The sequence below is a fragment of the Patella vulgata genome, chromosome 7 (genome assembly GCF_932274485.2).
Source record: "Patella vulgata chromosome 7, xgPatVulg1.2, whole genome shotgun sequence".
In the NCBI taxonomy this organism is placed as follows: domain Eukaryota; kingdom Metazoa; phylum Mollusca; class Gastropoda; family Patellidae; genus Patella; species Patella vulgata.
The window spans coordinates 62,473,737-62,617,915 of record NC_065885.2 but is presented as its reverse complement, the minus strand read 5'-3'; the positions used below and the strand labels follow the sequence as shown (position 1 = coordinate 62,617,915).

At 37.0% G+C, this 144,179-nt stretch overlaps 2 protein-coding genes across 2 annotated transcripts; one reads left to right on the top strand and one right to left on the bottom strand.

Moving 5' to 3' along the window:
* The first annotated feature begins 16,074 nt into the window (after positions 1-16,074).
* LOC126827519 (uncharacterized) lies at positions 16,075-50,099 on the top strand. Its single transcript, XM_050556946.1, has 12 exons — positions 16,075-16,229; positions 23,121-23,303; positions 34,546-34,638; positions 35,573-36,141; positions 37,211-37,284; positions 38,699-38,813; positions 41,063-41,181; positions 41,667-41,883; positions 42,782-42,847; positions 43,225-43,392; positions 47,647-47,695; positions 49,173-50,099. The coding sequence occupies exons 1-12, from the start codon at positions 16,115-16,117 to the stop codon at positions 49,964-49,966; spliced, it is 2,562 nt and encodes an 853-aa protein (XP_050412903.1). The 5' UTR covers positions 16,075-16,114; the 3' UTR covers positions 49,967-50,099.
* A 10,134-nt stretch (positions 50,100-60,233) lies between these two features.
* LOC126827503 (dystroglycan 1) lies at positions 60,234-130,801 on the bottom strand. Its single transcript, XM_050556906.2, has 4 exons — positions 130,666-130,801; positions 118,670-119,010; positions 64,347-66,828; positions 60,234-62,962 (listed from the first exon to the last, which is right to left on the bottom strand). The coding sequence occupies exons 2-4, from the start codon at positions 118,892-118,894 to the stop codon at positions 61,776-61,778; spliced, it is 3,894 nt and encodes a 1,297-aa protein (XP_050412863.1). The 5' UTR covers positions 118,895-119,010; positions 130,666-130,801; the 3' UTR covers positions 60,234-61,775.
* Positions 130,802-144,179: the final 13,378 nt, after the last annotated feature.

The window sequence follows — 144,179 nt, the reverse complement described above, 5'->3', positions numbered from 1 at the left end:
TTACCCACAGTTCCGTACAAAACACGCCTAAAGCTCGCCGTAACAGACCGTTTCATTGGCTTATCTCTGACACCATTCAGAACACGAGTTAAATAACAAGTCTTCCAGTTCCAAGTGTAGTAAAGACAAGTAAAACGAAATTTTGAACTATAAAAACGAAACGAAATAGGATCTGTGTTTTAACCAGATTGGGTGTCTATACTTTCCATTTATACCAAATTTGACATACTTTTATTGGAAATAACCACCCGATAAATACTTTTTCTGGGAAAGTATCTTTAAAGCCAAAATGAATAATCGAGACTTTGTTTTTTATCGTACGACTTTAGTAATGATGATCGAGGCTAGGCCTAAAATTCATTCGCTAATATTTCGATTCAGAGTGGAGCAATTTGACTGAAAATTTCAACATATTCTATTTACATTATCTAGTTTTTAACTAGCAAGAACTGTCAGGCCTTTACCTAATCTCCCATCGTGCCCCTTTAATGGGATTTTTGAGCCTAGATAATGATATGCCCTAAGAGTTTTTGATATTCCTGACTCTGTTGCCAGTGATATAAATTTTTCTATCGAGAGAGAGAGAGAGAGAGAGGGAGGTTTAACGTCCACTCGACACAAACTAGGTCATTTCGGGACTAACATTCGGTTCAATGTTATTTCAATATTTCGCTTGCGCGTAGGGGTCTTTAGCCGTGGGAGGAAACCGGAGGACCCGGAGAAAACCCACGAGGTTGGACAGGCGATCCTACTCCTTGTCGTGTACATCCGGGGAATCGAAACCACGAGGTTGGACAGGCGATCCTACTCCTTGTCATGTACATCCGGGGAATCAAAACCACACCAGTTGACTCAATGACAGACCTTTTGATACAGCGCGCACGTGCTAACCATTCGTCCAGCCACCCCACCCCTTCCCCCAACCCACTGTAGATTAGTATGGCTAAAAAGATGATATGTCTATCCCAACTTTAACTGTGTATGGAAACATTTGATGTCATATTTCCTATCATAATATTTAAATCTAAAGTTAGATATTGAAGTATTTTCCATATATTAAAATATGTTTAAAAAGAGTTTTGTCCCTTCTACGTCAATTTACTCATAGTATGGGGTATTATAAATAGTTAAATTCGTACCAAACTATGTACATATAACAGCAGTATGAATCAAACCCTTTGTATTACATAATGACAGCCCAAGGTCTTGTAATTTATTCCATGTTCGAAAGTTCATCAGGATTTTTCTGGCGTGGTTTCAACTTGTCAGTGGTGCAGGGCAGAGGACCTGACAAGGATAGCTGTCTAGTGGTTCGAATGGAATGGAAAACCGAGAACCCGTGTATAAATTGGTGTGCACGTAAAAGATTCCTTGGCAATGGGAATTCGATATAAGAGTAGGCAATAGCGCCACTGCCCGGGCAAAAATTTCCCTCATATCACACTGTATGCCTGTCTTCATTAGCCCAGTCGGAGCAGAACAATAGGACGTTAAACCCATTTCATTTCATTTTAATTTATTCATAATGTGTAATATCACTAAAATAGCTGATATTTCACACTGTGTTATACCTGGATTACTTCCCCTTGTATTTATTATAGACATGTCTGAATATGAAGATATTGATATTAGCCATACTATTAAAGCAAATCAGTATAATATAATCTGTAATGCCATACGTGCTGAATGGATTAATATAATTAATAGCGAATCACATCCAATTGTAAAAATATTTTCAAATCCAGTAAAGATCGCAGGCTAGCGATGACATCGAGAGTTGATGATGGTCTTAATAAGTTAATAATAAATGTCTAATTAAAAATATAGATAATGTTCCAGGCCTAAAGAAAAACCTACAATAGGCAGATTTAGCTCTTGTATAATGTATGTTTAATAGACAGTAAGAGAGAGACAGAGAGAGAGAGAGAGAGAGAGAGAGAGAGTAACGTCCACTCGACACAAACTATGTCATTTCGGGACTAACACGTGGTTCAATTATATTTCAATAATTCGGTTGCCGGTAGGGGTCTTTTCCAATGGGAGGAAACCGGAGGACCCGGAGAAAACCCACGAGGTTGGACAGGCGACCTCAATGAAAGACCTTATGATACAGCGCGCACGTGCTAACCATTCCAACAAAAAAAAAAGAAAAAAAAAGAAAAAACCGCGTGCGCGTTGGATAAGAAAGCCTGTCTGAGTCAAGTGACAGGGATTAGGGTCGCCTGTCCAACCTCGTGGGTTTGATCCGGATCCTCCAGATCCCAACCCACTGCTGTAACTACAGACCCCTACGCGCAAGCGAATTATTGAAAGAAGTTCCGAAATGACTCAGTTTGTGTCGAGTGGATGTTAAAATCCCCCCCCCCTCTCTCTCTCTCTCTCTCTCTCTAAATATATTTGTGACAGTAGTAGTCCAATCATTTATTGATTTCGCCTATCAATCTTATAATGTATTACAATTAGAACTCAAAGTGTACGTGCAGGGGCGTGGCTTATTGCGTAGATAAATCGCTCTGCATATAATACGCGTATACTCGTCTATGTATAAAGCGCTGAAAAAGCCGGATCCGTCCTCGCACTTTATCCTCTTGCACTTAATGTTCTATAACGTCTCGTCCCGTCACTCGTCGCAATGTCTTCTGTGCATATATATAAAATTAAATCATTCCTTTAATCCCTTTTTTCACTAATCACATTGTAAATAATCTCACTATGTATCTAATATGTTATTGTCTGCGATATCACCTCGGTGGAAGCGGACGTAAAATACAACTACTCTCACACACGCATCCCGGATCCGTGAATACGTGTTCAATCAGCTATCAGTATTATCCATCCATTGGTTTAATATAGTAGCAGCTCGACCAATGAGAAGTCTTGGTCGTTTTGGTCAATAAAATCTCATTCTTTTTGTTTATTAGTTTATAAGATGCAGGAAGATTTCGATGAACCTTTGAAATGCGTAAATAAAATATTTGATGTGTCGCTAGAGCATTTATTTATACCCATTGATTTTAGAAACGGCAAAATGGTTGAACGTTGGATCAAAAACTATCGCAAAACAGGTAAAATACTTGACAATTTTTTGTTACGTTTATAAATACATTTAATTTAAAAACAAAAATATCCATTTCTAATAGAAACAGAAAAAAAATGGTTGAACGTTGGATCAAAACTATTGCAGAACACGTATTTTGTTACGTTTAATTGAAACACAAATAAATATGGACTTCTAATAAAAACAGCAAAATGGTTGAACGTTGGAACAAAAACTGTCGGGGGAAAAAAGGTAAAATAAGCACCTATTCGTTTAATTCAAAAACAATTTTTTTTTACTTCTTTGATCATAATTTGTTTCTTTTATTTAATTAGGATGTCATATTCATTTGGGTATTAATATCTACTTTTCTGAATCAAAGGGGCTAATGAAGATCGGCATTCGCCAAATGAAGACCGCGGCATTCGCCATAAAGTTTGCTCAAAGGAAAGTTTCGCCCCGGCAGCGACGCTACGGTCTACTCTTATTATCGTAGGGGGGTCGGATGACCGAATGGTTAGCACCTGCGCGCTGTATTATAAGGTCTGTCATTGAGTCAACTGGCGTGGTTTCGATTCCCCGGTTGTACTTGACAAGGAGTAGGGTCGCCTGTCCAACCTCGTGAGTTTTTCTACGGGTCCCCCGGGTTTCCTCCAACTGCTAAATCCCCCAACGCGCAAGCGACTTATAGAATACAAAAAAAAAAAAAAAAAAATAGAATAAAAAATAAAAGTGTTAGTCCCGAAATGACCTAGTTTGTGTCAAGTGGAATTTAAACCCCACCTCTCTACGTTACTAGTATATTCGAGACTTAAGACTAGCTTATCCATTTTAAATTAAATCATTAAATGGCCGAACCGTTCCAATCTAGTTAAAATCTCGCGTATCCGAAAGCATCGAGAGTTGATTATGGTCTTGTCATGTTAATAAATGTCTAATTAATAGTTTCGGTAACATTCAGGCCTAAAGAAAGGCCCGCAATTACAATAGGCAGATTTAGCTCTTGAATAATGTAGGCCTATCCTTAGTGAACCAAGAACAACAACGACTCCCGATCTGAAAAAAAAAATAATGGCTTCACAAAATGAAAATTGAACTCATTGAGGATTAAAAGTCTATAGTTTAATTTGAGAGTCGAGTATCTCTTTCTTTTAGTCGAGCAGTTTGCAATCTGATTAAAACACAGATCCTATTAATTCGTTTCGTTATAGGTCAAAACTTCGTTTTACTTGTCTTTACTACACAAGTGCAGGCCACCGAAAGTATAAAAAACCGAAACGAAATATAGATCTGTATTTTAATCAGATTGGAGACAGTTTTTATAAAGACTACCCTGGCATGCCAAAAATAAAACGAATTTCTTTTCTTGCTTTTAATAAAAAGTTGAATGGTCTTCGGTATGGTATCCGGGCAACTCGGACCAAAGACCACTCACGGATTTTTCGAGTTAAAGATTATTACGGCAGATCACAGGAATGGACAATTCTCTCACAGCTTGTATTTTCACCATCGGAAATCTAACCGTCATCGTTCTTATTGCCGTACTTTTCCCATAAAACGGGGATCACGATGGGTAAGGCGCTGGCTCGCTAGTCTGGAGGTCGGGTGTTCGAGAAAGTTCATCCAGATTTTCCGGCGTGGTTCCCCCTTGTCAGTGATGCAGGACGGAGGGCCTGACAAGGACAGCTGTCTAGTCGTTCGGATGGGACGAAAAACCGAGGTCCCGTGTACACATTGGCGTGCACGTTAAAGATCCCATGACAGTTGGAATTCGATAGAAGAGTAGGCCGTAGTGCCGCTGTCCGGGCAAAATTTCCCCTGATAGCACACTGTATGGCGTATGCCCGTCTTCATTAGCCCAGTTTGGAGCAGAACAGTAGGACGTTAAACCTCATTTCATTTCATTTCATTTCCCATAAAACAAGATAACCGAGAGACAAATGCTCTTGTGATCGATGTCCTCCGACCCAACGTTTCTTCGTGGACCAAAACATCATAAAATAATTCCATCTTTTCTCCCTTTGTATAGCCATAAAAAGATCTAAAATCAAATTCTGAAGATTGCTATAATTTTTCGGTTTTCTCTGGGTCCCCCGATTTCCTCCCACTGCTAAAAACCCATAGCGTAATCGAATTATTGAAATAAAAAGCATAGCATATGTTAGTCCCGAAATCACCAAGTTTCTCTCTCTCTCTCTCTCTCTTTTAGAGATTGTAAATCTATACTAATATTTGTGACTGTCGTTTGTTGGTTTGTCGGTCTGTTCATCGTTGGCCACTACACCAGGGCTGTCCCGAGGCTGAAATTTGGTGTTTAGTGATAGCTCGAACCAGGGAGTAACATAGGCCTGGTGGAAATGGCCTACCACTTCTGGTTTCTGAGTTACGGATGCAACCTGTGCAGCGCCAGGTCAACCACTAGTATCTCATATGACAATCAGAGACTTGAAGCTTTTTGTAATTTTAAATGGGACGTCCAATGTTTCTCGGGGTATTTGTTAATGACAGTGGATTTAAGTATATAAATTAACGTTAAAAAGAAATTGGCCAATTTTTCTTTCGGGAAGGATCACTAGCTCAAAAGGTATTCTCTCTTTAAAACACACCTGGATGTAGATCTAGAATCCTTTTGGAATTCCCATTCCAGAAATACTTATTCCAGCAATTTTGACCTATCGGTTACTGGGTTATGGTCATTTGAATAATGGAGGCCACGCCCATTTTGTCCGAAATCCCCCAAATTGGATGGACCGTATCTCAAGAACTGTTAGTCGGCTCAAGCTAAAATTTCGAATGTCAGATTTTTTTTTAGCCCTAATAAACATATAAACCAAATTTCAGCAAAATGGAAGGGGATACGGTTTAACTCATTGGGTGATAATTGACATGGAATGACCCAAAACACAGATTTTGAACAAATCGAAAAGAATATTGAGATGGCATGGGAAACATATGTTAGAGACATTAGTACAAACTATAATTACACCCAGTTTCAGATTTTTAGGTGCTCATCTACCGGGTTCTATCAGCTCGAAAATACGAGGCAATTTTCAAACATCTGTCTCTGAAACCATATTCGAGGCCAATTTTCTGGGAAGAGAGACAGAGAAATGGGGTTTGACGTTCACTCGACACAAACTAGGTCATTTCGGGACTAACATAATAATATGGTTTAATTTTATTTCAATAATTCGCTTGCGCCTAGGGGTCTTTAGCAGTGGGAAGAAACCGGAGGACCCGGAGAAAACTGTCACGTACAACCGGGGATTCGAAACCACGCCAGTCGACTCAATGACAGACTATAAGATACAGCGCGCGCACGCTAACCATTCAGCCATCCACCCCCCCCCCCCCCCAATTTTCTGGGAATCTAGTGAAGACTGATGCGTTTTCATATGTTTCTTATGTGGTACTACCGGCAAACCTCTGGATAGGCCGAATTCTTTTCGGTTTTTATGGCCATGTATCATGCAATCCCTACCACCAGAGCCCTGTTTCACAAAAACTTAAATCTCCCTAAAATCGTCTTAAACTAAAATTCCATCCTAACATAAGATGGATGCGTTTCACAAAACGATTTTAAGCATTTTAGATAAAATCCACTATAATAATATTTTAAAATAAAATTTTATCTTAACTTAAAATAGAGGCGTTTCACAAAACTATTTTAGGGACAATTTTAACTAAAATCAATTTTAACTTAGGACAGCCGTCACCCTCTCCTAACTTAAAATCACGACATTAACAAACATTGATTAGAACTACGTTGTTAGATATATTGCGACATATAGATATATTTAGAATAATAATATTGCCACTTCATATCTATAGAAGACCAAATGGGACAATATTCATGATTCTTGTTTCTACATTCCAGTTTGAACATTTTAGACACGAACGCAACATTCTAAACTAATGATTCTTGTTTCTACATTCCTTTGTCAACATTTCATGCACAAAATCAACATTTTAAACAAAAAATTGACTTTATGTTTCATTTTCGGCGTTTTATCGGTAACTTTTATATATCATTAAATATTAAAATTAAAAAATAATTTCTTAATTTTACACGACAAAGAAATCAATTATTTTGGTTTCTGAAAGTATCTAAAAAAAAAATCTGGAATTTGAACTCTTATGAAAATATTTTCTGCGTTTCAAAAAGTCTTGAAGTTAAAATCTTGAAATGAAAATGTCCAGAAAAATATAATGAATTATCAACATTATTACACCAGAGGGCGTTAGCGTATGTGTACAACTTTTATACAGACTATAGATTAGAAATTTTAACTTCAAGACTTTTTAAAACGTAGAAAATATTTTCATAAGAGTTCAAATTCCAGAATTTTTTTTGATACTTTCAGAAACCAATGAATTGATTTCTTTGTCGTGTAAAATTAAGAAATTATTTTTTAATTTTAATATTTAATGATATATAAAAGTTACCGATAAAACGCCGAAAATGAAACATAAAGTCAATTTTTTGTTTAAAATGTTGATTTTGTGCATGAAATGTTGACATAAGAATGTAGAAACAAGAATCATTAGTTTAGAATGTTGCGTTCATGTCTAAAATGTTCAAACTGGAATGTAGAAACAAGAATCATGAATATTGTCCCATTTGGTCTTCCATACATATCTAACGTCTATAAAAAATATCTTTTTAGGCCTACAATTGTTTAAAATTGCCAATTTCGTGGTATTAGAAGGCCTACAGTCCTATAATACTAGACACGCCATATATGCAAAGTATTTACTCATATGGGTTTGGGGTTATGATGATTTGTAAAAAGATAATCAATAATCTCAAATGTTTTTATTGAAACATTTTATGGGCCTATTTGGAATCAAATTTTAATATCATGAATTTATTATTATTTCTTAATAAAGGCGTCCGTTAATAACACAGCGTAAATCAGAGAAGTTTTATATAGGAGCCAAGGGTATTTTATATTGCAGGGAAATAATTTTAATTTAGTAAGATAGATAGGCATTATCCAATAAGGAGTGTGACACTTTGGCTTTTCAAACTATTATTGAAAGGGTCCAGGGGACTGACATTTCAAAGCTAGGCATTGGCTATTTCATGTATTAGTTTAAAAGTTGTTAAATACTTTTAAAATTCGACAATAATTTACAGTCACATGTTTGTGACAATTCTCAATAGTTTCTGTTATCCAAAATACCATAAAACTACGAAATTCAAGCGATTTAGTTGGCATTCATGTTTGATGTGACTCCCATTTTTGTATAGGTTTTAATCTTAAATACCTGACCCTAACCCTAATAGAAAGTAGGAAGTTCCATGTGGACACAGTACGGACGGATAACCGCTAGTTTTTCGGTGTAAAAGTAATGGAAATAGAAAAGGGAATCGGATCAAACATGATAGCTATTTTGATTATCGATACGCATTATTTCCATTGAAGCCAGCGAGTAAATCAAATGCCAAGGTCACGAAAGCGACATGCAGGTTCAGGGCCAACCCAAAGATACATTTCAAAATGAATAATACGCAATAAACTTATTTATTTCATCGTCTGACCATGTGCAGACATCGCTACAACGTATGAAACTCTCCTCATTGGTATTGTAACCGTTAGTCCAACCTGGCAACAGTTTTCAGTTCCGAAGCGTTCATGCTTACACCCTATTATAAGTGCCCTCGCCGGAATTGTGCACTGCGCGGACGCAAGCAATTTTAACTAAAATCTAAAATTGCATTTTAAGTTACAATCGATCTTCGTGAAACGCATAAAATTTAAAATTTCATTTTAATTTTAGTTAAAATCTATTTTAGTGATTTTAGTTTAAGTTTTTGTGAAACAGGGCATTGCAGATTCGTATACATCTACGCAAAAATTTCTTCACTATAGAAAGGTAAAACTAAGATATCTGAAACTCGAGTAAATTATTGATACATATTTTGTTTCGAAAACTTATCAGTAACGCATGAAACTCAAACTCCCGTATCTCAGTCAATTTTTAAGCTACAGACCACAAATTTTGCGCAGTTTCCGGTTTTTACGTTTACAATATTATGTATTTTTTCCAGATTTTTTCGAGGGGGGTCGATTTCCCACCCGTGGCCCACTTGATATGGAGTGACCCTTTTGTTTGTGTTTATGACGTGTCAATTGCTAAATGCCGCTCAAAAAAAAAAAATAAAAAAAAAATAAATAAAAAAAATAAATAAATAAATAAATAAATAAAGAACAGTAAATTTTAATGGAACAAACCCGCTTTGATAAGGATGAAAACAGTGTGCTGAATTCGGTCGATCTCATGACAATATTATTTTATGGGGAAAATATGAATTTGTATTCATTTCAGATTACTGGTTTATGCGTCTTGATTAGATAGCTCAGTCACGAACATACGATTAATATTTGTTAAAACCAGTTATTTAAGAGCTTCCAAGGACTCATGAAAATGAAGATTAGACCTATATTTGAGGATATTATTGACAGCGATGATGATGATGATGATGATTTAGATATATATAATTGCGAATATAGTAATCAAGATACAGATGTTATTCAATACAGGTGCGACAGGTAAGACAATTATAGTTGACTCGATTGTCAAGTACCGGTGTCACGATAATAAACGATCGACGTTAGGCCTACATTTTCAAACTTCGCCGAGAAGGGGGTGGGGGGGGGGGAATTGTTAGCCGTGCGCGTTTTTGGTTTTTTTTATCTTCTATATATATACTATTCAAAAAAAGTAGGGGATATTTGATTTTTAAGTGTTATTAAAGTCACCTAATGAAACTGACGAAGAAACAAATGACAAAATGAAATGAAGTTCACATTCATCGATTTATTCCAAATGATCGTTAGACTAAGTAAGGCACAGATTGACCATTATAAGGGTAAAATGATACCCGGGGTCAAACAGCAAAGTTACCACAGCATCACAACCAAGTCAGTAACGGGTAAATCCTCCTCTGTTTGCCAAACAAGCATTGATCCGACGTGGCATACTCCTAATGAGACGTCTAAAGTCATTTTGGTCCAGATTGTCCCATTCCTGTTGCAACGCAGCAGCAAGTTCTTGGACATTGGCAGGACGTTGTTGACGTTGACGTAACCTCTGTCCAAGCATGTCCCAGACATGCTCGATGGGGGAGAGGTCGGGACTCAGTGCTGGCCAAGGTAATGTGGTGATGTTCTGTTGTTGGAGGTAACCTGTAACGATCCTGGCCCTGTGACATCTTGCTTTGTCATCCTGGAAGATGAAACGGCGGCCATGACGTCGTGCGAACGGCACAACATGGACTGCCAAGATGTTGTCCCGGTAGTACTGGCCTGTAACACGCCCTGCAACAACATGTAAAGCCGTTCTTCCAGCAACAGTGATGCCTCCCCACACCATAACAGAACCACCCCCAAATCGATCATGTCTGATGACGTTAACGTCTTGGAAGCGCTCGTTTCGACGACGCCACACCCTCCTACGTCTGTCCAAAAAATCAACAGTGAACCTTGACTCATCTGAAAACATCACATTGCTCCAGCGTCGATTATCCTAGTGTTGACGATCCCTACACCAACGACGTCTTGCCTGAATGTGATGATCTCTCAAACAAGGGATCACGCGAGGACGTCGGGCGCGAAGGTGACCCCTATGCAGTCGATTCCGAATCGTCTGGCCACTCACTCTCACACCAGTGTCTGTTTGAAGACGAGCGCTGATCTGATTTGCTGTGATGACACGATTTCTCAAGGCCAAGGTACGGATAAATCGATCCTGGGCTTGAGTTGTCGCCCTTGGTCGACCTGAGCGTGGTCTGTCCTGTACAGATTGTGTATCACGGTATCTGGACCATAGCCTGCTTATGACAGACCGAGAAACATTCATCGTCCGCGCCACAACCGCCTGTGTTGTGCCGATCTGTAGCATGCCAAGGGCACGTAACCTTTCATTTTGGGTAAGCCGACGCATATCAAAATTTGTTTTCTGGTCACTAAAACAATTAAACTGATGTTTCCACCCTGGAATTCAATGCCACAATGACTGTAACATTCAAAGTCAGAGTCGTGCAAATCTTGGGTTGGACCCCCATGATGATCCCAAGCATCACCTGCATTCCATGCGGTAGCTATTGGTGCGTTTGGGCGTCACATGTAACTGGAAATGTTTCTTCTGTTAGGTTCTATAGTGACCTTTTTCGTAGTCATTTGCATATTTTAGTATTATGCCCCCAAAATCAAATATCCCCTACTTTTTTTGAATAGTATATATTTGTGACTATCGTTTGTCTGTCTGTCTGTCTGTATGTCTGTTCGGGGTTGGCGGCTACACTAGGTCTGCCCCGAGTCTGAAATTTGGGGTATAGGGGTAGCTCGGACCGGGGAGTAACATAGGCCAGGTGGCGTTAGTCTACCACTTCCGGTTTCGGAGTTATGACCCCCGAGCGAAGCCGGTCTGTTTGGGGTTGGCGGCTACACTAGGTCTGCCCCGAGTCTGAAATTTGGGGTATAGGGGTAGCTCGGACCGGGGAGTAACATAGGCCAGGTGGCGTTAGTCTCCCACTTCCGGTTTCGGAGTTATGACCTCCGAGGGAAGTCTGTCCGTTCGGGGTTGGCGGCTACATCTGCCCCGAGTCTGAGATTTGGGGTATAGGGGTAGCTCGGACCGGGCAGTAACATAGGCCAGGTGGCGTTAGTCTACCATTTCCGGTTTCGGAGTTATGACCCCCGAGCGAAGCCGGTCTGCTCGGGGTTGGCGGCTACACAAGGTCTGCCCCGACTCTAAAATTTGAGATATAGGGGTAGCTCGGACCGGGGAGTAACATAGGCCAGGTGGCGTTAGTCTACCACTTCCGGTTTCGGAGTTATGACCCCCGAACGAAGTCTGTCTGTTCGGGGTTGGCGGCTACACTAGGTTTAGGGGCAGCTCGGACCGGGGAGTAACATAGGCCAGGTAGCGTTAGTCTACCACTTCCGGTTTCGGAGTTATGACCCCCGAGCGAAGCCGGTCTGTTCGGGGTTGGCGGCTACACTAGGTCTGCCCCGAGTCTGAAATTTGGGTTAAAGGGGTAGCTCGGACCGGGGAGTAACATAGGCCAGGTGGCGTTAGTCTACCACTTCCGGTATCCTGCTAGTAAACAATATTTTTATTCAGGATCTCTCTACCTATCACAAGATCTGTCATTGAGACAACTGGCGTGGTATCGATTCCGCGGTTGTACGTGGACGTTACCCCCCCCCCCTCTCTCTCTGTCTCACTTTCTCGTTAATTTCAAAGTGATTTTATATCAGTGATGTTTAATCTGCATAATGAACTCTCTAGGACATCCTTTGTCCGAGATTTAAGGGGCTTGATACACAATGGCCCCCGTTGCTTAGCAGCTACGATAATAAACATTCTACGTCACATTTGGCATAACTTCAAATAGTGATAACTTCGCTAAGAATAAATTAATTTGGATTAAATTTTCAATATATTCATTTTGAACTCTCTCTCTCTCCATATTTACGCAGTCGCGTACTATACTATTCAAAAAAAATAGGGGATATTTGATTTTTAAGTGTTATTAAAGTCACCTAATGAAACTGACGAAGAAACAAATGACAAAATGAAATGAAGTTCACATTCATCGATTTATTCCAAATGATCGTTAGACTAAGTAAGGCACAGACTGACCATTATAAGGGTAAAATGATACCCGGGGTCAAACAGCAAAGTTACCACAGCATCACAACCAAGTCAGTAACGGGTAAATCCTCCTCTGTTTGCCAAACAAGCATTGATCCGACGTGGCATACTCCTAATGAGACGTCTAAGGTCATTTTGGTCCAGATTGTCCCATTCCTGTTGCAACGCAGCAGCAAGTTCTTGGACATTGGCAGGACGTTGTTGACGTTGACGTAACCTCTGTCCAAGCATGTCCCAGACATGCTCGATGGGGGAGAGGTCGGGACTCAGTGCTGGCCAAGGTAATGTGGTGATGTTCTGTTGTTGGAGGTAACCTGTAACGATCCTGGCCCTGTGACATCTTGCGTTGTCATCCTGGAAGATGAAACGGCGGCCTGTAACACGCCCTGCAACAACATGTAAAGCCGTTCTTCCAGCAACAGTGATGCCTCCCCACACCATAACAGAACCACCCCCAAATCGATCATGTCTGATGACGTTAACGTCTTGGAAGCGCTCGTTTCGACGACGCCACACCCTCCTACGTCTGTCCAAAAAATCAACAGTGAACCTTGACTCATCTGAAAACATCACATTGCTCCAGCGTCGATTATCCCAGTGTTGACGATCCCTACACCAACGACGTCTTGCCTGAATGTGATGATCTCTCAAACAAGGGATCACGCGAGGACGTCGGGCGCGAAGGTGACCCCTATGCAGTCGATTCCGAATCGTCTGGCCACTCACTCTCACAACAGTGTCTGTTTGAAGACGAGCGCTGATCTGATTTGCTGTGATGACACGATTTCTCAAGGCCAAGGTACGGATAAATCGTTCCTGGGCTTGAGTTGTCGCCCTTGGTCGACCTGAGCGTGGTCTGTCCTGTACAGATTGTGTATCACGGTATCTGGACCATAGCCTGCTTATGACAGACTGAGAAACATTCATCGTCCGCACCACAACCGCCTGTGTTGTGCCGATCTGTAGCATGCCGAGGGCACGTAATCTTTCATTTTGGGTAAGCCGACGCATATCAAAATTTGTTTTCTGGTCACTAAAACAATTAAACTGATGTTTCCACCCTGGAATTCAATGCCACAATGACTGTAACATTCAAAGTCAGAGTCGTGCAAATCTTGGGTTGGACCCCCATGATGACCCCAAGCATCACCTGCATTCCATGCGGTAGCTATTGGTGCGTTTGGGCGTCACATGTAACTGGAAATGTTTCTTCTGTTAGGTTCTATAGTGACTTTTTTCGTAGTCATTTGCATATTTTAGTATTATGCCCCCAAAATCAAATATCCCCTACTTTTTTTGAATAGTATATTTTATGTACCCATTTACACCATTTTTCTAATAGGCCTACTTCAACAAAAGTGTTTTAGAATTTAATTTACTGAAGGAAATCAGTTAATATTGTAAGCTAATTAACCCGCACCGATGTCACCGCTTTCAGTGATTGTGTGGCCGAGAAAGTTCATCTAGATTTTACGGCGTGGTTCCCCCTTGTCAGTGATGCAGGTGGGGGGGGGGTCTGACAAGGACAGCTGTCTAGTCCTTCGGATGGGACGAAAAACCGAGGTCCCGTGTTCACATTGGCGTGCACGTTAAATATCCCTTGACAGTTGGAATTCGATAGGCCGTAGTGCCGCTGTCCGGGCAAAATTTCCCTCATAGCACATTTCAGTGATTGTAGCGGCCACGCGAATATTCACTGCTGATCAGATCGGAGAGACTAGTCTCTGTTTAAAACGCCGATTTAAAATTTGTATCCATTAGTCAATCCAACGAAATTTTGATTCCGGAAAAAAATTGATGAAACGAATAATGTTCTATTCCCGAAAGCAGTCATAGAGTGGCCCCAGACCAAAATATCATCGGTTTTAAAAAGGGCACTTTATTGCGTCGACTATATAAGGCAACCAAATTTTCCCAATATTTTTTTTCCACGTTATCTGTCTATCCTAATAATCCGATTGCCTGAGTGTAAACCCCTTGTCCACCAATACTAACACGGCGGAAATTAAAAGTTCAATGAATTGGGGTTTAACGTCTTACTGTTCTGCTCCGATATGGCTAATGAAGACGGGTATAATACGGTGTATTACGAGAGAAATGTTGCCCGGGCAGCGGTGCTATACAACCTTCTCTTGTATCGAATTCCAACTGTCAAGAGTTCTTTTATGCGTGTTCATCGGGATTTAGCCCTTGTCAGGGGTGCATGGCGGAAGGCCTGGTGTCTAGTTGTTCGGAAGGGATGAATAACCGATGCCCCGTGTACACATTGGCGTGTACGTAAAAGATCCCTTGGCGGTGGGAATTCGATATAAGAGTAGGCCGTAGCGCCACTGTACGGGCAAAATTTCCCTCATAGCACGCTGTATGGCGAATGTCCGTCTTCATTGGCCCAGTCGGTGCAGAAAAGAAGGACGTAAAACCCCATTTCATATTTCCTTTTATGTGCACGCTAATGTTTACACGGGACCTCGGTTTTTCGTCCCACCCGAACGACTAGTAGCTAGACCCCCTATAAAAGAAACCAATGTGATAGATACTGCAGAAATTTCAAGAACCCTGAATAGTTTACTCTGTATTGCAATTCTTCTGATTTTAAGTGGAATTAATTGTTTTTGAAGTATGAATGCCCTGCGCATTGTCTTTCAAGTATACGTAGCCCCCCCCCCCCCGCACACACACCGCTTGCACGATGCTGTCACTGCGATATCTTGTTCACCAAGACACTCATGAGTCAATGCATTGGGGAGTCGTGGATGTTAAAGTTAAATGTCGAAAGAAAAACAAAACCCAACTAATTACGTCCAGTCTAAAATTTTAATGAACAAAATAAACATAAAGAATGATGGGCCAACATTAAATTTGCATGCTTTAAAAACGCAACATAACATAGATAAGATTTTATTGTACCAAAACATCTATTGAAGACAACATACAATACAAATATAATGTATAAGTATATATATAAAAACATAAATGAAATGAAATGGGGTTTAACGTTCTACTGTTCAATATAAATTAAATACACAAATCACGGGAATACTTATACAGGCCTATAATTTTTATACATGTATAAAAAAATTAAATCGACTGCTAGTGGCACTGCTACTCCATTAAAGCCCGTCGGAGCGAAATTGATATTTGGGAGACGGCGCGGAACTAATAGCGTAGCGCACAAATATTTCTGCTTTTAAAGACATAAAAATTTGCAAATTACATGTATTTCCGCGTAAACGTGTGTCGCTGATTGTGCGATTAATTAGATATACTGAATTCAACCCGGAAGTAGAATTTAATAAATATTCATCAGCTACGTCACGGGATATCCCAGCCATTGAAAACATGTGTTACATTCTTAACCAGGTTAACGGTGAAGTATTTTTATCTTGTTGTTGTAGTCTACGGCGCCTGGATATGGCCGACATGGGAAGTACGCTACTGCAAGAAGACTATATCTACGACTTACCGTACAGCGTCACAAGGGCTATATATGGGTCCATGGATGCTGACAAGTCTTGGGAAGCATTAGGTAATATCCTTTTTCTTTTAAATGGTAGTTTTACATTATTATCCTCGAATTATGAAGCATTCGAAACTGTGACTTAATATGTGACTCGTGAGATGACACCCGGATTGTGATTGTCTACTTCGTACTTGTCAAGGGCTAGGCGAGTGCAGACGACGCATTTGGAGGAAGTCAGAAATTGTGAGGAAGACTTTTCTTTTTGTAATGATAATCAGGCAAACTTGTTGTCACTGTCAGGATATCATGTGTGTTAGCTGGATTTACCCCAAATCACCCAAATCCACAATTATTTCAACTCATTTTAGTCATATATACCGGTATTAAAGTAGCTAAGTCCGTAACTCAATATCATCCAAAATCTTCGACATTGAAAACACGATTTTTTTTGCAATTTAAATCAGCATTTGTGTTGTGGTCTTACCTGGAAAAGATGGGCTTCTGATATCCAATATTTAAGACAAAATAAACATTTACCATTGGTACACGAATCGTGTACCATGATGTGTTTCAGCGCCATTTGTAACAAGGTGCTCAAAGAATGAGGCTAGACATATTCCACAAGTCATGTCAAACGGTGATGCCATATTCTTATTTGGAGAGCATGCGCAATATATACTATCGGTGTTGACTTGAATAACCAGACGCTAGAAACTGTCTTTCGGTTGAGACTTCTGGCGTATTTCGCCGAACATAACTGATGACAATTCACAGTAAAACGGAAACGATTGAATGTAAAAGAGTTAATTTAAATTCATATTACATTATTATATATGTTGCGACCCATTTGTGCCAATTTCTAGGCCCAAAATATTAGCGATTTAGCTCCTTTAATAATTTATGTTAGCCTATACAGTCAGTCGGCCCTACACTGTTCATCATTGTGCCAAATTGTCATTTTTAATTTAGAATTATAAAGTTTTTGTTTCAAAAATGTTCCTCAAAATACAATTTCCTCCATGCAATTTCCAAAGAAGAGATTTCGTGCAATACACGACTTATGTCGGTTGGTGACATCTTCCAAATTTGCCTGGAAATTGCAACTTGAGGGGAAACATTGACACAAAAACGTTACGGTACAATTATAATTTCAAAATGACAATTCAGCATAATTTTAAATATCTATAAAAATTATTGTGATATGAGTTAAATTATGGTGGATTTGGTTAAAACTTCCAAATTTTCTTGGAAATTATATTTTGATGGAAATGAAATGAAATGGGGTTTAACGTCCTACTCCTATACTGGGCTAATGAAGTCGGGCATACGCCATACAGTGTGCTATGAGGGAATTGTATAGGCGTATATACATATCACTTACCCTCATTCAGTCGAGACTAGATGTAGAGTAATGGAATCTGCCGAGGTTTGCTGAGTGTGCAAAATAAGCAGAAAATTATTATTAGTAATATTACTGAGAAACAGTAAATAACATATGAACATCTGGTTTTACGAAGCTCCAGTTCAACTTCAAAACATTTGGTTAATGTTTAATGCTTTATAATTAGTGGTTTATGGCATTCCTAAATAACCTGACCATCTTACGCAGGTGATTGCTGCTGCCTCCAAAGCAGTGCATGAGGCATACACCACAGCCAAACTTTTGTCGACTTCCGGTTAAATCAAGTCACCTCGCCACAAAACTGCCGAACTGTGGTCAGCCGATATGGACAAATCAAGCTACTTGATTTCTAAATTAAATAATTGAATGTCCGATCCGTTCTTATCTACTTAAAATCAGAGCCATCTGATGTAATAGAGAATAGAGACGTTTTTACGAGAAGCCGATTAGATTTGCAAATCCTATTGAAAAACATTTACGGCAAAAATTAGACGAATTGGTTTCACCTGATTGTCGTATTTACCACGATGATTAGCCAAATTGATTATGCAAATCTTCCAACTTGCTCGCCTGCCAGATTGTCGATTCCATTTTTATGATGGCAACCCCCACAAGCGACACGACGTGCCTGACGTTAGTTCATTTTCTTTTGAATTTTACATTAAAATATGAATATCATGGACATTCCTAATACAAACACGGGACATTTGGGAACAGGCAACTGGTACAACTTCTCGTTTTTATTTTTGGGCGATGTCTTCAAGAACAGAATAAAGTCTTCAGCCATCTTGCGAGGCAATTCGTCGCGTTTATGAGAACCGATTCGAATACCAACTCAAGACCTACGTTATGTACAAAACGAGATAGGTAATTGAAACTGATTTGTTTTCTCGTAAAATCGCCTTTGATTATGGTCTTCTCTAATTAATAACTAATATAACATTTAAGGGATCAGGACCCTAAAATAGGCAGATTTAGCTCTTGAGTAATGTACATTCTCCACCCAATCTAAACAATACTAGTTACTAAGATATTCGACACTTGGTTAAAAAAACCCAACAAACCATGTCGCTTTCCAGTGAATTGAAAGATAAAGAAACCATGTTGCTTTTCAGTGAATTAAAAAGTTAGAGAAAATGAAAGTAGCCTACACATAAATAGCTCTGTATAGTAGGATTAGGATTAGCAGGGAGAGAGAGAGAGATAAACTAGGTTTAACGTCCACTTAACACAAACTAGGTCATTTTGGGACTAACATATTATGGTTCAATTTTATTGAAATGATTCGCTTGAGGATAGGGCTCTTAGGTGTGAGAGGAAAACAGAGAGCCCAGAGAAAACCCACAAGGTTGGATAGGTGACCCTACTCCTTGTCACATACAAGTGGGGAATCAAAACCATGCCACATGATGCGTTAAAACCATTCGGCCACCCAGTCTACCTAGGGTATGCAAATATTAACAAACACAGGTAGTGAATTTTAGATCTAGAATCTTCTTGAATAAATGCCATTTGATTTTTGAAAGTCATTGAAAAATATATTAATACATGTAGGTGTGGTTCCCATTTATGTCTGATGTTTAGGACATGACATAATGATATATTCTGACCAGGATATCACTATAAGGTCAACGTTACATCACTGAATATGCAGGATGTCAACTGTTACTGTTAGTGTATATATTAGATAGATTAGATTATGTAAGAGTTAAATACATGGATATGTATGCCTATTGCCTATTTCAGTCGTAATATTGAGTAAAGTAATACGAAACAAAGCACTTTATTTTTAACATTACCGGTATCGTGCACATTGAAAAATCAGTTTAGTGGGAACAATGGTACTGACAAAATAGTTTTATAGTCAACCTCTAGCTGTATCAACCTTTCTGTGCCTTTTATTCAGTTATATTCAGAGAAAAATCAAAGCATATCAATCAACAAATCAAACAATAACATAAAATGAAAGTAGGGTCAAGTCAAATGAATTCATTGAGTGACAAGATGGTTTTCTGATAATTACTTCATGAGTTGTTGAACTTAATCAGATTTTAGTGTAATATAAATGTTTCATTACCAAAAAAAGTAAAAATATGCGACAACTCTTGTTGACTGCCCGGACGATTTAGCTTCTGTGGGCGTATGTTTTGTTGCCTGGCAACCTATCTTTAACTATAGTGAGAAATGCCAGCTCTTTATCTAATCTCCCATAATGTATAGATCTTTAAATAAAAAGAGTGGGGAGTAAAATTAACCCAATATAGAGAGAGAAATGAGGTTTAACGTCCACTCAACACAGACCACGTCATTTTGGGACTAACACCTGGTTCAATTTTATTTCTATAATTCACTTGTGTGTAGGGGTCTTTAGCCAGTGGGAGGCAACCAGAGGACCCGGAGAAAACCTATGAGGTTGGATAGGTGACCCTACTCCTTGTCACTTACAACCGGGGCTTTGAAACCACGCCAGTTGACTCAATGACAGAACTTATATATACAACCCAATGTAAGCTAAGGGGGGGGAGGGACAATAAAGGTTGGAAATACATTGTATAAAAGATATGACACATGTAATGATAATAATAGTTACATAGTGACTTTTCTATTTCTAGTTGGTAGGCAAGAGCATGATAGTTCATATGCCTAGGGGAACCCCCTTATTCTACAGTGTATATGAGTATGGGGGAACCACCTAATTTAAATCAAGTATTTCCTATATATACCGGGTATCACGGTGGCTAGGTGGGTAAGACGCTGGCTCGCTAGCCTGGAGGTCGGGTGTTCAATCCCTGCATTGGCCGAGAAAGTTCATCCAGATTTTCCGGCGTGGTTTCCCCTTGTCAGTGATGCAGGACAGAGGGCCTGACAAGGACAGCTGTCTAGTCATTCTGATGGAACAAAAAAACGAGGTCCTGTGTACAAATTGGCGTGCACGTAAAAGATCCGATGGAATAAAAAACGAGGTCCTGTGTACAAATTGGCGTGCACGTAAAAGATCCCTTGGCAGTTGGAATTCGATATAAGAGTAGACCGTAGCGCCGCTGTCCGTGCAAAATTTCCCTCATAGCACACTGTATGACGTATGCCCGTCTTCATTAGCCCAGTTTAGGAGCAAAACAGTAGGACGTGAAACCCCATTTCATTTCATTTCATTTCATTTCCTAATCCTACATAATATACCGGTAAACTGCATAGGAGGGAAACGCCCCTTTTTAAAACCTCATTCATTCAAATACATATATTATATTGAATGTAATATAAAAAGAATAGATTATATATAAGGCTGATCCAATTTAATTTTTAGGTTGTTTGGGGAAGGTGGAAGGGGGGTGGGGCTTGATAAATAAAATACCAGTAAAGTCTCATGGAAAATGTTTTATTTAGAAAAACTAGTATTTTTGTTTTTAAATTATTCTTTTTTCAACAAAACTTCAAAATGATGTGGAACGGATTTATAACTATTAATCTGTTAAGTGCGTAGGTCGTTATATAACGTTCTGGACAACTGCCACTCACTGTGTTTAGGGCGTAATGTAACGCCTTGGACTTAGAGGTATTTTCCCCAACCTATTCTTAGAACATAGTTCGTCACTTGGGGGAATCCCTTGGGAATTCCCCCACGATCGCAGCATATGTAGGACGTTATATTACGTCCTGGACAACTGCCACTCACTGTGTGTAGGGCGTAATATAATGCCTTGGAGGTATTTTCCTCAACCTTTTCTTAGAACATAGTACATACTTCTTCGTCACTTCATCAAATTAATTACACAATAGGGGGTAGTTAACGTTTTAAAAATGTCACGCTTAACAGGTTAATAAGACCACCCAAAATAACCCAGTGCCGTATTAAGGGGAATCACGTAATTGATATTCCCCTTATATCTATACAGGAGGGAGACACCCCTGTTTAAAATCTGGTTAATTTTTAATCATACACAAATACCCATCCCCAAAAAAGAAAAAAAATATTCCTTAAATCTACATGTTTAAAATCTCATTAGAACATACACAAATTAAACAGAAAAACAGAAACAGTGTACGAGGGAAATCACCTAATATTCCCCATACATCTACACAACAGTTAGACAGTGACACCTATATTTAGAATCTCATTAGTACATAGTTCATACACTAAAACAAAAAAAACCCAAAACTTAAAAAATCCAAACAATTAGTGAAGGGAATCACTTAGTATTTCCCATACATCTACACAGGAAAGTTAGGAGACACCCATGTTTAGAATCTTAGTAGTACATTGTTCATAGACAAAAAAACCCCAAACAATTAGTGAGGGGAATCCCCATATATTTCCCATACATCTACACAGGAAAGTTAGGAGACACCCATGTTTAGAATCTTAGTAGTACATTGTTCATAGACAAAAAAAATCCAAACAATTAGTGAAGGGAATCACCTAATATTTCCCATACATCTACACAGGAAAGTTAGGAGACACCCATGTTTAGAATCTTAGTAGTACATTGTTCATACACACAAAAACCCCGTAAAAAACCCAAACAATTAGTGAGGGGGAAACACCTAATATTCCCTATATATCTACACAGAAGGGAGACACCCCTGATTAAAATCTCATTAGTACATACACTTAGTATTAATAGTATATAATATGAAAATATGACTTACATAAGGGGGGGTTGGATGGTCGAATGGTTAGCACGCGCGTGCTGTATCATACGGTCTGTCATTGAGTCAACCGGCGGGGTTTCGATTCCCCGGTTGTACGTGACAAGGAGTAGGGTCGCCTGTCTAACCTCGTGGGTTTTCTCCTGGTCCTCCGGTTTCCTCCCACAGCTAAAGACCCTTACGCGCAAGCGAATTATTGAAATAAAATTGAACCATGTGTTAGTCCCGAAATGACCTAGTTTGTGTCGAGTTTACGTTAAACCCCATTTCTCTCTCTCTATATACATATGATTATTGTATTGTATATTTATTACTTCTGCTTTTATTATCAGATAATGTTTCAAATTTGTGTATATATACTGAAGAAAACTTACGCTTGCACATAGGGGCTTTTAGCTGTGGGAGGAAACCGGAGGACCTGGAGAAAACCAACGAGGTTGGACGGACCATCACATTTCTTGCCATGTGTATAAGCTGGTAAAAGAATCCACCCCACTTGACTCCATGACAGACCCGAGGGGGATCACGGTGGCTAAGTGGGTAAGACGCTGGCTTGCTAGTCTGGAGGTCAGGTCTTCGATTCCTGCATTGGCCGAGAAAGATCATCGTGATTTTCCTGCCTGGTTCCTCCCTTATCAGTGATGCAGGACGGAGGGCCTGACAAGAACAGCTGTCTAGTCGTTCGGTTGGGCCGAAAAACCGAGATCCCATGTACACATTGGCGTGTTCGGAGCAGAACAGTAGGACGTTAAACCCCATTTCATTTCATTTCATTTCCATACCTGAGGATACATGTAGTTGAAATCTCTGATTGGATTTTACATACCGACAGCCGAAGCCAAGGGGATGAAAAAAATAAATTGTGGACCAGATTTAAAGATGTTTTGAAATATAATTTTATTTTTCAGCTAGTGAAGCCGGTTATACTTTTGAAAATATAAAAAGTTTTGAGTTGGAATATCAGAGAGGTGGTAGTCCGTGTAAGGCATTGCTATGGGACTGGGGGACTCAAAATATCACGGCCAGACAACTCTACTTCAAACTGAGGAATATAAACAGGCGCAGGGAGATGCAAATATTGGAAAATTATTGTAAGTATTGCTTTATTCAGAGTTCCTTGAATATCGGGGGGTTGGGTGGCTGAATGGTTTAATTGTGTGTATGTTAGATCTTTAGGTCTGTCATTAGGTGGGGTGTTGGGTGGCCGAATGGTTAGCACATGCGTGCTGTATCATAAGGCCTGTCAACTGCCGTGGTTTTGAATCCCCGGTTGTACGTGACAAGGAGTAGGGTCGTCCAACCTCGTGGGTTTTCTCCGGGTCCTCCGGTTTCCTCCCACTGCTTAATACCCCTACGCGCAAGCGAATTATTGTAATAAAATTAAACCATATGTTAGTCCCGAAATGACCTAGTTTGTGTCTGAGTGGACTTTAAACCCCATTTCTCTCTCTCTCTCTCTCTCTCATTAGGTCAAGTGGCCTGAATTAGGTCAAGTGGCCTGAATTAGGTCAAGTGGCCTGAATTAGATAATGTGTTTGACAAGGAGTAGGGTTGCCTCTCCAACCTCGTTGGTTTTCTCTGGTTTCCTCCCACACGCTGACAAGTGTTAGGGTCAGGTAATCCTATTGCTTGAGGTTGGAAAGGGACCCTGGATGAAAATGTCACAGGGGCCCTTGCATCAACAGTGAAAGGTGGACATATTCTGGTCATTGTCTTGACTCACACAAAAGTAATTTGTTTTTCAGTTTGTTAGATAGATAGATTTATTTTGCATAAACATATACAATATAATAAATGACATATTTCTTTGTGGTACAAATTTTTTTAGTACTTATTTGCAGGTCCCTTTTATATTGGGGCACCCAGCCGAGTCTGAACACCCTTAATCTGGTCTAGGTTGCGATCAACATATTAGAAATATTATGTAGAAGACTAGACAACATAAAGTTATCATTTATCTCTTCTTTGTAATCTTAGTCATATGTGGGTTATGAGGTAATTACTAGACTGACTGTTGTCATTTAGGCTATACTACAATGTATATGACTATGTTCAAGATAATAATAGGGGGTTGGATAGCCGAATGGTTAGCATGTGCGCGCTGTATCATAAGGCCTGTTATTGCGTCAACTGGCGTGGTTTCAAATCCCCGGATGTATGTGACAAGATGTACGGTCGCCTGTCCAACCTTATGGGTTTTCTCTGGGTCCTGCGGTTTCCTCCCACTGCTAAAGACCCCTACGCGCAAGCGCATTATTGAAATAAAAAATTAAACCACATGTTAGTCCCGAAATGACCTAGTTTGTGTCGATTAGACGTTAAACCCCATTTCTCTCTCTCTCTCTCTCAAGATAATAATAAACAAACTCTATGTCCCTTGACGAAGGAGTCAATTGCCTCCATCTTGTAAATAAGTAAATTTTGAAATAAAATTGAACAATGTTAGTCCTGAAATGACCTAGTTTGTGTCGAATGGACATTCAGCCCAATTTCTCTCTCTCTCCAATGGAGGGTAAAAAAAACAATATGGCTTAAACTTAAATGTGCAATAAATATTTCATGTTCTACTTTCACCTTTCCATAGTTGATGAATGGCATAAGTCAATTGTTATTTGTTTACATGTTTGGGTTAGAGGTCAAAGGTATGAACAGCCAATGAATCATGTCAGGACATAGTCCACTAATCTTGGGTATACACTCAACACATGCATAATACTGTTGATATCAACTTTAAAATTATCAGCCGTTATATCTTACATAATATAATGTTAAGAATCATAACAAGGGAGTGGGGGGTCGACGTGTTCAAGTGATCTTAGGTGCTAAAGCCTGTCATAACAAGGGAGTGGGGGTCGACGTGGTGTTCAAGTGATCTTAGGTCCTAAAGCCTGTCATTGAATCAAGTGGCATGATTTCGATCTCACACGTGGGGGCAGAGGTCGCAGTGGATCAATTTCGAGTTGCGTAAAAATACGCAGACATTTCAAAATTTTGCGTTTTTGTCCTCTACCTCTGCGTGGAGAGCCTCTCAAAATACTCAATATAGAAGCATGTAAAGTCGTTTTGTGAACAACCCTATTTTAAGCGTCCTTATTTCATTGATATGCCTGCTGTATTTAGTCTAATGACAACTGGAGGTTAACGGCATGTCTTTGGTTGATGGCACAGTCATTTCAATCTTTCACTTCGACAGGATGTAAAGAGAAAACTATCGCTATGAAAGCCAACATTTGATTGGCTGAATGCAAACAGTATATCTTGTTCTAGCCAATCCCAAGTCTTGTATGAAATGCGCTTTATTGCTTCCAATAGGATAGCTACGTGGCTTACTGCCATGAACTTATGAATGAAATAAGAGGAAATATAAAAAACTACGGAGATTACGTACAGTATAGGTGTGTAAATTACGCAGCGTCCATCAATATTTGCGTTTACATTGAAAAAAATGCGTGAAATACGGGGATTTTTGCGTGACTGAGACCTCTGTGTGGGGGGGTGGATGGCTGAATGTTTAGTAGGTACGTGCTGTATCATACGGTCTGTCATTGACTCAACTGGCTTGGTTTCGATTCCCCGGTTGTATGTGACAAGGAGTAAGGTCGCCTGTCCAACCTCATGGGTTTTCTCTGGGTCCTCCGGTTTCTTCCCACTGCTAAAGACCCCTACGCTCAAGTGAATTATGGAAATAAAATTGAACAATATGTTAGTCCTGAAATGACCTAGATTGTGTCGAGTGGACGTTAAACCCCCCTTCTCTCTCTCTCTCTCCCACACATGTACGTGACAAGAAATGGGGTCACTTGTCCAACGTCATATTGCAATTAATTTGTACCATACTTACTCCCCAAATGACCTAGTTTCAACCTTTGAAAACTCTGATTATTAAATTGGTTGACATGCAAAATAATGTTTGCAGTGACATCCACTAGGGACAGGGTATCATTCAGATTTGATGAAAAAAGGAAAGAAACTGAACTTACCATCTATAATCTAATACACATATTCAGTTAATAGATTGCCATGCAGAAAGTGTTCAATACCATCAAGATTCATCAAAAACTGCCCAGTTTGTGCTACCGTTTAGTTTGACATTAGTTGTCTAGTTTATTAAACTAAATGGTCATAAACTGGATGACCAATATCAAAACTAAACTAAATGGTCATAAACTAGATGACCGATGTCAAAACTAATTGATGTTTCTTAAACTAAACGGTAGCACAAACTGGGCATTATTTAATGAATCTTGATGGTATTTAATACTTTCTGCATGGCAATCTATTAACTGAATATTTGTATTAGATTATAGATGGTAAGCTCATTTTCTTTCCTTTTTTCATCAAATCTGAATGATACCCGGTCCCAAGTGATCATGGCATAAACAATGGGCATTGTTCTAGAATATTACAAGTACCAAACCTTAAAAACTGTTAGAATAAATTAATTTGCATATTCAACAAATTATTCAATATTAATTTGGATATTCAATAATTAATTTGCATATTCAACAAATTAAATTGCATTTTGAACAAGCTGATTTATGACGACAAATTATTATGTCTTGCACAGTCTTAATAAGGCTTGTTATTTCAAGTGGTTTAACGATTTCCTTCCGACCTTATATGTATAATATAGTTGAGTTGACATGTGTCAATTTAATCGATATAATAAATCATCCTCCTAGTATCTATTTCCCTGTCCTGCTGTCACAAGATGACACCCCAGTAATAAAATAAACAGAAATCCTTAAATAATGCACATTAATCATGTTTAAACTAACAATAATGTCATTTATTTAAAAAAAAAACCCAAAGAATATGGACGTCCAATCTTTGTTGAACTAGCAATATTGTTATTATTTATTAAAAACATGGACATCCAGTCTTTGTTAAACAAGCCATATTGTTATTAATTTATAAAAACCATGGACATTCAGTCTTTGTTAAACTAGCAGATTGTTATTAATTTATAAAAAAAACCTGGACATCCAGTCTTTGTTAAACTTGCCATATTGTTATTAATTTATAAAAACCATGGACGTCCAGTCTTTGTTAAACTTGCCATATTGTTATTAATTTATAAAAAAACATGGACGTCCAGTCTTTGTTAAACTAGCAGATTGTTTATTAATTTATTAAAAACCATGGACATCCAGTCTTTGTTAAACTAGCCATATTGTTATTGATTTATAAAAACCATGGACATTCAGTCTTTGTTAAACTAGCAGATTGTTATTAATTTATAAAAAAAACTGGACATCCAGTCTTTGTTAAACTTGCCATATTGTTCTTAATTTATAAAAACCATGGACGTCCAGTCTTTGTTAAACTTGCCATATTGTTATTAATTTATAAAAACCATGGACGTCCAGTCTTTGTTAAACTAGCAGATTGTTTATTAATTTATAAAAACCATGGACTTCCAGTCTTTGTTAAACTTGCCATATTGTTATTAATTTATAAAAACCATGGACGTCCAGTCTTTGTTAAACTAGCCATATTGTTATTAATTTATTAAAAACCATGGACATCCAGTTTTTGTTATTAATTTATAAAAATCAACCACTAAAATCATACAATATTATCTGGATACTTACTAAATCTTAGGAACCACAACATGTATCAAATATGTTTGAAAGAATACCTGGCAACTCATCCGGAAGACAACTCATCCCGAAGACAACTCATCCCAATATAAGACAACTCACCCCAAGTTAGAAATAGAAGATAGCTCATCCCAAGATATCAGCTATACTGAAACTCATATATAAAGATAAGGATATGTCATATTCTGAGGAACTTCTACCAGACAATGATATGGAAACAATCAGCACGACTGAGGCCAACATTTTCAGTCACATGTATGGTTCAAAGATGGAATTGAAATGTGTACGTTATGATAAGTATACAGAGCGCCCAAAACTTAAAACAACTTAAAATTTAAAACAACAATATTAATTTTATTAAAACAACAATATCATTTTTAATATAACACATTTTTATAACAAAATCAGAATGGTCCGAGTGGTCTTCAAAGAAAGCAATTGTATTTGTTGGGATGAGTTGTCTTATATCTCGACCCATGTTTTAAAGATGGGATGAGTTGTAGTTACCAAAATAACATTATCAGATCTTAAATGGTTAGATAATCAAATAACACTCTTTTATGGAATAACAATTACTATGGGTTGTTTCACTGCGACATTTCAACAAGATTTCACAAGTCGTCATCATGTGATTGTTTTGAAATTAATATATGTAGTTTACATCAGTAATATGAAGAATCCTATTTAATTTAAATAATTTCCTTAAATTTCTTCTGGAGTTATAGCCCTTGTTTCAATTTGTTGAACCTGGTGAATTTGTGAACGAGGTAATAACAAAATTTATCATCCGATCTGTATGAAATTTATATATCATTTAAATTAGTGAAACGATGAGCTTTCAGCTATTTCTGTTAATTACTTGTAGAGTTATGGCCCTTGTTTCACTTTGTGGACCTTGTGAACAATTGAAGCTGTACGTATTCATTATTGGAATTAGTAAAACGAAAAAGTCTGTCGAATTTCAGCAATTTCTGTAAAATACTGCCAGTTAAAAGAGGCCCTTGTTTCAAATTGTAGAACCTTGTGAACCCCAAAACAACGAAGATAATGAACTGTATAAAATTGTCTTGTAAATGCTGCCCATTACCTACAAAAGAATAAATATGCAGCAAACCTCGTCAATTGCACGGACGATTTATCTGCTTTGGGCGTATGTTTCTTTGCCTGGCAACCTATGTTTTACCTATTAAAAGTATTAAAGCTCTTTATCAATGGCCGAATGGTTAGCACGTACGCGCTGTATCATAAAGCCTGTCATTGAGTCAACTGGCGAGGTTTCGAATCCCCGGTTGTACGTGACAAGGAGGAGGGTCGTCTGTCCAACCTCAGGGGTTTTCTCCGGGTCCTCCGGTTTCCTCCCACTGCTAAAGACCCCTAACGCGCAAGCGAATTATTGAAATAAAATTGAATCATAGGTTAGTCCCGAAATGACCTAGTTTGTGTTGAGTGGACGTTAAACCCCATTTCTCTCTCTCTCTCTCTGTCTCTTTATCAATCTTACTTAATGGTCGACCCTTTAAGAATATTGCAAGTATCAGGGCTTTAACTGACTTTAACGGTTATAATTTCTTAATCAAATCGACAATTAGTTTGATTAAAGATGGGGGCCACAGTGGGTAAGACGCTGGCTCTCTAGCCTGGTTATCCCTGCATTGGCCGAGAAAGTTCATCAAAATTTTCCGGCGTGGTTCCCCCTTGTCAGTGATGAGACAGCTGTCCTGTCATTCGGATGCCGCTGTTCGGGCAAAATATCCCTCATAGCACACTGTATAACGTATGTCCATCTTCATTAGCCCAGTTCGGAGCAGAACAGTAGAATGTTCAGTTCAACCCCATTTCATTTGATTTCATTTCATTTTTGATTAAAGATTGATTAATATTTTGGCTTAAATTGACACTTTCATTGATTTCCTTCTTTGTCATACAGCTTCCGATAAAACTATGGTACAACTTGACATTTGACATAGTTTTATAAGTGTGGTGATAAATAGAGAGTTATAAGTGAGGTGATAAATAAAGAGTTATGGAAGACTTCACCCAGGCAACATACATGTACAGTAGACTTCGCATATAACGGACATCTCAGGACCGGAAGAAATCGTCCTTTATAAAAGCTGTCCGTTATACAAAAAATCTGCTATTGACCCTGAATTAGCGACCAGAAGGTAACGCCATCCCATGAAATAACAACATTTATCATATGCAGAATCTAGAGAACATACATGTATTTACATAAAAGTCATGTACAGTATGTATTCACATATTATGGATGTTCAAAATAAACAAGCTTATTTGAAAAAGTCTGTAATGCAGGTCTGCTTGAATCCGCCAGAAACACAAAGAAAATAAGTAATATCATCATTTTGTTCTACTCATTCGAGAGTCCGTTATAAAAATGAACTTTTACATTGATTTGTCGATTAGGGACCGATGAAAATCGTTCGTTATACAGTGTCCGCTATAAAAGACTTTGAAAATAAAAATTTCTATTACAAAAATCGGAACCAAACTGTTGTGTCCGTTTTAAGCGATTGTCTGTTGTATGCCCATCCGTTATAAATTATAAAAAAAGAAAAAAGTATCACAAAGTCTAATAGACTTAATCTATGTTTTCTATATAGTAGGCTACAAGGATGTTAGCAATCAGATGAAAATACAGATCTATATTTCGTTTCGTTTTTTTTATACTTTCGATGGCCTACACTACATGAAGATCTGACAAGTTGTACTTGAAGGTCGTGTCAGAGGTCGTACGAGCGGCTTTTGACCCTACTTATGACATCAGACATTGATTAATCAATCAACATTGGCATTTCTAGTGGTTTATCTACAATTCCTGCATGGCACGCCAAGAAGTCGCCGTAACAGACTGTTTCATTGACTTATCCCTCACTTCAACCAAAACGCCTGTGATATAACAACTCTTCCAGATCCTAGTGCAGTAAAGACAAGTAAAACGAAATTTTGAACTATAAAAAACGAATCGAAATAGGACTTGTGTTTTAATCTGATTAGAATGTTTGTTAAATGACCCTGACTCACAAATTATAAAAATAACAAAAAACATCACAGAATATTGTTTTCTATACCGTAGCCTACAAGGATGTTTGTTAAACAACCCCGTCTTTGCCTGACTCACAAATGAAATGAAATATAGGTTTTAACTTTTCTTCACTGACGGAATCAACACCTCTTGTTTTGATATTCTAATACAGGTGAAAAACAACACATTTTAATAAAACAACAGAGATTTAGTTGTCTAAATGAATTTTCCAACTACATTGTAAATTAGTTATCAGGTCCCAAGTTCAAAAAGCATTCTGAGACTTAAGTTAAAAATTTACTCCACTTTCAATCACTGTTCATGAGAAATATCTTTGATCCAAAAACACAAAACTTTGCACATTTGATACATCAAAACAACAAAAGTTTTATAAAGGGCTATATTTTAGTTAAATTTACATTATAAGGCGAACAATTTTGAGTAAATTTTAACTTAAACATGCATTATGCAAGAGAAAAATCTGCTTATTACAAGTCTTTCTTTAGGCCAGAAATGTTATCTAAATTATCAATTAGACATTAATTAACTTATCCAGACCATAATAAACTCTCGATGTCAAGGCTAGCCTTCAATGTTGGCTGGATTAAATTCCTATATGCCGCTTAACGGCCATTGATAATTAAATCAAAATAGTGGATAATCGAGACTGCTTTTTATATTCATGATTTTAGTAATGATGACCGAGACTATGCGAAAATTTCACCCGCTTAGTTCTCGGTTCAGAGTGGATCAATATGACTGAAATTTTCAGCAAATTCCCAAATTCCCTTTACACTATCTAGTTTATAACTATTATAGTGAGAACTGCCATCTCTTTATCTTATCTCCCATAATGTATCTTTAAGCCTGAAAATGCTTTTTGACCAGATATTCTACATTGTTAATTAGAGGTGATATCAGGTGTTCCAGATTTTGTAAGCATGCACTACATCATGCACACTACCCTTCACCTTGGGGGGGGGGGGGCATGTTCCTGAAGCAACGATCGCGAGTTTTACAACATCTAACCGTTGCTTCAATACTGGGCAATTCCCGAAATTTTGGGCTTGTTGTGTTTACACGTGATCAATTAGCATTGTCCAATCAGAGGTCGTCGCACATAACACACTGTAAACAAATATGGCAGCCTCCATAGAAACTCTTTGTTGATCAGGTATGATTTCAAGCAACCTTGACATTGATCGAACCTTGAAATTTGCAACTCGATTGTCACATGTAGACATTTTAGCTATAAGCGCGAGACTTGATAATCGTAACAATATTTTTAACGAAGGAATCTGATGGGATCACAAGCTGGGCTTGTACCCAATCAAAAATAGTGCCAAAATATTCGGGGTATTACGTGAAGGGCTTGATAAGATGTACGTAGTTAAGGCGAGATTAAGCCTTCTATTGAAGATGGGGGGGTGGTGGGATTGCCGAATGGTTAGCACACACGTGCTGTATCATACGGTCTGTCATTGAGTCAACTGGCGGGGTTTCGATTCCTCGGTCGTACGTGACGAGGAGTAGGGTCGTCTGTCCTACCTTGTGGGTTTTATCCGGGTCCTCCAGTTTCCTCCCACTGCTAAAGACCCCTACACGCAAGCGAATTGTTGAAATAAAATTGAAGGATGTATCAGATCTTAAAGGATGATCTAATTTGTGTTGACTGGACGTTAAAGCCCATTTCTCCATCTTTCTCCCGACAACCCTTGAGGACTGCTTGGACGACTCATCTGCTGTAGGCGCATGTTTAATTACCTGGCAACCTATCTTAGTTTGTTTCGTAAGATTAATATCTGGATGTTTTTGTTCTTTATTTTACAGCCAGTAGGGTCGTCTGTCCAACCTCGTGGGTTTTCTCTGGTTCCTCCGGTTCCCTCCCACTGCTAAACACCCCTACGCGCAAGCGAATTATTGAAATAAAAAAATTAAACCATATGTTAGTCCCAAAATGACCTAGTTTATGTCGAGTGGACTTTAAACCCCATTTCTCTCTCTCTCCAGCTGGTTAGCTAGTTCGCTGTATCATAAGGTCTATCATTGAGTTAACTTGTGTGGTTTTGATTCCCCGGTTGTACATGACAAGGAATAGATTCGCCTGTAGTCGTGAAGTAGGACGTTAAACCCCATTTTATTTCTAAAGTCGTGATTATTCATTTTTTCATTAAATTTTAAAATCTTGCGCATATTCAAATTCACTTAAACCTCAACCATACGATGATCTACAGAGTTGATCATAGGCTTGTCTTATGAATAAATGTCTAAATAATAATTTATTTAACATTTGAAGCCGGAAAAAAGATTGCAATATGCAGATTAAAGTCCTTACATAATTCATTTTTAAGAGCCGTGTATGAAACAACCTGAGACGAAAAACTGAGGTCCCGTATATACATTGGAATACACTTTAAAGATCCCTTGGCAGTTGGAATTCGATATAAGAGTAGGCGATAGTGCCGCTGCCTGTGCAAAATTTCCCTCATAGCACACTGTATGGTGTATACCCGTCTTCATTAGCCCAGGAAAGAAGCAGAACAGTAGGATGTTAAACCCCATTTCATTTTCTTTACTAGGTATAATACTGTGAAATATGTACATATATGTATGTATGTATTGATTGAACATACACATCTGTAAAGGCTTTTATAAATGTTTTTTTTTTCATAATTTACTTCCTTATTATTTTGTGTTATTTTTAAATCTGTGACTTTCAGTAGGAGTATGTAAGTATGTGTAGGAGTTTACCAACAGAAGGTTGGAGATACGCAGGTATATGCACAGGTATATGGCTGCTGGTTGCAAAAAGGAATCATTTGCGTAATTGCACATTTTTATGCACTTGTATTTTTCATTTTTTGGACCAAGCGCTACTCGTGTTGTTTTTCTTGAGGGGTTTGGGTGGCCGTATGGTTAACGCGTGCACATTTGATCATAAGGTCTGTCATTGAGTCAAGTGACGTAGTTTTCTATTCCCGGCTTGTATGTGACAAGGAGTAGGGTCTCCTGTCCAGCCTTGTGGGGTTTTCTCCGGGTCCTCTATTTTCCTCCTACTGCTAAAGACCCGTATGTTCCTGAAATGACCTAGTTTGTGTTGAGTGGACGAAAAATGCCATAGTACGATCATCATTAAACTTGGCATGCTTGTTACTTGGAAAATTGGGCATCAATTGTAGAACTTTGTCATGCAGTGAGCTATGATCGAGATTTTGCCTGAACTGCTCTTATTTCGAATTTAAACTATAAAGGGTTATTTCACGTGCAGGCCAATTCACTGAGCAACCGCCCAGCCACCGTTCCCATTAGGTCAAATGAGACTGAAATATGGGTTTCTACAACTCGGGTAGAGTTTCTGTATTAAATTTTTAGTTTCAAACCATTGTTTGAAAACTGATCAAATCTTTTGAGAATCATAGAAAACCATTGCGTTTCTAGTGTTGTGTATTTTAAAAGGTCTGTTTCAATTAGATAATGAGTGTTGGGTTTATAACTGTTTAGTTTCTAGAGCAGTGTTGAGTAATTAATTAGTCTGTTAATTACTCAACACCTTTTGAGAAACTAAACAGATCCCATGTTGAAAATTACATTCCTAACTATGAAAATTAAAAATGCTTTCATGCAAATATTTGTTATCATTTTTTTTTTTATCAAAATATGTGAAAATACTTTGAATTTATTTTACAGTCACAACGAGAAGTGTAAATCGAGTTGGTTTAAAAGAAACAGAAAATGAGGAAGTTGTCCGTTTAGACAGTCTTAATTCCACAATAGCTTCAGGTGAACAAATATTTTCATTTATACATTCAATTCATGAAATGAAATGAAATGGAGTTTAACATCCTACTTATCTGCTCCGAATTGGGCTAATGAAGACGACATTCAATTCATCTAACACATCTATAGTTAAAGTAACATTAATTTTAGCTTTTGTTCTAGAAGTCACAATTTGATCACATCAATACCTTGAGTAAGTTCCATAAATAAACATTTTCTGCTTATGGGTAAGCAGAGCGATAAGCAATTTGATTGGTCGAGACTTTGGAACATAACTCTCCTTCTAATTGAGGTAAAATGTTCATACTTGTTATAGGCGTTCATTAGGTGAATGCCTTGATGGAGTTCGATGATAAACATTGTCTGCTTACGGTCAGCAGAGATAAACAATCTGATTGGTTGATGCTTTGGGGCACGATAACTTTGGTTTTACTTAAGTCAGAGTCATTATATCATTACCTTGACTAAGTTTGTTGATGAGAATTTTCTGCTTAGGCTAAGGATCGATGAGCAATTTGATTGGTCAAGACTTTTGAACATAACAACTCTGCTTTTAATTGAGGTAGAATGTTTAAACTTGATGTAGATGTTCATTAGGTGAATGTCTTGACTGAGTTCAATGATTAACATTTCGAGCTAAAGCTAAGCAATTTCATTGGTCGATGCTTTGGGACAAGATAACTTTGATTCTAACTGATAGAGAGTGGTGAAACTTAGTGTATAGGTGATAATTTGTTTGATTGCTTGATACTTTTCAAAAAAATAAATGTGGGCTTGTTTTTATTTAGCTTGCTCTCTGTTCGTCTCTTGCAAAATGTGGGCATATCTTGCCTGGCAACCGCTGGTTTGCGGTGCAATCCTAAACTGACAATTTTCTGCATTTCTTCTTCTTTATTTTTGTCAACCGATATGTATAATGTACGGTTACTTATTTCAGCGCTTCCAAGACCATCACAGAAACACAAAGCTAAACAGGAGAAAGTTGTCAAAGAGGAAAGCGAGGTCAACTTTAATCAGCCGAGTTCCCAAATTATCGGTTCGCGTAAACTCCCTCTCAGAAGTATGAGTTCTGTTGAGAAAGATAAACATTATGACGATAAGATCATCCCGGGCCAGGAACCTGCCAAAATTTTGAAAATAAAAGAACATGTGAAAAGTGAAGTTATGAGTAAGAAAAAGCAGGGGAGACAACCACAAGAAAATATTTCTTCAATGTTGGCATCGAGTTCGAATCCCACGGAAAGTAGTGACTCTTCTTTTGATCTGTCTTCCATTTCAAAGGGTTACTCAAAAGACTCGCCGAGTAGTCTGTCGTTAAACAGTGACAATCTTAATGTTAATGCTGCCATGCTCATGAGCAGTAGTAAAACGCACTTTTCATACGAAGAACTGTATCGTTCGACCAATGGTTTTAGTGACAGCGTAAAAATTGGTGAAGGAGCGTTTGGAAAGGTTTATTACAGTGTTTTACGAGGATCAAAATGTGCGATCAAAAAATTAGAAATGGTAGGTATCTCGATTATATTTTTCACGCTGATCGTAAATTCATTGATTTGAAAACAATCCAAACTACAAAAATGTATTTTATGAGTCTATGATTTTATTATGAGTCATGATTCAGTTTTTATACACCCACATGGAAATGTGGACACTCTACAGGCTACATTTACCATCTGATTGTTTTGAAATTGATATATGTTGTTCACATTAGTGAGATGAAGAAGACTATTTAGTTTCAATAATTTCCATTAATTTCTTCTTGAGTTATGGCCCTTGCATTGAATAGCTTTAGTAGAAATTGAAAATGAAATGGGCGTTTAACTTCCGACTTTTCTGCACCATGAGGGAAATTTTGCCCAGACAGCAGCCTTTCTGCATACTCCAACTGTCCAGATTGCTCTTAACTACATGCCAGTACGTGACAAGGAGTTGGGTCACCTGTTCAACCTCGTGGGTTTTCTCCAGGTCCTCCGGTTTCCTCCCACTGCTAAAGACGGGCATACACCATTTAGTGTGCAATGAGAGAAATTTTGCCCGGACAGTGGCAATACGGCCTACTCTTATATCGAATTCCAACTGTCAAGGGATCTTTTACTTGCACACTAATGTCTACACCGAACCTTTGTTTTTCATCCCATCCATAACGACTAGACAGTTGTCCTTGTCTGGTCCTCCATCCTGCAGCACTGACAATGGGAAACCACACTGGAAAATCTGGATGAACTTTTTCGGTCAATGCAGGGATCCAACAATATATATTACCATACGTCATTGAGACTGCCACATAAAATCATGTGATTTCAAAATGGCATACATATCATATGGTTCAATTTTATGTCAATAATTTGCTTGCACGTAGGGATCTTTAGCAGTGGTAGTGTATGGCAGACCCATAGAAAGCCCACAGGGTTGAGCACACAACCCTACTCCTTGTCATGTGGAAGTGCGAGCTGAAAACAAGGTTACTAAACTCCCCCTAGGGTTCTTTAGCTTTAGAGAAACCCCACAAGGTTGGGCAGGTGACCCTAATTTTTGGATTAATGAGACCGGTAATAGTTATATTTTGTATTAACAGGTAACCAAAGATTCAACTGGCAGTGAGAAAAAAACAGGTCAACAGTTAGACAATGAAGTGTGTACATTATTAAGGTTAGTTTTTACATGACTTGTGTAAGATTTAGATAATTAAACCCAATTTCATTTTCATTTCATTTTTGTGTTGTAGTTAGTTCGTTCGGAGGGTTGGATGGTCGAATGGTTAGCGTGTGCACACTGTATCATAGGGTTTGTCATTGAATCAACTGGCATGGTTTTGATTCCCCAGTTGTACGTGACAAGGAGTAGGGTCGCCTGTTCATCCTCATGGGTTTTCTCCAGATTCTCCGGTTTCCTCCACTTCTAAAGACCCCTACGCCCAAACGGCTTATTGAAATTAAAAAATTGAACCATATGTTAGTCCCAAAATGACCTAGTTTATGTTGAGTGTACGTTAAACCCCATTTTTATATGCCCACATTGAAATGTGGTCGTATATTGTCGTCATATTTTCAGTGATTTCCGATCATTACTGCCGGAGTTATGGCCCTTGATCACTTAGAAAAATCTTGTGGACACTTTAGAGGCCAAATTTAATATCCGATTGACTTTAGATTTATACACAGTGTTTAAGGTCATGAGACGAAGAAGCCTATTGATTTTCAATGATTTCCGATCATTACTGCCAGAGTTATGGCCCTTGATCACTTAGAAAAATCTTGTGGACGCTCTAGAGGCCAAAGTTAATATCCAATTTATACAGTGTTTAAGGTCATGAGACAAAAAATCCTATTGATTTTCAGCGATTTCCGATAATTACTGCCAGAGTTATGGCCCTTGATCACTTCAAGAAATCTTGTGGATGCCCTAGAGGCCAAAGTTAATATCTGATTGACTTTAAGTTTATACACAGTGTTTCAGGTCATGAGACGAAGAAACATATTGATTTTCAACGATTTCCGATAATTACTGCCAGAGTTATGGTCCTTGATCACTTCGAGAAATCTTGTGGACGCTCTAGAGGCCACAGTTAATATCCGATTGACCTTAAATTTATACACAGTGTTTAAGGTCATGAGACGAAGAATCCTATTGATTTTCAACTATTTACGATAATTACTGCCAAAGTTATGGCCATTGATCACTTTGTGACGCTCTAAAGGCTAAAGTTATCATCCGATTGACTTTCGATTGATACACAAAGTTTAAGATCTTGAGACGAACAAGTATATTGATTTTCAATGAATTTTTATGACTTGGAACAGCTAAATCAATGATATTAAAAGTTTTGTATACAAGACGTTAGCATGGGGCAGAACTTTATAAAAACCAAACAAATTCTAATGGTTTTCTGATAATTACTTCATGAGTTGTTGCTCTTAATCAGATTTTAGTGTATTATAAATGTTTTATTACCGAAAAAAAGTAAAAATATGCGACAGCTCTTGTTGACTGCCCGGACGATTTAGCTGCTGCGGGCATATGTTTTGTTGCCTGGCAACCTATCTTTCTCTCTCTTGTATTGTAGTTATAGACATGAGAATATTGTAACACTGTATGGGTATGCTATCGATGGTCCATCATTATGTTTGATATATCAACACATGGTTAATGGTTCATTAGAAGATTGCTTACAGTGTAAGGTAAGTAAAATATTCTATCAATAATTCCAACCCCAATCACTATAATAAAGTCATGGTGCTGCTAGAATTCCATTGTCAGTGGTGGTGCATGGAAAGCCACTCTAACAGAGTCAGGGTTCTGCTAGGATTCCATTGCCAGTGACGCAGCATGGATACAAAGTCAAGGTTCTGCTAGGATTCCACTGTCAGTGATGCTGCATGGAGAGCCGCACTAACAAATTCAAGGTTTTACTGGTATTACATTGTCAGTGACGCATTAATGGAAAGCTGCTCTAACAAAGTCAACGTCCTGCTAGGATTCCACTGTCAGTGATGCAGCATGAAGAGCCGCTCTAACAAGTCAAGGTTCTACTAGAATACTATTGCCAGTGGTGCTGCATGGAGAGCCGCTCTAACAAAGCCAAGGTCCTACTAGGATTCCATTGCCAATGGTGACCCATGGAGAGCCACTCTTAACAAAGTCAAGGTTCTACTGGTATTACATTGTCAGTGGTGCTGCATGGAGAGCGGCTCTATCAAAGTCAAGCTTCTATTGGTATTCCATTGTCAGTGACGCAGCATGGAGAGCCGCTCTAACAAAGTCAAGGTTCTACTAGGATTCAATTGTCGGTGGTGCAGCATGGAGAGCTGCTCTAACAAAGTCAAGGTCCTACTAGGATACCATTGCCAATGGTGGGCATGGAGAGCTGCTTTAACCAAGTCAAGGTTCTATACAGCACACTGCATGATTTAGGCAACACAAATAAAATAAGTTGTTTCTCGGGCACCACCCGCACGCAAAATTGGTTGCGCAAGCGGCCTATTTATTAGTCTTGATGAAAAAAAAAAAATATGTAACGCCCGCCCGAACATCGATAAGCAAGTCATTAAAAAAATATGCTGCATGTATCTACATGCCCCATACGTGAATATCCATTCAAATGTATTAAACTGATTCAGATGTAAACGCTCATTTAAGGGTCTTTTTTATTGATATCGAAAGAACCTCCATTTTTGTATCACGTGATTTTAATTACCTCCCCTTGTGAACTAGAATTTGAATCGTGTTAAACACCGAAAGTCATTGACAACAATGCAATGTATTTCAATCATTCGATCTTAATCGGCTCATTATTGCCGGCTTCAGTCGGTCCATGTTTAAAAAAATCCTACTTATAAAACAATGAATCGTAGAACAGGTTAATTATTATAACTTGTGGCTACGAATACGATACGATGATAGTCACCATACCTTAGTCAGAATCTGGGTCATTAGCACATTTAACGGTAGTTTTGATAATCCGGAAAATAATAATTGGATTACACATTTGATGGTTTTACTGACGAGTTGTTAGTTAAATTTAAATAGTCATTCGATATAAACCCCAGATAGAACACCGAATATCCTGAGAAACACACCGAATAACCTGAGAAACAGTCATATCCCGATGACACGTGACATTGGTTGGAATTAGGTCAATCATTATAAACCAGCGATACTAGATTTAGATCGAAGTGTCTTTTACCGTGATGATGATGATACACATGCTGACAGAGGCTTACTCTTTAAAATATTGTCGTTATTATGGACGGCTATTAATAGTCGTACGGAATTTTATTTTAAACCAATTTCAATTATGGTTGTCACTATTACCATTAGTAAGCTACATTACGTGAATTAAATATGGAAAATTATTTTCCTTTCAGTCAGTGTTCAGTGTTTGAGTAGACTTGATTTTTGGGTTTATGTTCTAAGTATGTATAATATATAACTGAAAGCAAAACCGTAGACAAGTAATGACTTTCTTATTAAAAAAAAAAAAAAAAAAAAAATACAAGGCCGCCCTCCCGCCCCAACAATTTTCAACAATAGGCAAATTTTATTTTGCACCATCCTCTAGCCAGAAATGAGATAAAAAAAAAAAATAAACCGCCCTCCCCCCCTACAGTTTCAGCTGTCAGTTGCCCGAGAAACAAGACATTTATTTTGTGTAGCCTTATATCTGTTTCTTTCTGTGGTATTATGAAAACACAGAATTTTGTAGGAATATTAACATAAATTTGAATACCATACGGGAATTAAATATGAAAAATAGCAAGGTACACTGATTTTTATTAGTAGGAATTTGAATATTTTGTTGACCATGATTTTTGATTGTGGCCTGAACTTGAATTTTTAAATAACTATAAAAGTTATTCCCCTTTATTTTCAGAAATTTTTGAAATAGCAACACTGTAATAGAAAACCCTTTTAACCTATATTGTTTCAGAATGGTAGAGCCCCTTTAAACTGGGATCAGAGAATAAGAATAATGTCCGGTGCTGCTAATGGTTTACGTTTTTTACACAAGATGGGAGATGTTCCACTTATACATGGTGATATAAAAAGGTGGGTTGTCTGTTTTTATATAGGTTCCCGTGTGGCGCAATCCCGTTATTGTCCACGAAAGTTCCTCAGGATTGTCTGGTTGGGTTCCCCGGTGTCAGTGATGCTGGAATTCAATAGCAGTCAGGGCAAAGTTTACCTTATAGCAAGCACCTTGTATGGTAAAGGGGGGTTGGATGGCCAAATAGTTAGCTTCTACACGCTGTATCCTAAGGTCTGTCATTGAGTCAAGTGGCGTGGTTTTGATTCCCCAGTTGTACGTGACACGGAGTAGATTTGCCTGCCCAACCTTGTGGGTTTTATCCAGCCCCTCCGGTTTCCTCCCACTGCTAAAGACCCCTACGCACAAGCGAATTATGGAAATAAAATTGAACCATATGTTAGTCCCGAAATGACCTAGTTTGTGTCAAGTGCACTTAAACCCTCTCTCTCTCTCTCTCTCTCTCTCTCTCTCTCTCCATAAATTACCTAATCTTTTTTATTTTCAGTGCTAATATTTTGTTAGATAAAAATTTTGAAGCTAGAATAGGAGATTTGGGACAAGCTCAGCATGCTAACAGTGGGAGTGTAACGGGGCAGATCACGCATATTACCAAAAGTTGTTCCAATACCAAATTATATGGTACTAAAGCATACTTACCACCGGAGGTCCATCGGGGAAATTATAATCTTTCGACAAAATTTGATGTCTTTGCTTTTGGAGTGGTAAGCGACATTTAAAATCTACAATTGGACATCATTTTTATGTGAGATAATGATGTCATGTATTTAGTAGAGTGTTCAAAGAAATAATTTGAAATTTTCAATATATTCATTTTGCATTATCTATTTTGGAAATAATATAGCGAGAATGACCAGCTCTTTATCTAAATCTTACATAATTCATCTTTAATTACTATATTTAACAATCTATTGCCAGGGTTTGTTGGTCGCCTGTCCAACCTCGTGGGTTTTCTCCGGGTTCTCCATTTCCTTCCCACTGCTAAAGACCCGTACGCGCAATCGAATTATTGAAATAAAAACCATATGTTAGTCCCGAAATCACCAAATTAATCTCTCTCTCTCTCTCTCTCTCACTCACACAAAGTCAAAAGGTATTCACTCTTTAAAACACACCTGGATGTCAAAAATACGTGTAGATCTAGAATCCTTGTGAAATTCCCATTCCAGAAATACTTATTCCAGCAATTTTTACCTATCGGTTACTGGGTTATGGTCATTTGAATAATGGAGGCCACGCTAAGTGGGTACGACACTGGCTCGCTAGCCTGGAGGTTGGGTGTTCGGTCCCTGCATTGGCCGAGAAAGTTCCTGCGTGGTTCCCCCTTGTCAGTGATGCAGGACGGAGGGCCTGACAAGGACAGCTGTCTAGTCGTTCAGATGGGACGAAAAACCGAGGTCATGTGTACACATTGGCGTGCACGTATAAGATCCCTTTTCAGTTGGAATTCGATATAAGAGTAGGCCGCAGCGCTGCTGTCCGGGCAAAATTTCCCTCATAGCACACTGTATGGCATATGCCCGTCTTCATTAGCCCAGGTTGGGAGCAGAACAGTAGGATTTTAAACCCTATTTCATTTCATTTCTCTGTCTCCCTCTCCAGGTTTTGTTCGAAACCTGCTCCGGTGAATCTGCTTATGACGAAAGAAGAGAACCATATAAATTTCTGGTAAGTTGTTTATCTTTATGGAGATCTATTTAGGACATTGTAGTCGAGGGATGCTGTTTGGCCTGTATATGCTGGGCATTTCCAGTGCTGGACAAACGTCCGATCGGGAATATGCCCGATCAGGTGCCCAATCAGGATATCGTTAATCACATTCAAAATTCCCAAAAGTATTGGCTGTACTCAGGGATGATAATTTGCCCATTTATGCTGGACAAGCCTAGTCAAAATGTCGCTCGGTTATAAGCAGTAATTGTATTCCATAGACCTGAATTCTCAAATTAGTTTAATTACTAAATGCCATTAAAACAATTTGTGATGATAAGGACTTGGATCAATGTATTGCATCATCTGGCAAACTGTTTTTTATTTTTATCCAGGCTGATTATGTACATGATAGAATTCCTGATGATGCTGAAGTAGAACATGTTGAAATGTTCCGTGATAAGAAAGCTGGTAAACCACCAGTAGATATAGTATTAAATATATTGAATCTAGCGCTAACTGCTACAGATGCCATCAAGAAAAAGAGACCAGTTATGGATGAGGTAGGGAAGATTTTGTCCTGGTTAAAAAATTGTCGACCATAAAAACAACAGATATACATTTTCCGTCAATTGCACCCCCGAGAACACTTCCCGCCCCCCTCATTGCTCAGAGCTAGTTACGACCCAGTTTTGTCCTGGGTGGATGTAGGGGCCATAGGTATCTTCTGTTTATAGTGTAGGTGGCCGAATGGTTAGGACGGGCACGCTGTAACGAATGTTAAAAACCTCCTGGTAACGAATGTTGAAAACCTCCTGGTAACAAATGTTGAAAACCTCCTGGTAACGAATGTGAAAAACCTCCTGGTAATTAATGTTAAAAGAAATACATGTAATTAATGTTAAAAGAAATCCAGTTAATTAATGTTAAAAACCTTGAATGCTGAATACCTTCATTCGGCAAACCTCGACAGATTCTACGCATCTAATCTCGGCTGTATGACGAATTCCGCCATATTGGAACTGTTTTAAAGGTCCCAGATGAAAAATGGCTGCGCCCATGGAGATTTCTGTGGAGAGTGTATTATATCAACAAACGTCAAGTTTGGCATTGGGTTTGAGGAATTACCAGGGAATTATATCAAACCAGCAGCCTTGAGACAATATTTCTGCTCATTTAGTTATATACACGCCATTTTGGGACTTTTTTGTAAAAGTAGGTGTCACAGCTCCATTGCCCGGGTTGGAAGAAAGTCATTTTTTCCCGATTTGTAACCCTTTTTCAACTTAACGTCATACGGTGGCTATTTAATATTTTGTAATAATTTTAAAATATTTTGGAAGCCGATATCCTGTTCTTTGGCTTGGTATAATTTTTATATATGTGTTCATTTTATTAATTTCATAAACGTAAGTTGAAAAACGTCAATTTCCCGTGTTTTGACGTTACGCTGAAATTTTTTGTCACGTTTTGAAATGAGGGTACCCCACTTCAAGTGCTCGGCGGCAGTTCCTATTTTTAATATTATTTTTTCATTTTAATATCATTAGAAAGGTAATTGAACGATCTTTTGATCGGTCAGGAGTGCTTTGTCGGCATTTCGAAATACCATGCCTTATTTGTAAGTTGAACGCTTCAATTCACGTAATCTTTTTTGTGAGGCGATTTGCCAATATAGCACCCCCGACCAATCGAAAGTTCGTTTTATTGTCGTTTCAATGCTATTAAAATCAACAAAATCGGAGCATTTTAAGAACCGCCGCCGAGCATTTGAAAATTGTATACAATGGGCAATTTTGTCAAAAATAAATCGCGTAGTTTTGCCTTGTTATGACGTCATTTCTACACGAGAAGAAAAATCCATTCCAAGTTCCTGTGACTCATATTCGCTGTAAATTTAGCTCGAAATGCAACTCGATGTTATATTTATGAAGAAATCGTTATGTTATATGAATAAATGACTTGCCTGAAAATAAATAATGATAGTAATTCCATTTTATTCACGCCTTTCGCAGGGCCGACTGTGTTTACATCACGTGACTCATCTTCGCGCGCTTTTATAACCATGTGACAGGACATAAAAAAATCGAAGGGAAATTTCATCCCAGCGACCACACGTCTCTACTTTTAACACCAAACATTTTTCAAGAATTGAAAAATTCCGAAACTTTGACGAATGTTTCAATGCACTGAAATCATAAATTCGCTGTTCACTGAATTATTCAAGCCCTATTTTAAACCATTTCTGTGCACACGAATGGAAATGAAACCAGATAATATCCACACGGGTCTCGGTGCCGACCGCAGCCTGAGGAAGATAGTATAGTACTACTGATAATTAGTACATCGATTTCTACCCACTTAAAAAGGGAACTTTACCCAAATAAAGTTGGAATAACAAAAGAATTAACGCTAGCTGAAATAGTTTGAAAAATGGCTCAATTTCTGGATTTGCCGTTGGCGATTTACAACATTTCGTTTGAGATGATGGAACCGACATAGATTATGAATTTCAATTAGGTCAGTCATGTCGACAATATTAAACTAATAATTACTATCACTCAGTATCGATACAGATACCCAATTTTCCCAAAACGTTTTATTAAATAATTTAGCATTATATAACAGTTGTCATACTTATTATTATAATTTTAATTCTTTGTTTTTTTAGGAAACTATATTTAACACCTCGAGTATCACATATTATTTGTTGGCCAGTTAAACAAGTTGAAAGAACCGACAAACGTAAGGCCTTTAGGCCTTGATTTGATATTTATTTACAATACATCGATTAAAATATACAAAAAAGGAAGTTGCTCAATAGGCTACATACCGATTTGAAGGAATAATAGAAATATTCAAAAGTGAAGTAAAAACAACAATTCTTTGAGTTAAATTGTAGCTTTTAGGCCTAGGCCTTTATAATATAAACATGACTAGGCCTACCATAGCCTATCAGTAACTGAGTAACCTACTTTTACTCTTTAGTCTTTAGAGAATAATTTTTTATTGGTCAATGTTATCTTCTGAGTAGAAAATAATATGTAAAAGCAGAATTCTAACAATAATGTAAGAAACGAATGCTGAGAACAATAATAATGAAACAACAGTTGTCCGTTTTTTAAAATTATGTGGTTGCTATGACAACCATCCAAAATCCTTAATAATTCACTAAAATTATACAATTCTTAATATTTTATATTACATGCCATGGGCTATAAATATATGCTAAAATGCTTTCTGCTACTGTACTTAAAATGTGGTGATCAATTGGTTTGTCAGGGTAAACACCATTGAAAATGGAATAACATTGCCTTTTTTGGGGTGTCTGTTTTCGTTTTGATTGCTATAACAACCAAATATTAAGTAACATACAAGAGTAAAGATAAGTAATTTTAAAAATTCACAAACATAAATACATGTAAACAAAATTTCTCTTCAAGATCTTAATTCCTTCATATTTTATTTATGTCTTAATAATGTCCAAAATAGACAATTAGCTGCTGCAGAATGTTCTTCAAAAGGGAACTCCTTTCCAGCTCTTGGGAGAAGACATATAGATATTCTGATTTTATTTATTTTTTAAAATCTTATCCAATAGCTTCTGTTTTTAAAATAATACAGTGATCAATATTGATGTCATGATTATTGGAAAATAATGGTTTTCGGAAAAAAAATAAATGTGGTTGCTATGGTAACCACTCAAACTCCTTAATATTTTGCTCAAACTTATACAATCCATATCATTTGATATTACATGGGTTTCAAATATTTTAAAATGCTTATTTTTAAAAGTGGTGATCACCTTTTGGGTTATGGTAAATAGCATTGAAAATGGTCAAAAATTGCATTTTTTCCATTTTGGTTGCTATGACAACCAAAATCGATAATATATGGCAGATTGGAAATATGTAATTTTAAAATTCACAAACTTTTTGACATATTCCCATAATTTCACTTCCCTATCTCCATTCCTTCTTATTTTACTAAGGTCACCAAAACGCCCCAAAAATAGGCAAATGTGTGCCGCAGACAATTGTTCAAAATTGAACACATATCCAGCCCTTGCATGAGAGAAGGCATATAGATATTATTTTTTTTTCTGTTAATCTTACTTGATAGATACTGATTTTAAAATGCATAACAACCAGGTTCAATATTTCAGATATAACATGCACAAGACCATTTTTGATGAAAAAATTGACCAAAATCGCTCTGAGAAAATGGAATTTTTGAGAAAACTTAGGTATTTTCCAGTTCCTGTGGAATTCGGTGTAATTATTACAAAAATGTGAAAATTGAAACATAATTAGCCTTGAAGTTGTATTTCATGAATTTACATCTACATATTTGATAGTTTTAATATGAAATGAAATATGGCATCACAAAAAACACCAAAAATGACTTTTTCAAAGTGTTGAAAAACCTTTCTTCCGCGAAAAGTCAAAAATCGCAACTTTGAACCTCAATAAAAAAAAAAAAATTTCATCCGATTTTGAATCTGTAAAAAGTTTTGTGAGAAGAATGATGAGATCTACATGAAAAGCTAATAAAAACATATGTATAATCATAATCTCAAAATCACCTTTTCCACCTAGTAAAAGTAAACCGGTAGCCGCATTGCAAATGTATGGGCGTAGGTACATATCAATTACTATTATACAGCCGTGGTTAGATGTAGGGTACCGGAATCTGCCGAGATTTGCCGAGTGGAATACCTTTTGACAGTTGGTATCAGTAGAAGGGTAGTGCAGGCCCAAACACTGCTGCTGCCTTGGCCAAATTCTCTAATTCATAAGATTGTATATTATTTGTAGATTGTTGATAAATTAGAAGCTTGTCAAACCAAATGGAATCAGGTATATGGTAAGTTCATTCTGTTTTTATACGCCCACATTGAAATGTGTTATGGCCCTTGATCACTTTGGGGGATCACGTGGCTAAGTGGGTAAGACGCTAGCTCGCTAGCCTGGAGGTCAGGTGTTCGATCCCTGCATTGGCCGAGAAAGTTCATCCAGATTTTCCGGCGTGGTTCTCCCTTGTCAGTGATGCAGGACGGAGGGGCTGACAAGGAAAGCTGTCTAGTCGTTCGGATGGGACGAAAAACCGAGGTCCCGTGTACACATTGGCGTGCACGTAAAAGATCCCTTGGCAGTTGGAATTCGATATAAGAGTAGGCCGTAGTGCCGCTGTCCGGGCAAAATTTCAGTCATAGCACACTGTATGGCGTATGCCCGTCTTCATTAGCCCAGGTTAGGAGCAGAACAGTAGGACGTTAAACCCCATTTCATTTCATTTCATTTCATCACTTTGAAAAATCTTGTGACCCTCTAGAAGTTAAAGTTATCATCCGATTGACTTCAGATTCACAGTTTTTAAGGTCTTGAGACAAAGAAGTGTATTGATTTTTCAATGAATTTTTATGACTTGAACAGCTAAATCCATGATGGGACAAAACTTTATAAAAACCAAACAAATTCTAATGGTTTTCTGATAATTACTTAATCAGTTGTTACTCTTAATCAGATTTTAATGTATTATAAATGTTTCATTACCGAAAAAAGTCAAAATATGTGACAACTCTTGTTGACTGCCAGGACGATTTAGCGGCTGTGGGTGTATGTTTCGTTGCCTGGCAACCTATCTTTTAATTGTAACTTAAGCCATGAATGCTGATTAATTTGCGATTGATTAATGAAGTTGCCATGGTTCACAGTTTACCCATTCCAGTCACACGTAACTGAGACGATAACTGACATCCTGAGTCCTTGGTAGATGGAATTCAAAGAAGAGGAGGTGGAAGTACAAAATTTCTTAAATTGCACATGCGAGCTTGGAAACAAAATGATTGTAAATCTGACAACAACAACGGGGAAACTGTCAACAAGATTCAAGACCCCATTTCTATTCTCCTTGCGGGTAGTGGTCTAACGCATGTACTTTAGATCATCAGCTCTGTCATTGAGTCGAGTAGCGTGGTTTTGATTCCACACTTGTACGTGACGAAAAGTAGGGTCGTCTGTCCAACCTTTTGACTCTGCAGCGATGAAATGATCGTTTTCAATACTTTTGATTTATATTGTGTGTGTGTGTGTGTGTGTCATTGAGTACGTGACAAGGAGTACGGTCGCCTGTCCAACCTCGTGAGTTTTCTCCGGGTCCTCCGGTTTCCTCCCACTACTTAACCCCCCGAAGAGTAAGCGGATTATTGAAATAAAATTAAACCATATGTCAGTCCCGAAATGACCTAGTTTGTGTCGAGTGGACGTTAAACCCCATTTCTCTCTCTCTCTCTATATGTGTGCAAAGTCCTAAATTACCATTATTTTCTTTTGTATTGCAGCTTCGTTACCAGAGAATCAAGGTTTATCGCTAAATTTAAACTCGGCCCATTTCTCGTATTCATCTGGCACCGATCAAAGTGTGGACAATATGGCGGGTAACGTACAACAGCTGAACAAGAATGTAGCCACTGTCACTAGTCACGTCACATTAGAAAAATCGGAACGACCATACAGTCCAATTGATTACTTCAACAAGGAGCACAAGTCGTTACCGGAACCATTCCGACTTCAGATGCTGTACGATCAAAAAAGAAATGGGGACATACATGAAATTTCCAAGGAAGAAATTAAATTATACAAGAATAACACTGAGGAATTTGCATATGTGTCTGATCCCAAAAAGTTAGCAGAAATTGAAAGAAGTGACAATGAATTACAAACAGAAGATAGAAAAAATGAAGAACTTGTGATGGAATGTGATCCTGAAAAACTTGCGAAATTAAAATTATTTGACTCAAAAAATATGGTTGAGGAATCCTACACCAATAATCCCAAACTTCAAGCCATATTAGATTTTGATAAGAAAAATATTGAAAATGTGGCATCAGATCCTGTTTCCAGTATGCCCAAGACTGAGGTCCATGTGGAATCGGAAAGTCCGGATTTGGAGAATCAGTCATTTCCTGGAGAAGAGACCGAAGATGAACAATATTCAGAAGCTGTTGAAAAAGGAAATTTGAAAAAGAGAAGAGACCAATTAATTGCTAGTTATATGATGAGTGCTGATGATGATGATTGTGTTGATGATGATTGTGTTGATGAGGAGGGGGAGGAGGAGGATGGTGATAATTAAGGTGTAACGGAAAATAACTACAGTTAAAATACCAACGTAAATACCAATATATAAAAACTTCATAATAATTACCACATTTATGTTATAAGTGCAAGAATATAATTCTAGACCAAACATTGGCGATTCATGTGGGTGGGGGCGGGGGGGCATTGGTGGAACCAGTATGATTTCAAGGGGGGGATGGGATGGGATGGGAGAAAGCTGAATCCAAACAGATTAAAGTGAGGGCTGGGGTTTGGGGCCCTGATGGATCCAAATAGGGGCAATGCTGGATCCAGTGTGATTTTAAGTTGGGGAACTACTGTATCCAAACCATTATCATTCAACTTAAGGTTTGGGCACTGTTGGATACAATGTGATTTTCAGTTGAAGCTGGATTGGATGATCCAAGTCCGGCTTGTGGGGAGGGATGCTGAATTCATTGTGATTCAAGTGAGATCTGTGATTTCAAGTGGGGGGATGGGGTGGGGTGGGGAGGGTGGGGGGCGTTGCTGCTGGAACTTTTGTGCAGATTTAACATGTAGAGTTTATGAATTAGTTTGATCTTCAACTTGGAACAAAGATACATCAAAATGGCAAGACTGAACTAATAGAGACAGTGAGATAGTTATAATTAATGATTCTGGTGTGGTTCTCTCCCTTGTCATTGGTGCTAGATAGAGGGCCTGGCAAGGGACAACGCACACTTGTTCAGATGGGACGAAATAAAAACTGAGGTATCGTGTACATTTTAGCGTGCACGTAAAAGAACCCTTGGCTGTTGAAATTCGTATAATAATTAGATATTCTCAGAATAAAATTGATATTGTTAGCTATATATATATATATATACATTACCATCTTATATATATTTACTTGTGGTTATATATATATTATTACTTGTATAATATATGTAATAACTTGAGGTATAATATATATAATCACTTGTGGTATAATATATATAATCACTTGTGGTATAAAATATATATAATTACTTGTGGTATATTATATATAATTACTTGTGGTATATTATATATAATTACTTGTATGATATATATAATTACTTGTGGTATATATAATGTACATGGTATAATATATATAATTACTTGTGGTATAATATATAATTACTTGTATAATATATATATATAATATTACTTGTGGTATAATATATACTCTTCAAAAAAAGTAGGGGATATTGAAATGCAAATACCTATGCAGGTTGCAATATGATAAATAGTCATGGACACTTGACATACTTTGAGAGTATGTTCACAGATGAAGAACTTATCGCCCCAACAGAGCCACTGAGCTGCACATGCGACACGCAATAGCGCCATACACGTGGGAGGGGTTCATTGTCAAATTTGACACTTTAAGGAAGGGTAGTGTGTTACGTTTAATTTGATCGGGAGACGTGTTCGTCAACGTCAACGTCAACTGACAACACTGCAAGAATTGACCATGGCACTGTACGAGGAGTGGGTCAGATTGCCCCAAATCGTGATTGGACGAATTGATGAATGTCTGAGGATTGGTGGAGCAATTACTCATTATAAATAAGACAAAAATCAAATACATCCATTTTCACTTTTGACGGTGTATCTCTTTGCGAGTGAAATGGGGCCGTCAGATAAGCCGCCCATATGAACTGTTTATGTTCATGTGTAGGCAGTTTGCCTGTTATTAACATACACTGGTTACCTCTAATAAAAACAGCAGTTCATTTCTGCAGTTTTGTATTGTTTCTGAATATCTTTAATTTTTTTGAAGAGCATATAATTTCTTGTTGTATAATTATGTAATTACTTGTATAAGTAGTAGTTATTAGCACACTTTCCGAGGTGTATCGGTGAATATCAGGACAGTTTTGGTCGAGGGGCCCAGCCGAGGCGGCCCCCGATCAAAACTGTCCTGATATTCACCGATACACCGAGGAAAGGTGCTAATAAGTTACTTACATCACATTTCTATCGAGTATTATGAAGCAAAATGTGTCGTTTCAACCGAAAAGTGGCAAATACTTTCTGCTCTTTCATTATTTATCCCTTTTTGAGCCTCACGTTACATTTCATGGTAGAATGATTTCGCAGTGGAGAGACGACCTAAGTAGTATTTACACGTGCGTCTTGCTATGATACTCTGAGCGTAAAACAATCGCGTGTTTCTTTAGACCACCTCGTCAAAACAACTTGTCTATGGCGTAGAGGACTGCGATATTATTAAATGTAGTGTAAAGGAAATGCGAAACGTGCGCCATTCCTGGTGAAAGTATGCATCGGCGGATGGTTCTTCCGTTGAAATTTATTTGTAATAAAGTTTATGACTTTTTAGGCGTTTTTTTCATCCTGCTTAATTTCAATGCCTTTGAAGTGTCCAGCAAGAGAACTGCGCCTTCTATCATCACAATTAATTAAAATAATTATTCAATATTCTAATTTATATATTTTGCATAATAATAAAAATCAAACCCAATTATGAAATAGATGCCAATTGAAATGTATTAATAATTGATTTTTGTAATATGTTGTTATGTTAATTTAATGTCATTGTATATGTTTTTGAACTGCCATGTAGTTCCCCCCATTTTGTTTTGTTACTATGATTTTGACTAGTTGTTTCATGTACATTGTATAGAGGCATGTTATCAATTGCGATCTGGGTCGGACTAAACATCGGACTAAACGTCAGCTACTTATTGCTTGATAGATATCTAAAACGGTATAAAAGTATCCGTGTATCAGTAATGAACAGTACTCTTTCTGTACATTTCTGATACACGGATACTTTTAGGCATGTATAGCAATTAAACAGGACAGTTTTATCAAAGGTTGCCAGTGGCAACGAGTAGAAGTGGGATGTAATATATATAATTACTTGTGGTATAATTATGTAATTAATTATGTACATATTTCTTATAGTCTGGGAGCCCCGGTGACTCAGTGAGTTGGCAGGGAAAGTTCCTGTGTGGTTTCCCATTGTCAGTGCGCAGCACCCAATCATTCAGATGGGCCATAAAACTGAGGCCCCATGTACACAATTGATGTGCTTTTAAAAACCCTTGGCAGTTGGCATTCTTAATTTCCTCCCTTATAGCATATTTTATGCTGTATGTCCATCTTGATTAGCCCAGTGGGTGCATAAAAGTAGGATGTTAAACTCTATTGCATTTCATTTTATCATTTCTTGTGGCAAAATTAATGATGTACATAGGTTTTATATGATAATTCTATAGCTAGAAATGCATTATATTTTTCATATTTAGTCATGAACATTATTCTATTTGAATAAACATGTGCATTTAATAGTTAGGGTTCATACTAACATTAAACGGCCCGATGTCTTGTCAACAACTATAGTCCAAATAGACACAGATTGATTTCTGTCACCAGACGCTGTTGTAAAAGAAGTGTTGTCTTCGCAGATCATGACTCATGCTGGCATTACACAATGGTTTCTTTGGGTTGTATTCCTGATTGTTTTCAAATTTGAGCGAAGTCTGTGTCAGTACAGACCCAGGACTGTACAGTGCAGTGGACGGTTTCGGCTAGCCCCCGGATCCATTTAAACTTTTTGAATTGTTTGTCTGTTTGTGTTTTTCTGCGTATGATATCCTGTCCGTGTATTTTGTTGAATCCAAGCCAGGAGAATTACAATCTGATTGATATACAAATCTGTCGCATCATCGGTCATACGAGCGGCTTTTGACCCTATGACATCAGACATTGCCTTAATAAGTCGTCAACAGGGGTATTACTTGGTAGTAACATAGCAGGATCAACGTACTGGTTAGTAGCCAAGTTCAAAGGTCATTTTCTAATCATACTCTTGTTTCTAGTACATAGTGTATTATTTATTCATTGTGCACTGTGAAACTGATATGCTCCACTTGTGAACCGATGACTTTTACTAATGAAAAGTAGTGCCATGAAAATATACAAGTTTAGTATTTATAGAAAGCAGTCATTAATTAACAGGTGTGCAACTAGCTGTAAAAGATGCCTCTTCTAATGTAAAAGTGTGCAATTAAAATAACCATTTAGATCTGTTTGTAACAGATATTTTCATTAATATAAATAATAAGTGCAGGAGGACCTCACTACACACAAACAAAACCGATTAGACAAACCTGCGGACAAGATACAAACTGTACAGATATTGCAAGAAATAGTCATTTGTTCATAAGTAAAAATTAACAACTTCACTGTGCTTGTTAAGAGAATGAAGGCATTCTTGGTATCCCCAGTAGTCAATCTGTTTCACAGAGATCTTCAAATATCTCTGTAACAGATGACTGTTTCGAAATAAGACGTAACATCGCGTGGCGTCAATCATTGGCTCAATAGCATGTGCATTATTTACATAATACATTACGGATTCGAGCTAAATGGTGAATTTTACTTATTTTAATACCTGTTTACATAAATAGGAAATGATTTTTACCTACAAATAATTCAAACGCCTTTATTTTTCTAATACATAAAAGAAATGTTTTAGAATTTAATTTGACAGAAGAAAAAAGTTAATATTTGTGACTCATTAAGTCGCATCGATGTCATCCTTATCAGTGATTGTAGTGTCCTAGCGAATATTCACTGCTGATCAGTGTGCCCAGTACTATCGTTCCATTTTAATCTGCCTGGGTCCATCCACAGGGTTTTCACGAATTCAAATTATCTGCCCTTAGTGGAGTAGAATGGAATGATACCACTGGGGATACCAAGAATGGAAATTGGGGTGGAGAGTGATTTATATATATGATCTGTATTCAAGAAATAAAACTGTGATATTGATTGTAATTTTTTGTGAGTATTATCTGTGAGTATTGTCTGCTTTGTGAGTAGTCTGTGAGTATTGTCTGCTTTGTGAGTATTATCTGACTCTGAGTATTGTCTGCTCTGTGAGTATTATCTGACTCTGAGTATTCTCTGCTCTGTGAGTATTATCTGATTCCGAGTATTCTCTTCTCTGTAAGTATTATCTGTGAGTATTTTCTGTACCACATAAACGGGGGGAAAAGAGGCATAAAACTTGGCATGCTTGTTTCTTGGACAAATGATACGACGCCACAGATCAAGATGGCTGCCATGATGGTGCCCCCGATCCCCGTAAGTTTTGAAAGTTTGAAGTTGATGTCCTTGCATCTGAGGTCATTTCTGAAGGAAATTTAATCGAGGCTCTCTTATGGGTATCTCTTATATAGGTTCCACATGAAGTTGGTGTGGGAGGGGGCGGGGCGGACCACATGGACCACCCCAGACACATGTCTGTGATGGGATGTAAAACTGTTGTCATATGTTATGTCAACGATCCCTTGACGTTGAAATTTAATGAACAGTAGATGGACATGCCGCTGCCTGGGCAAATTTCCCCTCTCAGCACAGTACATGGTATATGACCATCTTCATGAGCCGGTTTTCTTCAGGAGAGTTGGGTGGCCGAATGGTTAGGGCGTACGTGTTGTATCATAAGGTCTGTCATTGAGTCATTGACAAGGAGTGGGGTCGCATGTCCAACCTCGTGGGTTTTCTCCGGGTCCTCCGGTTTCCTCCCACTGCTAAAGACCCCTACGCGCAAGCGAATTATTGAAATAAAATTGAACCATATGTTAGTCCCGAAATGACCTAGATTGTATCAACTCTCTCTCACTCACATACCATAATGGCTGATTTTTGTAACCTTATTTTACTACAGGCGTATGGGTACTACTGGTGTATGGGTACTACTGGTGTATGGGTACTACAGGCGTATGGGTACTACAGGGGGGGAACCTCGGTTCTTTTAGTACCATACGAAGGACTAGGAACCCATCCTTTTTCAGCACAGCAGGTACCACTATAATGTTATGGATAACTTGGAAAGATCTATACTTGCCCTTTCAAGGTACACCCATCCTTACATGTCCAAGCAACTTTTTTTGAACAAATCTGTACAACCCCACACAGTTTTCTGATCATCTATAGACCACGAAACCTACTGGAATTGTTGACGAAATAAGACAGGGGAAATAACTCCATGATAATATGGAGTTTCAGATTTTTATAAAGAGAGGGAGAGAAATGGGATTTAACATCATTTTGGGATTAACATATAGTTTAATTTAATTTCGATAATTCGTTTTTGTGGGAGGAAACAGGAAGACCCTGAAAGATAACAGAAGATGTAATAGATGTGTATTTTTTTTATTTTTTGGAGATTTATTCACTTGCCGTATGTTGAAGCTGATAATTCATTAGACCAAAGCATCTATATTAAATATATAACAGCAGAGAAATTACATTTATTTTCAAATGATATTTACATTTCATAAGTTATTAACCCTTTGGAACCCGAACTGCCCCGAAAATAATGTCCCCTCGAGTAGTGTCTCTATTGCCACTGTAGTCACGATATGGTAAGTATTGCGATTCAGGTGCTACGATACGATTCGTATCACGATTCATAAACAGGTCAATATTTACCAAGAAAACAAATGAATAATTGATATTTTAGTCCTGCCGATATTAAAGAAATAAAACTGTTTTATATCATTTGATGTGGATCAAAATGAGGACCAAAACAATTTAAGAGTGTTTGTATACCTATGGATGACATGTGACTCAGATAATTAAGAGTGACAGGTTATACTGGAGCGCTAAAAAAACAAAAAAACAAAAAAAGAATCGCGATACATCAATACAGCATCACACGATTAAATATGTGAATTGTGAGAAGGTGAATCAGAATATACATTAATTCAATGATATATCCTATTAGCACTAGTCTAAAACCACCACAAGCGAGAGAGAGAGAGAAATGGGGTTTAACATCCACTTGACTCAAACTAGGTCATTTCGGGACTAACATGGTTTAATGGGTTTTTTTTTCAATAATTCGCTTGCAGGTAGGGGTCTTTAGCAGTCGGAGGAAATGGGAGGACCCAGAGATAACCCATGAGGTTGGACAGGCGACCCTACTCCTTGTCACGTATGACCGGGGATTCGAAACCACGCTAGTTGACTCAATGACAGGCCTTATGATACAGCGCGCACATGCTAACCATTCAGCCATCCAACTATTTAACAGCAGAGTGTACTACTAGTGTGGGTTAGAGTTTTGGGCAGTTTCGAAAAAGAGCACTTTTCTCAGAGAACTAGGGTCATCCAGTATTTACATGTAGGGGGACCAGGTGCCAAAGGGTTAACATGTAGTTTAGCATTCCTAATAAGATGCACAGATATTGCCTCTTGTGGTTCGTTTGCAAGAATTGAATAATAATTAATTAAAGTCCGGCCAAACCAATTTATTTTTAGTTCCCTCATGGTCTTCATCAGTAAATAAATAACCCATTTATGCGATGTTTTGTTTAAATTATAAATTTAAAGTAACTACTTTAAAAATTTGGAACTAGAAGCTCTTGAACTGCACAACCAAGTACTTTTGGATTTTAGGTTACATGAAAAAAACATTCTGGTTGTCAGACGACCCTTTGTAAAAAAAAAAAAATGCTGGACGGCGGTTTCTGTTTTTCTTATGTTAAGAAACATACAAAATTATAAATTAACAATCGATTATCCAGTGCCGTTCGTGATTGTCATTAGTGTTTCCCTTGGTTTTGTAGTTGATACCTGAGTCTATTGTTCAGTTCCACTTTTCAAAAAACGCTTAATAGAGTTACTTCCTTGAATTGCGGGAAATAAGAACATACGGAAATTGATAGCTTTGTTTTTATTTACAACGGCCCATTTTTGATAACGAGGCGGTATTTGAGAACCAGAATATTTTTTGGTGTGGCCATAAATAAGTTTAAAGGGACAATAACACTCTTGCTGGCTTGGCAGCTCCAGAAAATAAATAATAGCCTTATTCTAAGTATTAGATGTTTAAGTGTCCTACCTGTTGTGTAAATTGTCCATTACATCCTATTTTACTTGTCCAGAGAGTTCGAAAATATTTTTAAATCCAAGGCTTTTCAAATCATTTAGTTGAATTTTTCCAATTTTTTAAATTAGGTGTGTTAAGATGAAATTTGTATCATCAATTAATTGGAATATTGTAAAATAGTACAATTTGTTGACCAGAATAAAGATTGGGACATATTATTCAGTTACAACAAGAGTGGTATTGAGCCTTTAAGTCTTTTATCTGGAGAAATTAGAAGGATAATTTTACAGGTGTTTCCAAAGAAATTAGAAGAATAATTTACAGGTGTTCCCAAAGAAATTAGGCCTAGAAGGATAATTTTACAGGCATTTCCAAAGAAATTAGACAGATAATTTTAAAGGTGTTCCTGTAGAAATTAGAAGGATAATTTACAGATGTTCCAAAAGAAATTGGAAGGATAATTTTACAGGTATTTTACAGGTATTTCCACAAGAACAGAAAATCAAAATGATATGACCTGAATGAAAATAATATGGGTACAAAAACAACCAATACAACATATAAAGTTACAAAAAAAACATGGAGGTCTTAATAATAATCAATGACATCAATATACAGAAATTATTTACAATTTATATCATCTCTAAATTAAATATTATCTATATTTATGGCAAATACTGAACGGCAGGCAAAGGCAAGATTTCCATCAATTTCTAGTTTATGTACAAACTATATTATATTGAGACACATAGTAGGGTCACAGAACTTAAATAGAGTATGAAATAAAATGGGTTTTAATGTTTTGCCATGCAACAACTGGTCTAATGAACATTGGCATATGCCATGCAGCGCTATGAGGGAAATTTTGCACAGAGAGCAGAATTTCTGCCACCATTTTTTTTTTAAATTCCAGTGCGAGAATTTAACGTCCACTTGACACAAACTAATATCATTTCAGGACCAACTAATGGTACAATTTTATTTCATAATTCGTCTTTAGATAGGGATCTTTAGCAATGGGAGAGGAAACTGAAGGACCGGGAGAAGACCCATGAGATTGTACAGGCAACCCTACTCTTTAAGACATACAAGCTTGGGATTCTAAACCATGCTACTTGATTCGACAACAGACCTTATGATTTAAAGTGGTTGCATTAGACCACTTGACTGAACCCCCCACCACCCATCCCTCCTACTAAAGAGAAGGCAACTATATACATAAAAAATAAACACACTTGTATGGATATACTACTTCTGAATTTTATTTACATGCTACGTTTCAATACACATACAGGTATCGTTATCAAGCAAAGAACGATACCTGTATGTGTATTGAAACGTAGCATGTTAATAAAATTCAGAAGTAGTATATCCATATAAGTGTATTTATTTTTAGTGAAATCTTTTTCTATATGTCTTACAAGGATTAACTATATACATAATTAAGCTGATGGCAGTGCTGAAAAAATTTGACACTCAAATTACTCAATCAAAATTTGTGCTGTATAAAATCGTGCTGCTTGACACAAAAAAAAATATTAAAACAACTGGCCCAAGTTCACAAAGCATTTTCAGACTTAAGTTCAGAATTTACTCAAAACTGTTCACCTTATTTTAACTAAAATATAGGCCTTTATCAAAAGTTTGCTGTTTTAATGTATCAAATACATCCATAAGAAACTATGTGCAAAGTTTTGTGTTTCTGGATCAAAAATATTTCTCATAAACAGTGATTGACAGTTGAGTAAATTCTTAACTTATGTCTGAGAATGCTTTGTGAACTCGGGGCCAGGAAATATAAAATATAATGGGACTAGAATGAGATTACCATAATGATAAAATAAAATACAATTAAAATTATATTTGTGAACTAGATAATTAGGCCAAATAAAAAAAATATTCTGTTTGTCAGATAATTTCCTGAATCACTTGTAAAAAGGTCTGCTTGTTAAGTCATTTAGCCCAGTTGTGATCTTTTGAAAAGAAATGAGGTTTAATGTCCTAATGTTCCGACCCGACTGGGCTTATGAAGAAGGGCATACATACAGTGTGCTATGAGGGACATTTTGCCCTGGCAGCGGCACTATGGCCTACCATCAAATTCCAACTGTCAAGTGATCTTTCATGTACATGCCAATGGGACCTCAGTTTTTCATCCCATCCAAAATGACTAGACGGCTGTCCTTGTCACGCCCTCCATCTTGCATGACTGACAAGGTGAAACCACATCGAAAATCCTTATGAACTTTCTCGGCCAATGCAGGGATTTTTTGGAAGAATTGTTTAAGAAGCAGAATTTCTTTTTTTGTATGGCCTTATATAACAATACTGATAATATATATATAAATATATAACAAAATTGTATTTGATAAACAAATAAGTTTTCTTAAAAAAAAACAAACCCAGAAACAGATGGGCTGTTTAAAGATAAAAAAAATATCTTTAGTTGACTATATTAAAAATTAGGTAAAAATTATGTATAGCATTTCAAGTTGTGTAAAACTCAAACAAAGTTGTGTAAAACTCAAACCAAAGTTGTGTAAAACTCAAACGAATTTGTGTAAAACTCAAACAAAGTTGTAAAACTTAGATGACTAGAAATGTTCTGAACAGTTAAATTCTGATCAGAATTTGAGGGATTTAGAATTCCTTGTTGTTGAAAGACGAATGTCTAAAAGGAATATCAATCCAAATTTATTTAGTATTTACAACGATTTGGTGAATTAAAAATTTTGCAAACTCTGCAGACAATCTATGGTCATAATCAAAACAAACCAAATTCACATCCAAAAATGTGTTCATAATTTATTTAAATAAATAATTCATTGGATTCATAATAAATAACAAATACTTAAAGGAGCTAAATCGCTAACATTTGGGACCTAGAAATTGACAAAAGTGGGTCGCAACGCATATAATACTGTAATATGAATGTATATAAACTGTTTTACATTCAATGGTTTCCGTTTTTACTTTAATTTCAAATCAGTTATGTTCGGCGAAATAAGCCAACATTCTCAAGCGAGTGCAATTTCTAGCGTCTGGTTATTCCAGTCTACATACGTCGTTTGATTTGGTGCAATATGTCTAGCCTCGTTCCTCGAGTCTCTCGCTAGAACTGGGGCTGAAACGCATTATGGTACACGATTCGTGTACCAATGGTAAAATGTTTATTTTGTCTTAAATATTGGATATCAAAAGCCCATCCTTTTGCGGTAAGATCACAACATGAATGTTGATTTAGATTGACAAATAATTCATGTTTTCAATGTTGAAGATTTTGGATGATATTGAGTTAGAGACTTAGCTGCTTTAATCAATCAGTTTGATTGATGATCAATCTATGACCATTTTGATTAAAAGTTGTGGCCGTTTTAACAGTTTTATAAACCTTAATAATAATTACCCAATGCGACCTTGACCTTTACGTATCACTAAAATCTTTTAGTAGGCCTCTTTAATAATCCGATTGAATCCAAACTGGAAGAATATTGTCTGTGGATAATTTTGGTTGGTTTTCTTAATTAAATGCTAAATATGGTAGTCAATTTTTGTACATTTTAGCGTACATTAAGTTGTGAAAAATATAATATTGTTTAAAACATACATATGACAATCATTAGCGTTAAGCTACAAATTAATATAAGACAAAAGATAAAATTTACGAGCTTAGTACTTTTTCAATTTTTGCGTAGAATAAAATATACACGATGAAAATTATTTTACAATCACATCATTAACAAAACAATTAATTAACACTCATTCTTTAACTGATGAGTCAAGCAGTGATGATGCTATTAATGGTATTTCAACCCACGATTCGACAACACCCCAAAAACGATTTTGATCTTAGCTGCATATCACTTGTATATAATTACAAACAAATGACATTCCATTTAAATAGAAGTCAAAGACAAATTGTCATTTAAAAACCCTGATATTTTCATAGTTGTTTCTTTGATTAATTAAATTAGACATTTGTTTGGTGCGCTGGGGCGTATGGTGGGGGGAGACGGTAAGGCGGTGGTTCCGAATGTGGCTGCCAATACGGAGGAGGAGCCTTGGGAGGTCGTTTATTGGAACCCGTTCGGCTTCTCTCAGAGTTTAACGTACTATCGTTTGATTCCGGATCTTCTTCAAAATAATAGAATGGTCTGGAATTCCTTGATCCTCCGGATGATAATGAACCACTTACATCTGACGACAGAGTAGTTGGCTTTTTGGGTTTCAGGCTTGCTTCCTCGCGCTCCAATTCATCGGGAAATATGATTGGATTTCTGTCGTTATTAAACACAGGTTTATCCCAGGCGGTGGGTTCGGGTTTCTTCTTCCGCCGTCTGTTGATGAGTAAAACCAGAAGTATGATGAGTAACAAAACTAATAAGGACACCATGACAGGCAGGACCACCTGAGCCCAGATACTCAGTCCTGGAGTATCAGCTTGTTCTGGAAGGAAGGTTGTGTAGCTCATTGTTGTGGTCGTTTGAGCACAAGCACCAGACGCCTGATATTCCAGTTCTTGCACGGGTAAATCCTTGCCGAAATGACGTGTGAACGATGTTCGAATTGAACCATCTTTTCTGACCATGCGATTCAGCAAGCTGTTGACAGAGCTATTATCACATTCGTCACCATTAAGGGTATTATTTGTCCAAGTCACTATTAAAGATCCAACCGAAACATCCAAAACGGTAAGATTATCAACTCGATCGTCACCAAAATAACTGGCTATCAAGCTCAACAAATTATTCAAATTACTTCGATCATTCATAAAAGTCGCAAAGTCTACACCGAAAGTCATGATAAATTTGTGACTGAATTTCCCAAATGTTGAAGAATTCACAAAAAGTTTGATAGAATCTGTTTCTGTTAAGCTCCCCTTGTCTTTGGCAATGAGGTTTATGTTTTGGTAGCCTGTGTCCAGATCGACCGCCAATGGTAAACCTTTGATGATCTGTTTCTTGGGGTCCAGCTGTAACCAGAAAGTTGGTGGAAGAGGTTGGTTGTAAGGTAAAGATAGAGATAACTGTAAACTCTGGGTATCGCCATCTTCAATATCATAGAATACGTTTCGTGGAATTTGGTACTCGAAGTACTCTCCCAAGGTAGCTTCAATGTAGTCGATGGAGTTTTCCAGGTACGGTTTGTGGTTACTGGCTGTAAAATAAAGAACAGAAACATCCAGGTATTAATCTCACGAAACAAACTAAGATAGGTTGCCAGGTAATCAAACATGCACCTACAGCAGGTGAGTTGTCCAAGCAGTCCTCAAGAGAGAGAGAGAGAAATGGGGTCTAATGTCCAGTCGACACAAACTAGGTCATTTCGGGACTGACATATTCTTCAATTTTATTTCAACAATTCGCTTGTGTGTAGAGGTCTTTAGCAGTGGGAGGAAACTGGAGGACCCACAAAAACCCACCCCAATTGATTGGACACGCGACCCTACTCCTTGTCGAGTACAACCAAGGAATTGAAACCACGCCAGTTGACTTAATATCTGTATTTAACCAACGTCGCATATTTGATGCCTCGTTTGAAATGAAGACGGGTTTAACATCCTACTTTTCTGGAGGTCGCGGGTTTGATTCCTGCATTGGCCCAGAAAGTTTATCAGGATTTTCCAACGTGGTTCCCCCTTGTCAGTAGTGCAGGACGGAGGGGCCGACAAGGACAGCTGTCGAGACATTCATATGGGACGAAAAACCGAGGTCCCATGTACACACTGGCGTGCACACGTAAAAGATCCCGTGGCAGTTGGAATTCGATATAAGAATAGGCCATAGTGCCGCTGCCCGGGCAAAATTTCCCTCATAGCACACTGTATGGCGTTTGCCTGTCTTCATTAGCCCAGTCAAAGCAGAACAATAGGATGTTAAACCTCATTTCATATCATTTCATTTCTATTAATTGGGATAATGAAAATGGGAATATTTGTTCTGTCTGAGGTGATTCCATCCTTCCAACAAGAGGCATCTAGGTTGGAAAATGCTGAGGAACCTTCACAGCGAAGATTGGGATACAGCTTGGGAACTCCACTCAGTGTCTCACCCACTTAGCCACCATGAAAGATGTTTGACTAAAAATTAAATGTCAAAACATAAAAATTTGGAACTAAAAGTTTTTGAACAGTGTAACCAAGTACCTTTTGTTTAAAAATTTGTCCTTTCCCCTAAGAAATATTAAGCAAAATGAATACCAGAATTCTAATTGGTGTGGTGTAAGGCAGTGATGGGATTTCAAAATTTTTCTTGTCAGACATTTTTACCGAAAATAAAGGGACATAACTCTTATCGTTATTTATGATGGCAGTTTTTAGACCACACACAAAAATCACATGTAAACAAAACATTCAAATTCGTCCGTAATAAAAAAATAGGTGCACCTCGTTATTATTCATATTTAATTCCCGTACGGTTTTCAAATTTATGTCAGTAATATCCTACAAAATTACGTGATGTCGTAATACGATAGAATGAAAGCGTGCCGACTATTAGTCATAAGGCTAATATAGCTACTGTAATAAAGAAAGTAATAATACCTGAAGATTCTGGCCATACAGTAGGTGGGGTTGTCATATTTGCTGGTAGAGTTTTCCAATCCCAGTAATCAGCAGTAGTGGTTTTATTCTTTTTGTTCTTCTTCTTTTTATTTTTCTTCTTATTTTTATTTTTCCGGTTGTTATTTTGTTTGGCTGTAACCTTTGAGAATAGTGTTGACGTCTCTGTGATAGGATCGTGAGTTTGATGTATCAGAGCTCTAGTCGTGGATTCTGTGACATGTTGTGGTGCTCCCAGTGTAACAGGTTCTGTTGGTCCATAACCATAAAATGTTGTCTTTGGTCGCATACTAGGATGGATGGTAGTTGATATCCTCTCCCAAAACCAGTTCACTTGTCCATCGGATCCTGTAGGTTTAGGATTAGTGGTGGAAGACATGGATGCTGCTGTGGTTGAATGACTTATCCTGTCACCACTGATGACTTCATTATCAACACTGGATGAAGAACCAGAATCCATATCTTCAATGATAATATTTTGTCTGGAAGTGGTTGAATATGTGGTTGGTGCTCCTGAAGCTGTTCCCCAATCAGTTCTTGGAAATGGAGACCTCTCAGTCCCTGGATAAGTTTCTCTATCAGCTCCTGACATCTGTGTTCTACCTTGTCCAGAAAATGGTGGTAAAGTTTTGTCATCTTCAATAACAACACCACTGCTCCCTGATGTGTGAGAGGTTAATTCCTGACTGTGGGTTGTGGCATCTCCAGTACCCTCATTATTATTTGGGAATAATGGAATAAAGTTGGGAAGATCAAATACACTAGAGGACATTGTGGTGAATGTAGCCTCTGTTACAAACATTGGAATATCAGATCTAGATGATGACTCATAAGTCGGCACAACTATGTCTGTAGGTTGATTTTCAAAGACTATTCCACCTTCATCAGGATATGGGAGGTATATCAATGAACTGCTAAAATCCCCACTAATTCCAGAGCTTGAAATTGATCCAGGTTTTCTACTCTTTAAGTCATCTTCATCATCCGTGGTATAAATAGCACTATCTCCGGACTCTGGTGTAGATCCTTCTTCAATTTGGTCTCCAGATGATGATGATGAGCCCTCAATAGCATCGTTTGCTGAACCTTCTTCTATGGAAGATGTTGTGGGTACAGTGGATGTCTTCGTAGTTTGAGGAGTTTGTGTCAGTGTTGTTTCAAAGACAACATTTGTGGTTTGAACTTTTGTGGTTTCAATGGGCAGCAGTGGTTTGGTTCTGGTGTATTGATACCCTGGATCAGTATCAGATGCGGTTGTATCTGTTGTTGATGGATAAAGATCCGATGAACTGTAAGTATATGTAACCGTTTTACTTCTTGGTTTCATGGTTGTTGGTTTGGTTTCCATGGGCTGACCAGGAGATTCACCGGATGATCCTGAATGAATTGGGATTTCTGGATCAATGTAGGATGTTGTGGGTAAATAGGCTCCACTAGGAGTAGGTGTCACAACACTAGAACTATGAATTGCTATGGACGGAGAGAAAGCTTTAGATTTAGTAGTTGTGTGGGCACCAATGTTTGTCATGCTTTCATAAGGCACGTGGGTTGAAGAAGCAGAAACTGTCTTGGTTTGTGTTGGTAAAATTTGATCCCTGGACCAGCTACCGGAAGAAGTGGAAGCAGATGCTGACTCTGTGGACCTGAAAGCAATCTGAATTGTGGGGAGATTACCGGGATGGTACACTGTGTGAGTTAAAGAAGGGTTAAAGCTTGTTGTTGGAACTATTGTGGATGTAGTTTGGACTCTGGTGGGGGTTACTGGTGAGAGAACTGGGGTTGGTACAGGAGTCCTCCAGGCTCTCCTTCGTTTTCTCTTATTCAAGGTAGTAGACAGGGAATTAGAGGACGCTATGTACCACCCAACAACCTCCACACCAGACTCTTTTTGAATTCTACCAACTTTAATATTGTGCTGCAATATGGAAACAAAATCACCAATATGTTTTAAAGTAGAACAAGATATTTCCCACGAGAGTTCCACATTTCTTTCCTCATCACAGAGTCCAGCATTCCCTGGTCCAGCAGAGACAATCTGAAATCCATCTTCAAGAGCTCGTAACTTCTGACCAGTTGAGGGAATTAACATTAGTTTAGAAGCATCGAGTGAAAGGAATTTGGACATATCCGATATAAGTTTTATCCTGTCGTAAGCTTCAAGTTTATCGGGAGAAACACAGAACACAATATTAGTTATAACGACTTCATTCTCACACCCATGTGGCGTATTGTCTGTCGTTTCACTTTTGGAAGAATGGGGATTGTTTTGTTTAAATCCATAATGGCTGTCTTTCACTGAGAGTAAGAAGACATCTTTAAAACATGGTGCTGAGTTTGTACACACAGTTTCTACGGATATATAGTGATCTCCGACATCTTGCGTAGATGGCACACCAATCAACTGTCGTCGGTTAGAGTTATATAATAACCATCCGGGAAGACTAGAACCAATGGCCTCAGACACCTGGAAATAGAAAAAAATGAAATGAAATGAAATTAAATGGGGTTTAACGTCCTACTGTTTTGCTCCGAACTGGGCTAATGAAGATGGGCATACGCCATGCAGTGTGCTATGAGGGAAATTTTGCCCAGACAGTGGCACTACGGCCTACTCTTATATCGAATTCCAACTGTCAATGGATCTTTTACATGCACTCCAATGTGAACACGGGGCCTCGGTTTATTGTCCCATCCGAACGACTAGACAGCTGTCCTTGTCAAGCCCTCCGTCCTGCACCTCTGACAAGGGAGAACCACGCCGAAAAATCTGGATGGACTTTCTCGGCCAATGCAGGGATCGAACACCTGACCTCCAGGCTAGCGAGCCAGGGTCTTACCCACTTAGCCATTTAACATCATTTAATTACAGCGATTGTAATTATTTGAAAACAAAACAAACGTAACAGCACAAATCTGGCGAGAATGATCAATTGTAATTATTCAAAGATTTTTCAATTTCTGAATGGATATTACATGTATCTACAACTCTTAGCTGAACACATCTCCGAGCCCTTCACGTAATACCCTGCATATTTCATCACTAATTTCGATTGGCTACTGACTCAGCTGGGGACCTCTCAGATTCCTCGATAGAATATTGAATAGGAAGTCTCGCGCTTTCCAGCCAAAATCTATACTTTTGTTAATTGAGTCGCAAAACTCAAGGTTCGTTCAATGTCGTGGTTTCCGTGGCAGTCGCCAAGTTTGATTTGAGTGTGTTAGTGTCACGGCCTCTGATTGGACAAGGCTAGTGTTCACGTGTCTGCAGTAAAGGGAGATAATGTTTCTATAAGTTTTGGGAATGTCAAACCCATCTAGCAATGGCTAGACGTTATAAAACTTGACGTCGTTGATTCAGGAACATGAGCTGAACAATAGCAGGAGCTTTCTTATTTAGTTAGGCAGTGATATATCATACACCCACAGCACACCAGCAGCAAAAATCATCCAGGCTATAGCTATATAAAAACACATTTCTACATAGCTATGATCTACACCTCTTAGCTGAACAGAGGGACTGGCAAGGATAGCATCTAGTTGTTCAGATGATTTGCATACTTCTAATTCAGGACTAACAAACATTAAATCTTTTGCTATAGATCTAAATCTACCTCCCAGACTACATCTGTATCCAATTCAAAAGGTTTATTAAAGTTTATCCATATTTTTCACCTTTCATGTATATCTTCAATTATAGCATCATTACTATCTTTGATGAAAGTATTTTAGATCTACTGTGAATTAAAAGAAAGCTGATATAATGTACAACAGCTGTAAATTATATGTCCAACATTAAAGTGAGAGAGAGAGAAATGGGGTTTAACGTCCACTCAACACAAACTAGGTCAATTCGGGACTAACTCATGGTTCAATTTTATTTCTATAATTTGGTTGCGCGTAGGAGTCTTTCGTAGTGGGAGGAAACTGGAGGACCCGGAGAAAACCCACGAGGTTGGATAGGCGACCCTACTCCTTGTCATGTACAACCGGGATTCGAAACCACGCCAGTTGACTCAATGACAGACCTTATGATACAGCGCGCACGTGCTAACTACTGCTAAAGAAATAAAATAAAATTAAACCATGTGTTAGTCCCAAAATGACCTAGTTTGCATTAAGTGGAAGTTAAACCCCATTCCTCTCTCTCTCGGCTAAAGACCCCTACACACAAGCAAATTATTGAAATAAAATTGAACCATATGTTAGTCCCAAAATGATCTCCCTCTATCGTTTGATTTCAGGTATTGGTTTGTAGCAGTCTTATTCTATAGTACAATGAATTCATCCTACACATTGAAGGGCAGACATGAAACCAGTCTGAATCTGTTACACATGCTTTATCCCAAGAAAATGATCGTTTGATTTTAGGTATAAGTTTGTAGAAAGAGTTATTCTTGGTAGAAGATACAGGTATTGAGCTATAAACATCTCTATTATTATGGTTGTAAAAGTGTAAAATTAACAGGAACCAGATGTCTATTACAGGAATATGACTGTTCATATTCCCAGATGGCCATACTGGTATTTCACAATTACCATAGAAACACTATTACAAAAGGATCCAATCTTTAAAACATACAGGATGAAAAACTATAACACATAAAGCACCAAAAGAACTCTTCAAATACATTGATATTTTTTGATATAATGGATAGGTTTTTAAGGTTGCCAAAAGTGCCAACTTTCGATTGAAATGAACCAAATAGTGACGACTCTTTTTTCTATTCTATATCTTAAAAATATATATATATATATATATATATATATATATATATATATATATATATATATATATATAGAGAGAGAGAGAGAGAGAGAGAGTGAGAGAGTTCTTCAAATACATTGATTTGTCTCATATAATGGTTGGGTTTTTAAGGTTGACAAAAGTGCCAATGTTTGATTGAAACGAACCAAATAGTAAAAAACACAACACAATTTATATGGAATACAATCACTGGTTTATACATTTATACACGAAACGTCATGCTATATGTGTCGTGCTATATGTGTATAAGTGTATAAACCATTGATTATATTCCATATAAATTGTGTTGTGTTTTTTTTTAATGTGCTCAATCACTAAATGCCACTCAAGGATTAGAACCAGACTCTTTCGGCTTTCCTCTATATCTTAAAAAGAAGTACAAAAAACAGGAGAGAGGGATACGTGAGCTTTTCCCAGTAACAGATTGCCATTTTGATATAAAGATAGGTTGCCAGGCAACAAAACATACGCCCACAGCAGCTATATCGTCCGAGCAGTCAACAAGGGTTGTCGCATATTTTTACTTTTTTCGGTAATGAAACATTTATAATAAACTATTAGAATTTGTTTGGTTTTCATAAAGTTCAGCCCCATGCTAACATTTTGTATGCAAAGCTTTTAATATCATGGATTTAACTGTTCAAGTCATAAAAATTCATTGAAAATCAATATACTTGTTCGTCTCAAAATCTTAAACTCTGTGTATCCATCTGAAGTCAATCGGATGATAACTTTAGCCTTTAGAGCGCCACAAGATTTTGCAAAGTGATCAAGGGCCATAACTTTGGCAGTAATTATCGGATATCGTTGAAAATCAATATGATTCTTTGTCTCATGACCTCAAACACTGTGTATAAATTTAAACTCAATCGGTTATTAACTTTAGCCTCTAGAGCATCCACAAGATTTTTTGAAGAGATCAAGGGCCATAACTCTGGCAGTAATTATCGGAAATCGCTGAAAATCAATAGGCTTCTTCGTCTCAAGACCTTAAACACTGTATATAAATTTTAAGTCAATCAGATATTAACTTTAGCCTCTAGAGCGTCCACAAGCAATTGTGGACGCCGGACGGCCGGACGGACGGACGTGGGCGACGACAATATACGACCACATTTCAATGTGGGAGTATAAAAATGGTGTATTATACGGGCCATTTTCATATAGAAATGGTGTATTATACAGGCCATTTTCATATAGAAATGGTGTATTATACGGGCCATTTTCATATAGAAATGGTTTATTATACGGGCCATTTTCATATAGAAATATACAAGCCATTTTGTGTTGTTTGTTGTGACTGTATTTACTGTAGTCCCCATGGAGATAAAGTTGCCAGGCAATGAAACATACGCCCACAGCAGCTTAGTCGTCAGGGCAGTCAACAAGAGTTGTCACATATTTTTACTTTTTTCGGTAATGCAACATTTATAATACACTAAAATCTGATTAAGAGTAACAACTCATTAAGTAATTATCATAAAATCAAAAGAATTTGTTTTGTTTCTAGTTCTATCCCATGCTAACGTTTAGTAAACAAAACATTTAATATTTTGCTGTTCAAGTTATCAAAAATCATTGAAAATCAATATACTTGTTCATCACAAGACCTTGTATTAATCTAAAGTCAATGGAATGATCACTCTGGCCTGTAGAGCATCCATAAGATATTTCAAAGTGATCAAGGGCCATAACTCTGGCAGAAATTATCAGAAATCATTGAAAATCAACAGGCTTTTTTGTCTCATGACCGTAAACACTGTGTATAATCGGATGATAACTTCAGCCATTAGAGCATCCACAAGCAATTGTGGACGCTGGACCTTTGGATGGATGGACCGACTGACGGACGGACGGGTGCGATAACAACATATGACCACATTTCAATGTGGGCCGATAAAAACAAAAGGAACATTTTTTGACATCCTGGTCAACAATTGGGAACAGTAGTCAAAATGAGGATTGTCTACGAATCTTATAGCATATTGTCATCACTTTGATAAAGTATTTCCAAAATTCAGGTTACCCCAGTCCTGCCAGATGTCCAATGTATAAAATGTTGCCAGGGATTAGGGCAGTTGTAATTCAAACTTGTTGACTGAGTCATTTCTTATCAAAATACTAGTTATATACTAGTGTTTCTTTAATAATATTTTTAAATTCAAAAATAATGTATTTTTAAAGGGTAAGTCAATGACAAAACGGATACTGAACCCACTTGACTAACTAAACCAAAATATACTAAATGGAAAAAATATGTCCATTAAAATACTATTTTGATACATGTGGATTACCTAGATATTCAAATTTGAAATTTTGTAAAGAGAGAGAGAGAGAGAGAGAGAGAGAGAGAGAGATGGGGTTTAACCTCCACTTAACACAAACTAGATCATTTCGGGACTAACATATGGTTCAATTTTATTTCAACAATTCGCTTGCGCATTGGCGTCTTTAGCAGTGGGAAGAAATTGGAGAACCCATAGAAAACCCACGAGGTTGGACAGTTGACCCTACTCCTTGGGACATATATACAACTGGAGAATCAAAACCACACCAGTTGACTCAATGACAGACCTTATGATACAGCACGCACATGCTAACCATTTGGCCATCCAATCCCCCAATTTTGTAAAGAGAACTACCACAAGTAATGCTATCCCACCACGATAGGTTTTACCACCACTTTGCTACTCTACAATATTTTAAGTAACGATGTGTGGTTTGCATTTTCACTAAAATATCAAATTTCTCATAGGTTAATCCACTCTAATAAGTAGGCTACTCAGATTGATTATGTGATATTTAACTAAGAAAACAAAATCAAAATACTATAATGCTAGATAATCTCCGGGCTTGTATTCAGATTTGGGGGGGGTGGGGTGGATGGCTGAATGGTTAGCGTGCGCGCGCTGTATCATAAAGTCTGTCATTGAGTCGACTGGCGTGGTTTCGAATCCCCGGTTGTACGTGGCAAGGAGTAGGGTCGTCTGTCCAACCTCGTGGGTTTTCTCCGGGTCCTCCGGTTTCCTCCCACTGCTAAAGACCCCTACGCGCAAGCAAATTATGTAAATAAAATTAAACCGTATGTTAGTCCCGAAATGACCTAGTTTGTGTCGAGTGGACGTTAAACCCCATTTCTTTCTCTCTGTATTCAGATTTAAAAAAGGTCCATTGATTAACATCTAATATTTAAGGAATTAATACAGAATTAATTAAAATAAAATGAATTTAAAAATAAGGAATTAGAATTTACAATTTAAGGGATTAGAATTTACAATTTAAGGGATTAGAATTTACAATTTCAGGGATTTAAATTTACAATTTCAGGAATTTACAATAATTTAAGGAATTTAAATTTACAATAATTTAAGGAATTTAAATTTACAATAATTTAAGGAATTTAAATTTACAATAATTTAAGGAATTTAAATTTACAATAATTTAAGGAATTTAAATTTACAATAATTTAAGGAATTTAAATTTACAATAATTTAAGGAATTTAAATTTACAATAATTTAAGGAATTTAAATTTACAATAATTTAAGGAATTTAAATTTACAATTAAGGGAATTTAAATTTAAGGAATTTAAATTTACAATTTAAGAAACTTAAAATTACAATTAAACAAATTTAAATTTAATATTTAACGAATTTAAATTTAATATTTAACAAATTTAAATTTAATATTTAACGAATGTAAATTTAATATTTAACAAATTTAAATTTAATATTTAACGAATTTAAATTTAATATTTAACAAATTTAAATTTAATATTTAACGAATTAAAGAATTTGAATTTGAAATTTAAAGAATTTGAATTTGAAATTTAAAGAATATGAATTTGAAATTTAAAGAATATGAATTTGAAATTTAAAGAATTTGAATTAAAATTTAAGCAATTTGAATTGAAAAGTTATGGAATTTTAATTCAAAATTTAAGGAATTGGCTTGAATATTTAAAGAACTGGAGATTTCAAAGGGTTGAAAAGACATATCACATCATTCATTTTGTTGTTGTATTATTCTTGTATTTCTAATAGCACCAAAAACCTCCCCCAGTTTTCTATGAATGGAATGGGTTTGGAGGAATGGCGCTATAAGCGTTAATATTTAGAATTCTCTGGGTGTTCAAACAACAATAGCCGTTGGTTGATGTCTTGCACATGTGTGCGAGTAATGAGTAGTCCATATTGGTAGATTTAGTTGGTTATAGTACCTCACACCGAAATGGCAAACTAATGTTTATACATTAGACTTAGGGGTTTACACATACAAGAAGGACAATCGAAAAGCTGTTATTATTTTATATCTACCATATCTCCTGAGACAGGCAGTATAAATAGATTCTATGTTTACAGAGTAAACGGAATACTGATAATCTGTAACATCCTATTGTAATAAACCAGCATATTATTTTGTCAAATCTTTTGATTCATGAAGGTATCATGTTTTAAAGAGAGAAAGAGAGAGAGAGAGAGAGAGAGAGAGAGATGTGTTTAATATCCACTCGACACAAAAAGGTCATTTCGGGACTAACATATGGTTCAACCTTATTTCATAATTCGCTAGCACGCAAGGGCTTTTAGCTGTGGAAGGAAACTGGAGGACCTGGAGAAAACCCACAAGGTTGGACAGGCGACCCTACTCCTGGTCAAGTACAAGCGGGGAATCAAAACCACGCCAGTTGACTCAATGACACATGTTTTAAAGAGAGAGAAATGGTTTTTATGTCCACTCTACAACACAGGCTACAACATTTGACTCAATGACAGAACTTATGATACAACATGCACGCGCTAACCATTCGGCCATCCAACCTTCATGGAACCACAGTGGGTCTGAGAAAACCCTCTTCTTGTCACGTACAAGTGTGGGATTGAAACCATGCAATGTGACTCAATGACAGATCTTATGATCCAAAGTGCATGTTTTTAGACTATTCGACCACCCAACCTCCCTCTCGTGAGATAAGCAGTAAATAGAATACAGATAATCTGTGACATGTTTTTTGTAATAAAGAAGCCATCATACAAAGCATATCTAATTAAATTGTTCTAGATGTCATGATATGGGGTTTTAATGTTTGGGGATCACGGTGGCTAAGTGGGTAAGACGCTGGCTCGCTAGCCTGGAGGTTGGGTGTTCGATCCCTGCATTGATGGAGGGCTAAGGGGCTCAAGCACCTTCCTTAAGTGCCATAAAAGTGTGTGCCAATGAAAATAACTGACAAGTCACTGTTCAATACAATGAGATGGGTCGCATGTCTAACCTCATGGGTTTTCTCCAGGTACTACAGATTCATCCAACTAAACGCAAGCGAATTATTGTAATAAATTTGAACCAATGTTAGTCTCGATATAAGAGTAGGCCGTAGCGCCGCTGCCAGGGCAAAATTTCCCTCATAGCACACTGTATGGCGTATGCCCGTCTTCATTAGCCCAGGTTAAGAGCAGAATAGTAGGACGTTAAACTCCATTTCATTTCATTTGGTTTTTTTCATGATGGAGTTTAAATGTTGTTATTTTTATTTGCACCAACAGGCCTAATGAAAACAAGCATGTCGTGCACAGTGCTATGAGAGATATTAGCTCTGATAGTAGCATTTCAGCCCAGTCGTTGTCAAATTACAACTGCCAAGGGTTCTGTTGCGTGTGGGATCTCATATTATCGGATCATCCAAAGGAATTTACACTGTTCCATATCAGGTCCTTCGTCCTGCACTGACATGGGGAAACCATACAGAAAAATCACAAGGAACCTAATCAGCCCTCAGGGAAAGAGAGAGAGAGAGAGAGGGGGGAGAGAGAGGGGTTTAACATCCACTCGACACAAACTAGATCATTTCGGGACTAACATATGTTTCAATTTTATTTCAATAATTCGCTTGTGTGTAGGGGACTTTAGCAGTGGGAGGAAACTGGAGAACCCAGAGAAAACCAACGAGGTTGGACAGACGACCCTACTTCTTGTCACGTACAACTGGGGAAAAGGACAGCCATCACTGAGATCGAAGTAAGCCAAAAAAATCCCCGCTTGGATTTCATAACCAATAAAATAAAATAATCCAAATAACTTATATTTCGTTCTGGAAACAAATTCAGCGACTAAAACTTTCAATATCATATTTGATTTTGAAAATTAATGATGGAGAAATTGTCACCTTGAGGTGGTGGGGAATTATTAAAGAAAGAAATCGTTGATATAAATGGCTAATTATGCTAGAAGTCTTGTCTGCGCTGTTGGCATGATGAACTAAATACGGTTAATTACCAACCTCGGACTTTCTTTAACTCTTTTAATGACTTCAAAAATAAAGCGGACCTGGAGAAGACATCTTGACCTTGCAGATTTTAAAATCAATATTTGACATGTGTGACTGTCGTTAAAACTTCCTTACGATTTGTCAACCTGCAGATTAAATCTGTTTTCATCCCCGGGGATGAACAAACAATGCATGACTGTCTGTTCTATAATTTCAATATGGTTGGCATTAGCATGAGAGGGAGAGAGAGAGAGAGAGAGAGAGAGAGAGAGAGAGAGAGAGATGAAATGAAATAGGGTTTAATGTCCTACTGTTCTGCTCCGACTGGGCATACCCCATACAGTGTGCTATGAGGGAAATTTTGCCCAGGCAGCAGCACTATGGACTACTCTTATATCGAATTCCAATTGCCAAGGGATGGGATCACGTTTTTTCGTCAGATCCGAACGACTAGACAACTGTCCTTGTCAGATCCTCTGTCCTGCATCACTGACAAGGGGAAACCAAGTCGGAAAGTCCTGATAAACTTTCTCGGCCAATGCAGGGATTGAACACCCGACCTCCAGGCTAGCGAGCCAGCATCTTACCCACTTAGCCACCATGATCAGGTTTAACGTCCAGTCAACACAAACTAGATTATTTTGAGACTAACATTGGTTCAAATTTATTACAATAATTCGCTTGCGTTTAGTTGGATGAATCTGTAGCACCTAGAGAAAAGCCATGAGGTTAGACATGCGACCCATCTCCTTGTATTGAACAGTGACATGTCAGTTATTTTCATTGGCACACACTTTTATGGCACTTAAGGAAGGTGCTTGAGCCCCTTAGCCCTCCATCTAGGCTACTTTAAAGATACATTATAGGAGATTAGATAAAGAGCTGGCAGTTCTCATTATAATAGTTAAAAACTAGATAATGTATACGAATTTGCTGAAAATTTCAGTCAAATTGATCCACTTGTAACCAAGATTGTAGCTATTGAATTTTCGACCTAGCCTCAATCATCATTACTAAATAAAGTCGGTACGATAAAAACATAGTCTCCATTATCCACTTCATGATTAAATCATGAATGACAGTTAAGCAGCAAATTGGATCCTAATCCAGTAAATATCGCAGATTAGAGTTGACATCGAGAGTTGATTATGGTCTGGATAGGTTAAATAATGTCTAATTAATAATTTAAATAACATTTCAAGCCTAAAGAAAGACCTGCAATAGGCAGATTTATCTCTTGCATAATGTATGTTTAATGTTATCGATTAATTTCATACGATTAATTTCAATCGATTAATTTCAATTGATTAATTTCAATCGATTAATTTCAAATATACTGAAGTCCAAAAGAAAGTATACACACTAAAAATATGACTAAGTTTTGTTTAAATCAAAAAAATGTGATAAAACTACATTGAACACATCTGGGGCTTCCAAACTCAATATTTCTAAGCAAATAAAAGGCAAAACAAATGAAAATTGTACCCAAATACCGCATACAATGGAAAAACGACTTTGTTTGAAACAGGACGAAATGAACAGTGTATACTTTCTTTTGGACTTCAGTATACATCTAATGCACAACTTGCAGATAAATTCTAGCAAACTGTCTCTTTGATGACCCTGAAAGTAATAGAACCAATTGGGACAAAAGGAAAGATGATGAAGAATCTGATGATAATATATGAAAGGCTACTGATGGACTCCACATGTTGTGTATATAGACCTTATATTTACTACATGTCAAAACCAGACCACCAATCTAACAAACATAAGCTATTTAGGCATCTCTAGAGGTCAAAAATTCTTGACATTTCTGTCATCATTTGTACTTGATAATAAAAGAGAGAGAAATGGGGTCTAATGTCCACTCGACACAAACTAGAACATTTCGGGACTAAAATATGGTTCAATTTTATTTCAATAATTTGCTTGTGCTTATATAGGGGTCTTTATAGCAGTGGGAGGAAACCGGAGGACCCAGAGAAAATCCTTGAGGATGGACAGGCGACCTCACTCCTTGTCACATACAACTGGGGAATCGAAACCACGTCAGTTGACTCAATGACAGTCCTTATGATTTATGATACAGCGTGCACGTGCTAACCATTTGGCCATCCATCCCCCCTCCATACATAATATAAGACAAGTTAGAGAGAGAGAGAGAGAAATGGTGTTTAACGTCCACTCGACACAAACCAGGTCATTTCGGGACTAACATATGGTTTAATTTTATTTCAATAATTCGCTTGCGCGTAGGGGTCTTTAGCAGTGGGAGGAAACCGGAGGACCCGGAGAAAACCCACGAGTTAGACAACCAGTTTAACTATTTGGATCTAGTTGGATAAACATATATTATGTAAGATTTAGATAAAGAGCTGCAACTCTCGCTTTAATAGTTCAAAAATAGATAATGTAAAATGAATATATTGAAAATTTCATTCAAATTACTTTATTCTGAGCCAAGATATCACTGTTTCTAGTTTTGACAAAATTTGTGCATTGATTGTTTATTTTCGTAATTCTAGTCTTAGCCTTGTTTTAAATTAAAATTCTAAATTAAATCATTAAATGGCCAAACACTTCTAATCTAATTAAAATCGGCAACAAGGGTTGATTATGGTTTGGATAAGTTAATTAATGTCTAATTAATAGTTTATATATAACATTTTAGGCTTAAAGAAACAGAGAGAGAGAGAAATGGGGTTTAACATCCACTTGACACAAACTAGGTCATTTCGGGACTAACGTATGGTTTAATTTTATTTCAATAATTCGCTTGCGCATAGGGGTCTTTAGCAGTGGGAAGAAACCGGAGGACCCAGAGAAAACCCACGAGGTTGGACAGGTGACCCTACTCCTTGTCACGTACAACCGGGGATTCGAAACCACGCCAGTCGACTCAATGACAGACTTTATGATACAGCGCGCGCACGCTAACCATTCAGCCATCCACCCCCCCCCCCAGGCCTAAAGAAAGACCCACGATAAGCAGATTTAGCTCTTGCATAATGCAACTTTAAAGATTAAAGTTAATTACGTATGCGCACATGTCGTCATTTTGCAATAAAGACAACTAACTGCCTGTGCCAAGAGAATGAATGAAATCAGGTTTAATGACACGTCAGCACCAACTGAGTTATATATTGCATCCAAACAGCCAGAGCCAGTGTTTTTAAACCAACCCATTCAGGCCGAATGGTTAGCATGTGCGCGCTGTATCATAAGGCCTGTCATTGTGTCAACTGGCGTGGTTTCGATTCCCTGGCTGTATGTGACAAGGAGTAGGGTCGCCTGTCCAACCTCGTGAGTTTTCTCCGGGTCCTCCGATTTCCTCCCACTGCTAAAGACCGCTACATGCAAGCGAATTGTTGAAATAAAATTAAACCATATGTTAGTCCCGAAATGACCTAGTTTGTGTCGAGTGGACATTAAACCCCATTTCTCTCCCTCTCTCTCTCCCATTCTGACGGTCAAGATAAACCAAGCTTTCCCAAATTACAGGGGTTTTTAAACTCGTTTATTTGTCCCACCATTAAACTGGTTTAACTATCGCAAGTTTTTTTAAAACCTGTTTACTTTAAGCATCTGTACGAGCCATAAGCTGAGTTTATTATCTGGAACCGTAAAAGCCTCAACCTCAGAACTGGTATGATCAGACAGCACAAGTTTCATGATGTCTATAAGTATAATACACCAAGGTCAGTCTATTATCAGGTATCAATCTCAGATAGCATACATGTAAGTTTCATGATGCCTATATATAAATAATACATTATAATCTAAAGTCCTGTTTACACTTCAGGCCGTGATAAATTTTAAGAAATAACTGGTCTCAGAACTGTGCCAGACACGCCAAATGTGGAACTCTTCACAGAAAAGTTAATTTCAGTCCCTATGCAAATTACCCAGAGGAAAACAATTCTGATGGTTGATTTAGTTAGGCCAGCCATTTTGACAGAACTGATGACAGAACTGTCAAAGTTCGCGGGCGGAAAGGTCAAGGTTCATTTGGGGCATGTGCAGTAATCCGTACTGAGAACCATTCTCAGACCAGATAGCGTTTACACTACGAAAATTTAACCGTGCCGAGACCACCTCACTTCAGTGGACCAAATTGGCACGGTACTCAGTACGGCAAGCTTATGTTTGACCCGTTTACACTACAAAAAAATTAACCGTGCTGTGCCTGGTACCGTGCCTGGCACGCTTAAAATTTGTAATGTAAACTGGGTTTAAGGTGAGCCAATTATCAGGAACCATAAAGGCCTCAGTTCTGGTACAATCAGATGGCATAAGGTTCATGCTGCCTATAAGATTGTAATCTAAGGAGAGTCTATTATCAGGAACCAGGAAGGCATCAATCTCTGTATTTAGTAGAAACCATGTTTATATTATCCTACATACCATAAACATACATTTTAAACATGTCCAATACGGTGTTGTTATATCCGTTTGTTAGCAATACGATATTCCTATTATTAAGGAGGTATGTCAGGAGCGAATGGCATCAAATGATTAATCTTCTCTTACATGCCATATTTATCTATAGGAGACTTCCATATTTACAGAAATGAAATGAAATGAAATGGGGTTTAACGTCCTACTGTTTTGCTCTGAACTGGGCTAATAAAGACGGGCATACGCCATACAGTGTGCTATGAGGGAAATTTTGCCCGGACACGCGACCCTACTCCTTGCCACGTACAACCGGGGATTCGAAACCACGCCAGTCGACTCAATGACAGACTTTATGATACAGCGCGCGCACGCTAACCATTCAGCCATCCAACCCCCCATCAAATTCCAACTTCCAAGGGATCTTTTACGTGCACACCAATGTGTACATGGGATCTTGCGTTTTCGTCACGTATGAACACCTGACAAGGAGGAAGAACGTCGGTAAATCATGATGAACTTTCTCGGCCAACATGGTTAGCGAGCCAAACTGGTGAATTGAAACAGTATTTAACAACTGGGTTAAAAAAGACGACGGACATACGCCATGAAGTGAGCTGTGAAGGAAATGTTGTTGTTAGTTAGTTGTATTTTACGTCCGCTTCCACCGAGGTGATATCGCAGACAAAGGAAATGTTGCTATGGCTTACTCTTATTTCAAATTCCAGCTGTCAGGGGGTATGATTTACATGCGCACGGACGTTAATTTTGCGTCCCATCCAAATGACTAGATGATGTTACTAGCTCACCATCCGTCTGCTCTAACAGGACTTATCAGTTCAGTATTTACAAAGATATGATGAACTGAAAACCCAACAACATTCACCATTCTGTGGAGACAATTTAATTTAAATCGTATAGGGTCAAAAGCTAATGTCACCTGTCACTAATATTTTTTGATGGGTCTCTTTTTAAGATTATTTTCCGTTTATATTCGGATTTTGTTTTCTTAAACATCAATCTGATTAAAACACAGATCCTATTTCGTTTCGTTTTTTATAAATCAAAATTTCGTTTACTACACTGGGATTTGGAAGAGTTGTTATATTATCGGCGTTTTGATTGAAATAAGGGATTAGCCAATGAGCGGTCTGTTACATTGACTTCTTGCCGTGCCATGCACGGAACTGTGGGTAAACCACTAGAAACATCAACGCTGATTGATTAATCAATGTGTGACGTCATATGGTCAAAAGGTGCTCGTACGAACCCTGACACTACCTTCAAGTACAACTTGTCAGATTTTCATGTAGTGTAGACAATCGAAAGTATAAAAAAACGAAACAAAATATAGATCCATATTTTAATCCGATTGCTTAAACATACATTATGCAAGAACTAAATCTGCAAATTGCAGGTCAACTTTAGGCCTGAAATCTATAAACTATTATTCAGACATTTATTAACATGAAAAGACCATAATCAACTCTCGATGCTATCGGATTTCTCCGATACTAAGTATATTAGAATGGTTCGGACATATTTTGATTTAATTTAAAAATGGAGCAGCAAGATGGCGCATCAAACAACCAGTACGGTGGTTGCAATTAATGCACACATCTTGTCAAACCTTCAAAGGTATATATCATCGCTCGCGATTGAGTAATTTGAATGAAATTTTCAATATATTCATTTTGCATTATCTATTTTTGAACTATTAAAGCACGAATGGCTAGCTCTTTATTCAGCTCTTGCTTAATGTATGTTTAATTAAAAGTTAAATATTCAATTTGACTACGTTTTAACGTGGATTCAAAACAAATACTAGACAGAGACCTTTAATCAATTTGAATTGCTTTGGAGCCATAACAAAAATATAATAAATTACTCGCTTAATTCCATAGAGTTTAAACAAAAAATACATTTTGCTTATTTTTATCTTATTTTGGGATATTCCCATCATAATATCTGATAGAAAGTGAAGTGGTGTTTCGTCTAATCTAGATCAGTATCAAAAAGCTTGAAGTATGAGAGGGGATAACGATTATACATTTGGCAATGTTACAAGACCAAACATACTATATATTATTTATCGTTATTGTGTGGAGTTCTGCATCTCTTTAACACTACAAATACAATCACGTTAACAAGATTAACAAACAATTTCCACACTGTTCATGTTTTCTTACATTTTCGGTGTTTTTTTTAAAAGTTTACATTGTATTTCTGTTTTCTAAGTTTATGTATGCTTAAGTTTATGTATTATCTTAAGTTTTTGTATACGTAACCTAAGTTTATGTATACTTAACCTAAGTTTATGTATACTTAACCTAAGTTTATGTATTACCTTAAGTTTATGTATACTTAAGTTTATGTATTACCTTAAGGTTATGTATTACCTTAAGGTTATGTATTACCTTAAGGTTATGTATACATAACCTAAGTTTATGTATTACCTTAAGTTTTTAAACATACATTATGCAAGAGCTAAATCTGCCTATTGCAGGTCTTTCTTTAGGCCTGAAATATTTTCCAAATGATTAATTAGACATTAATTAACTTATCCAGACCATAATAAACTCTGGATGTCAATGCTAGCCTGCAATGTTTACTGGATTAGGATACCATTTGCTGCTCCACTTTCATTCTTGAGAGTGGAGCAATTTGACTGAAATTTTCAGCAAATTCCCTTTACGTTATCTAGTTTTTAACTATTATAGTGAGAACTGCTAGGTCTTTATCTAATCTCCCATAATCTATCTTTAATGTATATCTATATCATCCACTTTTATGTTAAACTTTTTTTCATCCCTTATATTACATGTATGTCATCTATGTATAATTTACACGCTGCCTGAATAGAGTGTTTTATGTAATAGATATATCTAACCATCTATATATCTTCAACCATCTTGAACAGCTTTTGTCAGTTTAACCTAAGTTTATGTATACTTAAAGAGATACATTATGTAAGATTTAGATAAAGAGCTAGCCATACTTGCTATAATAGTTCGAAAATAGATAATGTAAAATGAATAATTTGAAAAAAATTTCATTCAAATTACTCTATTGCGAGCGAAGATATTAGCTTTTGAAGATTTGACAAGCCATTTGCAATAATTTCAACCACCGTACTGGTTGTTCGAAGCTCAGTCTGGCTCCTCCATTTTTAAATTAAATCAAAATATGGCTGAATCGTTTTAATCTATTTAATATCGGAGAAATCTGATGCCATCGAGAGTTGGTTATGGCCTGGATCAGTTAATTTCAAGCCTAAAGAAATACCTGCAATAGACAGAATTAGTTCTTGTATAATGTATGTTTAAATTTATGTTATATGTCTTGTTACTTTGTACATTGTTTACTTGTACATATGTTTAAAGGCTCAATACCACTCTTGTTGTAACGGAATAATATGTCCCAATCTTTATTCTGGTCAACAAATTGTACTATTTTACAATATTCCAATTAATTGATCATACAAATTTCATCTTAACACACCTAATTTAAAAAATTGGAAAAATTCAACTAAATGATTTGAAAAGCCTGACGTAAAGCTTTTCAAATGTGACTTGGATTTAAAAATATTTTTGAACCCTCTGGACAAGTAAAATAGGATTTAATGGATAATTTACACAACAGGTAGGACACTAACACATCTAGTACTTAGAATAAGGCTATTTTTTATTTTCTGGAGCTGTCAAGCCAACAAGAGTGTTATTGTCCCTTTAATGTTCTATTACATTTTCTGTTTTTTCGTGTCTTTCTGTTGATGTGATGTTATGTTATGTTTATATTTCTGCTGATGTTGTGTATGTTTATATTTCTGCTGATGTTACATTTGTTTATATTTCTGTTTTTCTATGTTTATTCTACAAATTCTACAAATCGAATTTCATTTTCCTTTCCTTCACAAAGTACCTGTTGACCTCAACAATATTTCTATTGACCTCCACAACTTATCAAAATGATCTGTTGATATCCAAGAGTATCTGTTCTAATTTGTGGTATATCGTAAAAGCTACAGCTTACATGTATATATGCCTGGCTTTTATACACATTGTTTGCCTGGCTTTTTTACATGTCCCTGGCTTTTTTTACATACTGTTTGCCAGGATAAAAGGTGAAGAGGATTTGTAAGTAATCATTTATTCTTATGACCAGACTTTTATTTGTTAGTTTTCCTGATCAACGAGATACCAAATAGCGTTATGTTGAAAATGTCAAGCTATAAAATAGTTTAATTCTAACATAATAAAGAACTTGTAAACAGATCTGAATCTCTGAAACACCTGCCTCAAGTAAAACATATTTGATCTCATTTGATACCCAGATTACCTGTGATGTAGGTAAATGTATATGGCGATAATTGAGATAATTCTTCCTTGAGCTGTTTAAATGATCAAATGTGATATACAAGTCTTCGTTCAACACAGGTCAGAACTATTGGCAGCAGATTGGTTGATCATTTGGATAAGCCTTCCTTGGGCATAGGTCAGCCCTATTGTGATTATCCTTCATTGGGCATAGGTCAGCTGCAATAATCCTTCATTGGGCAAGGGTCAACTCTATTGCAATAACCCATCCATGGGCATAGGTCAGCCCTATTGCGATTATCCTTCCTTGGGCTATGTCGGCCCTACTGCAATTATCCTTCCTTGGGCATGTGTCGGCCCCCATTGCGGATATCCTCTCTTGGGCATGTGTCGGCCCTATTAGCAGCTGTTTGGTTGTGTAAAGAGATGATCCTTCCTTGAGCATGTGTAGACATCAGTTTAGCTGATGAAGGGGATAATCCTTGTTGAACAATCGCAATGCATGAATATGGATTCAATGATATATTATGCCCACAGCATCTTAGCTACGTGGTTTTGATTACCTGGTTGTACACCTCATTGGTTTTCTCCGGGTTTCCTCCCACTGCTAAAAGACCCTTAGGCGCAAGCGAATTATTGAAATAAAATTGAACCATATGTTAGTTCCGAAATGACCTAGTCTGTGTCGAGTGGATGTTCAACAATCTCTCTCTCTCTCTCTCTCTCTCTCCCTCTCTCTCTCTCTCCCCCCCCCCTCTCTCTCTCTCTCTCTCTCCCTCTCTCTCCCCTCTCTCTCTCTCTCTCTCTCCCTCTCTCTCCCCTCTCTCTCTCTCTCTCTCATCTTTTTGCCATAAAAAGGAATTATCTTTAATGGTTTTATTGAAATTTGAAATGAAATGTCCTCACCGACCCTGAAATATTTTGTTAATAAGATACCTCATTGAATTTATTGGGAAGTGGTCGAAGGTGTTTAAAGAACAATCTAACAAACTGCAGAGACTGGAACAAAACAGAAACTTATTTAAATACTGAATAAATCTATACCAAACCATCAAATGTCTTAAAGGGACAACAACACTCTTGCTGGCTTGACAGCTCCAGAAAATAAAAAAATAGCCTTATTCTAAGTACCAGATGTGTTAGTGTCCTACCTGTTGTGTAAATTATCCATTAATTCCTATTTTACTTGTCCAAAGGGTTCAAAAATATTTTTAAATCCAAGTCACATTTGAAAAGCTTTACGTCAGGCTTTTCAAATCATTTAGTTGAATTTTTCCAATTTTTTAAATTAGGTGTGTTAAGATGAAATTTGTATCATCAATTAATTGGAATATTGTAAAATGGTACAATTTGTTGACCAGAATAAAGATTGGGACATATTATTCAGTTACAACAAGAGTGGTATTGAGCCTTTAATGAAATCCTATTAACGAGAGCAACTCTTTTAGGATCGGCATCTGGTTTGACTGATATGTTTCTTACAAGATAAAGAACACATACATATCATATTTAGTAAATGATTGAGTGATGATATCAAGGACGATTGATGCATGTCATTGGAACTATATACATATAAGCTGTGTATACACTTGGCCGCGATAATCGATCCGTTCTCGGAAACCCTACAGGTTGTGAAAAAATCAAGAAATTGCACCGCTTCCATTGCTTTACAATAAATGTTCTAGGAACCATTCCTGGCACGCTTAATGGGGAACTTTTTGCAGAAATGTCAATTTCAGTCATTCAAGCATTTACCAAAATGATGATGTTAATTAGTATTGGTCTGCTCATTCAGGGTCCCGCGGCTTCGTCAAACATTTTTTCAAGGATAAATATACGTCAAATTCAAGGATTTTCAAGGACATTTTTTAGCCTAAAGTTACAATTTTTCATCTTAAAAATAACCAAAACATTACCAACTATCGTTATAAAACTTCTAATCTAAACAGGATTTTCATATCAACTTACTATTATTACCAATTTGAAACAAAATTAAGGATCTCAACTGAAATTCAAGGATATTTTCCTATTTCCGTGAAATTCAAGGATATTCAAGACCTTGAAAATGAAATTTTAAATTTAAGGATATTCAAGGATTTTCAAGGACCGTGGGAACCCTGTCATTTTGAGTTTCTTAATGTTAGTTAGAATTATGTTTGACCCGTTTACACTACAGAACTGTTTCTGACACACTCACATTTCTAATGTAAACAAAATGAAATGAATTGGGTTTTAACGTCTTACTGTTCTGTTCCGACTGGGATAATGAAGACAGGCATACATCATACAGTGTGCTATGAGAAACATTTTGCCCTGGCAGTGGCACTATGGCCTACTCAAAATATCAAATTAGAACTGCCAAAGGATCTTTTATGTGCACGCCAATGTATACACAAGACCCTGGTTTTTCGTCCCATTCGAACGACTAGACAGCTGTCCTTGTCAGGCCCTCCTTCCTACACCACAGACAAGGGGAAACCACGTCGGAAAATCCCGATGAACTTTCTCGGCCAATGCAGGGATCGAACACGCGACCTCTAGACTAGCGAGCCAGTGTCTTACCCACTTAGCCACTGTGACTCCCCCTAATGTAAACAGGGTAGCTAGACTTAGCATTAAAAACATTAAAAGTTTCAACATAAACCTACAAATAAATATTTATCCGATAATGAGATGAACCGAGAATGAATCCATAGTTTACAACAGACAAACCAGCAAAACAATTACTGAATGTAGAAACATGCAAGAAGTTAATACAATTATAAAAATATACATTATCACATTAACTTGGTTGGAAGAAATCCAGGATGTGAGAAAATCTACTATTTACTATACTAATTGAGCAGCTTTTGCAGAACAATTATTTAAACATACATTATGGAAGAGTTAAATCTGCCTATTGCACGTCTTTCTTTAGGTTTTTAAAATGTTGTATAAACTATTAATTAGACATTTATTAAGCATACATTATACAAGAGCTAAACCTGCCTATTGCAGGTCTTTCTTTAGGTCTGTAGTAAAAACTATCAATTAGACACAAGGTACAATTTTATGGATACACAATTACTGAGTTTAATACTAAGCAACCTTTCGAGGAGGAAACTCTCGTCTTTATGATCAAAGAAGACATTAATTAGACATTTATTAACATGAAAAGACCATAATTAACTATTGATGCCATAATTATGTGTCTGATTTTCATTGAATTTGAATCTGATCTGCTGTTCAATGTCCGTTAATGATTAACCGCGAAAATGGATAATCAAGACTTTATTAATTATCGTGACAACGTTAACAATGACAGTCGAGGCTACAGTGATATCAAAATAAGGTTTTCCCGGTTCATAGTGGATCAATTTGATTGAAATTTTCAGCAAATTGCCTTTACATTATCTAGTTTTTAATTATTATAGTGAGAACTGTCAGCTCGTTATCGAATCTCCCATAATGCCACTTTAAAGTGGGCGATTGCCATTTGCATTTATGGACAATATCCATGCTAAAACATATTCAAATTGATTATTTATCATACCAGTATATTTATCTAAACAAAATCAAAATATCTTTGCAGGAGAGGGAGGAGAGGGAGGAGAGGGGTGGGGCCAAAGGTGCAGACATGGCAAAGAACAGTGCCTAGACCTTCTGATGGGACACTAATCTCAATTTATTTACTTTAATATAGCTGATCAGTGAGTTATATGTTGGCTCACTGACCAGGAGGTCCGTTGTGCTATTCTGGTGTTGGCCAAAAAAGTACAGGAGGCCTAGTGAGGAACGATGTCTAGTCGTTCGGAGGGGACATTAAACTTAATTCCTTTACTGTATAATATGTACTATATTAAAAGATGAGATGCTCAATTCAAGCCCTCTAACTTAATATATTATTATGTAAAAGTGCAGATGGAAGACTTGGTACGGAACAGTGTCTAGTCCTTCGGACGGAACATTATACTCAACTTCTAAAATTTATCATAATATGTACTATGCCCCTAATGCGACACTATGTTCAAAAATGTAATCAACAGCACATTTACATATTATCTACATTCAGCAGACGGGGTAATTCATATCTAAAATATATCTGACATACTTCCACCGTTTATTTTGGCACCAGTTATACAACAGACAAGAAACCGGAGAGTCTATTACACATGTGCTGCATGAATCCACCATGTTTTTTTGTTTCAGCTCGAGTATTTGTGAGTATTTTCCTAACCATGGGGAGTAGAAACAACCTTTCTCCTGACATTTTGTCAATTGTAAGTTCAAGTCTGATGATGACAACTAAACATTTCTTTATTTCTTGATATTTATATGTTGGATGTAGTGGATTACAAACCCAGAGATGCACAGTGAACACTCAAATTGTGAACGAAAATTTATGATTATTATCACTCAAATTCTAACAAGAATTATAAAGATGGGTATTCCAATGTCTAGCATCTGCAAGCATCTCACTAATTAGCTCAAGAGAGAGAGAGAGAGAGAGAGAGAGAGAGAGAGAGAATTATTGAAACAAAATTGAACCATGTGTTAGTCCCAGAGAGAGAGAGAGAGAGAGAGAGAGAGAGAGAGAGAGAGAGAGAGAGAGAGAGAGAGAGAGTTATTGAAACAAAATTGAACCATGTGTTAGTCCCAGAGAGAGAGAGAGAGAGAGAGAGAGAGAGAGAGAGAGAGAGAGAGAGAGAGATAGAGATAGAGAGAGAATTATTGAAACAAAATTGAACAATGTGTTAGTCCTAGAGAGAGAGAGAGAGAGAGAGAGAGAGAGAGAGAGAGAGAGAGAGAGAGAGAGAGAGAGAGAATTATTGAAACAAAATTGAACCATGTGTTAGTCCCAGAGAGAGAGAGAGAGAGAGAGAGAGAGAGAGAGAGAGAGAGAGAGAGAGAGAGAGAGAGAGAGAGAATTATTGAAACAAAATTGAACCATGTGTTAGTCCCAGAGAGAGAGAGAGAGAGAGAGAGAGAGATAGAGATAGAGAGAGAATTATTGAAACAAAATTGAACCATGTGTTAGTCCCAGAGAGAGAGAGAGAGAGAGAGAGAGAGAGATAGAGAGAGAATTATTGAAATAAAATTGAACCATGTGTCAGTCCCAAACTGACCTAGTTTGTGTCGTGTGGAAGTTAAACCCCATTTCCCTCCCTCCTACATTACTATATAGTTGTCAGATTTCATATTTGTGTATAAAACGAATTAAGCATCTTGAATAGTTGTGGAAATCAAATGAAGAGCCCCGGGGAAGAACGATCTAAGTCACTTTTTCAACGAACCCCATGTTAATGGCGCCATCTGGTAGCAAATTGTATAAACTTTCTGTGGAACAATCAATTTCAGGTAAAAACAATCAGAGTCACATCGAACCAAGGCCCTTCTGAAATGTCATCCCGGACAAATACGTCCATCGTACCCTTTATTTGACCTTAATTTGGCTGAAAAGTGGAAGTCAGTTGTTGTACTGGTAATTATGATTTGTATTAAACATCATTTCGAAGTTGTAATTAAACCCACTCGTTGTTCTGTTCGCGTCAAGCATTCTCGTCCAAAAGTCTGTTTTGCCTTTTATGCGAAAAGACAAAAATGTGACTTAGATCGTTCTTCCTCTGGACTCTTCATATATTATATTAGTGTATTAGTGGGTAAAATATATTGAACATCTTGAATAGTAAAGACATGTAATGTCAATGTTTTATCAATCATCTGTCTATCATGTAGGACTAGTTTATACAGCCATTGATAGACTTATACTATAAACAAACAATAATACATATACAGCAGGTTTTATTAACAAAAGCTCTGAAGTATATCAAAGGAAATGGATTTAACAAACTACTGTGGTACTGCACTGCTATATCAAAGGAATCAGCACACCAAAGTATGTTACTACCTTCACTTCAAGACAATAAACAGGATTTATTGTCCACACTTGTCTGAATCTCTCCACTTTTAAACCTATGGTACCATCTTCAGTACAGGACAATAAATAGATTTTATTTTCCACACTGAATAAATCCACTTTTAAACGAATGGTACCTAACCATCTTCAATTCAGGACAATACCGGTAAATAGATTGTATTATTTATTGCAAGGACCTTGTATCATTATTCCATGGACCTTGTATCATTATTCCCCGTGGACCTTGTATCATTATTTCAAGGACCTTGTGTCATTATTCCAAGGACCTTGTATCAGTATTATCATTATTCCATGGACCTTGTATCATTCACTATTCCATGGACCTTGGAGGCCTATCATTATTCCATGGACCTTATATCATTATTCCATGGACCTTGTATCATTATTCCATGGACCTTGTATCATTATTCCCCGTGGACCTTGTGTCATTATTCCTTGGACCTTATAGGACCTATCATTATTCCATGGACCTTGTATCATTCCATGGACCTTGTATCATTATTTCATGGACCTTGTATCATTATTCCAAGAATCTTGTATCATTATTCTGAAAACATTGAGTGCTGAACTCCATTCTGACATTCCCAATTATTTAATAATTGACATCGATAAAGTAAATAGCATGTACATGTATAATTAATCCAATTTGTCATTCTACCATAACTTTATCAATTATAATTAATAAACGGCTTATAAACTGAGTTAAAATGGTAATTACAAGTCAGCCATGTTAATGATATAAACAGTGTTGATTGGTAGTTAATTTAACACTAATAGCTAACTTAATAATATCATAGCCATTACTAAGGTACTGATGAATCGAGAATTGCACGCTCGCTCGAGAGTAATTTTGGGACCTTTCTGTATCTGTGAGTAATTTGATCGTCTCTCAATGTTTGTACAAGGTCAATTTGCCTTGATTACTGAAACAACTGTTGAATGCACCAACAAGACATACTCTCACTATTTAAAGGCAATTATTTCATTCCTGGAATTCCTACTTTAAACGCTCAGACTAATTCTCCTCTCATTGACTTTTAAACAGTATAGGTTGGTACATAAACATTCTGTAAATCTTTTAAAGTATTTATAGGGTAGAGTAGTTATTACCAACAAGAGAGAGAGAGAGAGAGAGGGGGTTTAACCTCCACTTGACACAAACTAGGTCATTTCGGGACTAACACATAGTTCAATTTTATTTCAATAATTTGCTTGCGAGTAGGATTGTAAGCAGTGGGAGGACCCGGATTGGAAAGGCGACCCTACCCCGTGTCACGTACAACCAGGGAATCGAAACCATGCCAATTGACTCAATGGCCTTATGATACAGCACGCACATGCTGACCATTCGGCCATCCAACTCCCCTGTTTATTAAGAACTATAGTGAACATATAAAGCTAAAAGCTAGCAGCTGAATGACATAAAACTTCTCTAATTGAATCATAATGTCCTCTTTTATGTGAAGAAAATTATGGAAAGCCGACAGATAATTGACTTAACGAGTCTAACACTATGAATTATTGATGTATATATAGTAGGTGGTTGACATTGTGAAATACAGACAGATATATTAAATGGCAGTATATAAAGAGCTGAATGAGAGAAAGAGAGAGAGAGAGAGTGAGAGAGAGTGAGAGGGTTTAAGATACTGCTGCTCTGCTCCGACAGGGCAAATGAAGACGGGTATACACCATACTGTGTGCTATGAGGGGAATTTTGCCTGGGCAGCGGCACTATGACCTACTCTTATACCGATTTACAACTGTCAAGGGATCTTTAACGTACACACCAATGTATACACGGGACCTTGGTTTTCCATCCCATCTGAAAGACTATACGTTGTCCCTTGCCAGGCCATCGGCCCTGCATCACTGACAAGTAGGAACCATGCTTGAAAATCATAATGATCATTGTTGGCCAACGCAGGGATTGAACATGCGACCTCCAGGTTAACGAGCCAACCTTGGAAAATCCTGTGGAACTTTCTTGGGCAACACCTTAATCGATCCTCGGACCTCCTGGTTAGCAAGCCAGCGCCTTACTCCCTGAGCCACTGTGGTTCCAAGAGGGTTGGATGGCCGAATGGTTAGTGCGTGCAGGTTTTATCATAAGGTCTGTCATTGAGTCAAGTGGCATGGTTTCGATTCCCCTGTTGTACGTGACAAGGAGTAGGTTCGCCTGTCCAACCTCATGGGTTTTCTCCGGGTCCTCCAGTTTCCTCTCAATGCTAAAGACCTCTACGCGCAAGTGAATTATTGAAATAAAATTAAACCATATGTTAGTCCTGAAATAACCTAGTTTGTGTCGAGTGGACGTTAACCCCCCCCCTCTCTCTCTCTAACTCTCTCACTGCGGTTCTTCGAATGTACAATGCGATGTGTGTCAATTTTGTCTGAACAGTGACATTTCCAATCGACAAAGATCTTTAAACTGACTTTAATTACTAAATTAGGTCTATATGTCTGCTGGCACACAGGATGATGTTACAGACAATTGAACAGAGGTACCAATGAACGCCCAGTGACTTATTTTAACGTTTTCCCGAGATTCTATCCGGATTATCGCCCTTATTGTTAAAATTGTTTGACGTTGTAACTCACGACGTTGTAACTGGCAGACTATCGCCATTGAGGAGACGGCCACTGTCAAGATTGGTCGCATTATTTCTGTTACGCCTTTTTTTGTATTTCTGATTGTTTTCAAATTTGAGTGAAGTCTGTGTCACTACAGGCCCGGGACTGGACAGCGCAGTGGACGCTTACGACTGGCCCCCCGGATCCATCCACTTGATTTGATATTTGTTTATTTGGTTCAATGTCTATTTTCTGTCTTGTCTGCAGGTTTATCTTGTAGAGTTTTGTTTTTCGTGTAGTGCGGTCCTCCTGCACTTGCTATTAATAACTAGATAGAGTTCACAGTTTGCTTCCACACAGAGTTGTATTATAGATAATTGAGTTAAAGTATGAGAATTAACATCTAGAGTGAGAAATTTCTCTGTATTCTCTAGAGATGAAAAAGAATGCCAGGTGATGTCTAGCATAATATACTGCTAGCGGAAGTGTACATCAAACACAAAGCTAGAAATGATGTATGTGTTTATATCTGCTGTACATCACCGAGTCCGTCTGCTACTACCACCCATCCTTTTAACAACCAGAAACAACCTGGTGATTGGTCAAAATTACACATTTACCTTTTGTAGAACTCCCAGAAACACTCTGATGATAAAATCTACCTTGGTAATGAAATGAAATGGGGTTTAACGTCCTGCTGTTCTGCTCCTATACTGGGCTAATGAAGACAGGCATACGCCATACAGTGTGCTATGAGGGAAATTTTATCCAGGCAGCGGCGCTATGGCCTACTCTTACATTGAATTCCAACTGCGAAAGGATCTATATCGTGCACGTTAATGTATACACAGGACCTCGGTTTTTCGTCCCATCAAAACAACTAGAGAGCTGTAAATTGTAAATACTTGTAAATTGGACACTCAATATCAAAATTAATCCGTCAAATTTAAACTGGACATAAGTACAAATTAGATGATTTGGGGTGATTTTAAATGATTTTATGAATTTTTAAACAAAATTTGATGCTAAACAAATGTGAAGGAAATTAACGCTAGATACACAAGATTAAATATTACGCGGATTACAGTGATAGGATAGGATAGAATATCAGTCTTTAATATCTAATGGTCAAAAATATGATGATTGACCAACACTTCTTTACTTGAGTTTCCAGTCACCAAAATATTTGTGGGAGGAGGGATGTCTGTGCCCCTCATCCCACCCTTTCATACAACACATATACTAGTACAGTGAAATTCCATTCAACAGCCACCATTTGATGCAATTTGGGCGAGGAGGGACTGTGCCCCTCACCCCATCCTTCATACAGAGAGCGAGAGAGAAATGGGGTTTAACGTCCACTCAACACAAACTAGGTCATTTCGTGATTAACATATGGTTTCAATTTTTTATTTAAATAATTCGCTTACGCGTAGGGGTCTTTAACAGTGGGAGGAAACCGGAGGACCTGGAGAAAACCCATGAGGTTGGACAGGAGACCCTACTCCTTGTCACGTACAAACAGGGATTCAAAACTCAATGACAGGCCTCATGCTACAGCGCGCATATGCTAACCATTCAGCCATCCAACCCCCCCATCCTTCATACAACACTATATATTTGTACAGTGAAATTCCATTCAATAACCACCACTTAATGCCATTTGGAATTTGAATGTCATTCCTCTTTGCACTTCACTCAATGACCATTGTTGTTGTTAGTGTTTAACGTCCCCTTCCACCGAAGGTGATATCGCAGACAAGTCTTATTTTTCATTTTCATTATCTCAGCGCATGCACAGGGGTCTTTCCTGTGGTAGGAAACCGGAGTACACAGAGTAAACCCACGAGGTGGAGAAGGCACTAGCTCACACCAGGGATCAAAACCACAACCGCAAGCCAGAAGTGACCGGCCAGCTAGAGGTCAAAGTGCGGCACTCTAGACCACTAGGCCATCCTAACACGTCATTCTTGTGGGATGAAACCGAAGGTTGAGAAGGCGCTCTTAAATCCAAGCCACATACGCTCACACCAGAGATTGAAACCACAACAGCAAGCCAGATGTGACCAGCCAGTTAGAGGTCGAAGCGCGGCACTCTAGACCACTAGGCCATCTCAATGACCATTAATTAAAGCACTAATTTATACGTAAGTGTTGGGGATCAGATCTAAATATTAAGGCCACCTACAGATTTCGTCACAGTTACGAGATGTAAACAGGGTTAGTGCATCTGCTGGTTGCTGAGGATTATTGGTTAGGGTTAGGGTTAGGTTTACATCTCCTGCCCTTGATGAAATTTAGATATAACCAAGTGTTGTGGTCCAATAAATTTATTTCTACTCCACACACAAGACAGAATTTAACTACGCATTATCCAAGAGCTAAATCTGCCTATTTCAGGTCTTTCTTTAGACCTGAAATATTATCTAAATTATTAATTAGACATTAATTAACTTATCTAGACCATAATCAACTCTCGATGGCATCGGACACTCAAGATTTTAACTAGATTAAAAATTGGGAAGCGAGACTAAGTAAGTCTCAAATAAAACCAGTGCCCTGGTTACCACACTATGCACACATCTTGTCAAAACTACAAACGGTGATAACCTGGCTCAGAATGAAGTAATTTGAATGAAATTTTCAATATTTTCATTTTACATTATCTATTTTTGAGCTATTATAGCAAGAATGGTCAGCTCTTTATCTAAATCTTACATAATGTATCTTTAAGCTCTATCATTCAATTACTAATGTAGAATGACACAGATTTCTAAATTTTGTCAGACTTAACATTTTTTGGCAATATGGCCAGATTGTTCTTGTAAAGGCTTTAAGATTGTTTTGCACTGTTTAAAATTCTTGGGGAAAAAAAACTACAAATCAAATATAATTCATGTTGTTTTTAATGCATTCACGTGATAGAGAGAGAGAGAGAGAGAGAGAGAGAGAGAGAGAGAGAGAGGGAGGGAGGGTTTAACATCCATTCAACACAAACTAGGTCAATTCGGCACTAACACATGGTTCAATTTTATGAAACAGCGTACACATGCTACCATTCGGCCATCCACCCCCCTTCACCATTTGTGGTGAAAAAACTACAATCGAAAACTGTAAATAAAATATAGTTCCTGATGTAAGGTACCGATACACACTTATATGCACAGACTTTTTTCAAAACCTACAAAACATTACAATTGCCATGCCAACAAAGCAATTATGAAATGTCCCATTTGTCTCTGAAGTATACAACTCTACAATCACCATGGCAACAAGTTTTTTATTTAAAACAATTATGTAATGTCCCATGTGTCTGAAGTAGAGAATTAACCAATGTGAAGGCAAATTATTCAATCTGCTTAACTTTTAAGTCCACACTTCAAATCAAAATGTCTTAAAGTTTTAAAGGGGTTGTCACAGATTTCATTGGATACTGAATTGGATTTAATATGGGAGAGAGAGAGAGAGAGAGAGAGAGAGAGAGAGAGAGAGAGATGGGGTTTAACATCCACTCGACACAAACTAAGTCATTTCGGGACTAACATATGGTTCAATTTTATTTCAATAATTTGCTTTCGTGTGGGTGTCTTTAGCAGAGGGAGGAAACCGGAGAGACAGGAGAAAACCCACGAGGTTGGACAGGCGACCCTACTCCTTGTCACTTACAACTGCAGGGAATCAAAACCATGCCAGTTGACTCAATGACAGACCTTATGATACAGTGCGCACGCACTAACCATTCGGCCATCCAACATTACCTTTTATTTAATCTACCAAACACATGTCATAAACTAGATAATATTTGATGGATATTTTGACAATGGTAAGGATTTTACCAAAATATCACTGTTTTTAATATATAAATATATCACTCAATTCATTAAGTACATGTGATTTGACGGGATAGAGAGTGTGAACCAAATGATTAGTTAAAAGATACAATATGGTCGCAAGGACCATAGAAACATGTCTTCAGGTTGGTGCAGAACATTAAAACATTAATAAACCCCATTTCATTTCATTTAATAAGAAAAGCATGTGTTGTGGCCGTGTACAGCTGTGTCAACAAAAAATCTATTAAAGAGTTGAATTGGAAAACCCATGAACTATTAGCTAAACTCTGATATAATATAACTTGGTTATTATAAACTTTAATATTAAAACTAGAAACACCACTGATTTAAAGATACATTAGCCGCTCTTGCTATAATAGTTCAAAAATAGATAATGCAAAATGAATAAATTGAAAATTGCATTCCAATTACTTAATTCTGAGCCAAGTTATCACTGTTTGTAGTTTTGACAAGATATGTGTGCATTGATTGTTTATTATGTAACCACAGTACTGGTATATTTGAGTCCTAGCCTAAGTACTCCAATTTTAAACATACATTATGCAAGAGCTAAATCTGTCTATTACAGGTCTTTCTTTAGGCCTGAAATGTTATCTAAATTATTAATTAGACATTAATTAACTTATCCAGACCATAATCAACCCTAGACGGCATCGCTAGCCTGCGATCTTAAGTGGATTGTGAGCCGATTTACAGCATAACTTTCCTTCTCGATTAAACGATTAAATGGATAATCGAGACTATGCTGTTTATCATACTGACTTTAGTAATGATGACCGAGGCTAGGCAGAAATTTAATTCGCCTAGTTCTCGGTTCATAGTGGATCAATTTGAATGAAATTTTCAGCAAATTGCCTTTTACGTTATCTAGTTTTTAATTATTATAGTGAGAGCTGCCAACTCGTTATCGAATCTCCCATAATATGTATGTTTAACAATTTATGGCAATTTTCTGCCTTAAAGATATTGACAACTGAAAATTTTGAACTTTGGTATTGACCTTAACCATCCAAGAATCATTATTCCCCTGTATTGTTTATTCATCATCATCCATCATCTGTTGAAAGTTTGGCTGTGTGAGAATCTGGACAAATGGTCATAAAATCCTTTGACCAAACGAAATTGAGGTCAAAGTTCAAGTGGAAGCTGTCTGTAAAAAGAGAATGAAGAAATAGATCAAGTAGCTAATGACCATTCCCCCCTGTCTTCTTGTTGATTTGTGATGGTATTAAAGTCGTGTTGATGGAATCATGGGGTATAATAAACTAGGTAAACATACCATACATATTCTTTCACAGATGAGGTGCTACATGCATGTACCTACTACAAAACTTTATCAAATATGGGTTGCCAGGCAACAAAACATAAAACCACAGATGAGGTGCTACATGCATGTACCCACACTGATCAGCAGTGCATATTTGCTAGGTCACTACAATCACTGATAAGGATGATATCGATGCGACTTAGGAGCCCCAAACTTTTTCCTACGACAAATTAATACAACACATTTTTTTTTTATGTATAGAAAAATAAATAAAGACGTTTGAAGTATTTGTAGGTAAAATTATTTCCTATTTTAGTGTAAATCACTAAATGGGTATTAAAATGAGTAAAAGGCACCATTCTGCCTGAACGAGTAACGTCTTTATGTAAACAATGCATTGACGCCGCGTGATGTGACGTCACGTGTTGAAGGCAGTCATCTTTGACAGAGATATTAGAAGACTTTTGTAATCCTCTGTGAAACAGATTGGCATGTAACTACTACTACTTTATTATACTTTATTAAAAAAAGGTTGCCAGGCAACAAAACATACACCCAAACATACACCCAAAGATGAGGTGCATGATTCATGCATCTATTTGCAAAATTCATATAGTTTATTAAAGATAGGTTGCCAGGCAATAAAATACACATTCATATACATGTACTTTATAAAAGATAGGTTGCCAGGCAACAAAACATACAACCACAGATGCAGGCTACATTCTAATAGTTAATTAAAGATAGGTTGCCAGGCAACAGTTTATTAAAGATAGGTCACAGATGTTTCACTTTCATTTTCTATACATAAACAATCGGTAATTATTGAGGAATCTTACTGACATAATCTTGGAGCTGGTATACAGAACTTAAATACCAAAAATATTGATGTGCACCAATCTATTTTTTTGTACTAATAAATATTATTTAGAAATATTGTTAGTTGAAGTCTAATAAATGAACCTAAAACCCTGTTTCCATTACAAATTTTAAGCGTGCCAGGAATGGTACCAGGCAAGGCACGGTTAAATTTTTTGTAGTGTAAACGGGTCAAATATAAGCGTGCTGAGTACCGTGCCAATCTGGCCCAGTGTAATGACGTGGTCTCGGTGCGGTACCAGGCACGGCACGGTTAAATTTTTGTGTTGTAAACTCTATCCGGTCCGAGCATGGTTTCAGTACGGATTATTGGACATGACCGCGAAACGAACCTTGAACTTTTTCCCCGCAAACCTTGACAGTTCTGTCAAAATGGCTGCTCAGACTAAATCAACCATAATAATTGTTTTCATCCAGGTAATTTGCATAGGGACTGAAATTAACTTTTCTGTGAAGAGTTCCACATTTGGCGTGCTTGGCACGGTTCCGAGACCGGTTATTTTTGAGTAATGTAAACGTGTCAGTTTCTTGAAATTTATCGTTGCCTGGTACCGTGCCCAGAACGGCACGCTTGTCGCGGCCAAGTGTAAATGGGGCTATTGTTTGAATCTGACAACCACTTCTGGTGACCTAATTCTGGACTCTGTAAACCCCAACTAAAAATTTCCAACGCTCCAGCAGCTATGTCATCCCAACAATCCATAAAGACTATCATTTTTATTCCTTTGTTGGTACTGGGAGTATTTACAAGAGATAAAAAACTGAGCAAGGGCATCAACCAATGAAGCAGTTATCAGAAATTTGATAGGCTTCTATTTCTTCTTAAAGTTAAAACTAACATAAACAAAACATATACCTGTATTCAGATGATAACATTAAACATATTATGGTATACAAGAGCTAAATCTGCCTATTGCAAGTCTTTCTTTAGGCCTGAAATGTTATCTAAATTATTAATTAGACATTAATTAACATATCCAGACCATAATCAACTCCCGATGCCATCGGATGCCTGTGATATTTAGCGAACTGGAATATACTTTTTTAAAATAATTAAACGTAAAAATGGATAATTGATACTTTGTCTTTTATCGTCCAGTCTTTAGTAATGATGATATAGGCTAGCCTAAAATTCAAAAGCTAATATCTCGGTTCAGAGTGGAGCAATTTGATTGAATTTTTTTTAGCATATTCTATTTACGTTATCCATTTTTTAACTATTACATTGAAAACGGTCAACTCTTTATCTAATCTCCCATAATGCCTCTTTAACCTGTCGAGCATCAACAATATTTTTCAAATTGATCACAGGCCAGAACTCAGACTGTAATTGTTGAAAATCAATAGGTTTCTTTATCTCATAAACATTATGTCAATAGGATGATAAATCTAGCTTATAGTGTGTCCACAAGATTTTTCTATATGAACAAGGACCATAACCCAGACAGTAAAGGTAGGAAATGATTGGAAATCAAATGATAACTTTAGCCTCTAGGGAAGACGGACAGCCATAGATGATGACAATTATACGACTGTATTTCAATAATTATAATAATGATAGGTTTAATTCATATTGGATTCACAATTTATTTACTTCACAGAGAGAGAGAGAGAGAGAGATCGAGAGAGAGAGAGAGAGAGAGGGAGAGAGACAGAGAGTTTAACCTCCACTCGACACAAAATAGGTCATTTCAGGACTAACATATGGTTCAATTTTATTTCAATAATTCACTTGCGCGTAGGGGTCTTTAGCAGTGAGAGGAAATCGGAGGACCCACTAGGTTGGACAGGTGATCCTTCTCCTTGTCACGTACAACCGGAGAATTGAAACCACGCCAGTTAACTCAATGACAGACCTAATGATACTAGCGTGCACATGCTAACCATTCAGCCATCCAACCTCCAGTATATACTTCAGGGAAGAAATGGCTAATCATAAGAAATTAATTTAAAAGTCTCCGTTTCTTTAATAGATCTGATCACAAATTCTTCGTAATCTAAATTTTCATCAGTTCACATAACACAAATAATTTCCTCAGGGAAAATAATTCATAATTGGCATTTTCAGGAATGTATATTAGAAAATATTTTATGAAGATGGGATCTCATCTTCAGAAAATTGTGCACAAAAATGTCAACACTGTTCAAATTTTGAAAACAAAAGTGTTTTTTTTCTTCATCTTGGCAAAGATATGTTACGCTAGATCAGCCTGGAGGAATCCAACCAAATAAAAAGATAATTAAATTATACAAGCATTATGGTTGAAGTGATGTATTTCTTCTGGTTCTGAAGCCATGGTGGCTCAGTTACTATGACACATTGGCTTGCTACCCTGGAGGTCCCGTGTTCTATACCAGAGAGGAGCCACTGTGACTAAGTGGGTAAGATGCTGGCTCGCTAGTCTGGAGGTCGTGTGTTCGATACCTACATTGGCCTAGAAAGTTCATCAGGATTTTCTGGCGTGGTTTCTACTTGTCAGTGGTGCAGAACGGAGGGCCTGACAAGGACAGCTGTCTAGTCGTTCGGATGATACGAAAAGTCAAGGACCCATGTATACATTAAAGTGCAAGTAAAAGATCCCTTGGCAGTTGGAATCCAATATAAGAGTAGGTCATAGTGCCGCTGCTCGGGCAAAATTTCCCTCATCGCACACTGTATGGTGTATGCCTGTCTTCATTAGCCCAGTAGGAGCAGAACAGTAGGACATTAAACCCTATTACATTTCATTTCTCTATACCAGAGTTGGCCGAGAAATATCATCTGGAATTTCGAACGTGGTTCCACCTTGTTCTGAATGCTGGGAATCACGTGGCTAAGTGGGTAAGAAGCTGGCGCGCTAGCCTGGAGATCGGGTTTTCCATCCCTGCATTGGCCGAGAAAGTTCATCCAGATTTTCCAGCGTGGTTTCCCCTTGTCAGTGTTGCAGGACGGAGGGCCTGACAAGGACAGCTGTCTAGTAGTTCGATTGGGACGAAAAACCGAGATCCTGTGTACACATTGGCGTGCACGTAAAAGATCCCATGGCAGTTGGAATTCGATATAAGAGTAGGCCAGAGCGCCGCTGCCCGGGCAAAATTTCCCTCATAGCACACTGTATGGCGTATGCCCGTCTTCATTAGCCCAGGTTAGGAGCAGAACAGTAGGACGTTAAACCCCATTTCATTTCATTTCATTTGTTCTGAATGCTGATCGAGTGATACTACATGTGGGTTTAACAGTTGGCTTTCTACAACAACCAATGAGGTAATGCAGTGTGCTATGAGGGAGATGTTTCCAGGAAAAATTCTAGCTGCCAAGGGATCTTTTACGTGCACGCCAATGTATACACAGGACCTCAGTTTTTCGTCTCAACCGATCGACTAGACAGATGTCCATGTCAGGCCCTCCGTCCTGCACCACTGACAAAGGGAAACCATACCAGAAAATCCTGATGAACTTTCTCGGCCAATGCAGGGATCGAACCCACGACTTCCAGACTAGCTAGCCAGCGTCTTACTCACTTAGCCACCGTGGCTCCCATGTTTCCAGGAGAGCAGTGATTCCACCAGAGCGATTATGTCTGACAAAGCCGGAGTCTGTGTCCGGTAACGACTGTGACAAGTGCCATATTTCCAGGCTTATTATTCAGTGATCTATCTCTGCTCATTTCTAAAGAGAGAAATGTAAAGTAGGGACAGAGGTGTGCTGCTGTAAAAATAATTCTACTGGTACATCAGGATTATAGACAGCGCCATGTTGTTTACTTTATTATTAATAATTACTTACTTCTGTCTCAGGCTCATTCATGTAAACTATATAAATCTACTACATCAAAACAAACATACACATATGTGCATCGTCCTCATCCTTAGTATGAAAAAAGCTTATAAACACAAAATGTGTGTGAGAGATCAGACAGAGAGAGAGAGAGAGAGAGAGAGAGAGAGGAAGGTACATATTCATATTATTAGTCAAGAGAGTCAGGAGAGAGAGAGAGAGAGAGAGACAGAGAGAGAGAGAGAGAGAGGTACATATTATTCATATTATTAGTCAAGAAAGAGAGAGAGAGAGAGAGAGAGAGAGAGAGTACATAGTTATAAACAAATGGGAAATTTGAGGATGGTGAAGAATGCTTTTAATCTTATAGCTTATAGTACCAATATACCAACATAGACTAATGGAAAGTCTTGTCAGTAAGTTGATACTTGACATTTACTACCCACTGTATATATAATTACTTAATTGTTCATATAATTATTGGTTATCTTGAAACTGTGCTACTGTTAAAGTAGTTAGTATTAAAAATATATAGCAGATCATGACTCATGCTGGCATTACACAATGGTTTCTCTGGGTTATATTTCCTGATCGTTTTCAAATTTGAGTGAAGTCTGTATCACTACAGGCTCGGGACTGTACAGCGCAATGGACGCTTACGGCTAGCCCCCGGATCCATTCACTTTATTTGAATTGTGCGTTTGTTTGTGAGTTTGGCGTAATATGTCTTGTCCGTATTTTTGTTTTTGTGTAAATTATGTGTGATGCAGTCCCCCTGCACATTCTATTATATGGATATACTACTTCTGAATTTATCAACATGCTACGTTTTGATACACATACAGATATCGTTATCAAACAAATACATCCATATAAGTGTTTTTAATTTGTGAAATCTACTTCTATATGTCTTATAATAAGGATCATATAATAAGGATCGTATTCTATTTACGTTATCTATTTTTTAACTATTACATTGAAAACGGTCAACTCTTTATCTAATCTCCCATAATGCCTCTTTAACCTGTCGAGCATCAACAATATTTTTCAAATTGATCACAGGCCAGAACTCAGACTGTAATTGTTGAAAATCATTAATTCGCTTGCGCGTAGGGGTCTTTAGCAGTGGGAGGAAACCGGAGGACCCGGAGAAAACCCACGAGGTTGGACAGGCAACCCTACTCCTTGCCACATACAAATGGGGAATCGAAACCACTAAGGATCATATAAGTATTGCTTATCTTCCTGTTAGGATTGTTTGAGGTTTGATTGTTTTACATTATAGGGGGATTGGATGGCCGAATGGTTAGCACGTGCACGTTGTATCATAAGGTCTGTCATTGAGTCAACTGGCGTGGTTTCGATTCCCCGGTTGTACGTGACAAGGAGTAGGGTCGCATGTCCAAGCTCGTGGGTATTCTCCAGGTCCTCCGGTTTCCTCCCACTGCTAAAGACACCTTTGCCCATGTGAATTATTGAAATAAAATTAAACCATGTGTTGGTCCCGAAATGACCTTTCCCCCTCTCTCTCTCCCTCTCTTGACTACTTTCTCTCCCTCCCTCTTGACCACACTCTCCCAATGGCATGCACCACTTCCATCCCCTCATGGCCTTTACACCCAATGGCATGCAGAGAAGGAGGCAGATGGGGTGATTGCTCTCTAGGCATCCATTTCAAGTGGGCATCCAGGAAAGAGTGAAATTAAAATTGAGTTTATTGTAAAATTATCGAAGTTAATTCTGTTGAACAGGCTTCCTAATGAATTTTAATAAAAAAATAAAACGGTATATCGCCCAACCCTACAAGCTGTCCAAATCTATTTTCATCTGTTTTTACACATTTAAAATGTCTTCCTTTCTAACATTTGTGAGTACTAGACCCTGTACTTGAGTCTTGGGGCCATTCAATCAAGGAGCTGGCCCCAAGCATCACCAAACCTCTGCATGTGACTATGTACGCCACAATTAACAAAGTATCCAACACATGTAGTTTATAAAACGTGAACTAAATACACAGTGCCGTGGTCGTGTTTTTACAGCAGACATTTTACTGGTTAAACAGGAAAAAAACTCGGTAGAATATTGAGTTACTGGTTGGTTCCTAGATATAATTAGGTACAGCAAGTAATTTCTTTTCTCGTTGAAACGCATCTCGAGACACAGAATTACACCATCTTGTAAGAGCAGATGTCTTGCTGAAAGAAACTTGAAATGCACTCAGCGTGAACTATATAATAATAATCTTTAATTCTGTGGTGTAATGTTTAGTAGGCAGCGCAAAGCTCTTAAAGAGAGAGAGAGAGAGAGAGAGAGAGAGAGAGAGAGAGAGAGAGAGAAAGAGGGTTTAACATCCACTCGACACAAACTAGGTCATACTAGGACTAACGTATGGTTCAATTTTATTTCAATAATTCGCTTATTGCAGGTAAGGGTGGACGGTAACTGGATGACCTGCAGAAAATCCACGAGGTTGAACAGGCGACCCTACTACAAGTTGGGAATCGAAACCACACCACTTGACTCAATAACAAACCTTGTGATCCAACACGCAAGCGTTAACCAAGAACACCCCCCCTACCCCCCGAAACTCTTAAAGACTCTACAATATTGTGAACGCTGACTCTCCAAAATGGTGTTCAACCTTGTGGGTTTTCTCCGGGTCCTCCGGTTTCCTCCCACTGCTAAAGACCCCTACGCGCAAGCGAATTATGCAAATAAAATTAAACCATATGTTAGTCCCGAAATGACCTAGTTAGTGTTGAGTGGACGTTAAACCCCATTTCTCTCTCTCTCTCCAAAATGGTTCAGTAATCACTAAGATAGGACGAACTGAAATTTCCATGGATCTATACATCGCCCAATGTAACAAGATGTCCCAGGGATCTATGCATCGCCCAATGTAACAAGATGTCCACCATCTCCCATGGATGTATACATCGCCCAATGTAACAAGATGTCCGCCATCTCCCTGGGATCTATGCATCTCCCAATGTAACAAGATGTCCACCATCTCCCATGGATGTATACATCGCCCAATGTAACAAGATGTCCGCCATCTCCCTGGGATCTATGCATCGCCCAATGTAACAAGATGTCCGCCATCTCCCTGGGATCTATGCATCTCCCAATGCTAAATAAAATGTCAGTTTCATGTGGAATAGATGCAGCTGGCTTCTTGTTATTGTCTGCTTGATTGTTAAGAATTTTTGAGGGGTGGGGGATTTCCAATAATCTGTGCTACTCATCCATAGTACCATGCAGGTAGTATCACAGAGATTTCTATTTTGGTACCCAACAGTTTCATTGAGATCTAATCTTGCCTGCCTAAATGGGGCGAGAGAGAGGGAGAGAGGGAGAGAGATGGGTTTATCCTCCACTTGACACAAACTAGGTCATTTTGGGACTAACATATTGTTTAATCTTATTTCAATAATTCACTTGCGCGTAGGGGTCTTTAGCAGTGGGATGAAACCGGAGGACCTGGGGGAGAAAAATCACGAGATTGGACAGGCGACCCTACTGCTTGTCATGTACAACCGGGGAATCAAAACCATGCCAGTTGACTCAATGACAAACCTTATAATACAATGTGCATGCGCTAACCAATCTGCCATCCAACCCCACTCTGCATAAATGGATTCTTCAGACCATCCGCTGTACTCTTGGAATTTTGTTGAAATATAAAGAATATGTCTCCTTAAAGAAAAAACTGACATTTTTTGTGATGAGTTCAGTTGATCATCTGTCATTTCGTAAATTGAATCATTCATTTCATTACATGCTTCCAATCACCCTATAGGAAGCAGGAATATTGAACACAGAGAGAGACAGAACAAGCCGACTACATGGTTAAATTTACTGGGTGACGCAAATCTTTTTAATTTTGTGTGACAAATGATGATTCAGAACTCAGAATGTCACTCAGACCATAGTGCCACAATGACTGATTCAATTCGTCATTGAATTTACGTTAATAATATGGATCTCAGATTGTGTGTATTTTCCTATCAATATTTGATCCATTCAAGTATGTCTTATCTAACATCTCAGATAGAACGACATGAAATTAATGCTATCTATACTGTGACAGAAGATAGCAATTTAATTAAAGTTCAATCCTTTCTTTAGAAATTAAATGAAATATGGTTTAACATCTCATTTTTCTGCATTTGCCATGGAGTGTGTTATGGAGTGTGCTATGGAGTATGGAGTGTTCTATGGAATGTGCTATGGAGTGTGCCATGGAGTGTGCTATGGCGTGTGCCATGGAGTTTGCTATGGAGTGTGCTATAGAGTGTGCTATGGAGTTTGCTATGGAGTGCACTATGGAGTGTGCTACAGACTGTGCCATGGAGTGTGCTGTGGGTGAAATTGTGCCCTGGCTCTTTTTGGTTTTCAACTGTTTGGGGATATTTAATGTGGTGTCTTTAACACGTACCCAAGATGTTTTTTTTTGTGGAATATGAAGCGTCTATACCATGAAATTAATACTATCTTTTGACAGATACATCAAATTAATTAAAGTTCCAATCTAATTAAAACACAGATTCAATTTCGTTTTGTTTTTTATAGTTCAAAATTTCGTTTTACTTGTCTTTACTACACTAGGATCTGGAAGAGTTTGTATATAACCTGCGTTTCGGTTAATGTGAGGGATTAGCCATTGAAATGGTCTGTTGCGGCGACTGTTGGTTAATCAAATGTCTGACGTCATATGGTCAAAAGCTGCTTGTATGACCCCTGACACAACCTTCCACTACAACTGGTCAGATCTTCATGTAGCAGAGGCCATCAAAAGTATAAAAAAACGAAACAAAATATAGATCTGTCATTTCGGTACTAACATATGGTTCAATTTTATTTCAATAATTCGCTTACGTGTAGGGGTCTTTAGCAGTGCGAGGAAACCGGAGGATCCAGTTAAAACCCACGAGGTTGGACAGGCGACCCTACAGCTTGTCACGTACAACCGGGGAATTGAAACCATGCCAGTTGACTTAATGACAGACCTTATGATACAACGTGCACTCGCTAACCATTCGGCTATCCCCCCCCACCCCCACCGCAAGGTAACATTAAAATACCGTTAAGTAGTTTGTATTGTCCTTAGTCCTTATGTTAAACTAACTGTTTCCCGTTCACTTCTGTCTGTAATCATCATCCCAATTATTTCATATCAAATGAAAATATTGATGGATATTTGTTCTGTCAACCTAATATTTAGCTCTTAAGATCAATTTGACTTGATATCCTTGATGTAACACAGTACATGTAGTTCAAACAAAATTCCATGGAGATGAACTTCACGGGATGTCCATTAATTTTCAGTTGATTTTCTGTCAACATTAATTCATTGAACATGCAATCATGAATTAACAAAATATTATAGAAATCTTGTCTCGTGATGAGCCGATGAGTAAAGTCCACTGAAACAAGACAAATTTTCTATCAACATCACCGGTGTTATATAACAACAATCACCATAAATCACATGGTAATACAATCAAAGTTATTAAAATATGTTCATAATACCATTGTTAATCTCCCTTGTGGGTTACAAAATCAAGATATGCACCATGTAATACTCTGCTCTTGGAACTCTTGAGGGATTAGGAATCAATCTGACTGTAAATATGAGGTTTAACGTCCACTCGACACAAACTAGGTCATTTCGGGACTAACATATGGTTTAATTTTATTTCACTAATTCGCTTGCGCGTAGGGGTCTTTAGCAGTGGGAGGAAAGCGGAGGACCCGGAGAAAACCCACGAGGTTGGACAGGCGACCCTACTCCTTGCCACGTACAACCGGGGATTCGAAACCATGCCAGTCGACTCAATGACAGACTTTATGATACAGCCCACGCAATAGCCTGCATCAGGCTGGCAAGTAAACTGGTTGATCTGTTAAACGTACATTATGCAAGATTTAAATTTGACTATTGCAGATTTTTCTTTACGCCTGTTAATTAAACATTAATTAACTTATCCAGCCCATAATCAACTCTCGATATCATCGTTAGCCTGCAATATTTACTGGATTAGAACCCTGTCTGCTGCTGCTGATACATTATGCAAGATTTAAATTTGCCTATTGCAGGTCTTTCTTTAGGCCTGAAATGTTATCTAAATTATTAATTAAACATTAATTAACTTATCCAGACAATAATCACTTCTTGATCTCATGGCTAGACAGCGATATTTTCTGGATCAGAACCCTGTCTGCTGCTGCTGACTAAATCAAAAGATGGATAATTGAGACTATGTTTTTTTTATTGTACTGACTTTAGTAATGATGATCGAGGCTAGGCCCAAAATTCAATCGCTAAATTCTCGGTTCAGGGTGGATCAATTTGACTGAAATTTTCAGTAAATTGCCTTTACATTATCTAGTTTTTAACTATTATAGTAAGAACTGCCAGCCCTTTATCTAATTTCCCATAATGTATCTTTATATTTCTATTTGTTTTAAATGCCTTAAGACTTAATCCTTCAATAATTATATGTTTATGTCAACACTTTCATAGTTACTAATTTATATAAAAAAGACAAATATATGTAAGATGAATAATATTAGTTGAAGAAACTCAGCTTAGGGAATCTATATACCAGTTGGAGGTCCGATATATAGGTAATTATAAGTTGTTTAATTGTTGTTGTTATTTATTTGCTCCTGAAATAAAGTGTTGAAGATCCATTCCTAGAATCTGTATTTATTTCGGATACTTAGAGTCAGAGAAGACACGTTCGTGAGCTATATTCCCTGAAAGATGTACGGTGTTAAAGCTATGCCGCCTTTATGTGAACGATACACCTTTTCTATATCTCTCTTCTCGCTTCTTTTTTGAAAATTGAACTTTCCACAATTTTGCAATCTTCGATAGGGTATATCACCAGTAAACCAATCTTTGTATAGTAGGATGGCGTTCAGAAATGGTTCCACTACTGATGTCTTCCATCTTGCTCCAGCCACAATAGTCGATCATTCTAAGGCCTTACGATACAGGGCGCACACGCTAACCATTCGGCCCCGCAGGGTGGTAACTAGCTCAGAGCAACCAGGAGGGGCGAGAAGTGTTCTCAGAGGTGCTGTAAAATTGACTGATAATGTATATCAATTTTTCTTTTATGGTCGAAAAAATTTTCACGGGGGGGGGGGGGGGGAATATATGCTGGGGTGGGTTAGTCCCCCCTGCGCCCCCTAGTTACGGTCCTGACCCCCCTACCCATATAGCACACTTACATGGTATGTATATACCATCTTCATTATATTGCACATGAAAGATGTTAAATCAAACCCCATTTCATTTCTTTACTTGACACTTGCGTGGGGGTTGGATGGTCGAATGGTTAGCATGTGCGCACTGTATCATAAGATCTGTCATTGAGTCAACTGGCATGGTTCTGATTCTCCAGTTGTACGTGACAAGTAGTAAGGTTGCCTGACCAACCTCGTGGGTTTTCTCCAGGTCCTCCGCTTTCCTCCCACTGCTAAAGACCCCTAAGCGCAAGTGAATTATTGAAATGTAATTGAACCATATGTTAGTCCCGAAATGACCTAGTTTGTGTCATCGGACATTAAACCCCATTCCTCTCTCTCTCTCTCTCTCTCTTTTACATGCCACTTGATAATGTCTGTGACTTTTGTGAATGTCTTGAATCATAAAAGGCTGAATATATTTTTATTAATGAAAGTCAATTTTTCCTCCTCAGTCATTACAAACATTGCTTAAGGGAATAGCAACGATTTCGTCTTCCACAAGTTATGTCATTCACAGATAATCTGATCAGAGGAACAGACACAAGTTGATTTGTTATTTGAAGAACATGGACACTGAGCTAGAGAACTGCCTTGGGCTTGTTCGAGTTAGTTGAACAATAAGCCACTAGTTTACCATTCCATGGCCCAAATGTTGATCTTGTGACCCAGATTTTGAAGAACCATGGTAACATTCACAAGTTTGGCTGCTGGCATTTTAAACACACTTGAAATATCTTTTAACAATTCTAGCGAATCACATACTTCCATTAAATATGTTTAAAATACATTAAGTAAGAGCTAAATCTGCTGGGTTTTATTTTGGCTTCAAATGTTATATAAACCACTAGTCCAACATTTATAGAACACTGTTTTTATACAATCACTAGTTTTATTCTAAAAGCACCACATTTCAACAAGTAAACTTGAGGTCATTATATATGAAATGAAATGGGGTTTAACGTCGTACTTTTTTGCTCCGAACTGGGTTAATGAGGACAGGCATACGCCATACAGTGTGCTATGAGGGAAATTTTGCCTGAACAGCGGCACTACAGTCTACTCTTACATCGAATTCCAACTATCAAAGGATCTTTTACGTGCACGCCAATGTGTACACGGGACCTCGGTTTTCCATCCTATCTGAACGACTAGACAGCTGTCCTTGTCAGGCCCTCCGTCCTGCATCACTGACAAGGGAGGAACCACGCCGGAAAATCCCGATGAACTTTCTCGGCGAATGCATGGGATCGAACACCCAATCTATATGAAATTCATAGTGAAATCGTTTACATAAATAACAGACAAAAAGAATGAATAGAGTAAAAGATTTCCAACGGAAAACAAGCAGAACAAGGTAATTAGCTTACTGAATAAACATTATGACTGAGTAGGGTCAATCTGGTTAAAACACAGATTCTATTTTGTTTCGTTTTTATAGTTCAAAATTTTGTTTTACTTGTCTTTACTACACTTGGATCTGGAAGACTTGTTAAAAAAGACTTGCTTGAAATGAGGGGTCAGCCAACCAAATGGTCTGTCGAAACGAGTGTTTGACCTTTTTTGCGTTGAGGCCGGAACTGTGGGTAATCCACTAGTAACATCAATGCTGATTGGTTAATCAAATGTCTGATGTCATAGGTCAAAAGTCAGTCTTTTGACCCCTGACGTGACCTATCGCTACAACCGGTCAGATCTTCATGTTGTGTAGGCCATCGAAAGTATAAAAAAACAAAACGAAATATAAATCTGTATTTAAATCAGATTGGAGATGAGGTCCTTTAAAGGTCTCATCATGTCAACCATTTTTTTTTTTGTGCCTGTAAACTTGTTTAAATTTATATAGAGCCAGACAAGAAATAGATTCTAGTTGTTCAGATGGGACAAAAAAAAAACTAGATGTAGGCCTATATGTTGGCGAGCACGTAAAAGAATTAGCCTTGACAGTTGGATTTCAAAATAAGAGTAGGCCATTGTACAGGTGTACATGCAAAATTGTCCTCATGGCACACTGCATAGGCGTACATCCGTTTTGGCTTGAGAGGTTTGTCTGAAATTTTTCATACTCCCAATTTGAACACCCCCAATGTAACAGCACATTTAAATCACGTCAAATTTAAAGTTATTGTTTTACCGACCATCAAAGTCTTCAAAAGCGCCAAATGCCTTGTTAAAATAGAAACCAGATGACAAGGAGGAAAACTATTTCCCATATGACATCATCTTATTTAAAAGGGTTGCCAAAAAACCAAAAAAATGTCTAGCCACTGTGATTGGATAGTTTGTATCTGAGGCTACACCAATTTGATTATCTTTTCATCAGGAACACCTAGTAACACTTCTCTATCCAGTTTCTTCAGGGTAAAAGTTAATTAAAAAACAAACGGTACTTAATATTCCTTTTAGTTCCAAATATTTAATTTTTTAAATTTTAACATTGCAGACAATTAAGAGAGAGAGAAATGGGGTTTAACTTCCACTCAACACAAACTAGGTCATTTCAGGACTAACATATGGTTTAATTTTATTTCAATAATTTGCTTGCGCGTAGGGGTCTTTAGCAATGGGAGGAAACCAGAGGACAGGGCAGGCCTTATGATACAGCGCGCACGTGCTAACCATTCGACCATCCATCCCCCCTTGCAGACAAGAACTGAGTTTGTTATTTATTGACCCTGAAGAACTAAAAATAAATTGGTTTGGCCTGGACGTAGTATTTTTACTTTTAAAAAGTAACCGTATATTTAAAGGAGCTAAATCACTAATATTTTGGACCTATATAAATTGACACAAATGGATCGCAACACATGAATGTATATAAACTGATTTACATTCAATCGTTTCTGTTTTTACCATAATTTCTAATCAGTTATGTTCGGCGAAATATGCCAGAAGTGTCAATCAAATGGCAATTTCTAGCATCTGGTTATTCCAGTCTACATTAATAGTATTCATTAAGTATGCTCTCCAGATAAGAATATGACGTTACCGTTTGACATGACTTGTGGAATATGTCTAGCCTCGTTCTTTCAGTCCCTTGTTACAAATGGCTCTGAAACGCATTATGGTAATGGTAAAATGTTTATTTTGTCTTAAACAGTGGATATCAGAACCCCATCTTTTCCCAGTAAGGTCACAACATCAATGTTGATTTAAATTTTCAAATAATTCGTGTTTTCAATGTTGAAGACTTTGGACGATATTAAGTTAGAGTGAGAGAGAGAGAGAAATGGGGTTTAACGTCCACTCGACACAAACTAGGTCATTTCGGGACTAACATATGGTTTAATTTTATTTCAATAATTCGCTTGCGCGTAGGGGTCTTTAGCAGTGGGAGGAAACCGAAGGACCCAGAGAAAACCCACGAGGTTGGACAGGCGACCCTACTCCTTGCCACGTACAACCAGGGATTCGAAACCACGCCATTTGACTCAATGACAGACTTTATGGTACAGAGCGCACGTGCTAACCATTCAGCCATCCAACCCCCCTTGAGTTAGAGACTTAGCTACTTTAAACGTTTGTTTACTAATGGACACATGGTTTGTATTCTAACAGTACATGTTTCAGATTGGACAAATACTTTCAAATTTGTAAAAAACAACAGTTTATTTACTAACGGACACATTCCAAAGGTAACTGGCTCAGATTGGTTGAATTATTTCTAATTTTTAAAAAATAATAGTCAACTAAATGTTTATTTACTAACCGACATATTCTAAAGGTAATTTTTTCTAATTTTTAAAAAATAATAGTAAAATAAATGTTTATTTACTAACGGACACATGGTTCATATATTCTAAAGCAGTGGTGGGCAATCTTTTTAGATGTTTTGAAACAAAGCGAAGGCCAAACAAGGATTATAAAATGTCATTTTATTGAATAAAGTAATACGGAACAAAGCACCTTTTCTGTGCTTATCATTCGGCTCCATAGTTATTTATATTCAGAGAAAAACATGTCCACAAATCAAACAACAACATAAAATGAAAGTAGGCCTAAGTCAAGTGATATCAATTAGGCAACTATATACGTCATTGAGTGACACTGCAAGCTATAAATAGACCTACAGAGAGTAACGCCTGTTTAGAGTTTCCGCCCAACAATAAGCAATTTCGTTTTTTATTTCATTTATAGAGTTAAAATTACTCATAAATTTTCAGATGTAGTGGAAGGGTCTTGCGGGCTGGATGACAAGGCTTCCTGGGTCGGATTTTCGTCTCATCTGAATGACTTTTTCGTCCCATCTGAATTACTAGACAGCTGTCCTTGTCAAGCCCTGTGGTTTCCCCTTGTCAGTGGTGTAGGATGGAGAACCTGATAAAGATAGCTGTCTAGTCGTTTTGATGAAACGAAAAACCGAGTTCCCGTGGCAGTTGGAATTCTATATAAGAGTAGACTGTAGTGCCGCTGTCCAGGCAAAATTTCCCTCATAGCACACTGTACCACGTATGCCTGTCTTCATTAGCCCAGTCAGAACAGAAAAGTAGGATGTTAAACCCCATTTCATTTCATTAGCTTGGTTGGTGCAGAAATGTATGTCGTCAAATCCCATTTCATTTTCTCGACCATAGCAACATTGGTATGTCTTTAATGCAACTAGTTATGAAGACATATTGCTTGCGTAACTATTTATGGTAGAAGAAGATATATTGCTTGCTTGCGTAACCTTACATCACAGCTGGTTCCAGAGATAATGAAGATTTGACAGATAGTGTGCAAGACACAATGGAAGCAATTAGTCATAGCATCAATAATGATTAAGTCGGTGCCAGCTAATGGCTTTAATCTGTTTGCAGAAACTAGACCATCATCAACTTTCTTTATAAAGTGTAAAAGAGTGAAATTGGAAATGATGTAACCTGTCCTTGGAGAGAGAGAGAGAGAGAGAGAGAGAGAGAGAGAGAGAGTTATCAAAATAAAAATGCCCTAGTTTGTGTTGAGTGGAAGTTAAACCCCATTTCCCTCCCTCCCTCCTGCACTTACTATACATTTGTCAGATTTCATATTTGTGTGTAAAACGTATTAAGCATCTTGAATAGTTGACACAAACTCGGTGATTTCAGGGCTCAAAGGAAGGGAAGATAAATGGCTGCTTTCTATACTGGTTTATTGATAAGATGGAAACATGTGTCCCATGTTTACCTATGGCCGCATGTCAAAGATTCCCGGACTGTTTGTCGTTGAAAACTGAAAAAAAAGAGGGGTCAGCATTGGCCTAGTATGTTCCTCAATCTAATTTCAAATGAAATGAAATAAAAATAATATTTATAAAAAAATAAAAAATAAGAGAAGTCTTTAGTACCGCGGTTTGGACAAAATTTTTGTAATTTTTCACAGAATGGTATTTTTCTGTTAAAACCAATATAAAAAAAAATACTGATTCCGCATTTAAATTTTACAAACAAATTAATGGATTGAATTTTTTTTAAATATTATGCTTATCTAACATTTCCATATAGAATTTAATACAGTGGTCCCCCTTGTATAAACTATTCATGTCAGATCTTGAAAAGATATTTTTAGAAGAGGATATCATATAATTTGAATCATTGCATGCATCTGTGGCTTTTTACAGGCAATATTCAAGTTTCAAAACATGAGAACACAGTTCAGACTTGTCTTGATCTGACTTTCACTGACCTAGAGGTCAAAAGTGTTAAAGATACATTCCCACAAAAGTATTCATAGAGTAGTTATTCCCAATAAAAGTATGGCAATTTTGGTATACATTTACATGTTTATATGGAATATAGAGGCACTCAATCTTTCTAGAAAAATACTGCATTCCCTGAAAAACACCCATGGAGGGTGCCCACAGTAAGGTGTCATTATTAAGCCTTATGTTTTGATTGAATGGCTAGCAGTTATGAGAACATTGAGAGACTTAAACTTTAAACAGATAAATTTGATTGAATATTTTGTTTGTTTTTTGTCCTACATGAAATCACACAGTTTATACATGGGACGATATCTTTAATACCATAGAAGTAAGTCAGGATCATAATGGATGAGTTTGTTTGAATATGTTGGTTTTTTTTGTCCAACATGAAATATCTTTAAATATCATAGAAGTCAAAGTTTATAATGGATAAATTTGTTTGAATATGTTTTTTTTGTCCAACATAAATCACACAGTTTATACAAGAGAAGGTAAGGGATCTTTAATATCATAGAAGTCACAGTTCATAATGGATTAAAAAAAAAAATGTCCAACATAAATCACAAAGTTTATACATGGGAAGGTATCTTTAATATCATAGAAGTCACAGTTCATAATAGATAAAAACAAATTTTGTCCAACATAAATCACAGAGTTTATACATGGGAATGTATCTTTAATATCATAGAAGTCATGGTTCATAATGAAGTAATACAATGACATATAGATCAGAGGGCGGTACATATGTTATTACTTATTGTAAGAACTTGTTGTATATATGTATACACTATACTCAGTGAGATTGAAGGGTGTGGAATATATAGTACGTAATTCATGCCAGGAATCGTTTCCATAAGAATTATTACTCAATAAGTATTAACACAGTCATATAATTTATTTTTCTAAGATTTCTGACTGATATTCGGAGTCATGGTGGCTCAGTGAGTAAGGTGCTGGCTCACTAATTCCTGGCCCCAAGTTCACAAAACATTCTCAGACCTAAACTAAGAATTTACTCAAAATTGTTCGCCTTATTTTAACTAAAATATAGCTCTTTATAAAACTTTTGTTGCTTTAATGTATCAAATACGTCAATAAGAAACTAAATGCAAAGTTTTGTGTTTCTGGATCAAAGATATTTCACATAAACAGTGATTGAAAGTTGAAAAAACTTAAAGGGACTATCCCGATATCAAGAGAGTCTCAAAAATAAAAGTCGGAGTACGTATGAAATTTAAGAGCCAAAATATAGAGGAATAGGGTATTTACCTTCTCTCAAAATTCCAGCTCAAATTATTGAGTTGTTTTGATGTGAATGTCAAAATTGCTTATCCGGACACGTAACCCTTTTAAGATTTCGGGTCAGTTTTTTCGTTGGGTGACCTGATAATCGATTCCCGTTCCTTGAGAAGTCTATGTAGTGAATGACCCATGTGCTGTACTTGATAACGAAAGGTAAATTTCAACTACACGTTATTTTTTATCCCATCAGAAAATCTTGAACTTTCTTAGTCAATGCAGGGATCAAACACCAGATCTCCGGGCTAGCGAACCAGCGTCTTACCCATTTAGCTACCGTGGCTCCTGAGCGAACGAGTGTCCTACCCACTTAGCTACCGTGGCTCCTGAATTGAATGAAGAGAAGATGGAAACGCTGTTGTCTGGACAAAGTTCCTTCATGCCATAATGCATTGTACACAAGCCTGGAAATAAGGCACCTGTCATTAACAATGTCAGGTACAGATTAAGGCTTTGTCAGGCACTAATCCTCTGGTGCCTGTCATTTTGTCCGGCACTGATTTGTCTTTTTTATTGATATTATTAATACATGTCCGACACAAAGTTGAAAAAATGTCAGGTACATCTAAAATCGTTATTTCCAGGCTTAATTGTACATATCCATCTTCATTAGAATTCAACCTAATTATTTTAGGTAGAAAACTGTAAATATGTTGTACATATGTCCATGGATTCTAGTGTCAAGTTACGGTCTAGATTTAATACTAAATGTAAAACAATGTAAAAATAGCATCAAAATGGAGTTTTAGGATAAAAAGTAACGATTAATTCAGTTTTTGATAATGGAACTACCCTTATTGTTGTTCAGGGATAAACTGTCCTTGGGGACAAATAGTCCTATGGCACTAATAGTCTTGATATGAATTGTCTGGGAACCAATTGTCCGGGTACAAATTGTTCAGGGACGAATTGTGCTAGAGTCGTATACATGTACATATGCATATACTGGTAACGTATATAATATGTAAGATAATAAATAATAACAGGGTTTTTGAGCGGTAAGATCAGTCCTGTTTTATTTGGGTTAATGAAAATCTTCTTGAATTTCACTCCAATTCTTGCTGAATCAGTAAATATGTTCATTTCAGATCTCCATCATTTCAGTTGCATTATTGAACAACTTTCAGTGTGAAAATAACAGGGGTTGCCAGGCAAGATACGCATACAGTTTGCAAGAGATGGATAGAGAACAAACTAAAAAAAAAAAAAAACGATTTTTCGTAAAATCAGAGGCCATAATCCAGGAAGTTATGGTCTGAAATGCGTAAATATCGAAAGGGACTGAGATATGTGGGATATTTTAAGTTTCATCAAAATTGGATAAACATTGTGTCTTCTTTGGGTCAACAACCTTGGTATTACATACCTTTACAATATCTGCGTACAAGGAGTGGCCATTTTGTCTTGCAGTTTGGCTCAGATTTTTACGAAATTCAAATTCAACCTTCTAAATCATCCCAAAATTAGGCTGGCTGTCTACAGCTAGCTCCACCTGAGAACAGGCCCTAAGCTCATCAACCAACATTTTAATTCCTACATTGACGATTTAAGTCGAAAACACTGAGTATGCTTTTAGAAATTTTTAGAAGTATTTATTTCTCTTCTATTTTCATATTGAATGAAATTAAATATGATTATTTAGCCGTTGTGTGTATGAAAGATGTCAAACTACTCAAAGCTAAATCACGAAATAGTCCACTAATTATTCAATATGGCAGCACCCATGAAAGATAATTTTACAGACGCGGTTTTGTTTGCGAAGACAAATTTAGGAGTATCTAACCTTGTTTTGAAAGCTAAACAGATTGAAACTGTAAAGACAGTTTACAATGGTAAAGACTGTATTGCAATATTACTCACTAGCACATATTATATATCGCTTTTACCGGAGTGGCAGAAGTCAACATTTTGCTAACTTGACATTTGTTTACATAAACCATGTGCTTCGGGTGTACAAAGCAGTAGGCCAAAATGATCACGTGAGCGTTTTAAATGGACGACATTTAGGGCAGTGATGTATTCTCGAAGTATGACGAAGATGGATTGCTGCATGCAGTATGGTACTAAATTATCTTATAAGATATTGATTAACTTACCTTTATTTCAAAAGAGGAATTTCCAAAAACAGCATTATCGGCTAATGAATATTCAAATATTCTTCCGAGATAGGCAGTGGCATCGGGTAAGCCATCATTTACGTTTAAAAGAGGTGTTGGCGTGGCAGTATCATTTTCTGCCATCTGCACTGTGGATAGATCCTGATCACCATGGATACACACTGTCAGGCTTATTAGCGCCAGTACACTACACGGTAACAACATTGTTCCGTCTGTTTGCCGTAGACTGAATGAAATAAATCCTAATAAAACTTAAATTTAAAGACTCACGGCTCATCACAGCCATTCCAAACACCCGAGTCTGCGATTAGTCCACATTTCTGAAAAATAAAAATATTGAATTTTCATAAGTCAGTGATTATCAAATTAACGTTAAACATTAATTATGCAAGAGCTAAATCTGCCTATTGCAGTTCTTTCTTTAGGCCTGAAATGTTATCTAAATTATTAATTAAACATTTATTAACTTGACAAGACCATAATCAATCCTTGATGGCATTGGATTTCTCTGATATTAAATAGATTAGAACAGTTCAGCCATATTTTGATTTAAGCTAAAAATAGGAGCGAGACTTAGCTTCAAACAACCAGTACGGTGGTTGAAATTATTGCACACATCTTGAATGAAATTTTCAAATTATTCATTTTACATTATCTATTTTCGAACTATTATAGCAAGAATGGCTAGCTCTTTATCTAAATCTTACATAATGTATTTTTAATATTAAATTTCTTTAATCAACAGAAACAAATTAATTAAAGGTGTATGGCTCTGTTCTTTGGAACCTTAAATGGGTCTAAAAGCACAATATGAATATATGTAAAGTGATTTATATTCATTTTTTAAATAATGCATTGTAATTTCTAATCAGTTATGTTCGGTGGAATACGTGAAAAGTCCAAATTGAACGGCAGTCATTTACACCTATTTAGTCCATTCTACACTCTTTTTTTGTAATTATTTTGTCCTTTGTGAATCAGCGATTACTAATTACACCTACTTGTCTTTCTTTGTTCATTACAAATGGCACCCAAAATGGGTACACAACTCGTGTGTTGATTTTAAAATATTCAATGTGTCTTTAATATTGGATATTAGAATCCCATATTTTCATGGCAAAAGAACAACACCAACATTCATTGAAATGGACCAATATTGAATTCTAATCTGTGTTTTGCAAAATACTGAGTTATGGATTTAACTCCTAAGTCTGCGATTAGTCAACATTTCTGAAACATGTAATATTGAATTATCAAAATAAATTCAATATAAAATTTCCTGAATCAACAGAAAGAAATTAACTAGTCTTTTCTCCGACAAAACTTATCTGATGATATCATCTTCTTTAGCGCCATATAGACATGATAAGTAATCTTTCGGGTGTTTTTTTAATCGATTTTACCGACTCTCAGATCTTTCATGCATTCAATCCAAGTTACAAGTGGTGTTTAACTTGCTAGAAAAATAAAATGGATTATAAACATGTTGTTTTAAAGATCTAACTATTGGTAACAAATATATTTGTCTAAATTTGATGTGTATTTTTGAATTTCTCAATCTGATATGTAGGAGTATTTTTGACTGTCTCAATCTGATATGTAGGAGTATTTTTGACAGTCTCAATCTGATATGTAGGAGTATTTTTGACTGTCTCAATCTGATATGTAGGAGTATTTTTGACTGTCTCAATCGGATATGTAGGAGTATTTTTGACTGTCTCAATCTGATATGTAGGAGTATTTTTGTCTCAATCTGATATGTAGGCCTATTTTAGACTTTCTCAATTTGATATGTAGGCCTATTTTAGACTTTCTCAATTTGATGTTTATTTTTGATTTTCTTAATTCATTGTGTATTTTTCACTTTCTCAATTTGTATTTTTGAATATAGACAATCTATACATCACTTTGATATGATAAGTTCATACAAAGTGGAGTCACGGTGACTCAGTAAGTGATGGCTCACTGACCAGAAAATTCGGGGTTAGAGAGAAAAATGGGGTTTAACCCCCACACGACACAAACTAGGTCATTTCAGGACTAACATATGGTTTAGTTTTATTTCAATAATTCGCTTGTGTGTAAGGGTCTTTAGCAGTGGGAGGAAGCCTAAAGACCCAGAGAAAACTCTGAGGTTGGACAGTTATGTACAACCAGGCAATCAAAACCATGCCAGTTAACTCAATGACAGGCCTTATGATTGATACAACACGCACGTTCTAACCATTCGGCCACCCACCCTCCACCCACAAAAACAGGAAGTTAAACCAAATTTCATTTAATTAATTTAATTAATTCTTTATCTGAGAGAAATGAAATGAAATGAAATGGGGTTTAACGTCCTACTGTTTTGTGGTTTCGAATCCCCGGTTGTACGTGACAAGGAGTAGGGTCGCCTGTCCAACCTCGTGGGTTTTCTCCGGGTCCTCCGGTTTCCTCCAACTGCTAAAGACCCCTATGCACAAGCGAATTATTGAAATAAAATTAAACCATATGTTAGTCCCGAAATGACCTAGTTTGTGTCGAGTGGACGTTAAACCCCATCTCTCTCTCTCTACTACTGTTTTGCTCCAAACTGGGCTAATGAAGACGGGTTTATCTGAGAGAGACTGGGGCAAAAACTCAAAACCCATGATACAAAGCGTGTCAATAAATGTATCCCCTTCATTTAGCTGCTGCAATAAATATTTGTAATTGTCCCATCCGAAAGACTAGACATATTACTATAGTATATAGTGCAGGTTATATTGACTCTTTAAGGATTCCATACAAGTTACTTGCTACAGACGTAATCAATCTTTTAAATTGGCTTATCGCATGGTATTCCGACAACCAAATGGAATCGGTGAGAGCTGTTTAAAAACAAACAATAGAACTTCGAGGATTCAACTCTTGTAATTGATAAAGATGGAGACGTTTTTGTTTAGAAGGGTTTTGTGTGCTGTATTGATTTTTTGAACAAAAGTTATTCATAAAAGATGACATTAGAAAATGATAATATGGTTTTCATGACAATTTATACGACTCAAACTCGCAATGATCATTGAAAACATGAATGATGCATGTGATTGGTTAGACCTGCTCATGTAATTTAGGCAACGACAAAAAAGGTCAGCAGCTTGTTTGTATCATTATTCATTCAATAAAAGTACCGTACCTGACCCAGAAAATTTTCAATATATTTTCAATTCATTTTCGCACACTAGGAATATATACATATTTTGGGCCAAAGATAGAACTTAATGGAGAGAGAGAGAGAGAGAAATGGGGTTTAACGTCCACTCGACACAAACTAGGTCATTTCGGGACTAACATATGGTTTAATTTTATTTACATAATTCGCTTGCGCGTAGGGGTCTTTAGCAGTGGGAGGAAACCGGAGGACCCGGAGAAAACCCACAAGGTTGGACAGGCGACCCTACTCCTTGCCACATACAACTGGGGATTCGAAACCACGCCAGTCGACTCAATGACAGATTTTATGATACAGCGCGCGCACGCTAACCATTCAGCCATCCAACCCCCCAGAACTTAATGGACTTTACATGTGATGTAATAAAACTCTGTAAAGCCGATTTATATAAGTCCCTGACTTGTTTCCTTATCCCATGAATAAAATTCTGGGCCAAAGAAAGATAAAACTTGGGCGTAACTTAAAGATACATTATGGGAGATTAGATACATGTAAAGAGCTGGCAGTTCTCAATTTAATAGTTAAAACTAGATAATGTAAAGGCAATTTGCTGAAAATTTTAGTGATAACTTTTGGCCTAGCCTCGATCATCATTACGATATAAAAAATAGTCTCGATTATTTTAGAAAGCTTAAAAACAAGAGTTTAAATTACACTAAAAGGTTAAGAATTTCATTATAATTGCATTATAACAGAATTTTATCGATTTTCCATTTTTATGATTAATCATGAAATGCCCTAGAATTGCAGATCGTATTCAAATCTGTTTAAAATCGTACAAATAAGATGGCATCGAGAGTTGATTATGGTCTTGTTATGTAAATAAATGTCTAATTAATAATTTAGATAATATTTAAGGCCCAAAGAAAGACCTGCAATAGGCAGATTTAATTCTTGCATAGTGTATATGTGAGCTGCTCCAACAAAACAAGGCTCTTGGTCATTTTTATAAAAATAAAGCTGGCAGCATATTTGAATAGTCCACAGCCTAAGCTTTCCAAAAATGCAATTCTTTTTAAATTTGTCATTTCATCTTGAGTTGAGTTCAGCTCATTCACAGCAACACGAATGTCATGACTACAGTTTATATGCTTTTGTGCCCATGGTACCAAATGAAGTTGTGCAGCAAGCGCCTGTTATCGTGGGAGCGAGCCACATATGTTTAATGATATTTTCAATCTGGATTTACTGGTGGGAACTCCATCCCAGTGGTGGTTACCTCAAGCCCTACGTCGTCAGTTTCATGGTACAAATCTTGGTAATTTTGTAAGTGTTGGGTACCAGTCTATTTAAAAGAGTGAAAGAGTTAAGATTAAATACCACCCAAGTTGTTAGTGGAACCAAGAAAATATATAACATGATTTTGTAAAAGCCATTTTTGTTTAATCACAGTCACAAGAAACTGGACACAATCGTACCCCCAAACGTACAAATCAGCAACCAATCGTAACCTGTACCAAAATGAAATGGGGTTTAATGTCCTACTGTTCTGCTTCGAACTGGGCTAATGACGACGGGCATACGGCATACAGTGTGCTATGGCGGAAATTGTGCCCGAACAGCAGCACTACAGCCTTCTCTTATATCGAATTCCAACTGTCAAGGGATCTTTTACGTGCATGCCAATGTGTACATGGGACCTCAGCTTTTCGTACCATCCGAATGACTAGACAGTTGTCCTTGTCAGGCCCTCCATCCTGCATCACTGATAGAGGGGAACCATGTCGGAAAATCTTGATTAACTTTCTCGGCCAATGCAGGGATCGAACACCCAACCTCCAGGCTAGCGAGCCAACATCTTACTCACTTAGCCACCGTGGCTCCCTAAAACAGTACCAGTTAGTCGCACCAATGTTTGGGAGAGAGAGAGAGACAGACAGAGAGAGAGAGAGAGAGAGAGAGAGAGAGATCCACTTAACACAAACTAGGTCATTTGTAGTTTAATTTTATTTCAATAATACGCCTGCACGTAGGGATCTTTAGCAATGGGAGAAAACTCAAGAGGTTGGACAGGCCACCGACCTGTTTCCTGCAACTAGTTATTTCCAGTACTTCACAAATTAATTAGCTATCGACTATCAAGGCTTAATTCAGTTCATGATCCAAGTAAATGGCACTTTTTAACGATAATTTTAATAATCTGGTGAGAATTACTTTCATTAAAAAAAACAATAATTGAGTTATGTTGGTAAATCTAGACTTGAACTTGTCAGTTGATTACCCTAACATTATTGCACCTGCGAAAACACAAATGCAAAAAAATATATCTTTGATAAAGGTATTCTTTTTCACTGTTGGCAGAGGTTGACCTGTTATCTAGGTGAGCTTATTGGTGATTAGGCTTTTAAAGGAACAACTTTGAAAATTGTATCAATCTATTCTCAATGTTTCCAACAATTTAAAATATAGATGTTCATAAAAATGTAGATCTATAAAAATCCTCAGGAGCTTTTGTATACAAATCATTTATGTGATATAACATTCTACTTCCAATAAAATGTTGTATCCTACTTTCAATAAAATGTGGTATAATATCCCTCTACCAATAAAATGTGGTATAATATCCTTCTACCAATAAAATGTGGTATCCTTCTACCAATAAGATGTGGTATAATATCTGTCTACCAATAAAATGTGGTATAATATCCTTCTACCAATAAAATGTGGTATAATATCCTTCTACCAATAAAATGTGGTATAATATCCATCTACCAATAAAATGTGGTATCCTAATTGCAATAAATGTGGTATAATATCCTTATACCAATAAAATGTGGTATAATATCCTATAAAATGTGGTATAATATCCAATAAAATGCGATATAACATTCTTTAAAATGTGATATAACATTCTATAAAATGTGGTATAATATCCAATAAAATGTGGTATCCTACTACCAACAAAATGTGGTATAATATCCAATAAAATGTGGTATCCTACTACCAATTAAATGTGGTATTCTACTACCAATAAAATGGGGTATAATATCCAATAAAATGTGGTATAAAATTATAATGGTGATGAATTTCTGAATTGTTCATTTTCCCTATTTTGTTGGTTCATTTCTCCCTTCAGTTCAATTCTTTGTTATTATCATATTAATTAGACAGATCTATTGATGGACAGGGATGGCTGACAGATTAAAGATTTCAATTACTATCTTAATTTTATTGTAATGCCTTTAATATCTTTGTTGTTAGTAACATGCATACTCCTCGCAGTGTTTCGTTTGATTACAGCTCACGCCACTACTCACTGCTTTAAAGAAGGCAAATTTTTGTTCTAAATTATGTCTGGTCAATAGTCCGATTAACAACCAATAGCTAACTGCGTAACAATACCAAACAGAGCTCCAAATTGGACCAAATATGTTTACATAATGTTACGTCATGACTCACGATTTTATTATGCCCAATTAACCAGTGCATAGCAGAATATTGCAGAAAAACTAATTGTGTGACAAACGAGGCTATCAGCACGGATATAATGTACACAATACTGTTTTGAGTCGAACAACACTTTCACTGTTTTTAATACCTTAAATCACTGTCCAAAGTTTTAGGGAAGCAGAAATTCCCCATGTATCTGTTATCACTCGTCACATCAGTCAGTTATATAGAGGTATGACTCATGTTTTCCTTTGGCGTTCGTCACTTCCGATTCAGGAAACCTGTATTACTCAGCTATCGTAGCAATGATCTCTGTGTTAAAATTATATTTGGAATGTGTTTAACCAGCTCTATCACATATGTGATAATGACTGGCACCAATATTGTCCTTTAATTCCTAGGAAACCATTTTATTATAAATACTTATTTGTACATTTTAGGTTTTATCCCGTATCCAGGACAGTCACTTTGCCTGTTGGACGTACTGTCGTTTGGGTTTTCAGGTATTAAATAGTTTCAAGAACAATTCCAGTGTATATTTATTATCAAAGATTCTCACTGCTGCAACATCCTTCTTAAAGGCTCAATACCACTCTTGTTGTAACTTAATAATATGTCCCAATCTTTATTCTGGTCAACAAATTGTACTATTTTACAATATTCCAATTAATTGGTGATATAAGTTTCATCTTAACACACCTTATTTAAAAATTTTGAAAAATTCAACATAATGGTTTGAAACGTAAACCTTTTCAAATGAAACTTCAATTTAAAAATATTTTCGAACCCTCTGGACAAGTAAAATAGGACGTAATGGATAATTTACACAACAGGTAGGACACTTAAACATCTAGTACTTAGATAGAGATATTATTTATTTTCTGGAGCTTTCAAGGCAGCAAGAGTGTTATTGTCCCTTTAAAATAAAATAATGTAGCTAAACAATCCCTTTAAATATTAAAATCATCCTGCTGAGAAGAACATGTAAAAATAAAAAGTCAGAAAACATGTTGTGAAGTTTTCAAATAATTGCTCTCTTGATAAGATCGTCTATAAACTTACTAAATATAATATTCTAGATAAAAGACGCTGAGTCTTATCAACCTTAATGTATCTTTAGAACAGATTTTTAAATTAAATTGCTAGATTCTATTACACACAAGCTTTTAAAAAAATATTAAATTTACTGAATTCCATGTCTACGAGTACATAAATATGTCATTTCATATCTATTTAAATTGGTAAAGCATTTATGTGGTCTTTCAATTATTATTCAAATCTTAAACATACATTATGCAAGAGCTAAATTGACTATTGCAGGTCTTTCTTTAGGCCTGAAATGTTATCTAAATTATTAATTAGACATTAATTAACTTATCCAGACCATAATCAACTCTTGGTGCCAGTGCTAGCTTGTGATATTTAGCAAATTGAAAAAAAATTTTGAAAAATAATTAAACGTAAAATTGGATGATCGAGACATGTTTTTTTTATGGCAGCGACTTTAGTAATGATGTTCAAGGCTAGCCTAAAATTCAAAAGCAAATATCTCGGTTCAGAGTGGAGCAATTTGATTAAAATCTTCACCATATTGTCTTTACGTTATCTATTCTTTAAATATAGCAAGAACAGTCAACTCTTTATCTAATCTCCCATATGCCCCTTTAACAGATCATGCAGATTTTGCCTAGGCAGCGGCACTATGGCCTACTCTTATATCAAATTCCAAAGGGATCTTTTACATGCATGCCAATGTCCGAACGACTATAGACAGCTGTCCTTATCAGGCCATCCTTCCTGCACCACTGACAAGGGGAAACCAAGTCGGAAAATCCTGATGAACTTTCTCTGCCAATGCAGGGATTGAACACCCGACCTCCAAGGATGGCACAAAGCACCGATATAATATTGCTTCAAGGAAAGAGACTTGAAAACAGGTGGTAAATCCCTCAAAATATAATTGAGATTAAATGTAACTTAGGAGGTTACTTGCCAATAATTCTGTAAAATGAATCATTGAATAAATAGACTATTTTTACTTTCCTGTATATCTTTATTGAACCATTTCAAAACACCATTTTTGGTCCCATGTAACCCCTTCTCCCTTTAGGAGCCACGGTGGCTAAGTTGGTAAGACGCCAGCTCGCTAGCCTGGAGGTCGGGTCTTCGATCCCTGCATTGGCTGAGAAAGTTCATCGGGATTTTACGTGCAGGGCATAGGGCCCGACAAGGACAACTGTCTAGTCGTTCGGATGGAATGAAAAACCGAGGTCCCGTGTATACATTGGCATGCACTTAAAAGATCCCTTGACAGTTGAACAGCTTTTGTCAGTTTAACCTATAAGCCTTGACTGTTTCCATTGCAGTCTTTATAGGCTCCTCATGTTCCTGAAACTGGAGGCCCCATAGAAAACCCACGAGGTTGGACAGGGAACCCTACTCCTTGTCACGTACTAACGGGGATTCGAAACCACGCCAGTTGACTCAATGACAGGCCTCATGATACAGCACGCACACGCTAACCATTCGACCATCCAACCCCCCCATTTCAATATTAACTGAGCACAGAAAACATAATAAACCGACTAACACAAATGTCATGACCACCATATGTGGAACATATTCCATAATCTTACAACAAAATACATAATATGATTATGACTCAAGCATGACAAATCAGTGTACTTCCAAAACCTTGTAACACCGATTTTTTTACCGTTTGAAATCTAGACCTTGTAACGCAGAGTTTTTTCAAAACTATTTCTTCACAATTTGAAATCTAAACATTCTAATGATTTTAACCTAGACTAATCAGAAATGCTGATTTAAATTTTATAATATTGTCTCGCATAATAAACATAAAATATCAGATATTTGTATTTATGTACATGTTTATATTCAAGCCTGGAAATAAGGCACCTGTCACTGACAATGTCAGACACAGATTAAGGGTTTGTCAGGCACTAAAACTCTGGTGCCTGTCATTTTGTCCGTCACAGATTTGTCTTTTTTATTAATATTATTAATACATGTCTGGCACTAAGTTGAAAATGTCAGGTACTATTTCCTTAGTGCCTAACACTTTGTCAGGTACATCCAGGCCTGTTTATATTGTATGCTATCCACAATGGATGTTTCTATACAATAAAATCTTATCTTATCTTACGTTATCTTATATCGATTCTGATAAAAGATTCATAATTTCTATAAATTGTCCAGATACCTTAGTCAATTATTGCTTTAAATATGTTTAAACAAAAAAAAACCACCCAAAACTCCCCGAAATGCCTTAAAATATTACATCTCCGCAGCATGATAAGAATTTTGTCCTAGAATTATTGTGTAATTGTGGTATTTCTTAATTTTGAAAATATATTTAACGCTAAAGAAAACAATCATATTCATACATTTCTTAATCTCTTTAACCCACCAAAATTGATTGCCAAGGCAGTGGCTTTATACGTGTTTTTGGCTTTTGATAAGAGAGCTAAATCAAATTTGGTGGTAACTACATGTAACCAAGGTCGTGGATTTGTCATAACTTTTTTTTGGGGGGGGGGGGTGGACGGACGAACCCTGGAACCTTTCATTACCAAACCAAAATAAAAATTACGAACAGTTTACCACTGCTATTTCGATGAAAGCTGTAACTAGGGGTAATATGATGACGATATAGTAAAATTGACTACCTACAATTAAGGAGGAAGATATCGTGGCGAGACACAAGGCAGTGGTTAGATAGCCTTCAGAACAGGACATTCATGTGGATATAAACCTGAAAATCTGTCCTGGCAATCAAAATCATGGGGGTGACAGAGACCTACTCGTCCCCCCCCCCTAAATCCACGCCCATGCATGTAACTGAAACCCCTTTGATATACATGTAATATACTGTTTGTATGAATGTATTGAGTTGTCTATATGTAATATGTATTATTAAATGTATATGACTATGTCCAAGTGTATATGTATGCATGCTGTCCATAATGGACGTTCTGATGCAATAAACATCTTATCTTATCTTATCTTATCCACACAAAGGACCTCATTTGGCTATGGTATATCAAAACATCAACAGTAGGTCTATAACTTCTACAATTCGTTACAATATGGATAATAGTCGCAATTATTTCATTTTTATGTTCCGACAAGATGAACTGTATTTTATGCTCCGACAAGATGACCTGTACCTGGTATTTATAGGTTTAATTATTTGGATTTATTAATTATTAACTAACAGTCATTTAAAATAAACCACCATTTTTCGATCAAACTTTTGTATATTTTGTAATATTGAAAGAGAGAGAGAGAGAAATGGGGTTTAACATCCACTCAACACAAACTAGGTCATTTCGGGACTAACATATGGTTTAATTTTATTTCAATAATTTGCTTGTGCGTAGGGGTTTAGCAGTGAAAGGAAATCAGAGGACCCGGTGAAAACCCACGAGGTTGGACAGGAGACCCTACTCCTTGTCACATACAAATGGGGAATCGTGACCATGCCAGCTGACTCAATAACAGACCTTATGATACAGCACGCACATGACTCAATAACAGACCTTATGATACAGCACGCACATGCTAACCATTCGGCCATCCACCCCCCACCCACCATTTTTGATCAAACTTAAGAGATACAATATTTTGTAATATTGAAAAGTAAAAATTTTCAGTGTCTAGATACAATATTTTGGCAAGTTTAAATTTTCAGTGACTATTTTTGAAACCCTAATAATTCAATTTTTCAGTAAAAAAAAAAGTTATCGAATGCCTTGAAATTAGGGTAAGTTTTCTCAAAAAATTATGAAAATAAATAAACAAATATCAAAATCACCCCCGTAATACCAAAACAACAACGTATTTCATTAAATTTACTTTTTTGGTCCTCAAGAAAAGTTAAAAAAAAATTCAGGTATTATATTCATCTTGGAAGTCAAACCACAACAAAATATAAAAACATTGAAACACTATACCTATTTCTAACTTAAAATAATTTTTCTATATTCCTGAAAAATCCTATAATATAAAAACATTGAAACACTACTATACCTATTTCTAACTTAACATACTTTTTCTATATGCTTGAAAAATTCCATAAATAAATGTAGTTCTATATCATTCTGCTATATATTCACTGAACTTAGTGATAGCAGATTTCAAAATACTGGAAGCACAGAAAGGAATGAAGACATATTTCTCATAACAAACATAAAATGCTCTTCTTTTTTTTCCCCTTTTCATTGAAACCCAAATTCAAAATATAAAACGGCTGCTAACTATGACTCATTGGAGAGAAGAAATTAATAGACACACGTTATCTGCCATATATTTCTTCTTTGTCTTACACCTCACTCCCTGACACACGTTAATCAAACATAATTAACATTACCTTTAAATTATCCAAATTATCCAAATATGAATTACAAAATTCCACAGATCAGCTAAAATGTCTTTTTATATCCAATATTTCAAGAGAACAAGTACTATATGATATAACGAATAACACTCTGGCACTGCTAGCAGACACAGCTGAAATGGGACTGGTAGGTCTAACACTAACCAATGCAAAAGCAGAAAAGTGTAATCCTATATAGCACTATGGGTACATGATTACTTTTCTTCAGTTTTTCTCTCTGCCTGTGTTACATTTGTGAGAGCTGGCTAAACAGACTCTATCTTAGCATTTGATCTGTAACACTCTACTATTACTACTACACATTGCACTGTAACCTGGTTATCATTTAATCTTGTGAATCTAGCATTATTTTCTTTCACATTCATTCAATATCAAATCATTTAAAATCATCTAATTTGTACTTGTGTCCAGTTTAAAGCTGATTAATTTTGATAATTTAATTTCCAGACCACTATTACTACTACTAAACATCACTGTAACCCAGGTATCATTTAATCTTGTGTATCTAGCACTATAATTTCTTCCACATTCATTCAATATCAAATCTTTGTTTAAAAATGTGTAAAAATCATTTAAAACCCAAATTATCTAATTTGTACTTGTGTCCAGTTTAAAACTGACTGATTAATTTTGATAATGAGTGTTCAATTTACATGTATTTAATTTCCCGACCATTGTTAAAAAATTAATCATTATACATCATTGATCAATTGGGTTGTTTATTTTTTAACAGTGATTGCGAAATTAATCACTTGCAAATTGGACACTCATTATCAAAATTAATCAGTCAGCTTTAAACTGGACACAAGTACAAATTAGATGATTTTTGGTGATTTTAAACAATTTTTACGAATTTTTAAACAAAGATTTGATATTAAATGAATGTGAAAAAAATTAGTGCTGGATACACAAGATTAAATGATACACTGTACTAGACGTAAGATGTCATACAACTTTTGTTGTTCAGCATTTAGATCGAAAACAGTGTCAGAGATGACAGAATTTATTTAAATCAATGCCAAGTTTCATTATGTATCATTATGTATAAATAGCTGGCTGTTTTTGCTATAAAAGTTCAAAAATAGATAATAAAAAATAAATACATTGAACATTTCTGTCAAATCACTTTATTTTGAGTGTTGTCCTGATTGTTTGAGGTTCTGACAGGAATAGGGTACATGTAGTGTCGATTGTCATTTGGAAAAAATCATGGTCAGAGATGACATAATTTATTTAAATGACTGCCAAGTTTTATTATAATTACTAATAAATTGAAATGTTAACTCCTGACTGGTAATAATTAATTGGATGTCAGTGATGATATTAACCTAATGTCCCTGTGTTCATCATTTCTTCTAATTTAAAGGTGAGAGAGAGAGAGAGAGAGAGAAATGGGGTTTAACTTCCACTCGACACAAACTAGGTCATTTTGGGACTAACATATGGTTTAATTTTATTTTAATAATTCGCTTGCGCGTAGGGGTCTTTAGCAGTGGGAGGAAACCGGAGGACCTGGAGAAAACCCACGAGGTTGGACAGGCAACCCTACTCCTTGTCACGTACAATTACCGGGGTTTGGAAACCACGCCAGTTGACTTATGATAAAGCGCGCATGTGCTAACCATTTGGCCATCCACCCCCCCTAATTTAAAGGTGAGTCACTACAATGCCGATGACATCAATGAAATGAAATGAAATGTCCGACTGTTCTGGGACGGAGGGACTGACAATGACAGCTGTCTAGTCCTTTGGATGGGACGAAAAACCAAGGTCCTGTGTTTACAGTGGCATGCACGTAAAAGATCCCTTGACAGTTGGAATTTGATATCACAGTAGGCCATAGTGCTATAGCCCGGGCAAAATTTCCCTCATAGCACACTGTATGGCGTATGTCCATCTTGATTAGCCCAGTTCGGAGCAGAACAGTAGGACATTAAACCCCATTTCATTTCATTTCACCTATTGTTCTGCTCTGAATGGATTATTGAAGACGGGACATCAATGAAACTTCAATGAAATTTTTAACATTCTTAGAAAATATTATGGACCTCATTGATACTATACGAGTGGGGTGGGGGTGAAGGGGGCCGGGTTACGGGGGAAGGATCCCTGGAACTCATTGATACTATAAGAGTGGGGTGGGGGCTCGGTGGGGGGGGGTGTCTTGGGGCTGGGGAAGAATCCCTGGAACTCATTGATACTATAAGAGTGAAAATGAAGCAATCCGAAGATAATAATCTAAAACTAATCTTGTTAGTCTTAGAATGACTTAATTGAAGAGTTAACAAGAAATAAATGAAACATGATTCATTTCATCTGTAATTAAATCTAATTATTATCAAGTTAATTAAAGTAACTAATTAGTATCATGATATCTGTTCATTTCATTGAGTAGTGATAAGACTTGTGGTACTAATAATACAACATCGCTATATGTAATTTAATACCATCAGACAGATTATGGTCAGGGATAGTTACTCTTCTTTTATCCCTATACAAGCAACCACAGGGCCCTTATTCAGGAAAACTTAACTGAGATAAAATCTAAATTTTAGTAATTTGATTGGATAATATTAGACTGATTTTAGTGCTTAGCCAATCAAAATTGAGGTATCTACTAAAATTTGGATTTTATCTTAAGTTAAAATTTCGTGAATCAGGGCCCAGGGGGCAGTTTCACAAAAGTTCGTAACTTTAAGAAAAAAAACTACGTTAAGAAAAACTTACGAAAAAGATACGAATTATTTACGCCGGTTTCACAAAGGCCGGCGTAAGTTTTTTCTTAACTTTTTCTCGTATCTTTTTTCGTAAATACGTCACGAATGGTCGTGACGTCATGTTGCGTCACTTCATTCACACTTCTGTAAACATTCCCACGGACTGAATGTTGACAATGTCGGCTTTATAGCCGTTACGTTTGATTTGATCCTTACCTTTTGAAACATAAACGACGAAATGATATATTCCTTATATACGCTAAGATTTAGCGGTGTATTTATGAATAAAATGCTATTTTCATGCCTGTTGTTTACTTGTTTTTGTTTGCTACGTCATAGCGCGTGACATATAGTACCATACGTCGTCTGTAAGTCTGCCAAAAGCCGAAATGGAACCAAAAAGGCGAAAACAAAATTGGAACCCGGCAGCTCTCGGTGTTTTAATTGAGGGGGTTGAACAGAATTATGGGATTCTGAAAGGAAAATTAAGCAGCAGTTTGACTAGGTCATCAAAAGACGGAGTATGGGAGAATATTTGTACAGTAAGTGTCGGTCTTTGCCGCGATAGGCTTACATACATGTAGTACAGGGCCTAGTAATAGCCTACTGCATTAATACTAATAGTAATACCATTAGCCATAGTCTTGTTTAATAAAAACTAGCGTACTGAGATTATTTTTCCTGAGCTCCTGTTTGTGATAAATTAAATACTATGTAAATGTTGTAGTATATGCTGGCTTACAACCGAAGGCCCACGAGGCCCTATACTTACTACGCTTCACTTCAGCCTGAGCCTGCAAAGCCTAGGCCTATAGCCTATAGGCATACCGGTACTAATCCGACCCTGGCCATTAAAGGGAATTTCATATCAATCGTGAAGTCTGAACACTAGTCTCAAATTGTGTAAATTTTACTTGCAGAGTGAACAGCGTTAAAACAAGACGATAATTCGTACGTTTACCTGAGTTTAGAATCAGCTGTTGCTTGAACATTAATGGAATGAAACCCTTTCCTGCAGACGAACAGCGGCTCATTTTCTCCCGAAGGTGCTATGATGGCAACTTGTGTACCATCAATCGTTCCCACTACATTTGGGAAGCCTGCTATTTGGTGAAAACTTTCCTTTGTAGAATTGATATCTTCCATGGAATAGGGGAAATTTATTGATAATTTATCGTCAACACAGGTTGTTATTGCTCGTGAAACACGATAAATTACTCTAGACACTGATGGTACACTCACCCCATGTGCATCAGCAATGAGTTTTTGGAAGCTACCTGTGGCATAGTATCGTAATGCAATCAGGACTTGTACAGGTGATGACAAGGATTTCGATCGGTAAGTTGCGGTTTCGATATCATTAATACAGTTAATAACATGTAATATAGTGGTCCGATCAAGTCTGTACCGCGAAACTAACTCCTCATCTGTATGAGTGTCGAGAGGGTTTAATCTATCCTTGAATATTCTCTCTCGCCGAAGATGCCGATCAGCATAAAGTAACAAGGCGGCCATTTTGTCAAAGATACGAAAAGAATTCCAACTTACGACAAGGTGAGAGTTGCCGTAGACTTTACGATAAAAGTTACGAATTTCGTAAGTTAAGAATTTTAGTGAAACGCGATTTTTACATAAGTTTACGTTACGATAAACTTACGCAAATTTTTCATCGTAAGTTGCTTTGTGAAACTGCCCCCAGGTCTTTGGATGTTAAATTGTTTTTCAGTGCTATAGTCATTTTAAACATACATTATGCAAGGCCTAAATCTGCCTATTGCGCAGGTCTCTCTTTCGGCCAGAAATGTTTTCTAAATTATTAATTAGACATTAATTAACCTATCCAGACCATAATCAACTCTCGATGGCATCGGGTTTCTCCGATATTAAATAGATCAGAACAGTTCAGCTATATTTTGATTTAAGCTAAAAATGGAGGAATGAGACTTAGCTTCGAACAACCAGTACGTTGGTTGAAATTATTGCACACGTCTTGTCAAACCTCCAAAGGCTAATATCTTCGCTCGCAATAGAGTAATTTGAATAAAATTTTCAAATTGTTTATTTTACATTATTTCTTTTCGAACTATTATAGTAAGAATGGCTAGCTCTTTATCTAAAATCTTACATAATGTATCTTTAATGTATTATTACTATAAGTAAAATCATACAAGTAAATTTAATAAAATTAAGGCCTACCTTCAGATTTCGTCATGGTCACAAGATGTAAATAGGGTAAGGGCACGTGATTGTTGACAAAATTGTGGGTTAGGGTTGGGGTAAGGGTTAGGGTTAGTACTAACCTTGTTTACATCTAGTGACCTTGATGAAATCTGCAGGTGGGTTTAACATTTAGACCTGACCATAAAGTGCCAGATTCATCATCATCCTTGACGTTACTCAAATGTGTTTTCAACACACTTTCATCATGCTCTACTTGTGAGGGTAAGGATTGGGAGAGAGAGAGGGAGAAATGGGGTTTAACGTCCACTCGACACAAACTAGGTCATTTTGGGACTAACATATGGTTTAATTTTTTTTTTTTATTTCAATAATTTGCTTGTGCGTAGGGGTCTTTAGCAGTGGGAGGAAATTGGAGGACCCGGAGAAAACCCACGAGGTTGGACAGGCGACCCTACTCCTTGCCACATACAACCGGGGATTCAAAACCATGCCAGTTGACTCAAGTAAGGATTGGGACAAACCTTATAAGTGGAATAGAAATGAAATGAAATGGGGTTTAATGTCCTACTGTTCTGCTCCGAACTGGGCTAATGAAGACGGGCATACACCATACAGTGTGCTATGAGGGAGATTTTGCCCGGACAGCTGCACTACGGCCTACTCTTATATCAAATTCCAATTGTCAAGGGATCTTCTATGTGCTTGCCAATGTGTACACAGGACCTCGGTTTTTTGTCCCATCCGAACGACTAGACTGCTGTCCTTGGCAGACTCTCCGTCCTTATAAGCGGAATAGCCTGCTACGTCCTCTCTTTATATCAATCCCTGCACGATATAATTTTTTTCTGGCCCAGAATACTACACATCAACAGAATTAATCACTTGATTATATATATATATATATATACACGTAAATTAGCCGACTGTCAAATTAGCTACATTTATTACAATTAACACAAATATGTGACTGAAATTATCATATAATGTAGTCTATTGTGATAAATAGGTCATTAATTAGCTAATTACCTATATTATCATCTCTATTTTACTTTTTGTATTTTGGTGGCCACAGTGGCTAAGTGGATAAGACGCTGACTCGTTAGCCTGGAGGTCGTGTGTTCGATCCCTGCATTGACTGAGAAAGTTTATCGGGATTTTCCGACTTGGTTTCCCCTTGTCAGTGGTGCAGGATGGAGGGCCTGACAAAGGACAGCTGTCTAGTCCTTCGGATGAGATAAAAACTGAGGTCCTGTGTATACATTGCCGTGCCTGTAAAAGATCCTTTGGCACCCTGTATGGCTTTTGCCCATCTTCATTAGCCCAGTAGGAGCAGAACAGTAGGATGTTAAACCCCATTTCATTTCATCTCCTTTTTATCATCATTCTTTTTTCTGATTTGATATAGTTCTATGGTAATTTGTCTGTCATACAAAGGTTGACGAAGTATAAATAAAATGAAATGAAATGGAGTTTAACGTCCTACTGTTCTGCTCTTACTAGGATAATGAAGACAGACAAACACCATACAGTGTGCTATGAGGGAAATTTTGCCCGGGCAGCAGCACTATGGCCTACACTTATATTGAATTCCAACTTCAAAGGGATCTTTTACGTCCATGCCAATGTATACATGGATCTTCGTTTTTTTTGTCCCATCCGAATGACTAGACAGTCCTGCACCACTGAAAAGGGGAAACCATGCTGGAAAATTTCGATGAACTTTCTCTGCCAGCACTGGGATCGAAGGCCATCTATAAATTAGCTACCCTATGTTGCCCAGAGTGGAAAACCTGTTGTCTTTTTTCCCCAAAAAAAGAATCAAACCCATTAGCTAGAGAGTGGAAAAACAGTGCCTTTTAACTGCTGAAAAGAACGAAAGCAGAATAGTATGGAAAATGCAACTTGATGATCTGATTCACTGGCTGAGAGAGAGAGAGAGAGAGAGAGAGAGAGAGAGAGAGTTTAACATCCACTCAACACAACTAGGTTATTTCGGTACTAACATATGATTCAACTTTATTTCGATAATTCTCCTGTGCATTTGGGATTTTTAGCAGTGGGAGGAAACCGGAGGACCCGGACAAAACCCACGAGGATGGGCAGGCAACCGTATTCCTTGTCACATACAACCAGGTAATCAAAACCAAGCCAGTTTACTCAATGACAGACCTTATGATAGAACAAGCACATGCTAACCATTCGACCATCCGAACCCCCCCCATAGGCCAAATGATTCAAATGAAATGATCCATTTTTTTTTTTAACATTTCTTGATGCTTGATGCAATTTCAGATATGCAGGGCCTAAATCTTTCAAATAAACATATTTCCTTATTATTGATTTCACAGAAATTAATTTCAGTAAATAATTTTAAATAGGAGACAAAAAAATCAAAAAAATCATATTCCAGTAGTTTTAATTGATTTAAAAAAAAATTAACAACTGGCAAAACATTTGTTTAATTTCAATTAAATATTTGCATAATTGAATGCCTTACTTTGGGATGGATGTTTGAACTATGACTTAAAGGCTCAATACCACTCTTGTTGTAACTGAATAATATGTCCCAATCTTTGTTCTGGTCAACAAATTGTACTATTTTACAATATTCCAATTAATTGGTGATACAAATTTCATCTTAACACACCCAATTTAAAAAATTGGAAAAATTCAACTCAATGATTTGAAAAGCCTAACGTAAACCTTTTCAAATGTGACTTGGTGATACAAATTTCATCTTAACACACCTAATTTAAAAAATTGGAAAAATTCAACTCAATGATTTGAAAAGCCTAACGTAAACCTTTTCAAATGTGACTTGGATTTAAAAATATTTTCGAACCCCCTGGACAAGTAAAATACTAAATAGGATTTAATAGATAATTTAGACAACAGGTAGGACCCTAACACATCTAGTACTTAGAATAAGGCTATTATTTATTTTCTGGAGCTGTCAAGCCAGCAAGAGTGTTATTGTCCCTTTAACTGATGCGTTTGGTATAAAATCAATTTCAAACTAAGAATTTAATTCCAATAGTTGTTTTTTTTTTTCCAGTGATTAAATTTGGAATTACGGTACAGATAGCTTGGCAAGTTACCGCTATACAAAAAGCTGCAAACAGTGTGTTCAAGTGAAAATGAAACTCATTTTACGCCACCATACTATAGATCTTTTTTTTTCAATTTGAAATTGACAATTAATGTTCAAATTGTTGATTGTAATTGTTTGGAAAATTTAATCACCTTTATCGATCGGATAATGACGCTTCTAGTTGTATCTGCTACCATAATGTGCAGCTTTTTATTATAATTATATTGTGTATCGTAACGAAATCTCTCTCATCATAGGCCTAGTCATAAAAAAATTCTAATTTTCAATGTTTTGTCTATGTGCGACATTCTATAGTTATGAATATATTTGTATTACCTAATTCGAATCCACCATTACCATGACAGAAGAAACCCTTTTGTCTGTTCTCCTGCACATGACAAATGCATAATCAGTTATCGGTACATCTGAATGATGCTTCCAGTTTATTCAAGCATGCCGCCTTTGTTTACATTAGTCACACTCGTGCCTCCATTTCCAATACTCGCTAAAATTGGAGTTATCTCCCTTTAATAAAAAACCTAACTTTAGATAGACATTCCTTGTAAATTCCGAAGTAAAAAGGAATCAGCTGTTGATTTTTAAACTAAATTAACTTGGTTTATAAATGATGGGATTTTTTTTTTCTTAAATGTCCGAGGCCAGACATGGACATGGACATGGTCATTTTCAGATCTTTGAATGGGACAAAAAAGCATGTTGCTATTAGTTTACTTGACGGTTGGAATTTATTGTAAGACTAAGAGTTTTGCCCAGACAGGGGTGCTACGACTTACTCTTATATCAAATTCCAACGGGGACCACGTGGCTAAGTGGGTAAGGCGCTGGCTCGCTAGCCTGGAGGTCGGGTGCTCGATCCTTGCATTGGCCGAAAAAGTTCATCCAGATTTTCCGGCGTGGTTCCCCCTTGTCAGTGATGCAGGACGGAGGGCCTGACAAGGACAGCTGTCTAGTCCTTCGGATGAAACGAAAAACCGAGGTCCCGTGTATACATTGGAATGCACGTTAAAGATCCCTTGGCAGTTGGAATTCGATATAAGAGTAGGTGATAGTGCTGCTGCCTGGGTAAAATTTCCCTCATAGCACACTGTATGCCGTATGCCCGTCTTCATTAGCCCAGGTTAGGAGCAGAACAGTAGGAGGTTAAACCCCATTTCATTTCATTTCAATTTCCAACTGTCAAGGGTTTTACTTCGTGCATGCCAATATGTACCGATAGCCTAGGCCTATATGGGATGTAGGTTTTTTTTACCCCTTACGAAAGACTAGACACTGTCCAGCCAGTCCCTCTGTTTTGCACCACTGAAAATGGAAAACAATGCTGGAAAATCCCTGGGAGCTTTCTCGAACCACACCAGGATTAAACCCGGGACATCTTGGTTAGTGAGCGAGCATCTTACTCACTGAGCCACAGTGGCTCTCGTTATGTTCCAAGACAAAGACTAGCATCACGGGTAAATGGTAGCCTAAACAATAACCATAAAAATTTGTATAAACAGCATTTTGTTTTAATTTCAAATAAATATAACATATACAAAACAATATTACATGTAGAATTTTACCATTTGACTACATATCCGAAAAAAAAATCAAAAAAAATCAATCAATCATAATTTGACCATCTTTAAATGACATTTAGAAGTAAGTTCAAACATTCACAACAAATAAAAAAACCTGTATAAGAAAGGCCTATGTATGGATATAATTAATTCTTGGTTATTTAAAGCGATAATTTCATATTTTCTAAGAAAGTCAAAACATAATTATTTCTATGTCTTTTGCTCAATAGGTTATCAACTCACTATTATACGACCATGGGCATTATTTCCCACCCTTAAAAATCATTGACACAGGAAATAATAACACAATTACCTCCCTTGTTTTCCTATTGCCTCCATGCATTAGCTAACTTCAAACATTGGAATTTGAAGTTGAAAATGATATTTTTGCCAATTTCTCAGCCGGCAATAGTGACTTATAGGATTAATAGGATTATTCTTTAACAAGGTAGGACGGTTTATGGATACCATCTATTTTAAGGCTTTATTTTAATAAATTTTAAAAATATAACTAAAAATATGAAATTGCAGCTTTAATAATGTTTTATACAGAGGATGGACACACCCGGAGAATCAAAACCACGCCAGCTGACTCAGTGACAGACCTTATGATACAGTGCGCACATGCTAACCATTCGGCCATTTTAGGACAGCTTGTACAACAAAGTTAACATCGATAATTTCAAATTTGAAAACCCCTTCATTTTAATTTCACTCTTTGATTCGATGTACAGATCTGAAATAGATTCTCCGGAGGCGTCACCCTGTCTGCTAACCCTGTTATTAAAATAACAGACTTCGGTTATACCCATATATACCTTGTTTTTTTTCCTGTTGCAAATCTATTTTGTTGTTTAAAAACACCACAAGCGTTTCTTCAATTATTAATAACTCCAAATATATTCATTGGAAATTTATTACAGTCGGACATATTTTTGTTCAAGTAAAAACAAATAATTAAATAAAACAAAATCTAATACAGATGAGTTTCTAGTATTAATCCATCCAGCTAATCCGACAATAATAATTTAATAAATATTGTTACTGATACTTGTAATATTACCAGACTGACTGCAGCAAGAGGGTCTTTTTTTTGTATATTTTTAGACAAGTTTCAACAACTACATGTACATGTAAAATCCAAATTTACGAATTTTTATTTGTATTTTAGTTTAATAGACATTGTTACGGATACTTATGTTATCACTATCAGACTGACTACAGTGAAAGGGTCTTTTAAATGTACATTTCATAGCAAAGTTTCAACAACGGCATGCATAATCCATATTTATGAAATCCGGCCCAAAGCTAAGGGGGGGGGGGGGGAGAGGGGCACATTGGTCGTATTGCGTCCAATGGAAAGGGTGCCCATTGGGGGAACCCCAAATCTTTCCCCAATGGGCAAAGGCACCATTGGGTGTGCTGATTTTTTCTAGGGGAAGCAGCCGTCCCTCTTGCCCCCCCCCCTCCACACACTAGCTAAAGAACTGGAATTCTTATTTGTTTTCTATATAAACTGTACATATTAAATAATCCTGTTATTAATGTAATTGTAAATGATGTAGAAATATTACATTTTATATTTACATCATAAACAATCTGATTAAAATACAGCTTTTATTTCATTTCAGTTTTTTTTTGTACTTACGATGGCTTCTACTACATGAAGATCTGATCAGTTGTAGTGGGAGGTCGCATCAGAGGTCATACAACAAAACTCTTCCAGAGAGATGTTCAAAATAACTACATAGTACAAAGTATGTTTTTCAAAATTTATACATATATTTACACTATGGATTTAAATAAAATAACTTCAATTCCTGATTTTAATAAAAACATAAATTACATATGTCATTATTGTCAAAAGATTTTTACAGTATCTACGTTAATATGTTTATATGAAAAAAACTAATAAACTATACATACCGTAATTTAAAGGGAGAGAAAGAGAGAAATGGGGTTTAACATCCATTCGACACAAACTAGGTCATTTCGGGACAAAAATATGGTTTAATTTTATTTCAATAATTCACTTGTGCGTAGGGGTCTTTAGCAGTGGGAGGAAATCGGAGGACCCGGAGAAAACCCATGAGGTTGGACACGTACAACCAGTGAATCGAAACCAAGCCAGTTGACTCGATGAAAGACCTTATGATACAGCGCGCACATGCTAACCATTCGGCCATCCAACCCCCCTAACATGTTTATATGAAAAAAACTAATGAACCACAAATACCGTAATCTAAAGGAAAATTGAAACTATGTTTTCAAGAAGAATTTTTCACAAAAATGAAAAAATATTCTCCTTTTAATGTATGGGTATAACATCAATAAGAAACAAAACTTCATGGGAGTCAGGCATGAAATAAAACTAAGAAATCGTAAATCCATAAAGTTGAGTTTTTTATTTAAAAAAAATAATTAATAAGTTACTATAGCAAAGGAGACAGCATCTGTTCCTAATTTTAAAATGAAAATGTCATATATTCAAACATTTCTATACTTCTGTTTTTTTCTATTAATTAATATAGACAGATTAATGGGTAACTCTATATATTATAAACTTTTCTAGATTACTAGAGGTAGATATTTACGAATATATAACATAGCCATTAACATATGACGTTAATATTTCAAAACTGATAAAAATTGGAATTAAAAGCTTTTGAAAAGAGCAACTGCCTACAGACTTTATTTTTTGAAAAAAAGAGGGTAAACAAGTACTGCCATACTATGACTAGAAACTGACTATGAGGTCATCCCAGCCATCTTGTTTATTGTGACGTCATATCCAAAATCAAAGTCTGTCAATTGATGCGCAATTGTCTAAGGAACAAGCATGCAAAGTTTCACGTCGATAGTACATCAATATTGGCGGGTCCATTAGGCTTTTTCCGATTAGTGTCGCCCCCAAAGTCCTAATCAAAATTAATATATGTAAAGATAGGTTGCCAGGCAATGAAACCTGTAATAAGGTCCTAATTCGAATAAATATATAAAAACAAAAAAAAAACAATTTCATGAATTTACACAGATGTCATGATTTTTACGATTTTAGAAATGTATTAATAAAGGAGATTATTTCTCTAATTTTATTTTTTATTATGTTTCAGACGACAGAACATTGATCATATCAGCAATCAGAATCTTTTTCAAATCATATCTATCAATAGCGGTTTGAAGTTTTATTCGGACGCCTGATTTCCTCAGTGTTATAGTAAGAGGGCATTTAATAATACCATGAAATCCTGCTGAAAGACCACCTCATGTATATGACCATATTTTAAAAGAATGTAGTAAGATCAATTTTTGTCAGTCCTGTAATGACCTCAAATAATTAAAGATAACCAAACTGTATCCTGCGAATTATGAGTCATTATAATGACCACTCAAGTGTAAAGACCAATTCCTACCCATCTCACAAATGGTCTTCACAGAAAGACTTAACAGTACATCTATTATTTTATATTTTTCTTTAAAAGCCAGTTACACATACACCAAATACAAAGACCGCTCCAGTATAAACTGTAACCAGTCTTTAATAGAGGGATTCAACTGTACTATTATTTCAATATTTTTCTTTAAAATACTCATACATCTAATATAAAGACCTCTCCAGTATAAACTGCAACCGGCCCTTTTAGAGAGATTTCACTGTACATTATTTTATATTTATCTTCAAAAGCTAGTTCCACATACACCAAGTATAAAGACCTCTCCAGTATGAACTGTAACCAGTCTTTAATAGAGGGATTCAACTGTACTATTAAATCAATATTTTTCTTTAAAATACTCATACATCTAATATAAAGACCACTCCAGTATAAACCGCAACCGGTCCTAATAGAGAGATTTCACTGTACATCTATTATTTTAATATTTTTTTTTTAAAAGTCACTTACACATACAACCAGTATTTTA

Bases quoted from the DNA above. Each gene is read 5' to 3' on its own strand.
- LOC126827519 (XM_050556946.1), top strand. From the start codon at position 16,115: ATGGCCGACATGGGAAGTACGCTACTGCAAGAAGACTATATCTACGAC. The intron at 36,142-37,210 runs GTAGGTATCTCG...TTGTATTAACAG, and splicing joins CGATCAAAAAATTAGAAATG to GTAACCAAAGATTCAACTGG. The intron at 37,285-38,698 runs GTTAGTTTTTAC...CTTGTATTGTAG, and splicing joins GAAGTGTGTACATTATTAAG to TTATAGACATGAGAATATTG.
- LOC126827503 (XM_050556906.2), bottom strand. From the start codon at position 118,894: ATGTTGTTACCGTGTAGTGTACTGGCGCTAATAAGCCTGACAGTGTGT. The intron at 66,829-118,669 runs GTAAGTTAATCA...TTCTATTTCCAG, and splicing joins ATTCCTCTTTTGAAATAAAG to GTGTCTGAGGCCATTGGTTC. The intron at 62,963-64,346 runs GTATTATTACTT...TTTATTTTACAG, and splicing joins TGTATGGCCAGAATCTTCAG to CCAGTAACCACAAACCGTAC.